The sequence below is a fragment of the Drosophila eugracilis genome, unplaced genomic scaffold, assembly GCF_018153835.1.
Source record: "Drosophila eugracilis isolate 14026-0451.02 unplaced genomic scaffold, ASM1815383v1 contig_423, whole genome shotgun sequence".
In the NCBI taxonomy this organism is placed as follows: Eukaryota; Metazoa; Arthropoda; class Insecta; order Diptera; family Drosophilidae; genus Drosophila; species Drosophila eugracilis.
Genome location: NW_024573287.1, coordinates 714,249 through 836,771, shown reverse-complemented (window position 1 = coordinate 836,771; position 122,523 = coordinate 714,249). Strand labels below are relative to the sequence as shown.

Genomic DNA, 122,523 nt, shown 5'->3' with positions numbered 1-122,523 from the left:
TGAAAGGCGAACCGAAATGAAAATGATGAAAATGCAACTAATTCCTGACGGCTTACGGTTATTATGAGACCTCTTCCTTCTTGGGCTCCGACGGCTCCAGTAATAATTCTCATTTTTATTTTTGCACCCGAACAGGCATTAAATGGAAAAGCGACCGCAGCGGAGATTAACCTTCAACGGTGTCCCGCCTTAAGCTTATTTAATTTTTGTACGCTGAGCCCAAAATAGGTTCGGGCCGAAGGGTTAGGATGGATGAATTCTAGCCTGGGATTTGTTTTTGCTGCGGGCTTTAGTGGAAATTTAATTAGTCGCAGGGTTCTGTTCAACAGGTTAGCAACCATAAAACCATAAAACCCGACTTGGCCATGCTAAGGCCCCGTTCAAACTGCATAAATCACCATTCAAATTAGAAATTAGTCCAAACACTCGCACACACGCACTCGAACATCACTTCTAGACAGACCAGGGCACTTGGAATCCAATCCGGGCTGATCTCTCAACGCCCCACTCATCTAGTCAGCCAGTGAGCCACTCAGCCACTCGTCGGCACACTCATTATTGGGCTCAAGTGCAAATTAGTGTGTTTGCTAGTGGGTTATTAAGGCCTCCCCTGGAAACTCCGACTCCAACTTGGCCTTTTGTTATGCTAACTAAATGAGTTTTCCAACGCTTTCCATATACGTTCAGTGTCTGTTTTGCGCCTGCAGTAAAACTTTAGTGTACAAATTTCATTTCATTGTTTTTCGAGTGCGCAACAACAATCAGAATAAGTGTTAAGGGCCTTTCGGATAGTTCTCTTTCCTTTTTAATTTTTTTTTGTGTTTCTGGGAGAGGGTCGGAAAAGTTTTGCAATTAACATGAACCGAAAAAAATAATCACCGGAACAGCCTAAGAGGCTCAAAAGAGGCGAAAAAATATATTCGCCGACTTCGCTCTACCGCAATTACCACGTGCCGATGCCCCGGGCCTAAATGTCCCAGCACCAGAGCCAGCCCCACACAACATTGGTTATAAAAAATTAATTAAAAACAATTAAAGCGGCAGAAGAGTAGAAAACACAGATAATAATGAGTGGCATACGGAGGAGTCTGCATAAAATCACCTTAATTATGTTTTTTGCATCCTCGTTTCGGGCAAAACAAGAAAAAGGGAATGCTAAACAATATGCAAAGCGGCAAACCAAAGCGCGTCATCATAAAAATTCAATCAGGCCACGAAGCAAATGGCAGGAAGCCCTGAACCCCGTAAAAGAGCAGAAAAAAAAACAGAGAAACCAAAGGAAAAACACCCGAAAAATATCGCGCCCAAAATGACATTAATTTACACATCAGCGAAGCGCGTAAGAGGAAGGAGGGGACTTTTTGGGGATCTGAGCGGAAACAGGAAGTTGCAGAACAGCCCGGCGACAAGGAAGTAGGCGGTCGCCATCCCGCGACCAGATGACAAAGCGGGCAATAAAAAACAATCAAAACGGAGCAATGGGAAAGTCCGAAAGAAAAACAATTTGTTAAGTATCTTGAGGCCAGAAAATATGGGTTCGCAATGCTGCAAGATGAAACTGATTCAGCCAGCCGAATCGCTATAAAAGTGATTTTTTATAGATCTTAGAAAAGTAAATCAATAGTAAAAAAAAATTAGAAATAGAAGAGCTATACCAAAAAGGTATATTTTTGGTATATCGAAGTGACGATTTTACTCAACATGGGACAATTTCGAATAAAATCTCTTAGTAAACCGAAAATTGCGGCTGGAATGACATGTGCAGCCCTTAAAGCAGCTGGCCCTTTGCCTAAGTTATGAAAACGATTTAAGTGAATGTCTAAGCAAATCAAGTCCAGGATAAAAGCAGGATTCTCAATTGCCGAAAGCAAATCAAGCTGCTTGTCCACTAATCGCAAAGAAGAGCCGCAAGCCAAGGAAAGGCAAACAAAATTGCCAACAACTGCTGAGCCAGATATTCCCGAATTTGCATTGCAATATGGCCACGTGGTTAAAGATGTTTGCCTCCGCACGACTATCACGTGTGCCTGGGAATATGCATAATTGAATTTTATAACCCATAAGATTGTTATTGCTGAAGATTTGTCTGGTGAGCTTCGGCGTTCGTCTGGATTCTGCAATTTCCGAATTTGCAAATTGTCAGCCGAGGCAAGTGTCCAAGGTCCTGGGATTCACCATAATCTCTGTTTTTGCTTTGATGCCTGGAGAGCCAAAACCAAATATTTCTTGAGCTTTTGTCCGGAATATCAAATTGCCGCAGACCAAGAAGAATTTCATACTCTTATCAGCTCGGTGACAGTTCTGTTGTCAGTGAAAACAAATTGTCCTTTCTGATTGTTCGTCAGACACGACAATTAATCACAGCATTAATAACGTTTCCAGTTAGAAATCAAGAAAATAACAGTTGACTGAGAAAGCTCGCCAAATCTCTTGAAATTAATGCAGAATTGTGTGAAATTAAATGCCGTTTATGAATACTAGGCGTATACGCAATGCCGGAAATTAAACATACGCCATGCGGCAGCAGAAGGATTGTGAAACCCCGGCTTAAAGCGGAACTTAATTGTTATTCAGAAAACATAATACGAACGGAGGCGGTGGGGCAAGGACCTTGGGCCGTCAACAAAGGGGCAGCAAAGTCCTGCCCAAGATGATGCACAGCATAACAAAAACTTTAATATTTAAATATGAAAAACTATTTATGTAAGACGCATAAACAAAATACTCAGACACACGAAGGACCGGGCCCAACGCAAGCGAAAACAAACAAATGGAAAATTTGGAAATGAAACTACATTACTCTAAAGGCTAGTTGATGCCCTCGAAAAGATGGTTTTTAAAGAAATTGACTACAAATTACTGCCTTAACTGTTTTTTCATCTTTAAATGAGCAAGCCATGCGTAAAAATATCTTTAAAAATATATATTTTTAAATCCTTCTTAAGCCGGAAAACTGAAATGCTTCTTATGCAGCCACTTTAAGCAAGGTTCCTTCCCTTGCACACCACATTTTACACAGAGATCAATGCTAGGTACAAACATTCTATAAAAGGTGGATAATCAAACATTTTGAGGAACTTAATTAATATATAGTATATATAACATTATAATGAATAAAATATAATTAAGAGCCTTGTGTGATTACAAACTATACTATCGTTTTGTCTATTTATGACTTCCCTCAGTGTACACTCCTCTTTTTGGACCTATGCAAAATTTGGCATCCCCAGGCTGGGATGCCCCATCCATTTTACCAGTGCGGCATCTTTTTGGTGGCCACTGCGCGATGCGAAAATTTTAATTTATACATTTGCAGCTAGGTCTGTATGGGTGAGAGGGCTGTGTGCGTGCGACTTCCTGTTGCAAAATGGAGTTTTGTGTATGCGAGCAGAAGTTTGCACAACTTGTTTATGATTTCTCATGTCAAATACGCTGGTATAAGTGCCCCGAAGAGGGCGTGTTTGCAGATGCCGTTGAAATAAGTACGAGTATCTACAAGTGTACGATGAGGAAGAGGGTTTGCTCGCCTCTATTTCGCACTAGAGAACTTTTTGATTTACTATCTGAGTGTTCGTTTGCATATGCAAGGCTCTTGGTTTGCTCATGCCATGTTCCATCTTGTACTGTATGCTTTAAGGCGCCGGAAGTGCAGTTTACGCTGCCATTTGGCGGAGGAAGTCGCCATAGCAACTAAATTGCTATGGAGTTTAATTTGAATCGCACACACTTATAGTTTTATTTTTGTTAGGATTTAACTGAAGTTTAGTGCATCTAAAAAACAGGCTGTATTTTTCATTACTTATCAACTGAAACACAAATGGCGATTTATGCTTTTTTTCCTTTAAATTGCTGCCTGTCTCAACACATTTAAAGTCTAGACAGTCAGTCATCCAATGCAATATCATTACCATGTTTGCCTTTTGCCTGCTGCAGATAGAGAGAGAATAGAGAGAAAGAGAGAGAGAGACAGACAGACAGACAAGCAGACACCCTCACAAACTGCAACTTCAAACCAGAAAGTTTTTATGATTGCTTTTTTTGTTTGCATTAAATGCATTTTATGCAGGGAAATCTTTTTATGCGCCTGAAAGCACGCTTCAGTATAATTTGCGGTCATGTTCATTGATCTCCTGGGAAGCATTAAAATTTAATGATTTATACAATGTTGCGATGGGAGATGGTGGACGGAATGGAAGGGCGTGGTGTCCTGGGGCGGATGCAAATGAATTTATGTTATGTCTCTGCTGCTATTTTGGTTTAAGGGTTAACATTGTGAAATTAACAACAATTTGACTTATGCGCGAGCGAGGACCGCTCACACTCGCTCTCTCACCCGTCCTGTGCGTTGGGAAACAATGTCTGAAGCCTAAAAGTATGCTAAACAGCCAGCAAAAGTCATAACTCAGCCTCAGCAGCCTCTGGCTGGCTAAGTAGAATGTGGATGTGGACGGGATTTCGGGCCAAGAGAACTTGGCGAAAGGTGGAACGGCTGGCGGATGTGGGCTGCAACTACTAATCAGGCTTTAATTGTTTTTGTGTGCGTCGCTCGGTTACATTTGTGGTGCCAGATAGACCGACACACACATGGATCCTCGCCACGAGGACCTCCTGGACCCCCACCAACTCATTGCTCGAGGCCCCATGCATCATGTGGGCCGAAATCTTTTTGTAATCTCTGGCATTTGTCTGGATTTTTCGTAAAGACTTTGAATAGATTTATGCTCCTTTGACAGGCACAAGATGTGAATGCGAATCTTTGGGAGAGCAACCGTCTCACATGAGAGAGTGGGCGAGCTTAAAGTGACTTAAAGATATGCCATTGTCGGGCCAAAAAATCCCCCAAAGAAAATGTATAGTCTTACATGAAGATCTTTGTAAAAACTAGTAAGAATCTTTCCAAGAGCTGCTGAACTAATTTCTACATTTCACATACTCAAACTTCTAATAAAAGACTTGTGCATCACTACTTTGGTGAAGTTCGATTTAAGTAGATATCTATAAATTCAATGTTTAATGTCTTTAAAGAAATTAAATTTACAACGCCACATTGCTGGCGCCTCAACCCATGTTTTTCACCGAAAAAAAGCTTTTAATTTTATTTTTTCCACCTGCTTGGCCGTCTGTTAACTCTCGACGCTCTCTCTTCCCTGCTGTCTCTTATCATCTTTGGGGCATAAATCACGCGTTTAGTTTGCCAAGTGGCCTTTTCGACCGTTTGGCGTTTAACTGTCGTTTTGGCCACTCTTACGTTTTGCCGCCGCAACTGGCCAACAAGGGCGAACCAACATATTTAGAATATATGGCAACACTTTGGCAACACCGACACAACCCTTGACCACAGCAAGTGCAAAATGTGAAAAATAAAACCAAGCCCCGAGCACAAACACAGACGATTGCGCAACCACAGTGCAAAAACCACTCCAAGTTTTGCACACCCACACTCTCACAACCGCCCACACTAGCATACATATCCTGGTGGAATTGTTTTGGGAAGAGAGTGTTGTAGTTCGGTTCGGTGTTGTCATTGCCAGAGTTGCCAACGACCAGAAAACAACACGGCCAGAGCTGGCCACACAAACTTGTAACGTAAATTTTGTATAAGCCCTTGCAAACACACACACAAACTGTTCCGGCATTTGGCATTAAGATCGGAGCCGCAATATTTTTCAATCGGAAGTGGGGGTAAAGATTTTTAAATTTTTAAATGGTTCTTAATGTACCATAATCATAATTTCAATGAGGAAATTTGATTTAAAAGTTTATTCAGCAAATGAAGTGTAAGATATGAAATAATTATACCAATTATTGTCATTTTTTGCGCCCTGTCAGTAAGATTTATATTTCATCTGAAATATATGCCAATTTAAAAAAAAAAAGGGAGTAAGTTTGCTTTAAAATAGACATTGCTTAATTGCCAAGAAACAACAAAAATTTAAGAACTATTTCAGTTCATAATAATGTTGTTACCTAATTTACTGAAAAACAAAATTGTTAAATTGTAAATTAAATCGAGTTTTCCATCACCAATTTAAAAAATATTTCGATTTTGCTCGCCTAATCAGCCAAGCGACAAGTCTGGCTGCCAGAAAATATTTTTGTGTGCAACCAATTGTACAATTGTCTCGTTTGCTGTTTGTCTGCCAAAATGTCGAACTATGGTCGGCCTTCATGTTTACATTAATATTATTGTTTATCAAATAACAACAGCAGCAGCAGCAGCAAGAACAGCCATAATAGAGAAGTTGTTAAATCGAAAAGACATAAAAGTATCATTAAACTTTCGTGTCTGGCAATTGGTTTGGTTTGCATTGGTTTGCTTAGGGTTTGGCTGGGATTTGGCTGCCGTTTTTATGATTTTATTCAACGTTTTTATCTGCCGTCTCTCGGCTTGGCAGACACAAAATTCACATTCTCATATATTTTGTTTAGTTGTCTGTTTGCCAAAAATCTATGACTGTCCGCCATCCCCAACCATTGACTTTGTTGATTATTTATGCACAGAAAGCAAATACCATGTGCCGACAGAAAGCACAAACGGTCGAACTTATGGGACTCTTCAGACCTCAATTGTTTTCACTTTTTCTTGTTTTTTCTGTCGGCTTATGTTTCAACATTAAAAATGTATTGGTGTTTGTTGATGGATTATTTGCTGTTGATTGAAATGAATGCAATGTCCTTAATTATTTATTTAGATAGCAGGTTGCAATGGAATTTATTACCCGATATTCGACAAGCTCCTTTAATCTTTTACTTTAATTTAAAAATTCAAAACATTCATTGGGTGGAGCAAAGGTGGGGCTCATTACTTTACAGTTCGAAACTATGCAAACAATGCAGAACACAGAAAACAGGAGCTCGAAATTGTTCATCTTAGAAAACAAGAAAGAAAATACACATTAAAGGTATCAATATTGTATTGCTCTACTAAATTTACTAACAACAATATTATGAACTGTTAGCCTTAAATATTTGTATGACTTCATTACGCATTCGAAGCTTAAAATGATATGAACTTATTTATTAAAAATCGAATGTTTCCCAATAAAAAAGAACAAAAAGCAGATTACCTTGTTCTCCATTCAGTTTAGAGTATCTAGAGTTCTTTAAAGAATTTCCCAATGGGGTTAGGTTACGAGTCGGGGGCAACATGAGACAGGCAAAACAATAGAGCTCATCAGCAGCAATAGGAACGCACTGAAAATTGGAAAATCCTTTCAATGCTGTGCCAAAGCGAAAAATAAGAAAATTCAATGGAAAAATGTTTTCTGCTCAAATGCCTATCACATACGAATGGCTGTCGGAGAAATCCTTGTATTGTTGGCAGTGATTTAGCCGAAGACAAAGGTCAAAAGAACTGCTCGACTTGTGACTCCCCTTTATTTTGAATATAACAAGACTGTCCGAATTGGTTTTTACCTAGCGAATGACAGGTTCTCCGTCGAGTTTCCTTAGATTCGGCAGACGACGAATTGCCTCGGCGGTAAAGGCAGCCGGATCCATATTCTCGTGCAAAGGATTGCCTCCGAATGTTATGTCAGAAAGGTTTGGGGGAATGCCCATACGCATAAACTCAGCCCAGTCCTTGATTACGTTATTGGATATATAAAACACGCGCAAGGCCTTCATTACCTCAAGGGGTTTGATCTTTTCAATGTTGTTGTAGCTGACCCACAATTCCTCCAGAGTATCAGCCAAAGGTTCGATACCATTAAGAGTCTTCAGATTGTTGCGTGCCAAGCTTAAGATCTTCAAGTTCTTCATTCCCGATATGCCGCTTATCTTCTCAATCATATTCGAGGACAAACTGAGCTTCTGGCACTCGGTTAGACTGTTGAGAATCGGATCCATTTTCTCGATCGGTGGATACTGGAACTGCAGTCCGATTTCTGTGGCCGTGGTGGCCTGCTGTTTGTTGCGATCCTCCCACTTGGCCAAGGCATCCTTTATGTTTGTTGGCTTGGCCATGACTAATTTTAACTTGTTTATTTATTCTCTTGTATCGTTAAGTGATAAATATTAAATTATTTTTTTTGAAGTACAATTTTAGGTAAAATTGTAACTGAGAAAGGGTATGATAGGTTTTCAAAGCCATCTTTTCCTAAATGCTAAAAGTAATTTGAAAATGTAAACTGAGACGGGACTTTAGCTTAAGACCTTAATCCTTGAACCTTAAATTCAGCACATGAAGTGGGCTTAAAGCTTCTCCTCTATATTTTTTTACGTTTTTATTTCTTTGCAATAGCTGAGTACCTTGATCCACCTGTGAGGACTAAGTAGCTGACTTTTCAGCCCAGGGGTAATTTATTTATTTGCGCATGTGCCCGCCACTCCCCAATCGCTGTCTGTCGGCTTGTCTGGCGCACAATGATAACTTCATTGGCCCGTCCCTTTGTTCTGGTCTGAATTGGAGACTGGGCTTGGGTTCCGGGTTCGAGGAGCCTCCTATTGTCATATGCTACCCTTCGCTTATTCTGCTGCCTTTTGCGTCGAGTTGGCAATGTGGGGGGAAACGAGCTGCTTTGTGTCAGAGACCTCGTCGGTACTTTATTACACACATTTGAGGTGATAATACAGTTCACATTTCGCCTCGAGGGGCTCACTTTTTGTTTTTTTTTTTGGTTTTTTGTGAACCTTTTTCCATTTTTTGGTTCACTTTAAATTGTACACAGCATTTTGATTAAATATTTGCCGCAGCTGTTATCACGAGTACAGCCAGCTATTTTTGGGCAATAAATTATTGAATTTATTTGTCCGAATAGCGGCAAAGAGAAAATATTTAAATTGGGCCAAGCGTTTTGTTTTTTGTGTGCTATTTTTCTTGATAATCGTCCAGAAATTGGTAAAAACATATTTGATTTCTTTCCGCCATTTTCGGTTTTATTTTTTGTAATTCAAATAAAATTTGTGCTCTCATAAATTGCATGTTCAATGCGGCAGAACGGACACCAGCGAAAACATATAGATAGCCGGAGGAGGTTGGGGCCAGATGGAAAATCACTCGAAATTGCATGCAAAGTCTAATTTATGAATTGGCCCAAGGCGTAGTAGCTATGAGAGGTGCTCGGATGAGTAGGCAATATATATATAATACTCGTATATATCTACATTTGGCAAGTGGAACATGTCAGTGGCGAGGGCGTGGCCTGCTGTCATAGAAAAGCCAAAAGAATGGCCAGAAAAGTTGGCCAACGTGGCGGCTATTTTCATGAAAGTATTTGCGATAAAGTTACCGAAAATCGTGAACCAAGTATGACGTGCCTTAAAAAAGTGCCAACCTGTCATATCTTAAGATTTTTAAAATTGTAAAAGCTTTTATCTTGCCAAAATAAAAAAAGCTATATATTTTTGGATCTACTAAAAAGTTGATTTTCTGTTTTTCATTGAACTGTTAATATATAAGAAAAAATCGATTATTGTTAGGACTTTACAAGACTACTATCATAAAACCAACTTTTATTTACTTTTCAGTCGTTTAAGTAACACTCTGCAGCCAAACCTAACGTTTCTGAACTGCATTTGACCAATTAAGCAACGTCCACCTTCCGGGCACAAAGTGGCAGTAGTTGGGTGTACCCCGATGACCATATGGACACTCACATATTGCCCATTGGGGATGGGAGTCCGCCTCGGAATCGGGGCAGTGTGGTAGCCCCAGCAGCCACAACATGTCCTGTCACCCAGCGCCGAGCTGGACGTGGACATGCGGTAAATGTTGCAGTTGTTGACAGTCGTGTTTGTACTGTTTAGTTTCAGTTAACAAGGCGGGTTGCAGTCGCAGAGGTCGGAAGTAGTGCGTGCGTTGAACTAGCCAAATGGCTAACCAACTGTCATACAATTTATCCACTTTTTTCCAAAGTCCGCCATTTGCGGAATAAATTGTCTTTGAGACATTAAAGAATTGGAAGCTTTGAGTGCCACAAAATTACACATTTCAACAAGCTTTTGTATCTAAGTATATAAATTTCTTTAAATATGGCCATCATTTAATGAGAACAGCTTTAAAGATAACTCTCTTTGGTACCGGTACTTAAATAGTTTTCATTCGGTTATCCTTGAACATAATTGTCCATTTTTTAGTTCTTGTGACAACTTTGTTGCGAATATTTTCGTTTAGCCAAATGCGAAAATTTATCCGAAATTCTCGTTTCCCCTGACTTGTCGCATTTAATTCGCATAAACTCACCAACATTGCGCTAAGTTTTTGTCCAAGTTACTATGCCATAAGTGACAAAACTCAGCCAAGGACACCTAGATTTAGGTTGTACTTCGAGTTTGTGTTGTTCTTGCCATAAAACTTTTCTGTATGAAAATATTTTTCTGCATAAAACACCTGGCCGATACCGGGAGGAAAAAGGGGAGAGAGTGCTACAGAAGCTTTTGCATATTGAAAACTTTCTCATTGGACAAACAACACGATGGAGTATCGTCTGATAACAGAGATAGGTAGTAGTTTTTCTTTGTTAGCTAGTTGCGGTTTTTCAAGGCAGTCTGGTAAAGTTTTTCAAATAGGTGAGCATATTCTGCAGGACTTTAATAAATTATTGCTGAAAATGAATGCTATTTGGCATAGGTTAAGTTTTCACCTTAATTATACAACACTCATAGTGTGTCACATTTAAGTTATATTTAGGACTATTTTAAATTGAAAACTAACACCCTTTGAAGAACGAAGAGTTATTATTACCATGTTACGGTGGCAATTTTCTAATTTCAGGCGAGAGTTTAATGACTAATCAATAAGCTAGTGTTATTCGCATTCAAAGGCCTCTGCACCGACAATAGACAAATATTGCCAAACGTAATTATCAATTTCAAGTGCAGTCATCGAAGCCTTTGTTTGCTGCAATCATAAACGTCAGACAACTCACCCACAGACTCTATACTCAAGTGTCTTGGTCAAAACGGTAGTGCCTGGTGGTCCCACGTCCCTGGAATCCTGATGACTCGACTGGAAGGACTGCTTGTCTATTTGCGGTTGTGTAACTCAAAACTCGATTGCATGTGTGCGGCAGTGGGTGGCGCTATTTCACGTTGGGTGATATATGAAATTTCGGATTCTACATCCCCCCTCAAGCAATGTAGTATTGATTGGGGAATTTGTGGAGCTCTGCAGCGATTCCTCTGAAGAAAGAGCCGAGTCCTGCAGATTTCTCCCTTCAATTAGTGTGCTTGTTTGCTGTTGCGGTACCAAATGCTCCATCAAAGCCGGGTTATCTTGGTACTCCGAACAATATTAGGGTTGAGCGGAGACCAGGGCAATCGTTTGTTGTAATCTAGATTAATGTTCATAATCAATATGGTTGCAATGTAAAATTGAATATTATCTGCTGGGGCTTTGCAAATTAGTTGGTCCTGGTACATAATTTATGTCTTAACTTAAAGGATGTTGAATGTTGTTTTGGTGGTTACTAAAATTGACTTCCAAGGTGAAAGTAAAATGATAATTAAGACCGAAACATTGTTTTTATATTCTGCCATTAAAAAAAGATTTTGAAATCAATTCAAATATAAACTTCTGAACACTTTAAGTAATTATTTTGATACTCCACATAAAAGATACCTTGGGTGAGTGCACTGCCAATTGCATCTGCAAGATGTGACCTCAATTCGACTTGGTTTTGCTAATTTGATTACGACTAGGAAACAGAAAATTAATGCGGCAGGACCCGTCGTCTTATGGCGAACCGAGAGGCCTGCAGGACATGACTTGTGTGATGTGCGGAAAATGTGTGGCAGGGCAAACATTTTATAATTTGCTGCAGCACGACGCATCGCATAAGTCAGCAGAAGTCCTGGGACGAGGAGGACATGAATTGTCAGTGGAATGGTATGAGGACCTTTACTAGCCGAATCCAGCCACATGACAGGGAGCAAAAACAGGGACAGCCGCATCACAGCCAGTCTGCATGCGAACTTTGCTCCGGCTCCTTACCGCAAATGATTCTGCAGCTGACAGTTGTCCGATGCCATTTTGGGAATTTAGTGTTAATTATGGTCGTAATAAGTTATATAACATCAGGCAGTAGGCAGACACTCATCCAGTAGATGCCACAACTCGACAGTCAGTCAGTCAGTCCGCCCTTCCCAAAATGAAATAGATCCAGCACGCCACAATAAATTGTATTAAATGTTCTGTGTTTAGGTAAATTAACCGACCGTAGATGGTTTATCCATCAGCACTCATGACTGTGAAATGTCCTCACTTATGAGCTTATCCCGGCGTCTTTCTTGAGTCCCTTATGTCCTAAGCGGTCCCGTGGGCAAGGTCATTTACTTACGCCCTGGTGACTCGATATACCAATGCTCAAATATTCAACGTGAGCTCACCTTTTTCATTTATAAAGACCCGTTTAACAAAAGAGCCACAAAGATCTAATAGGGATTTAACAAAGGATAATGGTCACAAGGAACCTTGACTCTCTAGACACTTAAGATGGGTAGAACAACATTTTCTAACTGCAATTTAATTGCGTCTTTCATGGCTGCAGAATATAAAAGTTGTTCCTCTTTTGCCCTGGCACTGTGCCACCGCAATTACATGCAACTGTCTTCCACTTAGCTGTTTAAATTTACATGTTTAATTCACGCCCAGCTCCTCCCATCGCCATCGTCATCGGCATCGGCATCGTCATCAGAGACCTCTTCAGAAGTTGAGAACACTAAAGACCTTTACGCAAATCGCTTGATAATTACTTAAAATAATCTGCAGACAAGTAACCACAGGCGAATGCAATCCGGCCCGGGGCCACGCCCACACAGAAACGATGGTCTAAGAAGTCGTGCAAACAGAACAGATCCTGGCAAGTACAAAATGTGTGTACCCCCAAATGGGGGATCCCCTAGAAATGAGGAGTGTAAATGATTCCCCTAAAAAAAGGCAAAAGGCAAATCCCTTTTCAATTTCCCTGGCACGTCTCAGCAGCCCACAAAAAGGACGAAAGAAAGGGAGGCTGCCATGTTCGCCATCCCCTTTTTTATGTGTGGAAACTCGAAAAACAATTAAGCGACAAGTGTCTCAATTTCAACGTCACTTACAAACATTTTATGCACCGTTCTTTGTCTGTGGGTGAGTGTTCCACTGTCTGTGTATGTGCAGGACATAAAATGCAAAAAGTTTTTACCCATTGAAAGTTACGTGTCGAGGAGCAGGATCACAGAGACAACCAGGACCAACTACTACAGTGTACCAAAAAAAGTTAGAGAAAAACTTAATTATTTGTGCCTCTGAAGTCCTTGATGGAGATATATGTTTGTGTGAGTGAGTGATTGTGCGCATAAAAGTATGCCACGCATTTTAATCGAAAATGTCTGCAGAAAATGTGGTGACCATTCCAAGGTTTCGGATTGAGATTTTAGATGGACGGCTGGTCAACAATAGCAACGATAACAGATTAGTTGAGGGCTTTAATGTTTCTAAAACAAACTCGTTGAGCTAATATAAGGTTAATATGCAATATTCAATTATCAAGAATATAACAAAATTAGTCTGAAATCAAATATATTTAAGCGATAGCTCAATAGCTTGCCTCGTTAAGTAAGCAATGCTTTGAGAATTATTTGCTTTAACGGTTCTGAAATTTGATATTCTTCTGGGGATTAAATTCTTTGCTGGTCCCAAATATAACACAAATTCAGTTCGAAAATAGATTCATGGTTCATAGAAATATTTGTAAGTCCTCCAGTTACAGCAAGCCAAATTCTATTCGCGTCGTTCGCTAAGACAAATCCCCTAGGATTATGTGATTTTGGCCCGTAAACTTCGGAAACAGTAATAAAATGACCCGGAAATGTTGCTCGCCACCAGGCCCGACCGGTCTGAGATTTTGGGAAACCCGAGCAGGCCACTGATGGACTCACCGGTTGCGGTGTCTCAACCGGAACACTGAAGCACTGCCACTGGCGCCCATTGGGAAAATCAGGTGTGCGGTTCAGGTGGGTGGAAACAGGTGCCGACCTGGTCAACCAATGCAGGCTCGCCGCACACACACGGGCATTCCTGCCAATCGCTTTCCATTTCGTGTTAAATTACACATTGAATCGGATTGCGGCGGCCATAACATTGTGGCCTAAAAGGGAAGGAACGGAAGGAACTGCGGTCGTTCAGGGGCCCTCAAATAGGTTTTTGCGGTTTTTTAATCAAGTTATTTTCCCAGAGCTGGAGATTTAGCAGGGAACGTAGGTGAGTGTGAGGGATAGCTGAACGAAAGTCGTCGGTCCGGCAAAGTCGCATAAAATAAATATATTCCGATGGCAATTTATTAAATGTTTGCGCAAATAAATCACAAATGTTTTTTCCAATCAAACTTTTTCGGTGCCCATACAAATGCCGGTCCTACAAATCTTCTTGTGTGCCCTTTGTTTGCCGGGCATCAAATTTATTGCGTTAATTCGCATGTAAAACATTTCTGCGCACATTTTCTAAGCATTTATCAAGCGTTTTATTATTGACAGTGCTTGGCCATATATACATATATAAATATCTCGTCTTAGTGCTGCGTCTGCAATGGCCAAAGTTTTTGCTTAAAATAAATACATATCTGAATTATATTTATGGTCATCTTGGTCAGCAATAAATTTGAACTTGAGTTCAGCTCGGGTTTGGGTTAATAAGTATGAAATAATGTTTGGCGTTTGGCAAATTGAGTTTTGATTTCGATTTCTAAGCGTTTCGTGTGGAGGGCAGAGGTCAAAAGTCAGACCAAATTAATTGACTTGCTTGACAGCAATCGAATGTATTCAGACATGGTGCTGACCAAATATTTTCTATTTATTTCTTTTGTTTTATTGAGTGACGTTAACACGAATTGCAAAATTCAAGATAGCTATTGAAACCTTATTGAAACCCAATACTTCATGAAAATTAATCCTTAAAGATGTAAAAGGGGTATGATTATTTTCATGATTATTAACATTGCGATGTCCAAGGATCAATGCAACCAATAGAGCCAAGCGGAGTACCCACATCCGACATACATACCTCTTCTCTATCCCGCACAAACTCAATAAATTCTTTTTGTTTTTGGGCGAAGAGGCGGTTGGGAGGACTAGGGCGTTGTTACAAAAATTTCTGAACAAATTGAAAATTCCAAAATTTGCTGAAGCATGCGAGTAGAAAATGATAGAATCTACGATGAAATGCACAAAAAGAAGGATGGGTGGAGGAAGGATGCACACGCACCCTATACGTTTGTATGTATGTGTATTCCTAACTCCTTCTGACATCAACTGCACAAAGGTCAGGGGGATGGTGGGTGGACCGGGTGGTGACACATTTGGCGTGGCAATGGCATCAAAGTCAAAAGCTACATTTGCTGCCAGCGGATGGAGCAGGGCTGAACAAAAGTCTGTTGGGAAAATATTTTGTCATGTCATCAGCGGCATCAGCAACTGGAAACTGAAAACTGGCAACTGTTGCAATGGCCATGGCCACCAACACCAATGACGAAACCAGCAGTTGCAGTTGCACCACAGCCCCCCACCGTGGTGCAGACTTGTTCTTCTTCTTCCTCGACTCGCTTCGTTGCTTTTCTCTGTCGCCGCCAAATGTGGTTACAATAATTTATGCACTTGTAATGACAGACAACAAAGCGTTCAAGGAGCCAGGAGTCGTCATCCGAGAAGGACCCAAAAAAATAACGTGAAAATAAGTTATTTTCCTTCCGTTGACGAAGCTTTAAATACCTTAGTTTTGCATTGCATTTCTCCATATCTTATAATAAGGTTTTTATCAGATAATTGCTGATATTCAGTTAGTTTTCTGTTTATTCATACAGTAATAAGCCACGATAATTAGTTAAATATTCCTTTGTAGGTATAAGAATAGGTGCTATTCGGTTAAGCCTGACTAATAAACTAAGGTAGCCCAAAAAAGGGTAAAAAAGGGTTCAGTCGCGAAAACAAAGGACCCGACTCAAAGCTCTTTTCACTGTCAGTTGCGGCGACTGACGCGCAATAAAATGCGTGTCATGTGAGTGTCGTCACTCTGCCGACTCCGTCCAATGCCACGCCCCATCCCATGCCACGTTGATGGGTTGCCTTTCGCCGAATTTGCGCCGACTGTTCCGGAGAGAGCTCTATAGCTCCACTGCTCCGGCTGCACTTCAAAATTAATTTAAAATTTATAGTTGGCGCTATTGCGTTAAACGATGTTGCGGATAAACGGGGAAAGGACGAAAAGGTGGTGTTTGCAGGCTGCATCTATCATGGCGTTGAGTGATTTGCGAGTGTCAAAGGAGTCGAGGCGTCGGGACGAGTCGAGTCTCCCATCCTTCGCCACACATTCGATTTATGTTAATGTCGGCCGGCTTAAAGCTATGCGGCTAAAGTACTTAACCCACGAAATGGGATTTCAATGGTAGCAGAAGCTGAAATGATGGTTAGAGATGGACTGAAAGCAAAAGCACTGACAAAAAAGTAAATCGAAAAATATTCCATTTTCAGACGCAAATTCGCTTCTGACATATTGGGTATGTGCAATTGAAGACTTATTATTGTAAGCAATACAAACACCCTAAAATTTTAAGTAAACGAGATATCGCAGCTTACTAGTTTTAATTAAGAATTCACATCACTAATAACGTCATGTGGGGCTGATCCTGAGCCACTGATCCTTTTAATAGCCTTGTCTTAATCCACACACCACCCAGAGCCTTTTCCACTTCATCTGCTTCTCATGTGCGCTCGTCTTCAGCTCGTTTGTCAACACTGTAAGTGGCGTAATTTTCAATGTAAACGCATCGCCTAGAGCAGCTGCTCTTCTTACCCTGAAAGTTTCGTTGTTTTTGGGGGCGTAGGCGCAGAGGGCGTGGCCCCTTCATTTGCATTGTCGTGGGTGGTGGTTGTAGTATGGAGTGAGCGAAGGACGACGACGACAACGACGTAGTCGCGTATGGCAATTGCATTTTAAATGCACCCTGCCTCGCCCACTTTCTAGTAAGTAGGCTGTGCTCAGAGTTGTCGTTCTTGTAAAACTTAGCAACGTTTTTACAGTGCCAGCAAACATATTTGTAGGCCAAAACGCAGCCAACCGGCCCGCTGAACGTTATCCTGGTCTCTGCTAATATGCAAAACTCACTTGGCCTGCAGTCGCCTCGGGCTTTTTCTTTTCATTTTCATTTCCGTTTATTTTTTGTTTTGCCACTTTTTCCTCTCGTTTTGTTTTGTTTGTGTGCGTATTTATGCCCACTAATCGTGACAATCTGGGTATATTACATAATTTTAGGGTAATGGATACTGGGCTGGCATTTCCCTGGAGGTTTATACAAACTTAATTAACTTATAATTTAATAAGGTAAATAATAGATCGAAAGAAGTTAGTTTATAATAATATGTAAAAATATTTACAAAATGTTAAAGAGCTATAGTGAATATTTAATACTTAAACTCTAAAGAAACGACAATGCTACTTAATGTAAGGGTAATCGACAGCCGAAAGGATGCGGAAAATATCCTTATGCCTGCTTTTTTCGTGCCCTCAAACTTCAAACTAAGCATAAAGTGTTGCCTAATGGGTTTTGAGTGTTTTCGACGACTACAGCTACGCCAATAGCAACAAGAAGAACAACAAAGGGGCAGGGTTAAGAAAAAGGATGAGGACGAGGATGAGGATAAGGACTGGTAGCAGGATCAACACTCCAATGCAATGCATGGCATGCATTTTTTGTGTGCTCCTTGCCAAAAGTTGGTCATTAGCGTTGTTTTCCAGCACCGATGGTGCTTCAGTTGCCGCGGGGCAGAAAGCGGAAAAGTAAATAACAATTAAAACAATTTTTGTGTGCAATGCAAAAATCTCCTAATGACTTCGAGCTCCCTGAGGTCAAGGATAAGCGCTGAGCTAGCTTTTGTTGCCAGAGGTTGTTGCATATTTTCGAATATTTATCGAAAAGTGATTTTCCTTTTCCCTCAGAGATTAATGAAGGAAGTCTTTGGCATTTTCCTGGACATAAATATTCTCAAAGTTAAATGGAATCCAATTAGCAAGCAGTTATTTTACTATAGGAAAAGCTTAAAGTGGTATTTAGTCACTAGGCGTTGAACATAAGCAGAATGAGTACCATTTTCTAATTAAGTGAATAACCTTGTTATGCTCCTTATTTCAGGTATTATTATAAGCAAAGTCTATAAATTAAAATGATTTTTGAACTTTAAGAATCCTTCGAAAGCCTCATAAAATTAATACAAAAATTGAAATCGTCTTTAGATAATTTCACACAAACCTTTTACATTATTTACGAGTCTCTATTCTGGGAAATCTCTTTTTTGACCCGCTGCCGAATCATAAATTAAACAATTCTATGCGGCATAAAGCTCCTACCAATCGCACGACCCTCGTCGGCTGCTAGCTAGCCCGAAATAAACATTAAATTTTACCTTTTGCCTGCGATATGCATATAAATCTATTATAATCACTTCGACGCCACAACAAATTATGATTGAGAATGTCCTCCAACCCCAAAATAAGTCCGTATAAATCTCCAGGGAAATGCCAACCCAGTTTCCCACAAAAAAGGAGGAAATGTCAAGCCAACCAAAAGATCTAAGGGATATGGTAAATCAAGCAACATAAATCATTTAAATGATTACAGCTTAACTTTTGACGCTTTTGAGCGAAATTAAATGAAGGATCAGTGGGGATGGCATAGAATGGATTGGGGTTGGGCCCAAGCCAAGCCATCATAAAAATTATTTATTTGCTTTGAAGAACCAGAAATAGGAGCGCCAGCAGAAATGTAACCCAAATCTATGTAAGTGAATCAAGAGAAATCACTTAAGTATATTTTTATGCTGGACATGCCGTCCGGAATTACAAATACAAGGCGGCACGCACGCACGCACAGGAGCTGAAGACCGAAGCCAGATCCTGGAACTTAGAAACTGAGGCGCAAACTGGAGCAGGACGAAGGCAGGACATCGACGGTACGTCGGCTTGTACGACGAATGGACGGACAGTCATTCGGCGGTTTTGTGTGGCAGTCATTTGCCCCCGGGGACTTTCCTCGATATGCGATGGGGAATGAGAACTGGGGACTGAGATCCTTGGGACCAGGAGAAGAGCCATCAAAAGGACATCAACACGTAGCAAATAAAAGACATGCCACAAGGATATGCCGGCGTTTCTTCGGATGCTCTTTGGCCAATGCTACATTGCAAAATTATTATGATTTATATGGCCTTTGGGAATGCGCACTAAAACACACTAGCACACTCTCTTTGGGAGAGAGGCGACCGAGGGACAGACAGTCCGACACTGCGAGTGTCGCACAAAGGACTTGGCCAGGGTACGTATAGTATACATTCAGGCGACTCGTCGCATTGGCCGCAAAACTTTTGCCCGCTGCGACAAAATAGGAAACTTTCTTGGCATAATTCTTTCTATTTTCCTTTCGCCTGTCGTCGTGTTGCCGCTCAAAGTTCCCGCCAGCGTTGCTTTTGCCATTCTACGAAATTAGGTTAACACTGACGAATTAAGGACATTAGCGTCATAAAGAAATAAGTAATGAAAAGAGCAGCTAGTTGGGCATTTTTGCCGAGTGCGTAAAACGCCAAAAACAACAAGAAAACAAAACCGGAAAGTTTTACTGCTTCTCGAATCAACTGTCGGCAAGATTTGAAAGGATTCTATGGACTCTAAGCCCACAAGGCTAAGGAAAAGTGCTAAGAATGTCTGAAGTAATAAACTTTACCTTAAAACTAATGTTCGTTTGAATAACAAATAATCTAAATTTTGCATCTTTTAATCATTGTGGCCTTGTTTTCATATGTTAATAGAAGAAAATAAGAATCTAAGTTTTAACTTTATTCGTAGAGATAAGAACATATGAGTATATTAAAATCTGATAAAACTTTGCATATATTATTTTCGTTGCTCATTATAATGCCTGAAACGGTTATTTTTGATATTTAAAGAAAAATGTAAAAGTTTACTTTCTATATTTTTAATTTTTAAATAAATTAATACTCAGTTTTCAATAATGCTGTAGGCCAATTTTCGGCAGCCTCTCGTTTCTTATCAACATGCCAGCCAAATACCTCCTCCTCTGCCATCTGCACACGCATATTTTGCAGCTAATAAAATATTGATTTATTAAATTATGCTCCAGCTACGAGGAATCTCTTGTCAATATTTTGCAAATTTGTGTTGCCATCAAGCCGGTCGCCTGCTGCCCCCCAAAAATCGCATCGTTCCGCCCCCGTTACCACACACACACACATATAAACGCACAGGGCTTATTGTGGCCCAAGGCAAGTGCCACGCCTCCGTTTCTTCGACTCCCACCCATCATCCAACAGGATCTTCTGTTGGCCTTCGTAAAGTGCTTTTTAAAATCCCGCCCGGAGCATTTTGTTTGTTTGCATCATTGGCAGCTGTTGGTGGCCTGCTTCTGATTCGGGGGGCGGTTGGAAATCGAGAGGAGGCCCGGGGTTCGGCAAACCGCACAACTTTAAATTTGTTGGACACCTCTTTCCCCTTCGGCCTTTGTTTGTCCCGCTCAATAAAGCATCTTTGACGTATGGTTTACGCCACTCCGGCTCCATCTACTCCCGCTTGCCCCGAAATAACCCCTTCCAGACCCGATAAAAATTTGAGCGGAAGCTTTAGGGCTCAGCCGCAACCTCAAGTCCAGAGTTGTCCCTTTAACCGCACTGAAAAAAAGGTTTAATAATCTTTGAAGCCAGTTTTTACCGGAAACCCTTTGTACTTTTGTCGCAGGAATAAATGGTGCTTACCGAAAAAAGTTAATCCCTGGTAATTCGAGTATTTTGAATAACATTAGTTTTTATTTTTGTACATTTATTATAAGTATAATCTTTAAAAAGGAAAATAAGGAAGGATAAATGTTGATTTTTCGTAGTGCATATAGCTCTTGCCTCTCTGTCACATCAAATACCACCCTCTCTCTCTTGCACTCCATTCCAGTTACTGTCTTTTACACTGTTTATTGATGCTTTTGTTGTAGTTTTCTGCTGCTGCTGTCGCAGACATTTGCTGACGTCTATTATGCCTTTTTATAGAAATTTTCTTGGGCTCTCGAACAGCAACAACTTTCCGGGAAAAGCTCTGCAAAGGAAAAAAGGGGTGTCCGGGGAGCACTGGTCTTAGTTTACAACATTGTCTTGCGGTTGCTGCAAGCAAAATGGTTTTATGCAAAAATTTTCCATCGCAGCTATTTATTTGGGTCTATTTTTTGGGAAACTGTTTAAAAGTTTCGAGTGGAAAATTTCCGCAATGGCGACAAGGGCCAAGTAATGTTTTATGATCAATCAGAAACTTAAAATAGGCCAAGTTACACAATTTGTCAAGTTTAAATTATCCTTAAAACTAAATGGTTTTTGGATATGGATAAAATTGTATATAATATATATGTTTCTTTAAAATTTCACTTATTCGTATTTATTTTAATATTAGCCATATCAACTTATTTCTCTTATCATCTTAGTTGTCGAGTAAGCCAGAAAGTATGACTGTATTCGAGTTAGATCTTATAACCGTGACGTTGAAGAACTAATCTTCGTTTTGCTCTGTAATGAAGAACGCAATTAGACAACCTAATACCCAAAGTAACCCCAGAGTAAACCGAAATACAACCGAATTCTTCCGCTCCCTACATACCTGACTTCCGCTGCAAAGGATGCGGGACCTGGCTCCCATTTCCCTCTGGCCACAAACTGCAGTCGAGGGAGAGACAAACTGCTATTATGGCACACGATAAAAAGTAAATGGCAGTGGAAGGAAAGGACACGAGGAATGGAAAGGGGGTGAAATAAAAAATCGGAAGCCAAGAGCGGGCGCATAAAAATTGCATTAAAATTGCCACGCGGACATCCGCAATGGAGCCGAACTCCATTTTGGTTGCAATTCCGGGATCGGTGGCCAGGTCGTAGTCCAAATGTCCGCCCTCCCACTGCCGGAAATGCAAAAGTAGACGGAAATGCAAGTTGTGCAAGAAACGGTACATCGAATTTTTTGGGGGCGCAAAATTAAATGTTTCCGGAAAGAGTGCCGAAATACAAGCCAAACGGCAGACCCAAATGGAACTTCAAGCAATTTTATTGTCATTTGCCGGACGCCATTTTGACGGTTTATTGCATGCTCTTTCAGGACGGTTGACATTGGAAACCTTAGCACTGACCAACAGAGTCATCTTTGCCATCCGGTCCAAACTCATTTCCCCTCAGACCGTGTCTAATTTGGCACATCATTTAGCGGCAGCAAATCCCCGTACAGCCTGACTTGGTCACTTGTCACCTCGACACTGCCGCTTGACATCCATTAATCAATCAAGTCGCTTTCTTTCGGCGGCATATTTTCCTGACTTTGGTGGCAGGACCCTCAAATACATGCACGCACACTGTGACAATTAGCGCCCCGTTCCTGGACTTATGCGATTCTTTGAAGTGTTTCCTGTTAATGAGAGACAACTTTTGGTTTCGGCTTGACTTCCCGGTGGTTTTTTATGAAGTTCGCATCAGAGGTGGCACTGCAAAGGGGATTTATCACACATCTGGGGAAGTCTAGTAACTATATATTTAATTAGCTGACTTTATAGAAATGACAAGCAAACAGAAGATATCTTTATATTGATAATTTTATTCAAAGCTGTGGTATATTTAACAGTCTACGAGCTGCGCTAAAACAAAACTGTGTTTTTAGGAATATTATTATTTTCAACTTAAAATTGAAAAGCAAACTATTAAAATGTGGTACGAAAATGGCCTCAAGCAATCGTGGAAAACTTGGAACTTGGATATGGATGAATTTTCCTGCCCAACCTTTGGCCCAAAAAGTAGTTGCTAAGCCCACCCCCTCTACACCGAACTCCGTACACCGCCTCTGACCTGAGTTGCCTCATCAACTCTCGCTTCATTAGCTGCACACTCCAAAGGCCAATGCCAAGAGGTGAAAACAAAAAACAAAAAAGAAGAGCTCCACTACATACGTATACTTATATACGTATATCTGTGTATATATATCAGCAAGAAGCTGATACTACTTGCAGACAATAAACCAGCGGGAAAAAGAAAAGCTTCGGAAGCTGAGCAGGTCAAAGTTACACACAAAAGGAAAAACTTGAAAGGAGGCAGTAATAGCAACAAAAACCACAACAAGGAGAGACAGGAGCTACTCCTGCCCGGTTTTCCCACCCAAAAGAACCACCTCATCGCTGCCGTCGTTGCTGTTGCTGTTGCCTGTCCTGTTTTCCAGCCTGTGGCTGATTGATCTCGTGGGAAATTTTGCACAGTTGATGCAACCAACAGCAGCAGGGACAAAAGAAAAGAAAAAGGCATAAAAAAAAACTGGTAGAAAAAACACACAAAATACGTAAAATAAAACGTAAGTTTTCCCCCCTTATTTGCCACTTCTTTTGTTTCAGTTTTCCCGTTTTGTTTTTCATCTCGTTTATTCTTTCGCTGGCGCACACGAAAATTAACTTAATGTCACTTACACTTTAGTGCTTTGGGTTAATTTGGTTAGATTATTGTTAATATCCTTTGGGGTGCTCTGAGCCAGAGTGTTACAGCCTCTGAGAGTGTGTGAAGGTCCTGCCCAAGAAGTTTTCGTTCCCCCTCATATTCGAGCTGCGGGGCACATTAAGCGCTTAGGCAGTTCTAAAATTTTCCACATAAAAATGATGCATAGGCTCCGGTCGAAAGTTTGTGGATTGTTTTCGGCAAGAGATTTGACAAACACATTAATACGTCCATGAAGAAGTTGGCGGCACTAATGGCTGAAATATATATCATCTCTAAAAATTTAATTTTTCATTTAAGTAATATTTTTTTTTAAGCTGTACAATTTTATTTAAATACTTTAAGTCCATATTCGTACCATTTTGTAAGAAGTTAAGCGCGCAACCGTATTAGCAATATGGCAAATAAATTTAAACAATATTCATCGGCTTTTAGGCACGTGTAGGCGCTAAAAACTTTCCATGGGAAAAGATTCCCCCCATATTCATAAGTCAATTGAAATTTATGACACAACACATGCCGTACCGCCGCGCAAATACTTTGTTTATCTCTGGAAAAATATTTATATATGAGGGGTCTAGGCACCCATTCCATTTTCCGACTTGGCATAATAATTTACAAAGCATTTTCCGCTTCGCTTCGCCTGCCATCTGCATTAGCCGCAAAGTCAGTTTCGCTAAGAATTTGGGAGCGAAGGAATAAATATGCTAGCAAAATGTAAATATAAGTAGGATGCTGTGATCTGAGGACGTTTTTGTAACGATATTAAGATGGTTCAGGTGCTGTATCGTGAGGTGCACCTCTAAATTGTTTGGTAAATTTAGAAGCAGATAAGATGCACACTTGACAAATGGATACTGAGGATTGTCACAAAAATTATTGAAAATTGTCTGTTATGTTACTTAGTCCAGTCAGCGTTAAGTAAGTACTTGAAGGCTTTCATATAAATAAATGGGCAATCTTTTTTTCTTTGGGGAAGACCGCCATGACTTAACATTTGTAATTGACTGACTATAAAATGCATTGTTTTTATCTTGCGCAAATAAAAAAATCGCTGTATTGTATACGTAAATTGTACATGTTTTTATGACAGCCCCAGGTATGGAAGTCCCTCAGCATTTTTTACAACCTGACACCCTCCTTCCTTGTTTCGAATTACGCTTTCATCTGTATGCAGGGATGCGGTGCCCCTCTATGCGATTCTCATAATTACATTAAGCATATTAAAGCTCACCCGACGTCTGAGTCGGTATATACCATATATATATATATATATATATATATATATATTCCCCTTCGCGGCGCACAATTCGCGGCTCTTCCTTTGCTCAGGGCCAACTAATAACGTGTCATAAAAGATTTTCCTTGCTTTAAGTAGATGGGAGTGGGTGGGCTGTAAGGTATAAAGCGAAACATATTGAGGCATCTTAAAACCTTACGAAAAGGTTTGAGTAATACGATAATACTCGTGTAAGGGGCTAACATTGATAGGGGGCTTACACTAATTCCTTGACTTCGCACTAAACGGTAAATGCATTACACCTAATTAATGGCAATTAATTGAACCCCTCCATCGATTTAGTTTCCCAGTTTCTGGGAATATGTTTGAAAATACATATAATGATTATAATTAGCGATTTTTAAATTTGATAGATTGTCCCGATTCGCGATTCCTTGTCTCATATATTTACTTACCCATGCTTAAACCCACTAAGGGTATAAATAAATTACAAAAAATTGTTATTAATAACTAGCTGCAGAAGTTTTTATATAAGATTCAGCATTTCTCTTCTCTTATAAAATAAATTTAAGAAGTTTCCATGCCTTTCAAAAGTATTGCCTTTTACGTACTCTACAGAGAAGAGAACAAAAATTTCCTTCAAATATAAAGGTATCAAATTATTTCCCAGTATTTTAACAGCGTTGGGACTAAACATTTAAAATAACATAAGACTGACCACTGAATAAATTATTTAATTATTTTAAAAAAAATATAACTTTATCTTTTTTTGCAACTTAGTAAATAAATAAAAAGTGTAGCTGCTCATTTCATAGGATTACATTTCTTGCTCCTGAAACAAATTCAAAAACCTCGACCGTTAAATTTCCTTGGGCTTTCTCTCTCTCAGAGAAACTTCGGCACCTTCGTTAAGCTTAGAGAAAAGGTTCTGTTAAACGCAAAGAGAGAAAGACAGAGAGAGAGCTCTCAAAATCCCGAATGTCCACGAAGGAATGTCCTTTTTGGGGCGATGCTGGCGACGATGACGAGAAAAATCAGCAGTTTCATTAATAACGCGCAACGAATTGGATCTCAGACAAACACCGGCCAGCTGCACTGCCCAAAAAGTCGTGAAAGAGGCTGCAAAATAAAAGTAAAAATAGGTCCTACGTTTGCTCTTTGTCCTTTGTGAGATATGAGTAATATAGTGATAGGCGTATGAGTGATGCTCAGACTTAAGTAAATCCGTATTTCCCCGAATACTTCCTTCTCTCCTCCAGTTAATTCTAAATCGTTTCGCTTACTCGTCGGTCGTTTTTCGCAGCGCGTGTGTTTAATTATATAGCCGTATGTGGAGGATTATGCCACTGGCAATAATAACAAGGAGACCAGCAAATTAATTTAATCACATGCAATCTACATGTTGGTAACAATTTGGTTTTTCCCTCAAACTAGTGTTAAAATGACAGCGGCAGAATAAAATGTACAGAATGCCGGCTACTCCAAACATTAAATAGGTGAGTAAAGCTTTTTAAGGGACTAAATGCGTAGTTTAAATAAGAGTTTGTACTTTATTTGTTATTCAGTCCAGTCTCACTTTAAAAAGTGAAAAATATTTAAGGGTCCACCTTTTTACAGCGTTTCAATTAAGTTCATATTAAAATTTAATTAAACAGGGAGAACCCACAAAATGGCCACTAATTAGTTTGACCCACCCTGACCATCAGTCCCCTTAGAACTGCCATGACCTTCGCCTGGTAAAAAAAAAAAAAAATTAAAAACAAAAATCCAGGCATTTCTTATGTAGACCATAATATAAACAAGCAAAGTAAGGGAATCGACCCAATTAAACTTCAGGCCAAGAGGGCGGGCCGAATCAGATTTTTGTTTTCTGGGTTTTTTCTTATTTTAAGCGCCGACATTTTCATTCCAACCTTTTCAGCAATTTTTTGCGACCCCTGCTGATTTATCTAAATGCGAAGGGAAGACTGTAACACCTCCCACCCACATTTTATTTTGTTTTCCAGCTCGGAGCGAAGTTCTTGGTCGATTCGAGACGGGCTGGGGTCTTGTACCAGTGGTCGCCTGTCGTCCAGTTGGCGTCACATAAATTTATATATATTTCCCGCCAGCTTCCCGCCTCGAGGGGCTGACAGTGACTTAATGAGCTGCGGAAGTTAATGTGCAACTTGGCTCAGACTTGTTTCCATTTTTGTTTGCAAATTTATTTGCATATTTGGGTTAATTCCGTTTCCCCGTACTTCGCTTTTTTTTCTTTGCTGCCTATGACTAGCGTTATTTTTAGCTCTCGTTTTTGCCATGCTGTTTTCCTGACCCACTTTTGGCCTAATTAACATGTACTCGTACTATTGTTCGACCAGCTTGAGATACACATCCAAGGTGTTTCTCCGACAAATAAAATTTGATTTAAGTGTAAAAGTGTAAATTTATTATATCAAACATTTGTAGTATTATATTTTTGTACCCTTCTACAGTGTTGCATTCTTGTTTTTAATGTCTTGTATCTCTGTACCTTGTTATGGTTTTTTTTTTTAATATATCTTCCACTTGACGCCAGTACCTTCCGCCAATGTGGTGTCTTATATTTCATTTAAAGACGGTTCGCATCGTGGGTACTTCCACGTCAACCTGTGTCGTCGTCATGTCTTATGTAATGACTGCTTTTCAGATACTCCTTGGTTGGTTCCAGTATGTGAACAGAGCTACAGAAGTATTCAAATCAATCGAAGAAAAAAGCTTTGCAAAAGGTCACTTACATAGTTGCTCCTGCTTTAGTCCTCCGAATCAAATGTTATAATTATTTCCATGCTCAAATGGCTATCAGATGTTTTGTTTTTGTTTAAATGTAGTTCCGAGATGTTTTATGATATTCCTCTTGGTGTATTGGTTTTAATCAAAGAATGATACTCCTCTAGGTGTATTGGTTTTAATCAAGGAATGCCCTTTGCATCGTGTCTACTTACATGCTGTTGGTAGTATTTGTAGACCCTCTGTGTTGTTGTTCCTGTTGTCTGCAAAGCAACAATGTCAATATCGTAACAGTTATAATTATGCTTAAATAGTTGCCTGTATTTTTCACACTATTTTCACACTATTTAACACTGTTTAACACTGTTTAACACTATTTAAGCCTGTGTCTGTGTCGCGTCATAATGCAACGCGAGTTGTAGCTCTTCCAAAGTTTTAAGTTTACGTAAAAAAAAATCACTTTTAACTTAATTCTAGCCGAAAGATGTTAATTTTGTAAGTTTAAATCGAAAAACACTGAGAATTTGGAGCTCAGTTCCGGAGGTGTTGCCTTTTTGGGCTCCAGGAATAAACTGAATAATATAGGCCCTGTTCAGAGTCAGGTAGAGACTCGATTGACAGCAGAAAACCTATGCCTACTTGTTTCATTTACTTGAAACAAGTTGAGCCTGAGTGCTCTACTCCACTCAACATTCCCAACAGACCTTCCTGGAATGGAGAAAATGGAATGTATCCGAGAACTGTTGACTTTTGCGGTTTGACAATGGGCAACCCACGCGTTTGCCATACGAGAAAAAAAGAGAGGAATGTGTAAATACATATAATCAATAGGAAAGAAATTTTCTGTGCAAACACGTTCGTTGCTTCTCAGCAAATTTTCTTTTATTTTTACCGCATTCCTGCAGCCGCCTTTCATCTTACGAGTTTTGTGATGCTGAGGTGGCGGTAGGAAAACTCTTTAATGAAAGCCAACGACACAATCAACTGTCTAGCAAATCTTTTGGGAAAATTATATTCTGTACAACACCGACGAGTAAAGGGCCAAAAGTATTGGCCCTCTGCACGATCCCCATTTGTATGCTCAAGTTCATTAGCGTCAGTTGGCAAATATTTACCAGAGTTGGCAATTTCTACTTGGCTTTTTGCTTTTTGCTAGAGCTTTTCTTTTTTGGCTGCAAGCAGCAAACATCATTAAATTTAATTTGCTGCCAATATTGAACTTACTTATGCTTGTGTGTTCGGAATAAATAAAAATAGAAGCAAAGATAATCACATATATAAAGGGTCGTGGAACTTCTGTCTTTTGAAGCTCATAAACGAAAATGTAAGTACATTATCAAGTAAAATAAAGAAATCCACCCTAATAATTTATGCGTTTATATAAAATATAAGAAAAATAATATTTATAAATAATATTTATTTTTAATGCTCATGTATTCTGAAATATTCATGTTTTTTCCGACATAGAAAATATACAAAGTTTGTAACAACTTTAATAATAATTTTCAAGCTTAGCTAAATCTTCAGCTGTTGGGCAAATGCAGGGCTCGAGTTGACCAAATATAGATACCAGGGTATTCTTGGCATCATGCAACACATCAATCGTTTCATGATGTTTGAATACGATTCTGGAAAGTATAGGTTTCCCATTTGAATAGTGCCAGTGCCTCATATCCTGCAGTATGCGTTTCACGAATCTCTTTCTCTCGTTTTCCTTCTCGATTATTCTATTTAAGCCTGTTAATTTCCAATCAAAAGAGTATACAAAATTATTTTATTTAAAAATTAACTTACGAGTCTTTTCCTCCTGGATGGCAATTTTTTGTTCCCACTTAGCCGCTACTGACATATCCATCTTTCTAAGGCCGTCAAGGAAACTGTAAATTAATTCGAAGTATTCCGGTTCTGGGACATTCAATGCTATAGAGGACAACGCCCTATTATCACAATAGCCGCGATCATTAAAGCCAGGATATGGTATATTCGTGAACATTTTTGCCGCTTCGAAAACCTTCCGTCCCTGCTGCACCGTATTCAAGGCCTTGCTCATTTTGTAGGAAGCCTTAGAGTTATAATATCGAAAGCCAAACGTTGCCATCAGCTGCTCCAAAGTTTTTAGGCACAGACTTTAGAGATCAATAGATACAGATTATATTTCAATAAAAACTTGTTTACCAAATTATCTTTAATATCACAGCACTTACCTTGAGTCCCGTATCGTATAAAGGCCTGGCAGATGTTCAGAATTCTTGGTGATGTAGCAGTATTTGACCAAAGTGTGGATAAGGTCTTTGGACAGGGTAACCTGAAGTCTCTTGAGCATGGTAAGGTCAAAGATGTGTTTTCGCGACCACCAACCGCGGTATAAGGTCTGAATGAGGCGGCTACACTTATCGTAATGCGCCAAAACAACCAACTGTAAGGCATTTTCGGCAACGAAAATCAAATTTCTCTGTGAAAGAAAACGGCGCCACCATTTCTGAATAATGACCGCCGATGCCTTGAGTTCTTTTAGATGATGTCGCACTAGCCAGCCTCGAACATGGCGCTGAATTACGCGAGCCGCCTTGAACTCCTTATAATCCAAAATAATGCTTTGATTTCTATCTCGATTTGTATTTAACAATATTCTAATTAAGACCAAAGATACATACCGGCTTAAGTCAGTGGTCAGTCCATAGCTATACTCTTCGCACTCCTCCATATCCTCAAATTGGTCTTCATCGGAATCAATAATAAATATTGTTGATTTCCTGAAAAAACAATAATATTAACATAAATATTATATATTAGATATCAAGATCACCGGTTTTTACTTTGATTGCGTCCTGGAAACGTTTCTCATCTTGAACTTGAATAATATAAAGCTATTTCAGAAGTAATTACGAATGTAGTAAGCAGTGTAAAGCAGGACTGTCTAAATAATTATGAAAGTTAATACCAAGTATTTTAGGGATTAAACTCAAGGCTTATCTGATATTTGGCTTTTTTCTAGACCAATAATAATACGAAAAAGTGCAATCTGCAAATCTACAATCTACAGAGAGACAACTCAGTATTATAAAACCAGCAACCTTTAAATTTCACAAATAAAATAATAATCGCTTATAGATTAACTTAAGATCTCGATTTAAATTACTCTAAATTACTTTCTATTCTAAATTTCTACTTTAGGTAGGTTTGCCTGCAGCAAATTCAATTTCCAAGATCAAAGCATAGTCAGGTAAATCTGTTTTCTCCTCCATCGCCTTTGGCAAAGTAGAATATTGTGAGCTTAATTCATTCTTAATGCCAAGCCGACTCACTCGATATTTTCTCTTGAAAGCGCAACTTTGCCACTCAATGCAATCATTTGCCAATGCACTCGAGGGTTCTACCGAAAAAGGCGGAAATCAAAAGTTAAAATAAACTTCGTTGTCCTTGCCGTCGCCGTTGCTGTCCTTTTTCGGGGAGCTCCTTATAAAGTTCCAGGATATCCGGTTGTTGTCTTCGGTGCTCATTTTTCGTCCTTATGCCCCGCCTCCCTCCTTACTCGAGCACTCCTTGTTCCCCCTTGGAGCTGCTCCTTGTCTCGTTTAATGTTTCATTTATTTGTTTTCTCGTGCCGAGGCACGAAAAAGAACCCGAGGAGTGGATGAGGACGGAGCCAGGACTACTGGGTATTGCATTGTACTTGGGTCCGCTGTTTTCACTATTTGACGCTTGTTTACTCATTTCCGGTTGCCGCTTGCATTGTGTTTCGTCCGGAGGACATTGCCTTGCCTTGTAGCTCCTCTGTCGTCGGCAGGGACTGCAATACTTTGTAGCCCCCATTACGAAAATGGTTTAACGTTGCCTCGGCAGCCAGGAAGTCATTTCATATTTAACAAAGCACCCAGCGATGCCCTCGAATAAAGAGTTATGCAGCCATGTCTTAAGTGTTAGTATTGCAAGTTAAAATAGGAGTCCTGAAGGGTCCACTTATTAATTTTTAAGATCGATAATAATCGTATTGTGCGCTATGTTTAAAAGAAACTAAATTTATCGATCTTAAATTAAAAACTGTAAAGCATCAGGTATTCTGTTACCTTTAACTTTAACTTTGCGCTCTTCTCTTTCTAATTTATGAAACCAAGACCCATTTAAATTGTCTGTTTCAAATTGAATGGAAATTGCAAATGATTCCACTCCAAATCCGCCTTCTGCCGAACTCAAGGCTGAACTTGAGTCACCCGTATTCGCCTACGGGGTAGAAATAAAAACTTTGTCGATGCGGTTTGCGCTTCTAATTTGCCCCAAGGCAAAGGCAATCAATCAATATTCATCAAAATGCTATTTAATTTGAATGCAACCGCCTTGCGAGTTGACGCCGTCACGTCCTTGTCCTTCGACCGTCGTTCTTCGTGCCACCATCACATCAGACAAGGCGGCACGCAACTTTCATTATTCGCCGAACTTGGCGACAACGCGAACTTTGAAGTGTGGCAAGTCGTCGTTGAGGAAAAGCCAGCGTGGAACGGCAGGATCACGGCTAAAGTACGGCTGAACTAACGAACGTTCTGCAGCTTCACGTTTCTGCTCAAATTTCAATTTATCAGACTGCTCAAGTTCCATCTTTGTCATCTGGGCCCTGGCATTCCGTAAATTCTTTGACTGCCTTGCCAATTCTAGATTGTGGATGCTAATTGTGACTGTCGAAAACTGCAAACGGCTCTTCATTGCACACAATTCCGCACGCATTTCAATTGGCCCGGAGAAGACTCTTCGTTAACCTGATTTCGCCGAGAGCAAACAAGGTTGGCAAATGTGGAGGTAAACATTTTTCAAACTGCATTTGTATGGCTCACACATATATCGAGGGAATAAAACATCAATTGCCGGCCCTTTTTTCTCGGTAGCATACTTTTTTGGTTCATTGATGAGCCAAAAGAAAAAAGGGTCAGACGGGTTCTGACTTCCAAATTGGCAGCCGTAAATTTGGAGTTTCCCCAGACAGGCCAAATAGGTAGGATTACGTGTTTTAAACAGGGCCGAGCATAAACTTACAGAACTAAAGGAGGAGATAAGGTGGAAATGGATTCAATCAAATTTAAGGTGGGCTAAGTTGAAGAAAATAAAAACCATGCAAGAATTTTTAAACTGGGTAAAATTATTCGGAAAATAAACTTCAATCCATATGTTGTTTCATGTTTTCCCGAAAAGGTTGAATACAAAAATGATTTGTGATTGCTTACCGCCTGTTTAAAGTTCTAACGATATATGGAATATAATGGATTTTATGTTGTACAAGCAAGCTAGTAAAACTGTGGTTTTAATATTTTTTCATGTGGAAAATTTGAGAGAATAAATAAAGCTGTATAGGTATAGTTAGTCTTGAAGTAATTTTCATTCAGAGCAAAATTAAAGCCAAATGCTTAAATAAGATGCGTTTGGCATAATACAGGCTCCCAGACCAATATAAATTTTATTGGCTGCACAGACGTGCTTGCACCACCACGCCCCCCTCCCATCGACTTGCTCGCTCCGAATGAGGGTAAAAAAATAATTTAAAAGACCACAAAAAGCATGTCCTTGTGTGGAAAGTTAAGACCACTTAATGCACGCCAAAAGCAGTTTACATGCGTATGTATTACAGTGCCTGCTAGCTATATGTATACATATATATATATGGTATAGTATAGTAGTGTAGTACAGTGGCTCATAAATACGCTCGCACATAGAGCCACTTACACTTATACACACTAGGACCAACAAGGACAACGACACATGTTTTGGGTTTTTGGCCTCTGAGGCCGCTTGAAGGCATCATTCAGAATCCCTGCTTGTATATGCGGTGTTAATAATGCCTTTGATGTGTGTTAAGGACAGATTCAGACTACGACAAGCCAAGTACATGGCCAACCGAAGCCAGTTGCGTGCCCATTGTTGTGTTCTTCTCGATCTGACTGCTGCAGATGCTGCTGAAGTCTGCAAAAATTTTGGCAAATGTAAACGGAATTTGTAAGCAAACAGAGTGCCGAAAATCTTTTACCAAAATCCCAGCTAAGTGCACTAGATGGTGGCTTCATAAATTAATTCGTGCTTGCCCTTAGATTAATATTTTTGCCTTTTAGTTCGTAGCCACTCTGTTCGCATTATGCACACTTTGTTTTTAGTTAGTATGTCTTTAGGATTTACATACAACCTGCTGAAATAGTAGACCGATAAATTTAAATCTGAAATAGTCAGTTGTTGTTGCTAAACATCCAATAGCTTTAATGAATCGACGAAAAGCCAATATAATTCAACAATTTACGGCTCAGAAAATCGGTAAATGAACCCAGATCCGTGGTAGCATCATTAAATATTATATAGACCTTCGACTATTTGCACATAAATAAAACAGTATTCAAGCATTACGCATACGCGACGTTGACCAATTTTTTTATGACCAAGCAGGCGGTTGGTCCTAGCGGTCTCAGTTGGTCAGGTGGGCAGTTGGCTTTAATGGTTTGTCGCCACTTTGCCACGAAAACTGGGACAAGAAGAAAAGTAAGTCTATTAACAGCAATGACAAAGCACGCGAAAAGCTAATAGAGAGACAGCCCAAAGGAAGGAAAATAAGCCGAAAGTGGGGTGGTTAAGTAGTTTGGCAAGTCTATAAAAATGTATTAACTGCCGTCGAGTAGGGGAGGCGAAAATAAAGTCATAAAGCCAAGAGTGCGAAGTGCGAGGGGGGCAGTGAGGTGTGGTCTCAGACACACAATGGCCGTAATATGATAATCATTGCGTAGGCCCACACGCCCGTGCTTTAGGGGCGTGTGAAAAGTGGGTAAATGATGCAAAACAGACGGGATGGAGAACCCAGGCCTAGGCCAATGGCAAATCCATTAAACCCTTATGATGCATGAGTACAAATAAACTGAGTGAAAGCCGACAGACAATGGAAATGCCAGGGGAGCTGAAGAGGTCGCCACAAACAACAGAAAAGGCAAAAAAACAAAGAAAAACGAGGAAAATCGTTGGAGAACAAAAACATCTGGGCGCAGCAGAAAAAAAGGCGTGTCAAAACATATGCGAAAAAAAGAGCAGCAACCGCAAACCGAAGCGGTAACAGCAGGGAGAAAGTGGGAGAAAGGTTCTCGGGGAGAGACATCCCGCAAAGTGAGCAAACACTTGAGTCAAGTGGTTAGCTGGTTAAAGCGCTCCTCGTGCGAGTGGGTGACAGTGCGAATGAGAGCGCCACAGGGCGAAAGTTCAGTCAAGTGCAATGCCAAATAGGCCCAGAGGTTCTTCTTCCTTCTCGGCTGAAATTATAAACAGCTGTTGTAGGGCAGATTAGGTGGATCATCACGGAACAAGTGGGTAAGTGGGCCAAGTGGCTCGTAACCGGGCTAAGCCGATGAGCATATAAGAAACATTCTGTCTGCCAGATAGGTAGTCTTCATATACTACTCTTATGTCAAAGATATCAAATTAAAAAGGAAAAGTTTCTTTTTCTTATAATCTAAGCATAAACTAATCCAGGATATCCGCTATCTTTACTATATTTTAATATAAAATAGAATTACTTTATTCTTAAAAGATATTTCTTTAAATTTAACTGCAATTAATTTATTCATAATATTATTGATCATTTAATTTTCAACACAAACAAATAACAGCCTGAATGCCCAATATCAACAAATAAAACGTCATAAATAGCACACAAAAGCTTCCATCCCAGCAAAGTGTTTAAATTGAAAACATTCCCACATAGCTTAATGCTAATGTCATTGCTAGTTAGGTGTCCATTTGAAATTTGACCGAGGCACGAATTGTTTATGTTAAATCAAATTAAATTAATTCGTATTAAATGGCAAAGAACGAATTACTTTGCTTTGAACTCAGAGAACTTTGATAAGCGATTCTGTCATAGTTCTGTCACAATTATTTACAGGCGAGTAGCCTTAAACGTCAATCAGTTAACATTTTGGGAAGTACACTGAAGTTGTTATTGGTTGCAAGCTGTTAAATGCAACAATTTGATTTTTACTTGTACCTTCAAATTCTTCGCAAGGTCAATACTCCCACAACTTGTTTTCTGTTCATTACATAACATCGGCCACTACAAATTTTTCCTGTCATTGTCATGGTTTTAGGAACAGCTTTTCATCTGGGCTTATCTCCAGTCTATACGAGCAGGTACAGAATTCCAATAAAGAACCTGAAAAAATAAGGACAAATACACGAATACTGCGGGGCGTTACAGCGGTTCAGATTTCAATAGCTGAGTGCATTTTTAGCATTTTCTACAATGAAAGGGACACCGGTGAAATAGCAACAATACAATGTACGATACTTCCGCTTTTTCCGTGCTCGTGTGCAGCAGCAACAAACTGGTTTGTGCACAAATATAACGTATACGCGAGGTGGGTCGGAAAAAACAGGAAAGCCAGCAGAGAGCCCAAAAGAGATACTTGCATTAGAGTCCTGAGCAGCACCACCGGGCATCTAACTAACAAAGGCTGGGATTTTCTTTTTGTTATTTTTGAAAAAATTCAAGCAAACACACACGAATGTACGTGGCAGCCGAAGAAAGTTTAAATCAACTTGTGGGAATTTAGACAATTTTATAAACATGCATACGACTCGGAGGACTGTGGCAAGATAAATCCCCACACATATAGACGTACAACGTCGAAGAAGTTGTACTGAAGAACACATACTTATGTGCACTGTGAAAGAATTATTCGAATTATATCTGTTTTAATATCATTATGTGAAAGGAGTGTCTATAATAAATCATATAGTTTTTTGAGAAAGAAAAATCAAAAAACATTATTTATACTTTTTTCGGCTATAACACTTTAAGATTTTTTGTTTCAGTGTCACCACATGCACAGGGGATATTGCATATAGTACAAATTTAAAAGTAAACCAAGCCGCATCTCATCGCGCTATCTGCGGTTGCTCGTCCCGCCTTTCCCGGTTCTTCCTTGGCAAACCCACAGACACATCTTGTTATTGTTGTACGCTGGTGCTTATGCAAATTCTCGCCCTGTGTGTTGGGGCAGCGCCAAAAGCAAGATACGTGCTTTATATATATTCATGAATGTATGAATATCTTGCCCGTATAAACAGAGTAACTGAATAATAATAACAACAGCCGCCGCCACCGGGTGGCGAGCCACGAAAACTTGAAGAAAATGTCGCCAGCAGGAAAAGTTTTTCACATCAGGTAGTAAAAAATGTGGAAAAAATAAATACAACGTGGTTACATCTTTAAACGCTTTAAATTAGCCTTTGGCTATGGGATGTCCCCTTCAAACATAAATCAGTAAAGATGCTAAAGTCGTACGACCGACGAGTTGTATATCAGCAGAGGAAATCCACAATTCTTATTATATATATTAATTACGGCAAAATATTCAATCAGTCGTAGAATATTAACCTTCTATTATTATGCTAAAAGTTACTATTCAGTAGTACAATCCTTAAAAGTCGCATTTTCAGAAAGCAATTTCCATATGATTAACTTTACATCTTATATATCAAAGTGTGCCTCATATTTAATGGAAATAATTGGGTCCTTTTACTTTCCACGCTCCCAATGGTAACGCCTTTTTCCAAACGCTGGTGAATCTGTCAATGGGCGCGGATAAGAAAAGAACTAAAAATAGCAGCAAAATCCGAACATATTGCGCTTTTAATTTTCTAACTCACTTGCCATCAGCCAACAGGTCAGCCATCCGTTGGCGATATCCTTGCCCCACCACACAGTTGCCATTCGGTTGTACATTGAAGCGTGAAACTTGTGCGCTTGTCACAAAAATGCTGGCCGTCAGCTTTCGTTTCGCTCCTTGTGGTTGCCTTTGCAACTAGAAAAATAAGAACAACATCCGTGAGTCCCGGTGGGTTTGTTGGGTGGCGAAAATGTCGCCACATAAATTACCAAATAGAGCAAAACCAAGTCGAACGCCTAGAGTTGGCGTGGCAACAAATACCGATCGCATTTCACTCCTTTTTCGCCCCACCGCCGACCTTTTGCTCGACCTTCTCTCCCAAGCGATTCCCCCCAATCCCTTGGCATTAGCATTTTGACGCTGGACCACCCACATTTCGACCATTGTCTGAGTTTTTTCTTCCTTTTTCTGTTTGCTGCGCGCACTGTTGCCACTTGTCTCATTTCGAGCGCTGTCAAGCTGCAGAAAAGTAAGTGCACAGCGCCATCTTGTGGCGAGTAGTCGAGGTGGTACCAGTCCACTTCCACATCCGCCCACATTCGCCCACTTCCGTCCACTTCCGCTTCCTCCGGTGGCGACTGCACTACTGAGTGGATTCCACAAGTCCGCACTTGGATATTGCTCTATTTTTTCCATTCCGAAAGTGATTGCTTGTTGCTCTCTTTGTTTTCCCCGGTGAGGGTTGCTTTTGTTTTCTAATTAATTATGCAGCACTGTGGACTTGTTGGAAAAGAAAGAATAGAAAGTCTTATAGTCTTTGAGCACAGTAAATATTAAATAAAGAATATACAAAATTAATTTATACATTTTATGTGATAAAGTCGGAACAAGCTTACCCAATAGAAAATGAATACTAAATTACTCATAACTGGTAATGATTTTCTTTTAATAGAATTAAAACTAATAAATACCCTTATTATATTTATTGTTAATTTATAATATAATTTAAGGAATAGCAGTTTTGGAAATACTGAAGGGATTCCGAAAAAAGATGCCTTTACATACAATATACAATGACGTCAAGAATATTTATGATAAATTGCAAAAATGTTAATCTATTTTCTGCTTAAGCATCATCCATTGGTCCCACAGTGTCATTTAAGTTGCCTTCTCCTGGTCAGGGACTTTTTGTCACTTCCGCTTTGTTTTTGTTTGTCGTCTGCTATTTTCATAGTTCATTAGTGTGCTGGCCCCTCTTCAAAGTCCCTTTTTTGCTCTTTTTGACCAGCAGTTTTCTTCTTTAGCTGCTGTGTCGGGATTTTCCGTAGCATTTAACAGCTGCTGTCAGACATTAGAAAAATATTTGCACTTTGTTTTCATTTTATAATTTCTTTTGCGACGTCTGGCAGGCTCTTAAGTTGACAGCGTTGCATTTTTGCTTTGCCCTGGATGTATCCTTCTTTTCTTTTGGGCAAGGGGCTGGCATTGATTTTCCTAGAAAGGATCTTCTTAAAGCTAGGATGGCTAATGACTTTAAACTGTACAAAGATAAGCAGCAGGATGCAGGAGTCACTTTCTTGCCAGGCATATGCAGCGGATCCAGGGAGAACAGGGAGCCCAACAAGCCAGTGAGCGACGATGACGACGACAACTGAAATTTGTTTTGCCCCTATACAAAGCTACTGGGGGTCCTGACTCCTTGCAGACAGCCTCCTACTGGCGGCTGCTTGGGTACAATAAACGGCAGCTAATAATGCACACAACGAGCAGCTAGGACCCAGGACCAAGCTGGCGAAGGAAGTAGGAAAAGCAGGAGTCGAGCAAGCCACTTGGGTTCCCATACACTGCACTGTGTTGCTGAATTAAGAGCATTGAGCTTTCTTCACTTGGAGAGTTCTTTTGTCTGCAAACTAAGGCTATGGCAGGTGAATAGAAAATCAATGCATCTTTCGGAGATTTTCTTTTATAGTTTGGTGATTGAAATAAAAACAAATATAAGCTTTATAAATTATGTGCTTATAAATACTTATACGAAATAAAGTTGACAAAATCAAATAAGTGAACAAGGCATTACCCCAAACCACTTTCATGGAAAGTGTGTCATCTGTTCGACTAAATTCTACTGTCTCATTGTTTTTCTACTTTAGTCTCCAGCCCTTCCTTTTCGGTTGGTGGGCGTGGCAGCGACTTTAATTGGCACACATGACACAAAACGCGGGCGTGACACACTATGGGAGGAGGATGGGGCATTAGGGGTTAAGGGGCTCAAGATGGTGAGGACAAAGTTTCTCTCATATGCATAGACACATTTCGAGTGTCGGAACAGCCTTGTCGAGCGGGGGCCACCATGACAGAAAGCGGCTGGAAATGGCTCCCCGGTTGATCTTTTGGCTGGTAGGCAGCAAACGCGTCCTTATGCAAATGAGCGAGAATGTGGCTAAGACAACGGGCCGAGCTCAAGTGTTAAGGGTCGCGCAGCTTAAGTTTAATTAGACGCAGGACTTGTGATTTATTTGATTGTCGCCTCGGCAATAGTTGCCGAAATGGTTCTGGGTCAGGACACTATTACAAAGGCCTCCCCAGTTGCCCAAAACTCTAGGCCAAAATAGTTTGAAAAGTTTCAATCAATAAATATAAAGTAGAAATTGAGCTGGGGGGATTTGGGGAATACTATATGAGAAAACTGAGTTTCTATATATAAACCCAAAGTAACTTCTTATGGCTATTGCTAAAGTATTGCCAAGTAATAGCTTCGAGGAAAAATAAATGTTACTTTAAAAAGTTTTACAAATATTCAGAAATCGTATTTGTAAGCTACGAAGCTTTTTATTTTTTGGAAAGAATTTATACTCTTAATAAGCCATCAGAAAAACGGTTATATACCTCATGTTATATGGGAAACTTTAAACGTATTGACCAGTCGGCAACAGATTTCAGCCAGAGTGGGAAGATGAATAATAATATCTGTCAGTTGAGTGGCGGCGACTACTTTTCATTGTCTTCCAACGTCTGTATTTTACGCCTGATTCGTTACGCAACTTTAGCCAGGTAATTCTGCAGGCAGGTGAATCAGAGGGGCTCGGCAGGATCACTCTGGGAGGAAGTGAAGCGCACAGAAGTGGGCAACAGTTGCCGAGACCTTCTCAAGTCCTGCCCACTGAGAATTCCTGCCACTGTCGGCTCCACAAAAACTTGTCACTGGCATTCCGACGCTGACAGTTGGCGTGCAACTCTGCTGCTACTGACAGATGCATTTATTTATCTCCTTTTTGGTGAGGACTGTGGGTCAGAGATGAGTCCTGCTTTCGGCTACAGTTGGTGCAAACTATAAGCTAAACATTCTTTATTTTTTGGTATTTTGTATTAGCCTGGCGAACAAATGAATATGGTAATACGAGATAGTTTATCTGGGCAACTGCGCAAACTTTCAAACCCAAATTAATATCGCTGCGGCAAAGGAAGAGTGGCTAAAATATTTAATTATCCTGAAATGTTTAGTACCATTCAAATTGAGTTACATACCTCTCCAGTTACCTAACAATTTTGCACGTGTTTCTCTTGTGGTAAAATTGTTTTACTAGAAAAAATGCTGTTTGCATACAAACAAGTTTATTTTTTATATTGTTTGCGATTTTTCTTCCAAAATAAAACAGAAGCTGCATAGATCATGTTTTGTAAAGATAAAATATATACCAATAGTATACATACACTATTCCACAGATTTTATATTTGGCTGGCACATTAATAAAAAACTTATCAAACTTCTGCTATCCAGTATACCCTCCCCACATGTCCAAATACCCTTTTTCGCTCTTATTTCAGGCAATCCCTTCGAACTTCCACTTTAGTCCGGGCAACAGAGGGAAAAACAAATTTCTCCGTTTACAATACAAATTATAAATAACGATTTATCATGAGCTGCAGTGGCTGTTGCATTTGCCAATTGCCCACCTGAATGCGTTCTGAAGTGCCTCCACATCCTGGCTGTGAGGAATTGCCTTGGCCAAGGACAAAATCCCTGAATTGGAGTTTCTCGGCTGTTAGAAATAAATTGCCAATGGCAACGAGAGTCTGGCTTCACCTTTTGTTGCTTGATTTTCTTATACTCGTATATAAATATTTCTTATTTTGTGCCTGCCAGACATCAGTTGATTTGGAAAATGCTTCTGCTTGAAATGGAAGTACCTTCAATTTGACTTTAAGGAGCTGGAAAATAATATTTAAATTGCACTGCTCGCAAAAAGTGGGTTTCAAAACGAACTCCGGCATAAACTCGGCACATTTGCCGCTAATCGCTTCCCCACAGACGCATTAACAATTTATCTTGCCTTATTTTATGCGAAAAGTTTTCGCCAGCCCCGTTCCGTGTAACCGCATCTTTCACCTTCTGCCGCCGAAATCGAATCCCCGAAAAGAAAAACATTTGAATTGAAAATCGTGCTGGGCGGAGAAGGAATATGCCAACGACATGCGCATAATTTTAGCACACACAGTCATCGCTTTTCACGAGGGAAATGCGAGTACGTGAATGCGAGAATATGGCAAAGGGATTGGATGGGGCATTTGGATATTGTGTCTGCGCCTTGCCAGTCGAATGTGAAAGCCTTAGGTAGACCTTTGGGTCCTTCGATAAGAGGAATGTATATTTGTTAGCTTTAGGAGGAAAAACTTCGATCTGAGCTCTGTTTTCGAATGCGCAAATGGAACAGAGGTCGATGGTTGTAGGGAAAAGTACGATGGTGCATCAATGCTACTCTTGCGGATTGTTTTGAGAATAGTTTTTATTTGTTTTGACTGGTATATATATATATATATCTGTATATTTGGATATTAAAAAGGACACATTTCTCTCATAAATTCCAACTGTTAATTTTATTTATTGATTTTTATGAAGACCTTGTTACCTATTCCCTTACCTAATAGTTTAGATAAAAGCACTATGCGATTTATCTTATATTTATTTCAGTGCTTTTTACAGGATTTTAACCGAATCCCATCCCATTTCCATGGACAGTTAGTGTTCAATTTTCCACAGCTGCCAGTTGCCAGCGACTCGAGTACAGTCCAGTTCATTTCAGTTTGGCCCCATCAAATCCAATAAATTCGTAAAATAAAATGTGCCAATAAATGGCTGTCTCCACTATCCGCAAGCTGCAAAACTGAAACTAAAGTTAAATTGAATTAAAATTCAGAGCGCTTAATGTGCCACAAACACACAGGGCACAAACATACACACACAGACATCCGCTGGCAGTCTTCACATGTCGCAGATTTTTCAATAAACTAAACAATTTACGAAAATTGAAGTTTATCTCAATTGTGCAGCTGTTGTTGACAACGCTCCCTACACTCGACGCTTTGTCGCCGAGGACTCAATTTGGCAATAAACTGGCACTCAGAGCTCAGGGCCGATTGCCCCGCCCCCACAAACCGATACTATACTATATATGAGGCACGATCCGGGTCCTGTGAAGTGGTGCACAAATGCGCTTAGTTGCTTTATTGGTCAAGCTGTTGTGCGTGGATAAAACCCTTTTAGTGCACAATTGCTATAAATTCGCTTGGCCCATTATATTGTTCGATGGGTGGCTCTTTTGGGTATGGGATACGGGGGATCTGGGGACTGGGAACCCTGCCATTGTCATGTGGGGAATGGAGCCACAGTCCAAGTCGATGATGTCGATTGACGGAAGAGCTTATTTTAATCTCATTTGACAGCCATGAGCGAATGAACCCAACCCAAGTGTAAGGAAACTATTCTGCAGCCAACAGCTGTTGTTGGGCGGGTCGTTTGATAAACGGACATTTCGCCAGGGTCAAAGGGTTAGGATGGTTTGTGGGAAGGAAGGACTCTCGTAATATAATTTGCCATGATTAAGTTTGGAATTTGCATGGACCGGCCTGACACATTTTGATGACCCAAGCATTTGGTGGCGCTCAGCAGTTTGGTGTTAGTTTATTGTCCAATCGGGTCGGCAGTGGGTTTATCTCCATCTTGGTCATTTGGTGATTTTCGCACATGGCCTCATTTTTTGCATAATTAAGATTGGGGTTAAGGCCTTTAATTGGAATCCTTTTGTGATCTCGCATAATGGTCAGTTAAGAAGCAAAATGCTTAAGTAAATGAAAATTGAAAGTCTTTAGTGAGGTCAAGGGCCAAGTGGTTGTGCAAGAAGCTAATAGGAAGATTATTGCAAATTGTTAACCCACGCGAAGGATAACCATAGAAACATTTACTGCTTTATGATATTGTAAGCAGCTTATTATTATAAAGGCTAATCATTGGCTCTTAATACTTACATTGTTATAAATATAAAGAAAAGCTTAGGGGATGAGTTAAATTTAATTTAAAGATATTGAAAGTATTACCCATCCGAACTACCAGAAATACATTTTCACTTAAGTACATCTTAAAACTAAAGTGACTAAGCAGGAGTCGGTTTCTTCACGTCAATTGATGATCCAACAGAGAACTGAAACGAAGTCCCGTAAACCTTCGATTTTTTCCCCCAGCTGGGCAGCTTAATTGCATTCGTGTGTCCGAGGAGCCGGAGCCAGAAAAAGCGAGCAAAAGATGGGAAGGGGGAGAAGCTGGGAAAATTCATTATGTACTGGCGCCTCGACTTAGTGGTAAATGGACGTATGGCAGGCATCTTGGCCAACTGCATTCGAGCCAAGCCAATCCACTTCAGCCCCTCGGGCTTACGTTGTGGTTTGGCGCTTGTTAATTTTGCAGTGAAAATTGCTTTGGTATTTACAGTGCACTTGGCCAAAGGCGCAATGGGGGAATGCCTTAAGGTCCTTTAAGCTGAGTCCTGTTCTGAGGCTCCTGCTGATTCTGGCCAGGATGTTTGCCTTATGCTATTTGCCCTTAACTCTCTACCTGCTATCGACAGCTGTTAAACATTTTCACGTGCAGTCTGCAGACGATGCTTGATTGTATTTGCCCTCTCGTCCTGGCCAACTGAGCCATTCAGTCATTCAGTCATCTGCACGGACTAATCAAGACAGCCACTTAATGCCACAAAGTATGCTACTCGAAATTGTGTAACCCACTTATCTTTAAACTAATTTGTTTCCTAGCTTCGAGTCCCTGGCGATTCTGGAAGGACTTATCAACCTTGGGCTGCTTTTTCAGGTTCTTTATGGTTGGGGCATTTCATTACCAACCACGACGCGACCATAAAACAATGCAACATAAAAAAGTGACCCCTACTTTTCTCCTGCTCCATCAGCATCGCGCAACACGCAAAAGTACTCAAAGCGAATAAAACAAAAGTAACTATAATAAATGTTTGCAAATAAATTGCGAGCTGCTAAAAACGCACAGTCAGCCACACAAAGGACGCCGGAATTCGTTTTTCTTCAATTCTTGTTGCCTTGACATTAAAAAAGTTTAAGCGCTCTGCTTTATTCGTCTTCAGTTGAGGGACAAAATCTGTTTTATGTCGAGGAATTTCTGAAATTTTGTGACTGATGACAGTAAGGAATGGAAATCTTCTACCAGTTTCCCTGGGGCACTTTGAATGGTCAAGAGGAAGGTGGGACAGATGTTCCAAATACATCTGAATGGATGCAAGGAGACTTTTTATCTGCAAGCTTCTACACAAGTATGTAAATCAGCCACAAATTATTGTCTCAGAAGTTACAGGGAAATATACTAATAAAATTCGTAAATTAAACATTTTATTGGTCCAAACAATGCAGTAATTTGAATAATCATATTATTAAAAATTGTTTAAAAAATCACACAATCAACGAGTTTCGGTTTTCAATTATAATTAAGACAGATTCACATCTCGTAACACTGGGAATATATAAGAGATTGGTTGTGAAAATAGGTTATCTCAGCACTATAATAAGATGTCCAATGCTGAGACAACCTATTGGCACAAACTATCATCTGTGACCTGGGGCTTGCAGAAGCAATTGTATTCATCTGCGGCCGCTAGAAGAGCGTCGAGGAACACCTGAATAATGTTCTCAGTTCGTTTTCGGCGACCGTCTTTATTTGCCATAACTCGCTTTGCGAAGTCCTTGCAGAAGCGAGTGCGCTTATTTTCACGTAGGACATTCATGTTAATGCGACGTTCTGTGGTTAAATGTTGGTGTTAATATCCCATTTTTAAATAATGAAAAAAGGACAACATACTGGTTGAAAAGTTCATATAAACCTTCTTCACGTATTTATCTCTCATGGACTTGTCATACATCAGCACTATCCGCTGCAATCGCGGGTTCAAGTTTTTAGGCAAGTTTAAATCGAAAGTGGGAATGCCATCTAAATAAGGCCCTGGATATGGCACTGAAGAATAAATAGAGCTCTTCTGGAACTCCACTCGCCGATCGTTGATAAAAGTTCGCTTCTGAGCGATGGTAGCTCGGACACGTCCATTATGGAAACGGAATCCAAAGGTGTCAGAGAGGTTCTCAATTTTCAATAGCAAGCTGGATGGGAAATCATAATAATTATTCGTACTCACAATGACTTGAAATTGTAGTAATTTCATATTAAAAAGAAGGTAATAGGATTATATCTACAAATTTGCGAACTGCTTACTCAGATTCGCGAAGCGCATAGATTCCTGGTAACAAATGATCCTTCCGCATCCAGTAGAGCTTTCTGTAAAGTAAGCTAAGCATGTCCTCGGCGTACTGCATCCGCAGAGACTTCATGCCTTGGAAGTCCTGGAAGTACTGGCGGGTCATCCAGCCGCGGAAGAGAGCCTGGATCTTGGTGGCCATATTGTTGTGATACTGTATGATACGTTGCTGTAGCAACTGCTGGATACGGGAAAACATCGAGCGCTGGACCCAGAATCTGCGCCACCACTTGCTTATAGTGCTGACTGCCCATTTTTCCCTTTTGATGTGCTTTCTGGTCAAATATCCCCTCACATAACGCTGGATAGTCCTAGCGGCCTTGAACTGCTTGTAATCCAGGAGGACCACCTGCAGGCGATCGGATGGCCCATAGATTGACTCGTTGCTAGTTCGATACCCTGTTCCCTCCCCTAACGAGATATCCGTATTCAGTTCGCTTGTTGAATGGATATTGGTTTGAGACCCTCCCGCAACAGAATGACATTGTAGGAACATGGACTGGCTGTATTATTTTTGTACTTTTAGGTGTTTTATTGTGATGTTGTGTTGGTGCTTTTGTAGAGTTCCTGTAAGGTTTTCGAGTTTTAAAGATTTTTGACATAAAAATCAAAGTTTTTCAAAGATTTATATTAATATTAAAATGAACAAATCAAAATACGTTTATCTCTGTTGTAAAGATAATTTCCCAAGCTCAAGAAATAGCAACAAAAAGAGATTGACAACTTATATCGAATAACACTGACTCAGCCAGAAATGTTCGGCTTATTAGACTGCGGTATTTGCGCACAATATCGCTTCTTTTTCCGATGATGAGTATTAAGTTTTCCCTGTGCTTGCCACACATATCCAGACTGGTGATTGGTTGGGTATGGAAATCCCCATCCCTCTCGAGATCCAGGTCACATTTCGCTTTTCCGCCGCAGAACCCACCAAATATGGGACAGGAACACCACTCAGAGCCGCAGTCAAGCTGTCAGTCAGCCAGGAATACGTGGCAAGGAGTATCCTTTCGGGCGCATTTGCAGCTTAAAGGATTTACATTGAATACTGAATGCTGATACTTCATATCAGTTTAGTTTTCGCAACGTCCTCGCTCGCTTCCCTCGAAAAATCGGAAAAAGAATGGAGGGCGAAGTGAAAATCTTCGATTTCCATAAGTGAATTTTCCCCAATGTACACAGGCATGTCAAGTAGGCAACCCGGAAAACCCGGCCACCCAGTCGCCTTACACACATGTACGCCACTGTACCCATACTCGCCAAGCGAAAACGAAATGGTGTCATGTACGAAATGTGAAAATCGTGTTGTACAATTTCATGGCTTGGCTTTTGCCAATTTCCCATGTAAAGTCAGTCGGCTTTTCGTATGGCGCCAAAGTCTCAGTACCACGCCCCCTTTTGCGGTGGCAACAGCGCGTATTTGGTTTGCTAATGGGCAACTTTGGATTTTCAAATCAGTTGGAAAATGCACTGTGCGTGTGTTTTGTTTTCCCCAAACTCCAAAATCCAATGCAGCTTAAAGCGTCCGTCAATGATTTAGACCCGCAGGATTCTCCGAGTCGGAGGCACTAAATCCTGGCGGGGATATTGAATTTGATGATGATTGGAGTTGTCAAGAATGGAAAGTGTCACGAAAGCGGATAAGCGAGCGACGAAAGGCAATAACATTTGTTTATATAAATTCTTTAATGATTTCTCAGCGCTTTCAAGAAGAATGAAAATTTGAACTTAAATATAATTATAATCTTATTTATGTCCATAAAAAAGAAAACCATTTTTAAGTACAAAGTCTTTAATTTAGTTAGAAAATAAAGCAATGAAAAGTAAAATCTAAAAAGTAAAGAAGGTAATTTGGCAAAAGAGTAGCAGCATATTAAGCCAATAATAAATTCAAAAATTCTTCAGCTTACAACTGAGTTTAATCCCATTTCTCTTCTCTGTTCATACATTTTCCAGGTTGATTCGAAAGCCAGACTCCAGTTCAATCATCAGCCAGCTACATTTTAAATTCCCATGCAGGAAAGCCAGGGAGAGAATCGAAGTCATATAAAAAACATAGCAGCAAAGTGGAAAAATTGTGGAAAACAGGAAATGAATATGCAAAAAAGGGCAGAAGGGATATGAAAAATGCAAATAGCCAAATCGAGTTCAATGAGAAATGCAGCTAACCCTAAGCCGAACGTATTTACACAATTTCACATGCAAGGCAAAAGTAGCGGCATTCAGGTAGTTCTGGGACACAGGACCTGTCCTTGTCCGAATACAAATGCGACTCACTGTGCAGATTGCTAATTGTGGCTGACTGGTAAACCGAAGAAAGCAGAAGCGCCGAATGAAAAATGCATTAAATGCAACCGCAAAATAGAGCAAAAAGTAAAACCAATCAAGCGACGAAAAAATAAAGGAAATTGCACATACTGAGCGCTGGGCAAAACAAAAGGATGACAAAACCAGTAAGCGAATGTAAAAATTGATTTCTGCGGTCTGGATAGCGGATATTGCTCATATATGTCCGTAAATCGTTTTTCGAAGGCCAGCACGACATAAAACATTAACTAATTTATCAATAAACAATCATATTTGTGGGCTAAAGGGAAAACAAAATGCAGAAGCCAGCGATTAAACTACAAAGACTCCTCATCATTACCGCTGTTTACATAGCCAGTTTGCCAGGTGAGTTTGTTTAAAGGAAAAATCAAATATTGTCCCGCCCCCATTCACCTTTCACTATTTGACCACATTCGAGCTTTAATTTAAATGTCGCACAGTTTTCCTGAATTATTAATCGAATATTTTGGCCATGGGGAATGTTGTTTTTAAACTGGGCGAGTATTTTGCCACCCACAGGTTGACTGCTCTACCCACATCATTTGCGGTTCAATTATGTTTGCGGTTACCATTGTAAAATCGTTTCAACTCCGGACGTGTGTTTCTTTTTTTGTTTTTGTTGGGGTGAAACGCCATGACAAATCAAATTAAGCCCCAAAAAGTAGCAACCAAAATATAACTCAATCACTGGCTCAAAATAAAGCGTTTTATTTCCTGTGACTTTTTCATTATTTAAAAAATATATATTAATAGTGGACGAAGGTAGATATTTCCCCATTGCATATCCTTGCTAAATTATGGTTATGATTTTTAGCTTTATAATTGAGGAATTGTTTTAACTTACCCGTATTCAAATAGCACTCAGATATTGTAGATCCAAAGTATTAGTAAAATCTCATTATTTGCAATGGTTTTTGTTCTGCATAATTTCCAATTTCAATTAAAACTACTACGGTGACTGACATTTGTTAGCGACGTTACCTTCGAGCATCCAAGTTCTTTGTGCTTTCTAACTATACCCAATTAGTTCTCTCTGGCAGATTGACTTCCATTGTTCATTTCCTTGCTGTCGATTTCATGACATTACGAAATTCTTTAGTTTCTCCTGCCGGTCAAAATGTCCCACCCATTATTCATTACAAAAACGGCTTTTTTTGTGAGATTTTAAATTAATATTTTTGCTTTGGAGCTGCATCTTGCCATTACATACAACTGTTTGTTTGTCGCGTTTCGCGTTCCCCCACCAAATGCAATATGATTCGGATTTCATTTCAGTTTTCCGGCTTTTCTCTGGATTTTTTCTCCCAGTCATCTCCGTCTGACACCCCAGGCAAAATAGCTGCTGCAATGAGTTGTCGCTTTGTCTGCATTTCCGGCAGCTTTAATTTCGTTTCATATTTCTTTGGCTTGACGGAGTCCCCTCCTCTGCCAGCCATTCATTGTGAGATTGAGGCATAATAAAGTTGTAAAAGAGGATCTCATAAATCCCCGGCATTTTATATTAAAAACTGAAAAATTCTAGCAGCATCCTGTAAGCTGCTGAACTTGAAAGTCACTTTGGCCATTTTAGGGAGATGACTTTAAAGGCACGGAAGCAGCTGCTGATACAGGGCAATTCATCACAGTAACTTCCGGTTCCGGTCTGGGCCAGATCTACACTTCAGTTTGCTTTTAATTTGGGCCAGTCTCTCGACTCCTGCTCCTGCCTGGCATTTGGCCAAAATGACGTGCAATCACCCACCAGTCCGATTCAAAACCACTCGTATTCCAACGAAACAAAGGGAAAACGGCGACAGAACCTGCTAAAAACTTCCAATCACGTCTCGCGGATCCTTCACTAGACACGCATTTCAATGGCCAACATTGAGGCGGGCCTTCGTATCGAGAGTGTCTGGGCATGGAGCACATTTTAAAACAAGTGCAAGGCCCAAAAATATAACTGCGAGGTGCGACTGATGAGAACATCTATTGTTACTACTATTCGCAGGAGCTTAATTTGCATTTCAGTTATTAGAAAGAGCCTAAACTTTATTTACATGACTGGAATCAGTCGTTTCACTTTAATTTATTAAAAATAAAGTACATTTTCTTTGAATACTCAACCTAAACAACGAACTACTGAATCGCCTCTCGTCGGTTTTGAGCCTCGTTTCGCCCGAAATGGCTTATTATTTCTGATATTTTTGTTTAGCGTTTTGCTACCACCCATTCGGGATTCCGGCGGGCGATTTTCAGTGCTAAACTTTTGACACCCACATATAACACACTCACATTTACAAACACACGTCCGCTAACCAACACTCACACATGTATACGCCCGACACACACACTCGCACTTGTTGTTGTGACACGCACGCGATGCATGTGGCGTCTGCCGGAAATGCCAAGCTCAACGTCCAAGAGCAAGAACAACAAAGCCAGGAATCAACTGTTGGCATGTTGATGTTGACGCTTAGCCTGTACCCCACAGACATCCACCCCACCCAAGACCCACGGAAAGCCCCCGCTCACACCCACCACACACCGCCTCTTCTCAGCTTAGCTGACATTTTTGCCAGCGTAATCACGATTAAACTGTCAACGGCATACTAATTAGATTTTTATTTTTATTGCGCCATGACAACGCCGCGTGACGTTGTCGCGTCCTTCCGCGTCCTGCAGCTCCAGCTTCCCGTCCCAACACCCACCGGCCTCTAAGTGGGCGGTGCCCTTGCCTAGCTCTTTTCATGCCCTCATAGCAAAGGGTATTGTAAAAATTTCGTTTGAAGACAGGAATACTTGGTCATATGTAAACTAGTATGTCAGATTCAAACATTAGTAATTTAAAACATTAGAATAAAACCTTTAGAATACTTGCACATCATTAAAGAATCTCCCAAGAGAAATTTTTATAAACGAATTTTTCTAGATCCAAACTTAAATATAAATCTTCGTTAGCTGTTAAGTTGAAAATATAACATAATAATTAATTTAACAAGCTCAAAGAAATACTAGGGTATTCTATATTCGACTTTTCAAAGTCATTTGCCTTTTATTTTTGTCTTTTTTTTTGTGCTGTTGTTGTTCTCAGAGGAGCGCGTGCCTCGCATGACCAAGTGACATTTCAGACAGTGGGGTTGGGATGACCCCGACAAAGGGTCCTGGCGGCAGGACTAAAATTCAGACTCTTGGCCAGGCACTTTGTGGCGCCTGCTACTTTGTGATTTATGTCTTATCATATTTATGAAAATTATTGTTATTGATGGCATTCGATATTAAGTGAACGGGAAAAAACAAGCCAAGCCAAGCCAACCAATTCACTTTGATTGATTGAAAGATTGAGCGTAGCATTTTCGTAATTGATTTAAAATGTGTGGCTTCCCTGGGGCATATTAAGTAGGTCTGATGACAAAAAATTTGTATCTCTAAGTCAGCTTTTTAAAGAAAGCAGGCTGGGACAAATTATAATAATAATAATAAAGTCCAATTAAGGCAAGAAATATAAACATTATAGAATAAAAACGCAGTAAATTAATTCCTGATTAGTACAGTTAGGCGTTAAACATGTGAACAAGACAATTACTTCCTATTTCGGGATGGTAGAAAGTCGTACATCATATGCTCCAAGTAATTCGTAATTGTGCTCAAGTTGTAAAGAAACTCGCTGGCTAAGTTCTATGTCCTCCTTAAATTTCCAGACGTCCTTTCTCTAGTACTTCCCCTGCTCTCATTTAGCACTACAATTTCTAAGGGCAGCGCCCTTCTTTCGGGCGGGAAGCTTTTTTTGTTTGGTTTGTTTGTTAGGGTCTATTACTTCCAAGCTGTTGAATGCGTCATCAAGAAATCCTCCAAGCTCAGTCCCAACTTTAAGCCATACACCTGTGAGCAGCCACCCCTGCGCTGCACCTCACTTCCTCGACGCCTTTCCTTTGTTTATATTTTTTCAGATTTATTTTCATTAAGTTCGCGTACAGGAAGGGAAATGCTTTATTGTTGCTCCTGGCTGGTGTTGTTGGTTCACTGGACCAAGTGCTAATGCGGCCAGACAATGGGGGCGTGGCATGGCTGCGAAAAACAAAAGCCAATACAAACAAAAAATGGATTTTATATATAGTATATATAATAGCTGGGAAAAATTTAATGAAAGTGCGCAAATTATAGAGGGCACAATACCATTGGCGACTTCATGGATATTGTATAACTGCCAATTATGAAAACAGGAACTCCTCTGCTTACAGCATACAATAATTATAGGAACTTACTTAAAGATGAGTCAGCGTTATAAAAACACTGTATTGTATTTGATTGGAAAAATAATTTTAATTTATATAGGTCTAGACTTACGAAACACAGTTGAGCACATCTTTAGACTCATTGAAAAGACTGGACCTACAATAATTATTTCGATGATAAGAAAACCGAGGGCTTTACAAGAACTATAATTTTTACAACGTAAGTCTATATTGCTTTTAAGGATAATAGCAGTGCAGTAATAAGCATTTTATATTGTATATTATTTACATTGTACTAAATTTATATACATATTTAATCTTCTTATAACATACATTATACATTCAGAATCATTTTGTATGCTTTATTATACACGAGCAACATTTTATATCAATGCCAATCAGGATCTCAAATCAAAAGCCATAAAATCCATTTAAAGTCATAGTTCGGATTGTTAAAAAGTTTTTAATCAAATCAGCAGAAAAAGTTGCACACAGCAGGGGCAAAGAAGGCAGGGTAGAACAGTATTTTGTCCTCGCCGAGAATATTTTTTAAATCCTAGCGAAATTTCATTCAAACATATCAGTAATTTTGTGGACATTTTTCACAAAAAATCATGATACTCTTTCCAAAAATACAAAATTTTGTTTACCCTGATTTCGCGTCCAAAATATAATGGAATGCTATATTTCGTTGAGCTTGTATTAAAATTCCCAATTTAAAATTTACATTTTTGGCCATCAATAGAAAAGTAACCCTTAGACTAAGTACCTAACTTTATCGAAACCGATTAGATAAAGCTGCCAATAGGGTAGCGGTGTGCCAGTCATAGCAATAAAATTTCCACTTTTTTTGCATAAAAAATAATAGAAAAGTATAATTTTTTACAAATTTTCCAAAAATAAGATTATGTCCAATATTTAATAATTCGATATTCCACTTTTCCCATAAAAAACCGTATTTTGACTTTTTTTATGAATATGCAATAAATATGCAGCTAGATAGCAGCTAGACCGTCATTATCATCTCGGACCTCATAAATGCGACAACATATGTGGCCAATGTGATGCATGAAAATTAATTTATGCTCATAAACATTCTCCCTTTCGAGGACTGACGCCCTAGTTTTAGACCAAACTGAGGAACAAAGCCATAGAACGTGTTCCGTGAATTCCAAATCGCATATTCATAGCTGTGGAAATATTTTGAATAATGCTAATTTCATTTGGAGCTGGGTTTAGGTGTCAGTGTTTAAGCAGCTTCAAGGCATCCCTAAATTCGGTTCTCAGTTAAAGCTGGTCCAATAATAACAAAGCTTTAATGGCGTTAGATTTTATTATAATGGGGCGAAAGAAATCACTTTAAAATCGAAGGTACATTTCGTTGCTAACTTTTACAAAAGGGTCTCCTGGACTTAAATATCCCAACATCCCACAATCGTTTCCTTCTATATCTCCCTTTTTTATTATTACTTTTTTTATGATTTCACACAATGAACGCACTTGGCGCACATTAAATAAGCCCGCAAGAAGCATTTATCAAATTTCCCTCTCTTTATAAATGCTTTTTTCCTTTAGACTATGACTGTGTAGTGTTTACGTTCTCTTCGCTGGCTGTATTTTTGAAACATTTATAAAGCGGCAGGTGGGCAGACGGCCAACGGGCAACAGGCATGGTATCCTGGTAGGTCCTGAAACTGGCAGGTGGGCAGCAAAATGTGCGCCTAATGACAGCGATGAAGATGCCAAAATGATAAACAGCAACAAAAACAATGGCAAAGCGACGAGGCAGAATCGCAAACAAACAGAAAATAGAAAATGTGTTTGGTCATTAGGACTTTAAAGGAAAAGTTAAAAGCAAAGATTTTCATGGAAGTAAAGCAGAGAAAAATATTTTTAAATACTTATTTTAATTTGCTTTTGATTATAAAGCAAATTGTTTTCTTTGATTTTATAATAAATAAAAATTAATATACGATCAATATGAACTTGGACATATTTTTACCAAATACCAAGTAAGAAACATTACATTCAAATGCCAGATGATTCATCACTTCAGTACCTCTTGGACGACAATCATTAGTATTCGCCTCCGTTTTTTTCCTGGGCGCACTTTAAATGTCAATTAGTTGTCAAATGTTTGGGTGCCCCAACAAATGTAAGAAAGACGCAGACGAAGAAAAAGTTTTGTGCATTTAGCTCCGGGAAAGAGCAAGAGCACAATGTCGAAATAATAATAATTTATAACTATCAATGTCATAAGTTCATGACATGCTCATCAATCAAGGCATTGGACAGCTGAACAACATCGTCCCTTTCGTGGAAGCCGGCTTCCATCGGACTTCGGGCCAAAAGACGTTGCCTGTCCGAGAGTTTTCCGCCTCCGCGAAAACTTTTCCCAGTCCCTCTAATAATTTTGTGTTGCATACTTTCGCGCTACAATTGACAGCAATTGCGTGGCTGTCTGTTTATGCGTGCTGACGCCTTCAAGTGTTTGGCAAACTTGGTGAAATGTTGCTGAAAACTTATTTCGATTTAACATGAGAAACTTTGACGCGCTACACGAATGTCGGGATGTCCTTGCAAGGCAAAAGGATGACAGATAGGTACTCGTAACTGTATTGACAGCTAATTGAATTTCATATTGATAGGAGATGCACAAATATACAGTTTACTTTTAACATATCAGAAGGAGTTCAATAGTATAGTAAAAAGTTAATGAATTCAAAAATATTCCTTTTATATATGGTGTTAAGTAGTTAATAATTTCTTGATCCTTTTTAATTTTCCCCGTTAGCTTTTGTTTGCATTTTTCTTTCACTGCTGTTGTGTACTTTCAATTCTCCTTTCACATATTTTTGTTGGCTCCATCTTGGCCTTCTTCGCAGCTTATTCAAATTGAGTAAATTTTTGTTAAATTTCCGTTTGCGTCGCCTTGACTTCCACGGCATCTCCGGGCCTCCTCTTCGCTCCTTCGGCCTGGCCTTAATCCTGGCCAGCAGCAGCAGCCACAGCAGCAAAAGCGGAATGTGTCGGCCCAGAAAGCCAATTTAAAAATGCCAACAATGATTTATGCCCGCCTCCTTGGTCCGGTTATTCGTTTTTATTATTTTTTGTTTTTGGCCCCAGCTCACGGACACACGTGGTGTGCTATAATTTAAATGGCCGCTTCATTCGGCTTTAATTTATGCAATTAACCCATATGCTTAAACCCACGATGCCCGAGTGCGATGTAACTAATAAAACTGAATGACTTAATGTCCCGGTCCCATGGTTGTTGCCCACTTGCGTGCCTTTACCCCAAAGTGTCAAAGGTCGTGTTATCCGCAAAAGCTATAACAGCAATTGCGCCGTGTTGGGCCTTACTTAAGCTAGTGGTAATGTCTCTATTTGGATTTTAACCGCTTGACGTTCGACGGCAAAAAGTCATTGACTTCCGGTTCCTAACCCTTATGTGCGTGTGTGGATGTGTCTGTGTATGTGTTAACATCATTTGCTGCAAAAGGCGCAATTAAAGAACACGACCCACGGACACGACAACAACAAAGTGCAGCTACATAAATGACAATAACAAGGGAATAACAGAGAGAGGGAGAGAGAAAAAGGAAAGTGGTCTGATGAAAGGCTACAATTCATAAGGGAAACGTATGGAAAATTTCAAATACCCTTTATGTTTGATATGAAGAAATATATTTGATACTATCAAGAAGGTTTGACTTATTAAAATATCACAAGATAAGTTATTTCGCATATTTCTTTAAGTTAACTTAGATTGCTTTTTTGCTTAAAATTTCCTGACTAAATCCAAGTCCATGTCCTCGTCGATTGACTCCACTCCCGGCAATGGAAAACATTCAGCGACAACAATGACGACTCGACAGCAGCGAGGACTCGTGCTGTTGGCCCTGCGGACGTAGCTCCTAGTTGGTGGATGGTTGGTAGTAGATTGTAGTGGATGGGTGGTTGAGTGGCAGTTGCGAAATGCCATTATAAGCATATGTGCCGGGTCTAGAAGGTTCTGGGCGGGTTGCGGGAAGCTCCTCATGCTCCTGAAGTGCTTCCGCGTACGGTGAGTGAGCTTGCTCCTTGCTAGGCAAATGTGTGTAATATTACGGGTAATGTGTTCAGTTATCTCTCTTATGGATACTATCTTCATTCCGGATCCCATTGAGGGTCGACTGACAAGTGGGAACTAGAAGTTGGTCCCTATTCCCACAGATGGTATAATGGCAGAGCGTCACCTCTCTTTTTGCTCCCTTTAATTGCGTTTACCAGACATTGTTTGTATTTTGATAACTATTTTGCCGCAGACACATGGTAAACAATTGTTGGCTGGCCAAAAATTCAGGAATTGCATTTCGGTTGATAGGTGTTTGTTTTCCTTCAGGTGCCAACGGCATGATTAAAAATCGTTTGCCTAAATATTTCATTTGTGTTACTATGGCGTATTTTCACAGCGGGCTCTGGTATTTTGCAAATGTTTTTCATGGCAATATAAATATATCTGCATGTCGGAAATGTATATCCGCAAAAGAGGCATTTATGTGATGACAATTTCTGAATGGTTTTGTGGAGTATGACGTTTGGCATTCAATTTACCAGAAATTTAAGTTTTTATAAAACAGTTTTCCATACCTTAAATACAGTTGCTGTTAAGCATACATTTTTATGAAATATTTATCATTTATTTAGATATTTTAACCACACAATACTTCTCCAGCTTTAGTGCTGACTTCACACAAAGCCAGCTCACACCATTTCTCGCCCAGTAATTAATTACACATAATTAATAAATTTAAGCAATCTTATGCGGCGCTTTACAAATAAATCACTTGACTCAAAGTGCCGCCTCAGAAATTTAATTACACTTTCATCAGCTAATCACACAATTTGCACCACCACGCAAAAGGGCTTTAAGAAGCCATCGCCAAGACACAAGCGGCGGCACTCGTAAAAGATGCCATAAATCTGCCCAGGATACGTCACTTGCTCCGGCCCGACTTTGCACTTGATGTGGGCGACAGATCCCCCTCAGATCCACACCCCCAAGCCCGCGTGGCATCCAATTATAACTCACGCCAGACGTGATAAATCAATAAAAGTGTCCTGGGCAGGAGTCCTGGGAGGTGTTTACTCTCCTGATGGCCTCCCTTGTCGATGTAAATATGCCAAAAAGGGGAAGCATAATGTGACATAAAGTCTGGCTCAAGATTAATCTCTAGCTTATTGCAAAGTGTGGCGGCTGCTCTATAGAGAGCTAGTTGATGTGGTGTCTCAACTTAAGGATAAGTTATAATGTTCCTTAATCGGTGTTTGTGAAACTACTAAAGATGAAGTATCAATTTAGATTGTGAATTATTCTTAATTTGACTATTTTTAAGAAATGTATAGACCAAAAATTATAATACGTACTTTTGGCATCCGTTTTATTCGGATTTTTGATTTGGAATTCAAGTTTTTATGCACAAAACTATGGGGATATATACATTTTCTTATGAATATTGGTGTAAGTAGTTCAAATAATATAAGTTTAGTTCAATTTTCTGCAAGCTCAAAATCGAATGCATATCCATTCCCAAGTAATTTTTGCCTTTACTAACAAGTACCTCGCTTCTTTCCCCTTTCTCATTTTAGGTAATTGATTGCGAAACAATATTAATTTCTGCGCTCCTATGTGTCGAGACTCGCTTGAGTAAGTACTGGCCATATATCACACATTTGAGTAGATGCCGGCAAGCGAGAGAGGCAAACAACTACTAAATAATTGTTAATGTATTACGAATAATTTATGACACTATTTCATAAAAAGCAATAATTTTTCAATATCAAACCAAGCGGCAATCCCCGACGTCCCAGGGCGGGGTTTCCAGGGTGTTGCACAGTTGCAGCTGAAGGATTCTGAAGCTCTCCCTGGTGGATGCTGCTGCTTTCGTAATAAGCTTGATAAATAATAAAATAGCATCGGAAAGGCAGGGCCAAGACTAGGGCGAGGACTCTTTTTGGCTGAAGGGAACCCGGGCAGGCGCTACAAAGTGAAATTTATCATTTTTCATGGCTGCAAGCTGCACTTTTCTTGAAACGTTTCACTCAGCAGTTGGGGGCTGGGGATGGAAAAGCCACCCCGGCTACATATTTTCGGACTCGGACTCCTTAGATGTCAGCATGCTGGTTTGGTGTTTTTTCGGTCGGGGCCCACTGGCAAATGTTTGCGAGCAAAGATTAATTGATTCCACTTGGCTGCATCCAGAGTGTTCCTGTTGGTAACCCTCACCAACTGGAGAACAGACCCCGAAGCTGGAATCGGTTGGGGTCGATGAGTCCAAAAAAAAGTTCGGTTGGCTTGGGTTCTGGCTGGGTTATGGTTACAGTTCGACTTTGAGCTATAATACGGTTAGTTTCAACTTATCTTAACTTTGGTGAAGAATTTCATTTTGATTTATGATTGAAGTTTCTCCAATACTCTCTTAACTTAAATCGAGGATAAATCTTTTATTCATTTCAACACTTAATGTTTGGGGTTTTTGTGGCAACCAGACAAATTGGTCAAAAGGTTTAGGAATAAACAAATTCATTTGTAAGCATTTATGAGTATTTATTAAATATACTTTAATGTAAAGTTTAGTCTACTTAATGGTATTGTTAAATGACTATAAATTCCAGAAAACTGCACACACATAGTTTAGTAGAGTATGGGCTGCTAATACTCCACATGATTAAAACTTTATAAATTTTCACCACTGCAGTTAACTGCAGCACAACAGGCGGGAGAAAAGAAAACTTCGTCAGAACTTGTCACGAGTGCCAGTTACTGGGCAACTTTATGTTGAGGTTGAAGGTTTCTTTGCATTTGCCGGGAGGTGGCTAGAAGTTGTTCCGGAGATGTGGCTCAGTTTAATGTTTGACAGTCCCACCAGCCCCACCCGCCCCACTCGATTCTGTTGCGGTTTGGGAAAGGTCCCTGGCTTGTCAGCCATTTTGAAGTGACAAATATATTTAATTGCTTGCAGAAGTTTGCTGCGCAAAAGTTTGCGATAATTTTCGGTTCACTTCTATTTTTTGCTTTGTTCGTGGCTGCATGTGTGAAATGGACGTTTTTATAATTGCTTGTAATTACTTTTTCATTTGCAGCCCCAATGAAATTTTCGGCACTTCGTTTTTCCATAATATTACCGCTTGTAATGTATATTTACACACAGGGGTGTGCGAGTCCTGGGAACATCTTAAAAATGCAAGAGCCTGCAATGTAGTTTCTGCTGAATTAACATTTCATAGCCAAAGCGACTGCTTCCAGCTTACATCCCCAGAAATATAAACGAGAACTGAGCCACGCCCAATGATTATAGTTGAATTTCATTTTCTTTTAATGTTTGCTTAGGAAGTTTAACTTTAGGCTAATTATTTTACACATAAATTTGCCTTTTGTGGGTTTTGTGACAAAAAAGAATCAAACTTCATTTACAAATATCTTTTAAAGTCCACTTTTACCCCTTCTTAATAAGCATAATCCATTTAAATTCCGATTCATCAGCCTAAGTCATTAAAAGAATGTTTTTGATCCGTGCCACTGTAATCAGTTATGCAAAAAATTAATCACTTGCATTGAAATTATCAACATAAATTCCGGAATACTATGTTGGGGACGAGAAAAAAATCTCCACATAAAAATGAAATATTAAACATTTTTTACCGAAACACTAAAAGTTATTTCATGTCTGAGCCGAGCTCAGTTGATGTTTAACAGTAAAACGCGAATTACGACTTTGTGACACATTAACGGCTCCAACCTCGAAAAAATATAGCGGCAAAACAAATAAATAAATTTCATATTAATGCATTTTTTATGCAAAATAATAATGTCGACTGAACTATCCAATGAACCAAGTTGGGTACAAAAAGCGCCGTAAACTCTTTATCGATGCCAATGACGATATGCCATTTTCACTGGTCCCGTCCCCGGATTCAGATTGGGATTCCCTTTGATGTTTGGCTGGGTGGAGTGGCAAACAAAAGGTTTTCCTTTCCAGGAAATGGTTCCAGTTGGTAGGTGTTTATGGGATTACCCAGGGCCTGATGATGATGTCGCAATAGCTGGCATCACCTTTGCCATTTGACTGTTTGTCAACACTAATCTGCTGCTGCACAAGCACAGAAGCACACACTCCCGCAGAGGAAATCGAACTCCTGCTGCGACAACACAATCAATGTAGAAATCGACAAGGATCCGCCTCCGCCCACTCGGCATTTGAGCCGGAAATCAAAATAAACAACAGCAAATCAGTCAAACAAACAAATAAACAAGAACCAAACTCCAGCTAAAAGCAATAGGGCCACAATGTGTTCCACATTCGACGGGCTCTGAGTGCCAATCTCCCCCATTTCAGGCCAGTTTTTGTGTTCTGCGAAATTGGTTGTATCTGGTGGGCTGCGATTTGGGGCCAGCTTGGCCCGTAATAAACTCCGGTCAAACTCGGACACAATTAGCCGGATTTCGGGTGGGCCACATCATCCATAGGGCGAAAGTGTGTCCGACCATTCCAATATCTGTTAATATTCCAGCAAATATATTAGCACATTGGTAATGCATAATGCAAGCAGATCGAAAGACAGCATTAATGTCTGTGGGCTGGAACTGTTTGCCAATCAATAAATTCATTCCACCCATGATGAGTAATAAGTCCCATAAATGTGTTTGCGAATAGGAAAATTTGCTATGTATGTATGAGCTTTCTTATCTATCATGAAATTTAAGTGAAAAAGTACCAGTTCGATAAGAAAGAATTAAGCTGGCTGTTGCCATTACACAGATTATATTATATATTTATATGTTAAATATCTGTCCTTTTTAAGAAAGTTACCCATTTATGGTGGTTTGGCGCTTTTAATTACGCCAAGTTGGTTCGCCTGCCGTCCCCTCTTAACATCTCATTAATTTACAAAATTTCCCGTAATTTCCTTTTCATTCAGCTCTCAACCGCAAACTCACCAACCATCTGCCGCAGTGCAAACGCATTACAATTTTATTTTTATTCAATTTTCGCGCAACGACATCAAAGGGCGGCAAGCAGAAAACAGCAGCGAGTGCAGAACTCGACTTGACTTCGTGTAATACAATTTTCACCTTCCTTTCCGTCACTTCCCCATCGCACTACCAAATGCTTTTCCTTTTCGTTTTTTTTTTTTTTTTTGCGTTTTCTTTTAAGGAGAATTATATTTTTACATAATTTAACGGGAAGAACGGAGTTTCATTTGCCATTTCTCTATTGAGGCCGTGGTAACGTCCGGATCTTGATGATGTTGTTGCGGCAGCCATTGCATTGACCACTAAAAGTTTGCCATTAAAGGGCATGAAATTGTCCTATTTTTCAGTAGGAGCCTGGCCTGGCACAACTACGGCAAAGTGGCACTTGAGTGGCGGCACTTTGAATGGGGCTTACTACTCCGGGTCCACCCTTTTGGCCCACATTCCATCACAGCCTGGGTCTATCCTCCTCATCTTCCATTTCCACCTCCTCCGTCGCCTTTTACTGGCTTTAAGCGTAAATTATGTTGTAAATACGATTTTTTAGCTGGCAAAATGTCTTCATCATCAAGTGGTTAGCTCAAGGATCCCCTTTCTCCCACCCACTTCGATGTGGCACAAATGGTGTAAAAGCTGCGCTCCTCAGCTGAAGGCCAGAAAGGTTGCTAAGTGGAACTGGGTGCTTAGGGGAAATGTGCAAAAATATTGTTTATGTCAGGGTGCTAAGGCAGAGAAGGGCAGAATGGGTTCCTGTGATGGAATTGCCAACCTAGAAAATATGTTGGAGCTCAAAGGGAAGGAAGGTTGGCTCTTTAAAGTTTTCAATAATTTAAGAGAACCAACAACTTAATTTTGATTTTAAATAATATGAAGTCAGCTTTAATGCACATACTTTAACTCTTAAATAATTCAATAAGTTTCATTGAAATTGAATTAATATGGGAATTCCCAAGAGATAACCTGCATTCAATGCCTGCCTCCAGTCACTTCATTTGATATTCAATTCCCAAACTTGCCATAATTCTCCAGAGCATTTGCATAAATACTAAGCGAAAGATTATCAATAGCCCCAAGGCAATCGTCAAAATCCTTGCGGCCGTATTTAAACTCAAACGCGGCATAATAAGCCAGTTCAGGATTTCGGACCGCAGGAGAGACAAAATTGGACAGTCAGTGAATGGGTGAGATTTCTCCCGGCGAAAATGTGAAACTAAAGCCAAAGCTGGCTGGCTTTCGACGGAAAATCATTACCAGAAATGTCCTGCAGCGTCATTTGTAAGCGCCTTTGGCTCTCTGCCCTTTGAGAAAGAGACGGAGCTAAGGCCTTAGAGGGAGACATCCGCTGGCCAGCAGGAGACACTTAAGTCTAATGGTTCTGTCAGCCACTCACCCTCCTCCGTGCTTTCTCCACGTTCAGTATATCCTTCGCCAGAATATCGCAGCTACTCGCAGGAATGGAATCCGCTTCAATGGGAACCGCCGCTGCACGCATACAAATTGACAATTTTATTAGCACATAAATTAGTAAAAATAATCAATAAGCAATGTGCCAAAAAGCAGTCGAAAAGAAGGCAGCAAAAAGAAGAAGATTTACAAAATTCGAATGCCAGATACTCTTTACTAAGCTGAAAACTATATATATCTCATACGATTTATCAAGCACAAGCTTTATAAAAAATTGCAATAATTATTTATTGTTTTCAAACCACGTTAACTTATATACATTCCTTACCTCTTTTTACTTTATTTTCGTTCGACAAAGAAGTCACTAGTCCCTCGTTGGGTGAACCAAAGAAGGGAAACTAATGCTCAAAATTGGAATTGGTAGCTTGCTGGAATAAATTCAATTTATTGGCTGTATTTATGCTGTGTCCCCGCAACGTCTGGGGTTCGATGTGGAAATGGAATTCCAGCGATTGCAATTACCATCCCAATGTCAGAACCAAACCGATACCGATGTCGAAACCGCAGTCAAACTCAAGAAGCTCATCCTGATGGCGATGATTCGAGAACGGGAATATTGGTCAATTAGCAGCGGGTCAACGTCAGACTTGTGCAACAATATAGGCAACTTGGGATGCCGGCTAATTCGCAATTCCCTGCTCTTATTTTGTTCCGTTTTCTTCGACTTGCCTAATTGCTTAATTCACGAACACTTTCGCATTGCATACTTTTTGGAGTCCAGTGGGCGGCTGTTCAGGGCAGTTTTCCCTCCAGTTTTCCAACTATTTTGCGTCCAAAAAAAGTTCTGCGACTGCCGCCTGCTCAAAGCGATGATGATGATGACGGTGATGATGCTGGAGCTGTTGCTGTTTCTCCCCGAGTTGTTTGTTGTTGAGCGCTAATTAACTAGATTTTCGAAGGGAAAACCGTTTGCTAATTTGAAAACGAAATAGTTTCCCGGCCCCTCTGGCATCATTTTCAAATGAAAAGTTATGAAACATGCAGTGATGCTGGATGCGGTCATGAGAGATTTAACGCCAGTTGCGCAATTTAAAGCAACTTTTCCGCCAGACGAGGAAAACCCAAAGTTTAACTCTGCTCATTAGTATGGAGAAAATGATACACAACCTAATAAGCATTTAAAATGAATGTGTATATCATCAGGTAATCGATAATGTAACTTTAAAAATTTGAAGAAAAAGAACTGAAATATTCATAAATAGGAAAACATAGTTATTTAGTAAGAGACTTTATAAAGTTAGTAAATAAAAATTGATATTTCCTATTGGCATTCTTATAACCCCCATAAACTGAGCTCATCAAAGCTTAAGCACTCTTTAAGACTCCTAATATAACCCTAAAATATCCTTTTTTCGACTGCAGGTCAGTCGCCTTCATTGAATGCAAATTTTCCCGACTGGCACTTCGCCAAAAAGAATAATACAGCAGACGAAGTGGGAGTGGCCCACTTAAATGACGGAAATGAAATACAAGACGACGAGAAACGGAAACGGACTGAATGGGGGGATCAAAGATGAGGGATCGGGGGTCTGAATAGTGGGTTCCAGGGGCGGGTCGTCCAACTCGCTGTCACACTTAACTGAAATTAGAACGTGATTAGATTTCATTTAAGCATTAAGCGCAACTGACAGCCAGCATGACAGCAGGGCGCTTCTCGGGCTTTGGTTTCCTATTCTCGGGGCTGGGCGATGATATTTTGAGCTGACAAATTTATGGACAATTAGCCAGCGAGAGGATAGTGCGATCAAGGGGGCGGCAGGTCAGACCAGGATAGCGAGCATTAATTATAACGTGCATAATTAACAAATCTGGCAATCAGTGGAGTGGAGGCTTTAACTTTAGCACAAGGGTAGAGGCCAATAATCGTTTCGGCCAGAGCCAAGGACGAGTCTTGGAAATCCGTGGGCCTTAGCCATTGAGGCAGTGCTAATGAAAGCACAGCCGGGAGAAATTGGTTTACGGGCTGTTCACGCAAGTAGAAGTTATTAGTTGGGCCATCCACTCCCGGCTCTCTCCTCCGGTTACTTCCACTTTCCGGACTAATTTGCGGTATTAATGACAGCAAACGGAAGGGGCGGCGCCTCAAACAGCCCCATAATTGGCAAAGCAATGCCGTATCTGTAACGTTAATGCAATTGCGATAATCTGGGAAAGGCAGCTCCGCTTACAATCATGAACTAGAAGATATCAAGATCTCAAGTTGTACAGCTTAAAGACATTACAGTGGCATATAAACTTTAAATAAAGCTGATTTATTTAATATAAAGCATAAAACTCCCCCACTTTGGCTTTCCTTAACCATCTTTGTCTTTCTTAAAGAGAATGTACCACTAAGAAAGCCATCAAGGGCAACCTGACGACTTGACTCACCTGGCACTTTCACACACACACACCAATTTTGCACCTGCTTCGGGCAAAATAACACACATGCGAAGGCACGACAACACAATGTCAACTTTATCGCTGCCAAGCTAAACAAATACAAATAGATTAGTTCAAAAGTTCAGGGCGTTGTTCGAACGTTCGGATGCCAAAAGTCAAATTGTGTCAACTGTTGGGGCGGCGAGAAAAGACTGGCTAAAAGGGCGGGAAACATGTCAAGGCTGCTCGAAACGACTTGGTCGACATGTGGGTGGTTCGACAAGCTAAACAAATTGCCCGAGAGTCGGCAGATTGACGTCTGGGCCTGCAACTTGGACCTGGCTTATTGAAATGCTCAGGCTGCGTTCGGGCAATGGCAATGGAAATGGGAATGGGGGCCAAAGGTGGGTCAAAGGAACAACATTTGAATTTCAAAGCAGCCAGTTGGATGGTGACACCTTTCCTAGTGCATCAACAGTTATGTGTGCTGATTAAGGATCTCCGTTCGAGTGGAAAATTAAAATAAGCTTGGAGTTGATGGGGATTACAAGAACTATGCCCCCCAAGGAGCTCTGTGTAGTTCTTCAATTACTTTGCATAAATACTTGGCAAACGACAACCTAATTAGCTCACAGACACGGCTACATTTCATTAAACAAATAGTCCCCGGAGTATAATTTTAATACGCAATTACTGGCGTTTCAACGACACTCAATGATGCCTGATAAGAGACACCATTACCCACTCCGCTCCGCATAACCAAAAACGAGGAGCAATAAATTTAATCTGACGGCTTAGGTTACCTTGACTCTTGCTCAATGACAGGGCTTTAAATTATTTGACAATTTATGCGAAAATTATGTGCGAATCGGAGTCGAGTAACCATGGTGGCTCAAGTGGGAAAACGAGAGATCTCTTTATTGCAAACAGCTTCCGCTCTACCAGCCATTAATCAATTGGTTTGGTTGTCATGCCGTCGAATCTCAAAGCTCCTTCCAGATATTCCACTCCTCTTGGTTCCCAACTTGTTCGGTTTCCTCGATTTCATAGAAGATTTGCATGGGACAGACGAAGCTGTAGAATTGTCGCAGTACGAAGAGTACGGACTCAAACATGGTGTAACGTATCCGGAAAAGGAACTCCGGGTGCAGATCGGGCAGACACCCAGATAGTGGCAGTGGATCAGAGTCAGGGCGCTCGACTGGTGGATTGGACACAAAGGAGGAGTGCCCAGGTATAAAAAGGCTTTGCCAAGAACTGTAGAGTATTAAGTGGTATTGTTAGTCGAGATGAATTTCCAATTCAAAAGCTGAAGAGCAGTTTAATTAAAGCATACAATCTTAATTTTTAATTAAAAGTACAAAACTTCCAACTTTAACTTTAATAACTTTTACTACTCACCACGTGCAAATTTTCGTAGAGCTTGTTTAATTGGGTCGAGCGGACGGTGTTTCTTTTGATTCTTGAATTTCATTTTTCGAATTGAATTTCAAAGCCCAGAGTCGAGCGGAGAAGCGGGGCCTACTCTCCTTTGAAATGGCTCACCTCAGCACTTCTGGATTCTAATTGGCACCGCCGCGGACCTGAAACCACCAAACAGCCACCAGGAGGCCTCAATTACACTTTGAGGTTAGCTTCATGGTGTGGCTTCCGCTCTGGTTTCAAAACGTACACTGTCTTGTTCGGTATTTCTATTAAATCAGTAAATCATTTTAAACTTCAGGGAGATTATTAGAAACCAAACCAAAACCAAGAGTAATTGAAGTGTCAACACGTTTTGGAAGGGTTTCGATTCCTTCATTGTGTTCTTTTAATTTAATTTTACAGTTAATTTTACGCAACTTCGATATTTGATATACGAGGTGTGTTCAAAAAGTAAGGTGACTTTGTATTTTCAAGAAAAACTATTAATTTATTTATCAATATTTATGTTGTCCCCTTCAAAGTAATCCCCCTCAGATACAATACACTTATGCCAACGGTTTTTCCAATCCTCAAAGCACTTCCCATAAGCACTTTTCGGTATAGCCTTGAGCTCTTGCAGCGATGCAGTCTTTATCTCTTCAATCGTTGCAAATCTCCGTCCTTTCATAGGTCTCTTCAGTTTTGGGAACAAGAAAAAGTCACATGGGGCCAAATCCGGTGAATATGGTGGCTGAGGCATTATTGTGGTGTTGTTTTTGGCCAAAAAATCTCTCACAAGCAAAGATGAGTGAGCAGGGGCATTATCGTGATGCAAAAGCCATGAATTGTTTTCCACAATTCTGGACGTTTCTTTCGTATTGCTTCTCGCAAACGGCGCATAACTTCCAGATAATACTGTTTATTGACCGTACGACCATATGGTAAGAACTCCTGATGCACCACGCCATGGTAATCGAAGAAAACAGTGATCAAAACTTTGACATTTGATCGAACTTGGCGTGCTTTTTTCGGTCTTGGCTCGCCTGGGCTCTTCCATTGGGACGATTGGGCTTTGGTTTCGATATCATAACCATATACCCATGATTCGTCACCAGTTATGACTCTCACAACCAAACAAAAGAGGATGTTCCATTGAAACTTGGTACAGATGTTAGGGAAGAGTGTACCAATATAACAAAACAAAAAAATCGATAATCGAAAATATGTTGCCCGCGAAATTTGAAAAGTCACCTTACTTTTTGAACACACCTCGTATACTTCAGATATTTTTGTATTTAAGTTTAAAAAGAAGCTAATTATATTTAAAAGCTGCCACACCATCGGATTTATTTAAAAAGGATAAAACGCACCTAATTTAACCGTTTTAATCCTTCTTACATTTACACGAATGCAATATGATTATTTGTAGATTTATTTACCAGTTTTAATTGCTGAAACTTATTATTAATCCTCTTACAGCATTATACCGTCATTCCGGTTGCACAACTCGAACTGATGGTTAAGCTCTCACGCCGAGGCATTTTTTGCAGACGATAATTACCCAAATGATTTGCCAGGACACGAGCAAACACACAGCAGTTATGCGTTTGAAAAACTCTCAGTCGCCAGAAAGCATCGGGGCAAAAAGTGTTGCATTAAATGCGGCATACTTTTTGGCCGAGTGAAAAATATCCCCTTGGTGCTGAACAAACACATTTTAAATGCAATCAATCGGGCGGCAAAACGACGTGGGCTTGTCGCAAAATGAAAATTAATTGTGGGCACATTTACTTATTTATTAATTGATTTCCCTCTCGTTCCGAGCAATGCATTAATCAACTTTTTAGTGGCGAATTTGTGTTTAAATCCATATTTAATTGTATTTCATTTTGTAATATGAAAAATACTTTCATTCCGAGTGCATACTCTGAAAATTTATGTAGAATTGTTGAGACTTAATGAGATAGTTAAAGTAAGAAAGTTGTGTAAATATAGCGTCATACATTTCTGATATAGGATTTTTTAAGAAGACCATGCCGTAATTTCGTATCTTCAAACTGATTCTTAGATTATTGCATTTAACTCCAGATGGGCAATCTGCCAGGCCCATTATCATCCCTCCAGCTCAAGGACATTATGTCGGTGCTTATTCATTAACCAATAAAGCTCGCTGGATAATTGCAATTACCATTAACTGCTCTTAAGGCTTACAAGCCCAATCCTCTCGAGCTTGACAAGCGGCAAGAAAACTTCCGCGATTCCAGGCTACCGTTTCGAAAGGCCATCATTTCATCACTTCGCCCCTCATCCTTCCCATCCAACCACACACTTTAACAATTATTGCCAACCACACGTGGACATGGACGAGGATCTGGACATGGACATGGACACAGATACGGATATAGAGTCGGAGTCCAAGCTTGTAATGTGCTCAATTTTTCGCATTTTGCACATCCGTCGGACGGAACAAGGCCAAGGCGAAAGCGGGGCCCAATGGCCACCTGCCAGCCATAATAATATTAAACAATATATATAAATCACTCAGCTGTCCGGTGCACACAGCACCCAGCGTCAGGATCACAAGAATCCATGGGTGGGGGCGTTAGGGGGCTTCATAAAAATTTACCGCCATAATGCTTATTTTAAAAGTCAATATGTTCGGTGCCTGTTATTTTAACACCCAGCGTGTCCAGGTGTCCCGGTGTCCAGGTGTCCATGTGTCCTGGTGTCCCGGTCGCATCCGCTTGCGAAAACTACGAGACAGGCGACAGGAGCCGGAAAAGCTGAAGGAAGAGCGGCGGCAGGAGCAAAGTGTCAGTGGCCAACGTCACAGCCCACAACACACAACATAAACATAAAGTGAAAAGCCCGGCGAGAAAGGAGCAGGCTGTCGAGAAATAAGTTGGAAGGTCCCACGACTCTTTGCCCTGTTTTTCCCCTGCCTTCCGTTTCATTCCATTTTTATTTTTGCGGCCATCTAAAGCCAAGCGTCACATGTCGCCAGGATGAAAGGGAGCGCCAGCTTGTTGTTCATATCCTGGCCTGTCGTCCGTTTATGTGACGTGATTATGTGCAAAAAGTGCAACAGGCAGCAGGACCAACCCACCTGACACAGTGCAAAGTAGCCCTCGAGCAATGCGGATGACGAGGACGAGGATGGGGATGCGGATGAGGGCACATGACGGAGGTGTCTCACCTTTGTCGACACCAAGCTGCAGGCTCGGTTGGCTTACACGTGATTTTTACGGAAATAACGTGAAAAAGTCGAGATGCCAACGGCGAATGTCACCCAACTTATTCCGGTCAATGTTTTTTTTTGCCAGGCTATATAAATAATTTCACGTCAATACTGAACCATTTATATACAAATGAAAAGTTATAGAAACAACATGGTTTAAAGATAATATTGCTACTTAGCTTATTAATTATGTTGAATACGAGCTTGCGAAAACTGAACAAAAATTTGAGTTCAGATTCGTTCAGGTTCTGAGTAATCAAATCGGAATTTGCGTATGTTGGGCAAGCGAATGTAAATTCATGAAACTTTAATACTTACGTATTGTGATAATACTTGCTGGTCCGGTAGACATCCAGTTTTATACGTGGAGTAGACGACGACTTCTTCTTTGGCCTTCGTATCGAATTACACGCACAAAAGCAGAATAACAACCTGATTGTGGTGCACTAATAAAACCGGAACACTAAGTGCATTGCTGATTTAAGTCAGTTCTCCGGCAGCCTCCGACTGATACAGTTCGAAGGAAATAATCGTGAAAGCCTCGGCATCAAATAATGTGGCACCCGTTCAGTTTACTCTTTAAATGTATGCTTATCGCCAGTATTTTGATTTGTGCGATCGGCTTGCCCCAGCAACTACATGATGATTTCCCGGGATTCGGGGCGCCACCCAAAAATCATGAAGAGCAAACAACAAGAGGGCCAAAAAGAAAAGTAAGAACGCATTGAACGCAACTTATGATTTCATTTTTTAAAAGGTTCTTTATTAAGTCATCTGAAAAAATAGTATGAAATGAAGAATGGAATAAATTTTCATCGATTTCTTCAGGAGGAGTTCTTGGACCTAAATGACTCCAACATATGTGGTATACCCTCCAATCGTCTGGGAACGTTTTCCATCAACGGAACTTTCCAGACACATATCGGAGGCAATCCTTGGACGACTGCCATCTACACCGATGGGAGATATATAGCCGTAGGAACTTTAATCCGATATGATGTGGTGCTCACTGCAGCAGATCCGATAGCAAATATTACGCGAGATCAGCTCACAGTGGAGGCTGGTGACTGGGATAGGCTGGGGGCTGTGGAGAAGTACTCGCACCTAAGTCGTTCGGTAAGGAGCATTGCGATCCACGAAAAGCTGGCCCTCATCATTCTGGAGGCGCCTTTCTACTCCCCACATATAAGTCCTATCTGCGTGCCCTATCCTGATACCGTTTTCACGGAGTATGCCTGCCGGACAACTGGCTGGAGAATCCCCTCTGTCAATTCCTCCTCGGATGACCAATCGGACATAATGTGGTTCAGGAACTATGCCGTCATGACTCACGATGACTGCATCGCTGAACTTCCACAAGGTTTGAATATGGATACCAATGTTCTCTGTGGTGCTGACTTGTTCAACGAGTTCACTCCCCACAATCCTGGAGGCGGACTTTACTGTGCCGGACAGCGTTCCGTCCTGGCCGGAGTCGCTTTATCTTCTAGAGGCTGGGAACCGAATAATCAACCTGTTCTATTCGCAAAATTATCCAACTATCTGGACTGGATTATGAAAGAACTTCCTTAAATTAAGTTTATAATTCAACAATGTTTTCTATAGTCACAGAATACTCAATATATTTAAGCGTCATAATTAAGATTAAGATTTTTAAATACTAATTAAAAATAGTACATGAAGGATTTCCGCTTGAGTAAGTTCTATAAAAATCATACTAAATTACTTAATTAATAAAAATTCTAAATAACGTACAATTAAATTCTATAACTTTGACCCGTTTATGGCTTGCGCTAATCAGTGAAGGCGAGAATATATACGCTGGCATTGTGTGAAGCGGGTGGCAATCGGTTAGGGATCGGGTATAACGAAAACAACGATCGAGTACTTATCACTTCTAGCCAGCGCTGGTGACGCGTAACTTTTTCCGAAAACAAAATCAACCTAAACAGCAACAAGAATGTGAAATTCAATTCGTATTTCGCTTTTTCGGTGCAATCGTCAGCTATGTGTAAGTGCTGGTCGCCTGTTTCCATTAGCAAACTATTTAAAATGTTTTAAACTTTTTCACTCGAATTGTTGTTAAATTTTTATATAAACAAAATAAAAACATTTACACGCTGGGCCGCCAACCGCTTGCTTATAATCGAGCCAATGGAGCGTATACGTTTTATTTACTTACTTGCTCATTTTTCCTTTGTGAATTTTGTACTAAATTGCCCTTTTGTTGTTGCTCTCCGCACTTCGTGGCGTCTCACTTACTCCCACTTGGAGAGTACGGCGTAACGGTGAATCCGTAAACTTCTAGGAAATACGGTATTATTTTGTACTAATTCGAATAGGCGAGCAGCGTTGAAAAGCAGAGCGATGAGTCTTCGCTGATAAGTGGCAATATGACTGAACCCACTCACGCACACCACTTCTATACGCACGTATGCACACACATTTGACCGGGTGTGAGTGTGCGGAGATAATGCTTGTGTGCGCAGGTGTATATAATATATATATATATATATATATACATATATAAACATTCGTTTGCTTTTAATACCTCTGGGGGTCTGGCATTGGGTTAATTTGCTTATTGGCACTCTCACAGAGCTTTAGACTAATTTGTTTAAACATTAGGTACACTGACCAAAACACTGTAGTTATTATCGATGTTTAATAAGTGAATTATTTAAATACTTTAAACTTTATACGTTTTTAGTAAATTATCATTTAGATTTGAGTTGAGTTTTTAGTTTTCAAGAAATGACAAAACTTTAAGATATTGAGATATTTGCAGGTTGCATATTAGTGTATTTCTGCATCAAGAAATTAAGAAGAAATTACGATTAATTAAGAAATTACGTTACGTTGATAAAACATTTTCTTGGATATACATATATCAGAAGACTAAAAATTTGTTGCCCTTTTTTTTAAATTACACAGTGACTTGATATCCCCTCATAAATAGATTTAAATGCGTATCATCCCATTTTCTTCGAGTGCACTGTACAAATCACATTTATCCAAAACGAAAATACTGCCACTAGATCACTGAACGCCTGGGATTTTGGATAAATGGACAGCGTGGAAGAGCGGCAATATAAATGGAAAGTGATTTCGGCGCTTCCCCGAATGCAAATTGAGAGAAGCGATCGCAGAACGGCGGACTCTGGAACTCTGCGGGCGGACCCACTTCGTAGTGCTAGTTCCAAGTTGGATATCGTTTCAGCTTTGTATGCCATAGCTTATCAACTGTGTGTGCCCGCCCCTCCGCTCCCCGTCCCTGTCGCTGACCCCGCCCGTAGCTCAGTTACACAAGCGTTTTCCCCCACGAGTCAAAAGTCAACCTTGGCACTTATCCACTCGGGTGGAGCGTGCGAGATGCACTCGACAAACGGCTTTCAAACGGTTTCTGGGCGCTTGGTATGAAAAGTTTATAATTTCGTATTTAACAAAAAAATTAATGTTTTATGCCATGAGGGGGTGAAGCATACTAAAGTTTATAAACATTTTCAGCTCTCGCTTTTGCCGGGCGACTTCTATGAAAGACGATAAATAGCAACAAATGTTCGGTTGCCCAGATATTGTATAGTATAGCCTAGATATAGTACAGCCATGTGTTCTACGGGTCTGTGTAACAATATGTCGGTCAATATAATACCATATGCGTACTTTGTTTGGTCGAGGTTGGAAAATCGCTATAAGGTGAACTGAACAATTCATTTCTTTTTTTGTATTAGGAAATGAAATCAAATTATATTTTTTGACCTCAGTAGTGAATTTTAAATTTTTTTACCATTATTCTCTTTTGTGTTGATATATAAGAAATTTCAAATTTTGTATAAATAAAACTTAAAAATATTTTTATTATTTATTTTGCAATGAATATTTAATTTTATATGTAAATAAAGTTTACTTAAAGACTTACATTCATAAGTTTAGGTTATCGAGTTCTCACTGTCGTTTCGATTGCTGATGTCATCAAAAGTGTGTCAGCGTTTTCTCTGCACCTAAATACTCGAACAGTTTGCCTTTCGCTCACACCAACTATAACGCTCACTTGCTCACTCGACTGCTATCTCTGTCAAACAGCCGTCTTGTTTCTCTTTCACTCACCCACCACCGTTGCGGTCAACGATCTCCGAAATTCGGAAACCAGGTTCAATGACCCACCAAAAAAAGAAAGCACCAATTTTTAAAGGGTCACACACTGAATTTTCTGATCGCCTGGTTCGTGCAACAGGCGTCTGATTTTTCTTTCAATCGTCGATCATTGGTGCCTGTGGTTTTGGAGGTGCTGGTAGTACAGTTGGTGGGTCAGGGACGGGCCCTGAACGTGACACCGTTGGCGGCCACTCACCTTGGAGCGTTGAACCTTGGGCGAACCGGGGTCAGCGAACGCGCCCCAAAACTGGGCCAAGCGAAGAGCACTGAATTTGACTGAGATGAAATTCACTTTCGTTTTTTATGTAGAAATCGATAGCCGGCTTTGCTCGACGACCAGGCGACCAGACAGAGCCAGACAACGAACCGAATCTGAGTCCGCACTGCGGTCGTATCTTCGGCTATATCTCTATCTGCCACACACAGTGAACGCATTTGCCGAAAACAATGACATAACTAGTTTGATTCAGATATTAATATATTTTTTCATATTACTAAAATTTACTGAGCCACTTAAATTTGTATAGTTTTTCAAAAATTCTTATAAATCCTATAAGTTTAAAAATGATTTTACAAATTCATTATCCCTACGCTTTATCAACCAATCTATGCCATTTATTTACTTTATCGAAATATCTGATTAAAATGTGACACTGTGCGTCGGCGAATGAGCTTGTTGGGCTTGCCCAACCACCGCCTTCACTTTCGCTTTCAAAACATGATCGATAATATAGAGGCAGCGAGTAACAGGCCAACATAACGCCAAGTGGCTAACACTCCAGTTTCGGTTGGCCGTTCGCTTCTGGTGACCTCGTTTTTTATTTGCTTGCTTTTCGGTTTCGGTGTTTTGTTGTTTTTATGTGTGTCGAAAGTTAAACAATGATTATGCAACGGACGAGCGAGTTGGCGAAGAAGCAGCCGGGGCAGGTCGCTTTTAGTGCGGGTCTTAACTCTGTATTTAAAGGAGTCTGGGCACAGAGAGGGATAATTTCGAATCACATGAAAGATGTATTGCCTGTTATAAGGGAGATTATTTGTTGAATTATCTGCAGTATGGAATATGAGAATTGGGTATAGGATCTTTTCGATTTCTTATTTCTTTTAAGATAAAATAAATAAATAAAAGCAAGTTCGTTGTTGCTGACAACATTTTTTGAAAATTGCAGTCTACATATGCCAGAGTTCGCTTATCATATTCGACAAAGTACTATGGCATCTCTTTGAATTTCTAGGAAAAATGTATTATATAATAATTTTCTAACTTCATCATATTTTTACTAAATCAACCTGTTAGCTTTTTGGCTTTAACAAGAACAGAAGTTAAAGGCTTTATTCCTAAATATAAATCCGACAGAACGCACTACTACTAGGCAGCACCTATGCCTATTATTCTCAATTATGGTTACCTATCTATCTTATCCGTTCTAGGTGCCCTTTTTGGTGATTATGAGCTCCTCGCCGGATCCATTGTTATTGGAATCATTGGCGTTGTTGTTGTTTTATTATTGTTTCCATGCCGGTGCCTGCTGTTGGTTTTCCAAGGTTTTCCAGTTCGATCGAGACGACAAGCCCAAGGTTTCCTTGAGTTAAATACGTGCAGCGTCAAGTTGGCAGCAGCGTTGCTGGCCCTCTTCTGTTGGCCTGGCCAAAATAGAACAGCAACGGTTTCTAAATAGTCATCCGACGAATGTTCGCTCTCAATTCCCCAGCCCAAAAGCACCCTTCTCGCCATTCGGCTAAGCTAATAGTGCTCTGTTTACGCAAATTTTGTGCTGGCCAGCAATCGGCGACCGGCTAGAAAAGCCGGCAATACGGATGAGATTAGTTTTTTCGTACTATTTCGATCCGGCGTTCAGCGATGATGAAAAGCAGCTACCAAGCAGACGGGGCAGCATGAAATTTTTATGCTGATATGGAAACAACAAAACGACAACGCGCTCCGTACGCAACGAGTGCCATTAAAATCAACGTGAAACAACAATTAGTATTCAAGGTTAACCAGAAACGAACCGCGAACAGACGGCGACGAACTCAGTTACCAACTGGGGAGAAGCAATTGTTTAAACAGACCCCAAGAAACCGGTTTGTTTTTTTTATATTTATAAATAGCTATTTTAGGATACTCGATTTAGGAACTCACTAGTGCTGGCTTCCTAGATGAAACTAAAGTCTCCGAAGAACTGATAGAAACACTTGAATAAAATTAACTTAAAGTGTTTAAAATTATATGTATATGTGCGTACAAAAAATATTATCCCCATTCTGAATGATAATAATAGATATAAATAATTATGTGTGTTAGCTGCCAATTCCCCACAAATACAAATGTTGTTTTTTATAAAACTATCACAGCTGTATTTATCAGATACAAAAAGGGTGCCACAACAAAAGAGAAACTTTCGCAATTGAGGAACAGAGATACGCACACCACTAATTCGGTGCGGTCATCTGTTATAATGTGCTGAAAAAAATCTTTGCTTCTTTCCCGGGGGTCAACGAACTCGGGGAGCCGCCCAGCAACCTTTGACAGACGAGTACCTAATATTCCTGAGTCCCTGGTCGCCTGCCCCAACTTGATTTCCTACATGGTGGACTTGTTCATCATCTGCCGTTGTAAAATACAAAAAAAAAGTTGGGCCCCTTTATGATTTACGCCGCTCTCTCTCGAGGAGAATCAGCCCCATCTGAGGCAGTCACTTTCGATTTTAATTTTTCTAGGAAGCTTTTTATAATTTCGACCAGGCGAACAGCTTCAGGCAGCCGTTCCAACTGGCGATCGCACAATTGTATTTTTATAATCAACTTTTTGAGTGCGGCTCTTCCGGCTGTCTCTTTCACACCCGCGGGCTATTGATACAATGGAGTCTTTTTTATTTTTGGTAGGTTTTTGGTGTTTTCATGGTCGGTGACCTACTTTTTATTCACGGCTGATGATATGCGGCACACTGAGCGGAATAATTCATAAATAATTAAATGATTTGAAAAGTAAATAAAAGTTTCGAATAATTTTTATCGAAGAGTGTTACTTTATTTTTAGTATGAAATATATTTTAACGAAATGCTTCTTTTTATTCCCAGCCTTTGTGTTCCCATGAAAAGCTTTAAGATTTCGCAATATCTTTTCAGCCTGGATGGCATAATAATGTATCTTAAAAGTTTGTTTATTTTTGGGCTTATTTTCCATGATTTACCCCTTGGTAAGGCGCAGTTTAAGTTGGTGCCGTGCGCGTGAAATCCGGTGTAATCCTCTGAGGGATCATAATTAAGCCACAATAACTTGTCATATTTAAGCCGCTCCGGGCTGCTGCCGTTCTGAGCACTCCGATCCCATAGCAACAACTCATTACAACGTTCCCGTTCTCTCTTCCTCTTTATACAGGTCTCACTGTGGGGCTGCGCAATGTCAACGTTCGCATCCCGTCCGCTGTTAAGCGCGGCGATAATGCGCTCTTAATCTGCAATTATGACATCGAGAACGACACGCTCTACACGGTGAAGTGGTACCGCGGCAGACGGGAGTTCTATCGCTATACGCCAAAGGAGAATCCGGCCTGGAAGATATTCACCAAAACGAATGAAATCGATGTCGAGGTGAGTGCAGAGCTGCCAACGTAGCTAAAGCCCTACTTTAATAGCTAGAACTAGCTAAAACCAATGGGGGAAACTTTTTATTTTGTCAGTAAATTATTTATATTCTTTTGTTTATTATTTAAAAATGTTTTTTAAATTAAATAACAAAAAAATTCAAATAATAATAATTTGAATTAAGTTAATAAGTTACTGAACCAAAAATTCAAATGTGTACGTTTAAACTTTACTTTGTGACTTTCACAAGTTTTTAAATAAATAACTAGATTTTATAGAAAAGCTGGAAAGCAGCCATGTTGCCAACACTCCTTGAGTGCTCTTTAAGCGGTTGATAATGATGATGATGGTGTTTATTGAAACTGAAAAACAAAGACAGCGGTAAAGAAATGAAGGCAAAAGAGTTGCCAGTGCAAATTGCTTTAAATAACTGAAGGCAAAGTGCTGCTGATGGGCTTCTTTGTTGCTTCCGTGCTTTTGCTGCCGTGGTGTTGCTGTTGCTGCTGTGATGTTGCTGACGGTATTAACGACAGCAGCAGTTGCAGCAAGGGGCTGTCTGTAAACAATCGACCTGTTTTCGATGTTCATGTGTGCATCGCATCCATGTTTGTTTTATGCATGTTAAAAAGTTTTAATTAACAATTTTGACTTTCCATTTGCTGCGCTCTTATTGTTGACTTTTGCTGACATTTCGATATTAAAAACGACACTGCAAAAGGACAGAAACCGCATGAAATAAACAGTATATATTAAAAAACTGTCGAGGGGAAACAATGAAGGTTACGCCTATCTTATGTAAGCACTTACGTAAGTGCTGAGAGCAAATAGCTGTGGGTTTGCGTTACAGACTTTATTTCGCTGTACACAATTAATTTATCAAAGGTAAAAATAACACTTGCCTATATCATTATAAAACTAGATTTAATTGATTTCGATATAAATGTAAATACAAGATTTTTTAATTTATACATGGTTTATTTTATAATTTTGTAGCCGAAAGTGATATAGGATTTTAAAATATATTTTATTTTCAACAGACAACCCAATCGAATGCCAGCCATGTCCTTTTGAGAAATGTTCCAACCTCAATATCCGGGAAATTTGCCTGCGAAGTGTCCGCGGATGCACCCACCTTCGACACTTCCATCGTGGCCGCCGACATGGAGGTGGTTGGTAAGTAATCGAGGCTTGATCCGCCCACCTGTCACTGACATCTCCCATGTTTTGCCCCCAGAATTGCCAACCCAACGGCCGATAATTACCGGCATCCATTCAAGATACCGTCTGGGGGACGTTGTGAATGGTAACTGCTCATCCGATTACTCCAAGCCAGCGGCTAATCTCACCTGGTGGATCAATGACATACAAGTGCCGCCCAATTACCTCCGCATCTACGATATTCAAAGACATTTAGCTGAGCACCTGGAGTCAGCCGTTCTGGAGATCAATTTCGTGGTGACAGTGCATCACTTCATTAAGAGTCGCTTGAAGGTAATTCTGTTTGTTGTTTCATCTGAAAAACTTGAACCTAATCATAATTAAATTCTTTAGCTAAAATGTTCTGCCCGAATACATGAAATCTATGCGCAGGAGAGCGAGAAACTGATCGAGGAGGATCGTCCCAGGATTTTGGCATCTGGCAGATCCCCAGATATGAACATGTATCCTTTTGATCAGCCCGGTGATGTGGATGAGCACAATGAGCTATTTCTAATTCATTCTAGTAAGTTTTTTAGAAAAGAGAACAATAAATCTCCATATATATCGTTTCTAATACGTATGACGGGAAGAGTCATTCATTAAAGTATATATGGAAAATACCCTATCAATTCATACTTTTCTGTAATAATTAGTTCAAAATACCTTTAAGCAAAGAGCCAAGGACATTTTTAGTAATTTTTCAACTTCATTCTTTTTTTTCTTGCAAGGCAATAAATTTTCCATTTGATTAACTTCCGGTCGTTAGTAGGTGAGCTTTGTCTGCTTAAAAATTAGCCAACAGATAGGCAGATGAAGAGAGCAACTGACCCTACAGGGCCCACAGATCTTGGCCTGATTGTTTTTACAAGCCAAACATATATGCACAGGGGATACATTTACACGCACGCCATTACAATGATAAACTGAGGGGCATTAAATCAAAGTTAGCGAAAAAGGACCGAGCACCTTATTATCCTTGTGTGTTTTGGTCCTCTGACCGGCAGCGATTTATTAATGCTCTGCGCTAAGCTGGAAGCAATTAATTCAAAGATTAATTTGACCGGCGGGTGCCCTTCCCGAATACGATTTCAATCTCTTCCTGAGCTAAGCCAATTTTTTTTTTTTTTTTTTTTTTAGATGCCGCTTCAGGACCATTTGCTTGGAATTTTATCCTGATTCTTCTTCTGTGGCCAAGTGTTTGGGTCCTGGGCGCCTGGGAGAATCGGCGAAGGAACCTGTTGGAGGTCGAATATTTTGACAGGATGGAACGGTGATAAGATGGCCACTGGCAGGAGAGATGGACTTCAGGTGGGACTTGGGACGATAAAGAACCCCTGCTCGGGCTCAGCAATTATGGAACCCATATTTAGCAAATCGATTAGCAAATCAACAGTGAAAGGTCCTCAGCATACCGAATATACCTACTCATATATACCTAAACCTATGTTAAGTACGTAACTGTAAAGACAATTGCATTTCCGCAGACCCGTACTCCTCTAACCCTAAGTCAAGTGTAAATAGGCATCGAGCGCATCCTCGCATACTCACCAGGAATATATACCTACATTTATATACATACTTATATATATCTACTCTCTAAGCAGGATTCTAAATGTTTGCTTTCGTTGGGTTTTGTCGAGGATTTATTGTTAAGATTGTGGTTTCTAGGCAGATTCATTGTTCTGTTCTTATGTGTCTGTTTGAAAAACTGTACAACTAAAATGTTTAGCTATAGCGTTAGCTTTAGTGTCTCCTTAAGTTGAAAGTGTGCGTATGAAATATTGATAAAAGCCAAATAAAAACCGTTTTATTTGATCACTTATTTTTTGTGTGCTTTGAAGGCCATAGGTAAAATAGGTAAGTAAATATTTTCCATTTATTAATTTAGCTAGTTTTAATGTTAACCCATTAAACAAATAACCATTAATCCTTTTTTTATACTCAAAATCTAACCATTACAATTTACTTATCCTAATTTTCTTTGTCCTATCCTTTTGATATTATCCTTTACCAGTATTTATTCTTTGGTTGACCCATTCTGGTATAGTGTAAAATATTGCTGCGTCAGTGGTGAAAAAAGATAAAGCGAAATTAAGGGCCAAGTTCGCCAGCCGAAACACAAATGAAAAACTTGTAATTTACGTGACAAAAAACAACGCACTGCCAGTAACAGAGACTGAAATTTGGAGTCACAATTGGCGAAGTGACATGAAAAACAACGTCAAATGGGCTGTGCTGAATTTGGCAACACCCACAGTACACTGTGAGCTCAAGGGTTGTGTGTGTGTGTGTGTTGTTCATCCCACCCACTTCCTCTTTGCTCCTGTTTGCAATTTCGCACTCGAGTGAATCTGCATCCCAACTCCTTGCTAAGCATCTGCATTCGGGGGCAAGCTTGGGCTAGGCACTGTAGCAACAATTTATTTGGCATGTGAGTGCGCTGCTGGTGCCCACTGTTCCCAGGCTCGACTCTTGTGTTCCAAATATCCAAATGCTGTTTGCTTGTTTTCATTGATATCATATTTATAGAAGTGGATAAGCTAAGTATAGATGTTTAAATTCAATTAATACAATCGAATTTTATACTATTGGTTCATGAATAAAAATCAAAAAAACCGCCCAAATAATAATTTGAGGATGATTTTATTTTAATTACCAAGCTATAATCTTAAAAACAAAAACTAAATTTATTTTCCTAATAAATAAATTTGAAGCTATAAGGTCAAAAATTGTATATAGAAAATTGGTAAATCCTAGGAAAATCTGTCTCTCGGAACGACCCTCTCCTTCAACGTTTGTATCCGTATCTGCTGGATCTTTCTACCAGCCGGGCCAATTGCTTCAAAATGACTTTTGGCAGCGGGCAAAAACCGAGCTGCAGGAGCTGCTTAATGGACAATCGAAAACGCATTGAACTGGCAATTTTGGTTTTGCTCCCGTGGCAAATTGATTTCCGTTTGCGGTCGCATCCCAGCGTCAACTGGCCTTCGATGACAGCAGTCGCCGCCGCCGCCAGGTGGCGCACTCATTAAAACTGCACTGCAAGCCGGTCAAAATTGGTAGTGGGTCGTTTGGCTGGGTGGTGGGCGGTTCTGTGGATTCCAACCACTTGCCGTTGTCAAAAGCAGTCGAAACGAGCCGTGAACCAAGGAGCCGCTCGCAACGTAAGCTTTTTTGCAGTCCTGCTTTTGACTTGCGAGGAACAAACAAACATTTGTTAATTACTTTTCCGGGTGCAGCCACAGAAAACAGAAATCGGATTCATTTTCCAGTCCTTTTTTCTGGGCATCCGGACAGTCGTTCCTTTTTTCCTTTTGGTACTCACAAAAACTGTCCATTGTTCTAGACGCGTTGAAATTGAAATTAAGCAATTTTAACTTTGACAATTACGACATAAAAACATCGGCGCTGGACATGAAAAGCAGACAAGTTGCTGGGGAAAATAAAAAAGGAAATTGCAGAGTTGGTTAATGCACGGGACAACTTTAAAGCAAGTTGTCAACAGTCTGTAATCAAAGTGTATTCTGATTAACTGACGTTTATTAAATATTGATGGTTGAGATCTGATCTTTCATAAAAACACCCCAAAAATACGCTAAGCTTGTTTAAGACTAAGCCAACAGACCCTAAAAGTATGTTAAAATAAAATATCTTACTTCCAAAAAGAACAACAAGTTAAATGAAATGAAATAAAATTTAAACATTCTGAAAAATAAATAGCTTAATTATCCAATAGAAAATGACAGGTGTTGCCATTTCCCCATTTTTATGTGATACTAAAACTAACAAGTAGTTGGTAGAGATGGATTTGTTTTTAACACGAAACTATATTGAGCTATATAAAGGATATTTAAATATGCAAAAACCAAAAATTTATTTTAGTCAATTGGTGAAGGGAGAGAAAAAATGCATTCATTTTTAAGCGATCAATTTTTTGGGGTATAAATATATTCTTTCTTGGCTCTTAAATTAACTTGCCAAAGATAAATGTTTATACGAGCACTTTAAGAAATGGCGCTTATGGTGTGAATTGATAAACAAATGAGGGCGGGTAGTGAATTAAATAAATTAAATAAATAAGAAAAACGTATCGACGAAAAGATACCTTGTACTTTGGCACTTTAAAAATAAAATTAAGTGTAAGACGATTTTTTATGCATGGAATATTTACAAAGAAATATTTAAAATCATGAAGAGTTTAACTTTGAAAATTTTTTCTATATGTTTTCATTATTCTTTTTGTCTGTGTAAATATTATAATTATAATCACTTTTCCTTAGGGATAACCATTTTTTAAGGTTCTCTAAAATTTTTTTGTTAAATTCAAAAATTTTTTTGTTTAGTTTTACATACGAAAATATTTAAAGGGTGTGGGAGCGACTATATGCAGAAAACAAATTTGTTTCTAAACAAATAAAATCATATAAAGAGAATCTTTTAAATTCATGGTCACGTTCCATCCTAAATGGAATGCTCTCCAGTACGATAAATAGCCCAGATTTCGATCGTGAAGACTCCAGTGGTTGTCTAACCAACCTTTGAGAATGTGGTGCGGTGTTTTCGCAATTTTGTGCCTCCTATTGGGGATCTCTGAGGCCCGCAAGGGATTCGGACCAGGAGAGCAGGACTGGGGCTACGTAGACGTTCGCGAGGGGGCCCATATGTTCTATTGGCTCTACTACACCACGGCTAATGTGAGCAGTTACACGGAACGACCACTGGTGCTATGGCTTCAGGGAGGACCGGGGGGCTCTTCCTCGGCGCTGGGCAATTTCCAGGAACTGGGACCTGTGGATACGAAAGGTAACCCACGGGAGGGAAACTGGGTGCAGCATGTAAACGTGCTGTTCATCGATAACCCAGTGGGTTCGGGCTTTAGCTATGCCGATAATACTAGTCTGCTGGTGACCAACAATGAAGAGCTTGTCGACGACCTTTTGACGTTCATGCTGCACTTCTATAAGAAGCATCAGGAGTTCAAGAGCGTCCCGCTGCATATTTTCTCGGAGAGTTATGGTGGTAAAATGGCTCCTGCCTTGGCTATCTGGCTCGATGAGGCCATGAAAGCAGGAGAGTTGGCTGAGCCAGGAACCCTTAAGTCCGTGACCATCGGCAATCCATGGATATCAACTCGACACATTTGCCGGGAACACTCAAACTACTTGTATGTCAATGGCTTGATCGATGAGGATGGAGTGGCGCTACTCGATGCCCAAGAAGAACGCATCCTTAGCGCTCTTAAAAGACACGAATTCAATAACGCCACCAATGAGTATTTGGAGTGGTATGATCTTATGCAGGAGCTGACCGGAGGGGTCTACCTATATAACACACAGACCCATTTGGATCCCTCAGAAGATCGAACCTACGGCTATGGGCCTGAGTTGAATGATTTAATGGAGAACGTTAGTGTGGCCCTGCAGATTAATGGCAGTGTCTATGCCTCCCAGGTTATCGATGTGTTAACAAGCCTACACGAAGATCGCCTTAAATCGGACTATAATGCGAGTGAGTATACTAGAGAGGCAAATATATTCTCTTGCATATTAATTGCAAATATTTATATCTGAAAAATATTTGTTTCAGTTCCCCGCCTGCTAAACGAGACCTCCGTTAAGATAAATATTTATTCTGGCCAGCTGGATACTCTGGTGCCGACAGCAGCCACTTTGTCCTTGATCAAGGATTGGGCCTGGAATAATAAGTCGGAATATCTGCAGGCCAATCGCACTGCCATCGTTATCGATGGCATACTCCAGGGATTCCAGAAAGTCGGAGGCAAATTCGGAATGTACTGGATTAATCGATCGGGACACTTGGCTCCCAGCGATAATCCAACGGCCATGCAATATGTCCTGAAATCCGTCACTCAATATGACGCAGAGTCCTCAGAGAAGTAAACGTAACTTAACAATTAAACTAACTTAAATCACGAGAAACCACGAATAAACGAATAATTTTATATCTAATTTTACACCTGGAATGCCAGATGCCTATTTTCATTATTTTCTTCTGACGTCTCAATCGAATGCAAAGCTAATATGTATCGTGGGTGGGTCTTTCGGTTGGGGGTCAATGTTTACATAATAATAGCGTATGCCAGACACAAAGGCTCTTCCACAAGTACTCTCAGTTCTTCAATAACTTTATAAACATTTCTAGGGTATTCTATGAGAGTATTTTTTTCCAGTCACAAAAATTTAAAGTGTACTTAAAGATAAATTAATTTTATTTACCTAAGTATGCGTTAAAACTTTCGCAAGGGAAAAATAAATTATCTCTGCCTAGTTTCAAATTGAAATAATATTAAAATAGTATTTAAAATATAAAAAAAAGGGTAATCTCACTTGCGATTACCACATGTTTTCTCAATTGTTAGTGCTCATTGGAAATTTGAATGTTTTTCCAAGTATAATTAGCAATCGGCCAAAAGCTGCGTCAGATCAGTGCGCATTTCCCGCCGGAGCAAGCAGTTTAGTTCCACTTTCCTTTCGGTTGAATTGTGATCACGATATGCGCCTCAATCTGAACAAAAATAATATTTGGGTGTGGGCCCAATGTTTTTTCATATCGCTGACCTCGGTGCAAGGTGGGTTCGTCTTGTTTAAGCAATCTAAACTTCGTGCTTTAATAAAAAACAGACTGTAGTTTCAAAATACGATCCGTCAGAGAGCTCAAAAGTCAGAGACTCGCCTAAGAAATAGTTTTATTGTTCCAGGACGCGTTGACCTCGGACTCGGCTTACAGGAGTGGGACTATGTCGAGGTTCGCGAAGGCGCTCATCTTTTCTACTGGCTCCTGTACACCACTGCAAATGTTACACATTTTACGGAAAGACCGCTGGTTATCTGGCTGCAGGGCGGACCCGGAGTAGCCTCCACGGGCAGTGGAATCTTCGAGCAACTGGGCCCAGTCGACATTAATGGCAATCCCCGGGAAAGTAGTTGGGTGCGGCATATGAATGTGCTCTTTGTTGATAGTCCCGTAGGTACAGGATTCGCTTATGTTGAGAAACACGGTCGATATGCCAGAACCAATCGGCAGATCGCCCTTGATCTCGTTCAGCTGATTAAACATTTCCTCAACAAGTATCCGATTTTTAAAAGCGTGCCCCTGCACATCTTCTCCGAAAGTTATGGTGGCAAAATGGCCCCTGAGTTCGCACTTGAGCTGTATTTGGCCAAGAAAAAAGGGCAAGTGGACTGTAATCTGAAGTCCGTGGTAGTTGGCAATCCCTGGACCTCCCCACTGGACAGTGTCCTGTCGTATGCACCCTTTTTGCTTCAGGCGGGCGTTGTGGACGATAATGGATATCACAGAATATCACGGCTGGCGGGCGAGTTGGCCACTCTCGTCTACGATGAAAAGTGGCTCCATGCTCTAATGAAGGCTTCCGAAGTTCAGGAAGAGATCTCCGTAAGCGGAGCCGGAGTCTTTATCTACAACATCCAAAAGCGCGTCCATAAAGATGAGGTCTATCGGTACGGTGAAGATCCGCAAATGAGCCAATTCCTTCGATTCAATGTTACTCAGGCTCTTGGACTTTCTAACATGCCCGTGTGGATGGAACAAAATTCCACGGTTTTCGAACGCCTTGGCCGTGATATTTTCAAACCGGCCAGTAATATAGGTAATTTGCCTTTTGTTTTATTAAAAGCAAATTGTTACCTAAAGAATCAGATTTACCTTCAAAACTCTTACCTTAAATATCTCATTTTAGTTACAAAGTTGTTAGACGAGACGCCTATTCAGGTGGGCATTTACTCGGGAATTTTGGACCTCCTCTGTGCTACGCCCGGAACCGTTCGTTGGATCAGTAGACTGAAGTGGGGCCGCAAGTCGGAGTATGCGAAGGCACCTCGTACTGCCGTCCGAATTGACGGAATGCTCGAGGGCTACGAAAAGCACGGTGGACGACTAAGCATGTTCTGGGTCTTTCGAGCGGGACATCTAGTGCAGCAGGAGAATCCAGCAGCAATGGGATACATTTTAAAATACTTCACTAACTATGGATGATGTGCAAAAACTTTGAAATAAAGTTCCAGTCCCCACCAAAAAGCATCTACTATGCCAGCACTTTAAATTTCAATCACCTCCACATTCCCCGACATTGAGTATCTCAAAGCGCTTCGTAATTAAATGCCATAATTCTCGAGTCAAGGCCGCAAGTCACCCACATGAGGCTAGGAAGCCCCCAAGCAGCAGACCCCATCAGCAACAGAAAACAATTCTCTAACAATTTACTCAAAATTAACTGAATCCCGGCTGCCTTCGCCTCAAACTTTCCGGCTGGGATGCGGTCGGCCGCATCACACGGACAGACATTCGTCTGGCTCAGGCGGAGCCTCATTGTTGGAGCGTTTTACAGGTGCACCGCATCAATTTATTTTCCACACAAAAGCCTATTAAAAGTCTTACACACTTGGGCATTGATGAGCGGCCGGGGAACTTCAAGTTTCGGGTCTGGGTAAATGTTTGCCAAATGAAACCACTTAACCTTTTTTTCTCCTGCCACCGAAGGAAAAATGAGCAGAGTTTGAGTTTCAAAAAAAAGCTGCGTTGCGGTGACTGGGACCGCAGCAAAACAAATTAATTAAAAACTTAAAAGTTTGTACGGCAGCGCCTCAATTGGATGGGATGAAGGAAACCGAGGAAAGACAAGGACAAGGAAAATCGTTCATCCTGGATATTTGGAGAGCCACCAAAGTCTGGCAATTGATTTTGCTAAACATGTGTTCCTCCTTCTGTAGCTATTGCGAAAAAGTCTTGCACTAGTTATTCGATAATTATATAAGGTTTCCCGTTCCAAGTAGAGTTCTTAAAAAACAAGCACAAACCCCTATACCTATTATTAAATAAGAGCAAATATTAATATTTCTCAGGTAAGTCATTTAGTTCGACTAATTTTATTTAATTTATTTTTATGGTAAGCCAATTTAACAATTGATTTTAGTAGCACAACTTCTTACATATTTAATTTTGTGCGGTACTTTCCGAAACACCCACCCTCAGAAATCACTCACGTCTCTTTGTCATCAACAACTAATTAGGAAATACTTACGGTCGCGAATCGCAATCGAATAACACAAGGAGCTCCAGTGCCGAATAGATAGATTGTAATTGGAGTATATGGTTTTTGTTCTCGCGTTCCACACGAACCACGCTCCGTCACGTCAGGGCGCCGAGTAATTTTCACACAAGTTAACGCCACATATCGTGCATATTAATTATAGGCAAATCTAATTTGCCAGACCCCCGCCGCATCACAGGATCGCCGCATTTGCAGGGGTTCGGGCACAGCAGACGGTAGTCACGTATAAGGACCCGTCCCGCTTCAAGTATGCGGATAATGCTCCTGCACGTATGCCACCGGTTCTGAGCAGGCCGTATCTTGGGCATGGTATTCCGACCCGGGCTGGGTCATGTGTGGCTGCCACGTTTGCCCGGACGAGAGAAGGCTATTGTAGCCATGTAAAATATTTATAGGTAAGCATGCCAAGATTTACCACGCAGCTCACAAATTGCTCCCGTATGCCGGCTCTTTCTTGGCCCGGCCAAGAGTAAAATAAATTAAATGCCTGCTGAAAACAAAGGAAAATTCTTCGCATGAAAAATGTGGCTGGTCGATGGGGAGGGGTAAGCAGAAGGCGACTGTAGAACAAAATTAAAGAAAGCAAAGGTGAATAAATAGGTGCTAATTAGTAAACAGTCAAAGGCACATGTTGCCAATTCCTTAGGTTCTGGGGGTTGGAACTACATCACACTGAGAAACTGTCTAAACTCTAATTCGTTTTACTCGATTGCAATTCTTGTTTATACCCAAGTGATATAAGTTTAATAATTCAAAAACCTTTTGGCTAAGTATGTGAGAAGGTTTTGTAATGTATAAAAATGTATGTCTGTTGCACTTTGAATTTATCTCAAATAGCTTAATCATAAAGGACTTGTGGGATCTCCATGTTGAAACAATTATTCAGGAATTCCACACCTGGACTTTGCAAAAAAATTTTGTCAATATTGACGTCGGCTCCGCTCCGCAACTTCCATTTAAGCAAGCGATCTTTGACATCCGCACAGAATTTGCGTTTTGCAGCCATTTCCTGAGACTTTATATGGCCCAACTGTCCCTGAACTTTGCCTATGACAAAATACAAAAAAACAATTTAAACTAATTTTGTTAACATTAAAAACACCTACGAGTCTTAGAACGCCGATGGCTATCTCTTAATTGTTTATGTAGCTGGGATTCCTCATACTCGGCAACTATTTGTCCATATCGTCGATCTATAGTTAAGTCCTTGACTTCCACTTTGTCTTCTTCTGTTATATGACACATTTGGTTTACATTCGGCCCGGCATAGGGTAACTGGGTACGGAATCTAGCGGATTCAAAGTACTTGCGATGGTCCTCGTTTTGGGTCATCATGTTGGCCACCATAGATAACACCCGACCATTGTGAAAGCGGTACACCATTGTGGCCATCAGTTTTTCCACCTTTGGTAGGCAGCTGTAAGGAAAGGCCTTAAATCTATTTTAAAATATCCTTTCTTTTTCTTTTTTTTAAACATAAGTTATGTGAATTAAAATATTAAAATTACCTAGAGCTAAACACTTTTTCAACTTTTTTTTAATTCAACTAGATTACTTACACTGAATTTCGCAGTGAAAAGAGGCCTGGGAGAGATTCGGTTTTCTTAATTTGATGAAACTGGAGAATGAAGCAACTGATAAGTTCTTCGGCGGCGGAGGTTTGCATGCCGTGCAGGTTTTGTACATCATGGACGTAGCGTCTGTCTTGCCAACCCCGAAACAGGGCCTGAATGCGGATGGCCGCTTGATTGAAGTGCTCGTGGAGCGTGTGTTGCAAACGCCTCTCTACCAGCTCCCACAGGATGCGCCGAATCCGGAAGCCGCGCCACCAGCGCTGAATGACAACTGCAGCATGCCAGCGCCGATGGAGCAGATTACGAATGCGGTACGCACGCCAGTAGGATTGTATTCGTCGAGCGGCAATAAACATCTTGTGATCAATTACGTGCATCGTTGTCCTTTTGTAAAAGGAAATCTTTATGATTAACCACTCTAATATCTTTATATTCTTACCAAGACAATTTTACGGCTAATGGCCAGGTGGAACATTCCTTCTCATTGCCTTCAGATCTATGGACCAAAATATTACCATAAAATACAATTTTTGCTGTAGGGTTTCAGTTTACTCGTACTGTATTTCTGATTGTCTTTCCTTTTCAATGGAGGTTCCTGGTGGCGCAATCAAATGCATCATATTCACTGTAAAGTAACTAAAAAGTTTATTTTCTGTAAGTATAACCCGTGGCTTGTGTTGCAGCAACAAATAAAAGAAACTCAAGTGTGCAACTCAAATGTAAGTACAACGCATTCCGTGTGTTTATCAATTAGGATTAAATTTCAAAAGCACATATGATACTGCCAACGTTCCAATTGATAAATAACAAAAAAAAGAAATATAGAGTTCTAGATGTGAATACCCATCGATTATTAATTTAATTAATAGTTCAAAATGGTTTATTGGGCAAGTTTTCCTATTTATTTTGAAAATGTTCTGGTTTACAACTGTTCATACAAATTGTAGTATATTTATTCAGTTTTTTTGGGATTTGAATTGAGAGCTCAACGAGATATCACATTCATTTGCTGTGGACGCAAATTCAGAGTGGGCCAAATTTCGCATTTTTGGTCTAGTTTTGAGAGAAGCGGCCGAAAATGTATATTGTAACCGTAAATGCAGTTTTACCAAGAATTGAATTACAAAACCGAAAAGGTATAACATTCTATATTCCGACCATTTTTGGTTTTGCTTTTTCCACTTTTGGTCATGCCAGAACTTTTATAATATTTTCAGAGGTTCCTGGTGGTGCAAGCTGGTAAAGTTGTCCTGGATCTATAGCTCTCCCATTGGTGTCGGCCTCCTGATGTGTCTCGATATTTGACACTTTATTGTGTGCACATCATAAATTTTAAAATTATGGTTAAATACAGCTAGCTTAAATAGTGTGAGGGGAAAACAATATAAAAAGGTAAGAATTTCTTGCTTGGATGTATAATTAATAAATAAAAAATGGTTGTTCCTAATATATTTTTATCATCATTTCTATCAAGTAAATTTATTTCTTTTAGTAAACTAAATAAAAGATATTTTTAAATAAGCTTTCAAATATCTGCTCACATTTATTTGACTAGCGTTCACGCACATATCCGCACACAGTCATCGCGCACTTGGTGTGCCGCAAAGTATGCAATCAATTTTTATAGCCCACATACAGTGCAAAACCAAAGAATCCAGACCTTCCAGTCCACCTTTAGCCCACTGATGCCACCAACTCCACAGGGGTGTGAGTGCTGCAATGTTTCTCTAATAATTTTCAATATAATCAGCATCCGTGACGATGCCCATGGCTTCGCACAAATGTTGCTAATGTACAAACATTTGTGGATCCAACAGCATTGTAGGTGGGGGTCTGTTAAAGCGTGAGAATAAAAAATTTGAAATACTTTTGGGAGGCCTATCTACAGGAAGTATAAGTGGCTGTTAATTCACATGGGCTTACGAAAGGCTTTAAAATGTCTGGCAGGGGAAAGCAATTTAAGAAGTTTTTGGAAAATTATGAATTTAACAAGCTGTCTCTGAGTAAAACTACACATTAGTTTTCTAACTTTATTAATAGCTTCCGATTGAAAGAACATCTTAACAGATATAAATGTTTGTCCCCAATTGTTTTTTTATATATTTCTTTTAAAAAACTATCTACTTGAAAATACATACTTATATTTTTATTAAAATAGTTTGAATATAAATTTTACCAAAGACGTATTTTGTTATCAGAGTAAGCAATAGTCACCAATTGGACTGAGAACAAAGGCAGTGTTACAGAAGACATGGCTGCATTTTATTTGGAAAAATGTAATCACCTCCCGTTCCAGTGTCTTATCAAAGCTTTTTTTTTTATTATAGCTTTGCTTTTATTTATTGAATCTACTCTTAATTTTGAGACTAACAATAAGTTGACGAATCTTAACATTAAAATTTAACTAACAGTATACTAAGACTGCATTCTGGTTGCGTGTCCCTCAGGTCGGTCGCTGAATGGGTAGGTCATTGCGACGAAGGCGTGATTGGTTGCTCAACCTTCTTAGACCTCTCGCCAGGTGGTTAGGATGTACCGATAGATTGGTGAAGTACTTTACCTTTTATTCTGCGATCACTTCTTTGACTGGTTGAATTTTTAAGTCGCGGTGTATGTTTTCGTTGCGAACGTACCACGGTGCCCCGGTGATTGTTCTCAGGATCTTCGACTGAACTCTCTGAACAATGTTCATGTTGCTATTGCTCCCGTTCCCCCATAACTGGGAGCCGTACATCCATATAGGTTTTAGTACCGAGTTGTACAGCATGATTTTATATTTAAGGCTAAGAAGTGACCGGGCGTTGATAAGCCAAGGCAGGCTGCTGGCTTTCAGCTTTATGTGTGTACTTTTCGCTTCAATGTGCCGGCGCCATGTGAGTCTTCTGTAGAGATGTACTCCTAGTTAAGTTACTTCGTTTGCTTGTGGGAGAAGAGTGTTGTTTAACGTAATCGGCGGGCAGTATTGCCTGTTCAGAGTGAACGTAACGTGTTTGAATTTTAGTTCGTTGACTTTAATTCGCCAATCTGATAGCCATTTTTCAACATCGAGCATATGACGAGCTATCTGCGCAGTTGCTTGAATCGGGCATTTAGAACGGCTAAGAATAGCTGTGTCATCGGCAAACGTAGATGTTGTTAGACGTGTGCTTGTCGGGACGTCTGCTGTGTAGAGGACATTTAGTGTTGGCCCTAGCACGCCACCTTGAGGAACTCCAGCTCCAACAGTGTAATCATCAGATATAGCAGTCTTGCACCTCACAACAAATTTTCTGTCGTGAAGGTAAGACTCTAAAATCTTGTGGATGCTGTAGGGGAGCATTGTCTTGATCCTGTACATTAGACTCTATCAAATGCTTGAGAGGCATCTAAAAATATGGCAGTACAGTACTCTCGTTTTTCGAAAGCGTTTCGAATTTCTGATGTTATCCGGTTGACCTGCTCAATTGTTCCATGCTTTTCACGAAACCCAAATTGTTGTGACGGGATTCCTTCCTGGATTCTCAGGTATGTGTTTATCCGAGTCATTAGGCATTTTTCAAAGAGTTTAGATAGGCAAGAGAGTAGGCTTATAGGTCTATATGACGTGGGGATAGTGTGGTCTTTCCCCGGTTTTGCTATCATTATTATAATTGACTTTTTCCATCTCACTGGAAAGTGGCCAAGTTTTGCGATGGCATTAAAGAGCTGGGTGAGAGTGCAAACGGCGCAGTATGGGAGCTCAATGATCATTTTGGGAGTTATGACGTCGCAGCCCGGGGATTTTTTCGGATTCAGTTGTCTTTTGATAATGCTTACGATTTCGTTTGGGCGAAACTCAATTGGCTCATGTTGAGGCTGGGGCTCATATGGTAGAGTCGGCAAAGTAAACACATTAGTGGCAGGATTTGGTTGGAAGACATTTTTAAGGTGGCAAACGTGCTGGCTCGGTCTGCGTCACTGCGCGCCCAGCCGCCCGTGGACTTTCTAATAGGCATCACGGTTTCTTTCGGTGAGCTCAGAGTTGGGTGAGCTCTCCATAGTGAGTGTTTTGTACTATTAGTTGACAATTGCTCAATGTAGCGGCGGTGGACATATGTTTCTTCTTGCTGTAGAGCTTGAGCCAGTTGACGTGAGGCATGTTTTAAGCTTTGCTTAGCAGATGGCGATCTGTGAAATTGCCATGCTCGACGTAAGCGTCGCTTTTCGAGGACGAGCTGTTCGATTTGTAGATTTGACTTCTTTTGATTGCATTGTGTGTTTATAGTATGAGGTGTTGAAACTCGAGCTGCAGAGACGAGTACAGATTCCAGTGAATTAACAAAACTGTCAGCTTTTTAGCTGATACGTATAAAAGTTCATTTTTTTGTCAGTGAGATATTTTGATAATACTCTGTAATTATCTTCAGACTTCGTTTGAAACTTTTGTTTCCTGGATGTTGCCCTTTACGAGTGGTATTATGTGAAAATTGTCCTTGCCAATAAGCTCTATAATTTTGTTGACAAGAACGTTGGAACTTTTTTCTCGTATGTAAATCGCGCGGGGGCTTAGTCTTCCTTTTTTCGACTTCAGTAGATTCGGCATCATCCTCATAGTCTGCCAAGATTTTAAAACGGTTTGAGTTAGAGGGCGGTTTCTATTGCAGCTATGTTAGCATTGCCACGGGTTATTTTGCGTTGAGAGTTTAGGGGGCTTAGCTTCCTTTTGATTTGGATGTAGCGATCCATACCAATCTGCACAGCCGGCTTAATATTTTCTTTGTTTTTGTTCTCTTTTTCGGGCAGCGCAGCGGCAGAAGTATTAATGTTTGCGCCAGTGTTGCCAGTTTAGCTTATTATAAGCTAGCTCTGGCATATTTTGAACTGGAAAGCTTGAAAGCGCAAACTTTGCGCTGCTAGCTGATGACGTCGTTAATCGCGCTGTCGTTACAGTTGCGGTTGTTGTTGTTGTTACGGTTGACGGTGTTAAAGAAATTGCGGTGCTAGTTGCTGCGCCCTCTTTTCGCGTTGTTTTAGTTTACGAAACCTGTCACTGCACTACAAAGTGCCTCTTACTTAAACATAAATAAATTCCATGTCCCCAGAAGTATTTATATCAAAACTGTAATATGTTAAAATTAAAAATATATTTTTTCAAAAATGAATTTCAGTAAAAAACAAGAAGAATTTCCTGTGATTTGCGCTGAAACCCTTTACCCTACGAGTAATGGGTATAAAAATCTAAAGTCTCAATTTCTTAAGGTTGAAATTCTCTCTGTGTGCTCAATGGCAATGGCAATGCCATGATGCTACAAATAGCGGATCTTTCAGAGTAGAGCTCATTTGCCTGCCGTCGCTCAAATTGTCCAGTCAAACAATAGTCAGTGTTTTGTAAAAGTGAAAAAAATATTTTTTGAACGGACTTCAAATATGTTGTGGCTACTTCTAAGTCCGTTTTTGTTGCATTTTGCATTATTAATCAATGCAACTAGGTGAGTGGTTTTGAAAGTAGAATGAAGTTTATATTGTAAAAAATTATGTACAAGTATTGACATAGTTGACGAACATTTGATTTATTGAGCATTTAATTATTTTAACATTATGTAATATGTTATTCGCTAACTGTACTTTTTCTTAAGAAACAACATTAAAACTAAGAATAACTGAGTCATACGCATTTCTCATAAATTATACACCAACACTCTGGAATAAAACGGTATTTTCCCAGAAGCTCATGATAACCTATAGACTTGTCGCTTGATAAGGTCTTATTCCGCTTATATATTATATAACATATATTAATGAATGATGCATAAAATTTCGACGAAAATTCTCACTTAAATATGGTATATATTTTAACGCATAATTCCTTGTTCACGTTTATATAAACAGCCCCAGTATTTATTACATTGTGGCACCTAGAACAATTCGATCTGACAACCCTTACAACGTTGCCGTTACCATCCACAATGCACCTTTACCAAGTCAAGTCTCAGTCAGGCTAAACGGACCGTCATTCACTAGGACCATGAATGTTGTCATTCAACCCATGTCAACACAAACCATTAACTTCAATATTCCAAAACTGAAGGGTGGTGATTATCAGTTAAATGTTCAGGGTTCTGGCGGTGTTACCTTCCAGAACTCCACCAAGTTAAACTTTGCCGAAGACAAGAATTGGATATATATCCAGTCGGACAAGGCCACGTACAAGCCCGGCGATAAGGTTCAGTTCAGAGCACTGTTCTTAGATAAGCACACACGACCCGCAGTGATCGATAAGCCTATAATTATTGAGATCCATGACGGGGCTGCGAACCTTATCAAGCAGTGGAAGAATGTTAAGCCGACCAAGGGTGTTTACTCTGGTGAGCTTCAGCTGTCTAATCGGCCAGTCCTGGGCAACTGGACTCTGGCAGTCACGGTGAAGGACGAGGTCAAGGAGACCAAGGTGCTAGTGGTGGACAAGTATGTGGTGCCTAAGTTTGAGGTGGTTGTTTTAACCCAAAAAGATGTGGAGTCTAGTGCTGGGAATATTAAGGCAACGATAAAAGCCCGGTACACCTTTAGGAAGCCCGTCAAGGGAACCGTCGTCGTTTCGATCGAGGGCAGTAAAACCGAGAAAAGAATGCCGATCGACGGAGAGGTCAATGTCGAGCTTCCCATATCAGCTACCGCCAAGAGTCCTTTGAAAATGACTGCCATTGTTACGGAGGAGCTTACCGACCTCAGGCACAACGGATCTGCTTACGTAAACCTACATGAGCATCGCCATAAGCTGGAGGATCTGTTTTGGCCCACTCATTACAGTCCAGGAAAACTGTACAATTTCTACATTGTGGTCAAAAATTTAGATGGTTCTCCCGTCTTGAACTCTTCAAAGATTGTTGACTTCAACGTATTGTGCTGTCAGATGACTCAAAATTTTAGAGCTGCCCTTCATAACAGCGTCGCCACCCAAAAGATAATGTTTCCCGATTCGACTTGCAAGAGTTGTCTTATCACAGCTAAATTTGAAAACGCTGCCGACTTTCGTCAGTACGTATATAAGACTGACAAAGCCCTCAGGATTGAGGTTATTACTAAGAAGTAAGTTATTTTAGGCATAGGGAATTGTTTGAAAATACTTTGGGTACAATATCTTTCACTTTACAGGCCGAAGCTTAGGCAGAAGCTGCACATTAATGTGGTGTCCACAGGCAAACTACCTTCCTTCATGTTTACCATTCTCGCACGAGGTAACATCATCCTTAATCATTATGTACCAGTGGCAGAAGGAAATTCTTTCAAAAATATTACATTCCTACCCCGTTTCGAAATGGTTCCCCAAGCCACCATTCTTGTCCATTACATTGCTAATGGGTTGTTGATTTCCGCCGATAAGACTGTCGACATCGAAAAAGACTTTATAAACATGGTAAGCACCTTTTAAACTCATATCCAACCCAAGGCATACCCATTATGATTTCCCACAGATTGATATCACCGCACCAGTGGAAACATTGCCCAGCAAGGAGGTAACCCTTAAGGTAAAAACTGAACCTCATTCTTTCGTCGGACTTCTTGGAGTAGACCAGAGTGTGTTGCTTCTTAGATCTGGTAACGATCTGAACCGGGACCAAATATTAAACAATCTTGCCAAGTACTCGAACGATGTGGTAACCCTAACTAACGCAAATCTATACATCAAAGAGGACACGGGTAATTAAAATATGTAAACGTTTGCCGCATTTTATTAACTTTATTAACCCAATAGGTGGCTGTTATACAAACCCTGGTATGTCATAAATAAATCAAAATATAGAACTTTTCTTTAGATTAATAACTTAATTTATTAGACAAAATGGACTGTACCGGTTTGCCTTATTACAAAATCTGGGTCTAAAACAGATGGATCACGTAAGCCATCCTTTTCACCTTTGAGAGCACTATTTTCTTTAATGTCGCGTGTTTTACCTGTAGAAAACTCAGCCTACTCCGGCCATTTTGAAATCAACAAGTTCACAAGGATCACTACCACCCATTCGAAAACTTTTCCCCGAAACCTGGATGTTCTTAAATATATCCGAGTAAGTCCTTCTTATTTGAGGTAAACGAAAAAATTTAAATCTCTTTTACAGCGTTGGAGCCAATGGAGAATACGTCCTGAAAAAGCAAATTCCCGATACGATAACCTCGTGGGTGATCACTGGATTCTCCCTAAACCCTTCTTCCGGGCTCGCCTTGACCCACAGTGCCAGTAAAATTCTCGTGTTCCAGCCCTTTTTCGTAACCACCAATCTCCCATATTCCGTGAAGCGAGGTGAAGTAATTGCCATACCCATCGTAGTTTTCAACTACTTGGAAGTTGATGTTCTGGCAAAGGTATCAATGGATAACTCAGAAGGTCAGTACGATTTTATGGAGGCCACAAGTGCGAATGTAACGAAGAATATAATGAAGACGCGAAGGGAAAAGTCTTTACGGGTTCCGGCCAAAAACGCACGAAGTATTTCGTTCATGATTCGTCCCAAGAACGTTGGTCTGACCACTCTTAAGATCACCGCCATCTCGCCAAACGCTGGCGACTCAATCCATCAATTGCTTAGAGTCGAAGCCAATGGCGTTACAAAGTATGTCAACAAGGCGGTAATGGTTAATCTCCCGAAGGTACATCGACGAAGTCTGACAACAGGGCCAACTGAAAAAACACTTTTCATAGATAATGTGGAGGGTGCTGTAGATGGTTCTGAGTACTGGGAGGTCGAAATTGGTGGAACAATTCAGGCACCACAGCTGGAACATCTTGACGGTCTTGTTCGCATGCCTTACGGCTGTGGTGAACAAAATATGTTTAACTTTGTTCCAAGCGTCCTTGCGTTGAACTATTTGGAAGCTAGTAAGCGCAATAACCCAGAGGTTTCAAAGAATGCTAAGAACTTTGTTGAAACTGGGTACCAAAGAGAACTCAATTACAAACATGATGACGGTTCTTTTAGCGCCTGGGGGAAAAGGGATCCTAAAGGCAGCACTTGGCTAACCGCATACGTGATCCGCTCGTTCTACTATGCTACCGATTATGTAGACATTGACCGCAATGTCTTGAAAGCTGGTCTCGATTTTCTCCAATCCCGACAGAAGGCGAATGGTGAGTTCCCAGAACTGGGCGTAGTCATCCACAATAGCCATGGAAGTCCTTTGGCCCTTACTTCATTTGTGCTGCTGACTTTCCTCGAGAGCAAGGTGAGCCATTGAAATTAATTGATTTATTCGGCTTTATTAAACATCTATCAAAATTTTACCATTATTAAGCTACTTCTAAGAAGAGCCAAACAATTATTTTTATTCTTTGGGCTTCCTTCTTTCCTCACCCTACTTCTTCTTTACGTTCCGCAGGGAGACATGCCCAACTACCAGAATGTGATCGATAAGGCCGTCAAGTTTGTGACCGGAAAGGTGGACCAGTCAAACGATCCGTACGATCTGGCCATCGCTGCTTTTGCCCTGTCATTGGCTCAAAACCACAAGGCTGCAGATGTTTTGGCCAAGTTGGAGCGATTGGCAAAGCAAAGCGGTGACTACAAATGGTGGTCCAGGTCAGACAACAGCGCCAGTAATGACGTTGAGATCACATCATATGTGCTGCTCGCCCTCCTGAAGCAAGATTGGATGGTCCCACCCAAGCCAATTGTCGATTGGCTGATAAGCAAGCGCAACAGCAACGGAGGATTCGCTTCGTCCCAAGACACGGTCGTGGGTATCATGGCTCTAAGCATGTATGAAGTTCTATACAACGTGCCGACCAGTGCGATCGACTTTAACTTAATGCACTTAAACGAAAGCATATCCAATATAAGGGTAACAAAAGAAAACGATATGAAAGTTCAGACCCAACAGCTTCCATCTAACGCTCGTGAAGTAAAATTCTCGGCAACGGGACAAGGACGATCTCAAATTCAGCTATCGTACCGGTATAACATAGACACCAAAGAGCCAAGCCCCAGCTTTAAGTTATCAGTTTCGGCTAAGAAATCGGTCAATCATCGATTGGTTCTGGACATTTGCGGCGAATACACTCCCTCTAGCTAGCTCCGATAAGACAAAGCCCACCAACATGGCGCTTATGGAAGTCCAGCTGCCATCCGGCTATGTAAGCGATCACGATTCCTTCCCCAACATAGAAGCCATTTCCGATATAAAGCGCGTGGAGACGAAGAATGAGGACACTGAAGTTCACATATATTTCGAAAAACTTACTCCTGGTAACCGAAAGTGCCTCACCTTTGAGGGCTATCTTGACCCATGCAGTGGCAAATCTAAAACCATCTTGGGTTCGACTCTACGATTATTATTCCACTGAACTTAGCGCCACACAGTTCTTTTCTGTTGATTCCTCCCTATGCGATATTTGCCACGAAGACGAGTGCGGAAGAGAGTGCTAAGGTGACACGATCAATATATTTAAACATTTTTGCCTCGAATAACTGTCATCCCTGTTAACTGCCACGAAAAAAATATACTTATGTATTTATTCCATTTTAAAAAGAAACCAACAAATTGTATTTTAATAGGTTACATTTCATAAAATATGAGCATTTGTTTAATATTATTAACGGTGTTTTTCGACGAAAACTGTTCTATGGCTGAACCATCTGATCAATCCAATTTTTGAACTGCCTTATGTCGGTAAATTGAATTGTTCCATTTAGGCTCGTGCTCCAAGCTCCCACGACGTAGAATTTGCTGCTCTCTGTGGGACAAACTAGAGGAGCTCCTTTGGCATAGATGGGCTGTTCTGTTCTGGGTGTGGCGACCAGCAATTTATGGCTGGTACTGTTAATGCAATCAGATCTTTCGATATTCATATCTACCCTGAGGGCAATGTGCCGAGACGGGGTAACTCTACTAGAGGTCCTGTAATTCCACCCGGTGACAAAACAGCTTTTTATAGTCGAGGTCAACCCCCTCCTGTATCAAACATACGGGTACAATATGCTGAAGACGAGGAAACTCCTCTTTTAGAATCAGCAGGGCTATGTTGTCCTGCATCGAGTCCCAATTAAATTGCTCATGTAGGATGAGATCTTGTACTTCCCGAGTCTTGTGAGGAACTGTCTCACGATCAGTTGCTAAATCCCAATCACCAGCCCTGACGATGAGTGGCTGGTAGGGTGCCAAACAGGTGGCTGTAGTCAAAACTACCTTGTAAGAAATAAGAACTCCATTGCAAAGGAATTTGTTTCTGGTGTCGAATATAGCCGCCGTCCAAGGGTACTCGGCGAAGCTCGTTTCCAAGCGACCTCCCTTTAAGGTCATAAAAACGCCAGCAACATTACTGACACCACATTGATTGTGCTCCGAGGGAATCGATGTTTCCATAGGGGTTAACTACACAACGACAAAGGGTAATCATAGAAAGCGAAGTTTTCAAATAGATTATCAGAACCCACCATATGATAAGAATGGCAACAAACCTCGAGATAGTGGCAACCACTTCTCGACGGTTCCTTCAGGTCAATAATAAGTTTTGGACCATTGAGTAAAGTCGTTGCACATTCAGATCTCCTTACACAAGTCTTATCTTTGTGCAAGCCACATTGTCTTATTTTTGGACCAGAGCTTGGATTTATTGTGGTTGAAGGGGTAGATGTGGTTGTTTTATCTTCTTTAACAGAATCTGGCAAACCAAAGCCAGGGTTTTCAGCCGTAATAGTTTGACCCAAAGCGCTAGTGTATATGGCGGAAAAGCACAGTATTATTACTAAAATTTTTAATTGATCACAAAATCCACTTCTTTTAATATTATTCATTATTCAATATTCAGCTACAGAATAACCAACACGGTTTCGGTCTCTGAAAGTACTAACTTGGGATTGGCTTTTCATGACTGTGCTTTACTCGTCATATACTGTTCCTTATATAGTGATAAATTACACATATAATGTAATTATATAGTTGATAACAGGCATTTGTCGGTTATAACCCTATATAATGGAGCTATAGGAAAGATTTTATAATAAATATTACAAACAAAATTGTATTATTTTCATTTACATATGAAATAAAATTTGGCCAAGCATAAAATTAGTACGTCGTATTTTTTGAGTGCGGTTGCTGGCAGCCCACTTTTAGGTATTTTCTATATATAAGGAAGTTTTCAGCTTTTTTTACATTTTGGTACTGTTTTGGAACACTTTTCTCATCGATAACGCTTTCTTTCTTCTGTAAGTTTTGGTTCTGGATTTCCCTTAGCTCTCAGATGAGTAATCAGACTTGATGTGAGCTCAGTGAGCCAACTTAATAATTCCACTGAAGCGAATTCAAAACAAAACTTCAAATGTAACCAAAGCTTTTGATGTTTTGTTTTGAATTCGGAAATAATAATAAATAATAATAATATTTTATAAATTTTTGACCTAGTAAATAACTACAAAAAAGTTTTCCATGAATTATAAACTTTTCCATTCTACGATTAGGTGGTATGTTCATATAACATCTTCCCTCAATCCAAGTTTATACTGAAATAACTCTACAATGATTATCAAAAACCAAACCCCAGAACTCAAATGTTACTTCTTAATAACCAACAGAGGGGTATAAAACTCCGACCGATTCTTTGAAGGACTCAAAAAATGGCTTTGCTTTCGTTGACTGATGAATGAGATCCTTTGGCAGGGGTTTCATCAGTTGACAGCGGGAACTTCATCTTTCGTTCTCCAATTTGCCATCTAGCTAGACGTTTTCTAATAAACATTAAGTTGACATGAAATACACGCCAAGCAAATGAAGCAAATGCATTTCATCCTAGCCAACGGTGTGGGTGTGGCCAGATGCTGGCTAATGCCGCCCTTTTCAGACCGGCTTTCAGCGCCGACACCGCAGGATATGTTTACAAATTGAAAAATATAGCATGCGACCAAAATAACGTGCAACGAGAAGTGCACAGTGGAACCAAACCAGTTTAAAAGGAAATGTAAGGCTCACTATTAAGGTCGCAAAATGGTTGTCTCTAACATCGTTAAATTCTTTAAAGTTTTCAAATGGATAACTACCAAATTAAGAGAGTTTAATAAATGAAAATAAGAAAGGGCAATAATCAGTGAATCTCGAAGCAATGTGTCTAGGCAAGTTTTGCTGCAGAAATGAGTTGTTACATGGGTCAGTTGGATGTGGGCAGGCAGACTTCCTGCAAGTGGACCGACGACGTGCAACGCGATTTTCCACGAACACGACTCTTACATACTAATGTTGAAAATATATAATGGCTTATATGAAGAATAAAGCAAACTGTATAGCGGAACTTATATATATATATATATATATATATATATTTGCGGTTAAAAATGAATATTTCCTGGACAGAAAAGTAGCCGGAGGAGTGCAAATCTGACACGAAACATTTGCGTGACAAGCAAAATGTTGGCACATCCTGGGGAATTGAGCGATGGTAAAAGGGTACGATAAAGTGCTGGGTGGAGATTTACTTTCAGTGCATTTCAAAGGGAGCCAGGAAAATAATTAAGCCCCAGATCACAATAATGCAGAAGGAAAAAAGAGCAGCAGAAAAAGAGTCAACAAATTAGGAGTGCAAAAAGAATAGCAATGTCAGGAACATGGATCTAAGCCGGAGGATATGTTGACAATTTTCTATGCCCATGACATTGAAAAAGAACTTTCCATAGAGTAGGGTTATAGTTAGACAGTCATGATTGATGATGTAGACATTGTAGTGACCAACACTGGAAACTTTTCTCATATAGAAGATATTTTAAAAAATTTTAAGAGTATCAATAAAGATTTTTATTTGTTTTTTAATACTTTTTGCTGTCTATGCTTGCCCAATTATATCGACAAGACAAGTTTGTAGTATTATGATAATTTATTTAGATTTAATCCGTAATGGTGATCATTGTATTAAACAAAGTCGTATAAATATTAAAGGTAATTTTAACCATTTTGTTAAGAGTAGCTTTTGACGAAAAGATCAGCTTTTCAGTGAAATAACACTGGAAAACATAGAGAACCTGCAGGGTAATGAAAAGACAAACGGAGGCAGCCCTTAGCAGCTTCAATTTGGCAAATGTCGGATTGACAACAATTAAATTTGCCTCCTATCTGATGTGGCAATGAGACAGCCAATCAACTGCCTCTTTGCACCTCCGCAGATGTCGTCATTGTGAAATTGTTGACAGAATTCAAATCAGTGCCACGGGGTAAACTGCACCGCCTCGTCAGAGGAACGCCGTTGCTGATGGAAATGATGATGTCGTGTCGGCAATGTCTGTGTCATAAATGTCACTTTCAATTTCGTTGCCTGGCTGGCAGGACTACGGACTCGCTGGGTTCGATTAAAGCGTGTTTTGAATGGCAAATTAGCTAAACGTTCTTCCTAGACCGCCTTTGAAGCAAAAGTAAATTTAATTATGTCAGCGGAACGCTCTACATCAAGTCATGTGGCAAATTACGACATGTGGGAGAAATACAAAAATATTTCTCTTTAAATTCTGTTAAGAAGAGAAGATAGTAATTCTAATAGAACAATTTTCCGTTTGCCAGAATAATACACAAATAAACTTTACTTAACTTTTTAAAGGATTAAAGTTTTGAAATATTTAACAGGACTGTATAATACTACTAATCCAATCTGGAACTTACAACTGAGGACCTAATTGGCTTCTTTCCTGAAGTAAAATAAAAATATTTTATGTTGGGTGTCCAAGCTATTCAGATTTTTGCTAAGATAACCTTATATATTCTGGAAAATATTTTTGACACCATAAAGGGACATCAAATATTGTTATCATGCCATAAATTGTGTGAATTGAATGCCAGCACAGGACAAGACTCAAGTGTCAAAGGTTTCGCTTTCCAATCGCACCAGCTTTCGTCCTCGACAGCATCCTGGACCGTGAATGTCTGGGCCGGCAACGAGTGCTTCCCTGATTCCGGCATACCGACTGTCTCCAGACAACTGTACAAGCAACTATAACTGTCGGCAAGTTGGCTTTATTACTTCCACACTGTTGAATATGCATATAAAAATGGGAATCGGCAGCGGAGGGTTGCTTTGACGACTAGCGGCACGCCCAGTTTGGATGGCTGGTTGGTTGGTTGGCTGGTTGGCTGGTTGGTTGTACGGTCCTTTGGTTCTTTGTGCTCCGTGCTCCTGCCAAAGGCCAAGGCAGCCCATCGCGAGGCGGGTGCATTATCACTTGCCAGCCAAGCAAAATATTGTGGGTGCATTAAATATTTTCCCTCTTGCCACAAGACAAAAGAAACGCTTCACGGACTCCGGGCGGGGAAGGAGGATGAGCTGAACAAACTATGCGGGCATGAGATGAGCTGAGGACTCCGCACCATTCCCAGGTCTTTGTCTGCGTTTTATATTAAACTATTTATGCCTGGTCCTAGGTCCTCGGTCCTCTTTACTCGGATCTCGGCTCTTGGCCACCGGATCTCGAGGAGTTTCGGCTGGATGGCGCTCGAAAGCAGAGACTCGCAAAATTTACCTACTACATATAGCCAGTTGGGGGGCTGTGTGCCGCATTTTTATCGAGCTACATTTTGCGGGGGAATTTATGAAAAATTTAAAACAATTATGTGGCTTCGGCCGCCTCGTTCCGGAAGCAGGATGAGTAGCCATTGATCGCCTCGCTGGTCAGTTGGGCGCCACTCCACCAAAAATTGTTCTTGGCATTCTGCGATACCAAAGCAAGGAATATCAACTATGCACTGATTGGTTTCCTTCTTATAGATGGGGATGTTGGGTGACTATGGGGCAGACAAGCGGCCAGGAGACAAGAAGTCGTATAAGCAAAAATGTATTAAAATATTTTTCTAATGCATTAATAAATAGTATATTTAAATTAAACAATAGCAAAAGAAAAAAACCAAGGGTTTATGCTAAAAATTACCCCTTCTCCCAAGATACCCTAACTGCTTACTAAACTTAGTTAAAAAAAAGAATCGCTAGCCGGACAAAAATCAATACACGAATCATTCCGCAAGGCCTACTTCTGTGATATAACTGTTTCGACTTCCGGTTCGCAAATGTGATGAATTCTCGTGGCCGGAAATGGTGGAAAATGTTGTGGCTAGGCAAATTTTCGGTTGCAATTTGGAGTAGAATTTTGGGCGGAGGGTTGGAAAACTTAATTAGCCTGCCGCAACCCAAAATCCAATCGTCATGGCGATTGTTCCAGGAAACCATGTCAAAAATTTCAGGGCAATTGTCTCCAGTGGAAAATCAATGGGAAAAGCCTTAAATGGCAGTTTGATGAGTGGAAGTCCACCCAATTGTTTGTGTATGTTCGGTTGTCAAACAATATTGCAGTAGCCAGATTAGTTGGTTATTTTGACAGAAGCTGTCAGTGTTGCGTTTAGCACCGGTTCCGGGGCGGCCAGGATCTCGCCCCGGATAAACATACGAAAATATCTGCAGCTCCTTTTCCTTTTACGATAGGATTTATGCATGGATATATAGGAGTTCAAGGATGGGCCTTAGCCAGCTGACGATGATGATTCTCATATCTCTGGTGCAGCCAGTGCATGCACTTCTGCTCGAGTGCCCTGCCACATCCGCATCCGCATCCATGTCCGCACCCCCTTCCCGCATACACATCCACATCGAGCATAGTTTTTCTTTGGCTTCTCTCATTTTTCATGCGCGCCAGCTAAGCTTTTAATTAAATGCAAGAAAATTCAATTTTAATTAAAATTTCTCAAAAGTCTCTGGCCTGGCATTGCATACGGATAGCGGAGCGATTGGCTGGGGATGAGGATGCGGATGTTGATGTGGGATGTGGATGCGGATGAGAACTAGGTATGGGCTCTCGGGTCTTGTCCTGTTTTCGATCTGGGCTGTTCGACTCGAGTGTTTGCCAAACGTGTAAAATTGAAAATTAGGAAATCGAATTGTAATGCCACAAGGGGCAGGGCGAAGGGCGCATTGTGAGAGGGATCCAAGTCATCAGGCACACAAAAGCAAAATTGTAAAGTAATTGGAAATGAAAATTCATTTAGGATCCGTATCGGGATGAGCAATGCGCTGGACAAGGACTAAGGGTATTTTGAAGGGAGCATAAAGCATAATCCCATTGAGCTTTGTCATTTCGAGGAGCCTCTCAAATGGACACTCTTCTCGGAACAAGATACTCATTCTCGTGTTAGCCTTGTTTTTCCGACAAAAATCACTTTCAGTGCATTTTTGGGGAAAAGCGATTTCATTGCTTCAATTCGTCTTGGTTTCTATGTTCATTCCAATGAAAGATGGCCCAAAACTGTTACTCTTATTATTACTCCATATTGTATCTAACAAGAATGATCCTATTCAGACATTTTTGGATAAATAATTAATAATAAAGAAGCAAAATTTCATTTTCATTTGTTAATTTGTTCTTGTGGATATTGAAGCAGATCTTTAAGCGGTAATCCTCCTTTAAATGGGGAAATCGATTCGAAAAATGGATGGTAAATCTAATCCGCCCTATTCAACTCCATCCCAATAACTAATCCACACGTGACTGTCAATATTTTGATATTCGCCGAGGGGCTGGATGGTGGCAAACTTTTGAGTAAAAGTTTGTTAGCCCCCAAAAGCCAGCGAGGCTTTTGTGAGCATTTTGCACATAATTTAAGCGCTCACATCCCGTCAGTCATAAATTACACATATTACATGCACGTATAAATCGCAAACCAGATCCGAATTCGTATGCGTATGCGTTAGCAGTTCGAGGGTCCTGCTGGGCCCAAAAGTGCGCCTTCAAACTGAGACCAAAGTGCTTAACATACTTTTTGGCGCTGGGCCCGCACACAAACACACACCCGTACGCTTGCTCACGGATGCAAACAGATACATGGGCAAATCAAGGAACGCACGTAACGCGAAAAGTTGCAAAACTTCTGCCAACCCGCAAGTGAAAGCTGGAAAGTAAGTCAAGACGCTGCCAAGTCGAGCTGGGAATGTTACTTTTACTGAGGAAACCCATTCGACCTCCTGGCGGATATGAAATTTCAGAAGCCTGTTAAAATGCTCCATTAAAAACCCCATGAATCAGATTCCGCGGGGTATTTGTAATAACTTCAATACATTTTAAAGATTATTCTTAGATTATTTTAATTACAGAAAACTTTCAATGATTGTTTCAAGAAATAAAAAAATTTAGTTAACAAGGATCTGTTTGTCAGAACGTCATAAAATTGAATTTGTAAAAAATTTCAAATTTATATTATTTATTTTGGCAACCTGTCCAGAAGTTCAAAGAATCGAGTTCTTCAATTCATCATGTTAATAAGCTTTAAGCCTATTGAAGTCTGCTATCAATATGCCACATTATCCAGACTATTTATCATATTGGTTCTATGTCAAATTGCATATTCTGCTAAAAGTTCCCGTCTATGATGAAGCCCGATTACCGAAAACTATTGTGCCTTTTCACTACGACTTAAGATTAATTACTCACCTGGAGAACTCATCTAACCACAGCTACGATGGTTTCGTTAATATTTCTCTTCATGTACAAACGACAACCGACCATGTGGTACTCCATGTGGCCGATGTTTATATCATTGTCAAAACCATAAAATTATATGGTGGGTCTTCCGACTATCAACTGATATCTGTTAGATTCAACAAAAAATGGAACTATATGATAGTGACTTTCAACGAGCCCCTACGGATGGGCAAGCTCTACATGTTAAGCATTCAGTTCCGTAGGTCAATGTCGGAAGACAAGAAAGATGGGTATTTTACAGGAAACTATGTAAATGCAAAGACATTGGAGAACACGTAAAAATGGTTTATATGTATTATATTTGAAACTAGTTTAACCTTTAACTTACCTTGCAGCTGGTTCTCAATATCGCATTTCAAACGAAACGTAATAAGAAACACCATACCCTGTTTTGATGAGCCCGCCATGAGGGCCACCTTCAACGTAACCATGGGCCATCACAAGCGATTTCAGAGCTACAGCAACATGAATGTCCGAATTGTGATGCCGAAGTTAGTATGATCCCCAAAAATATATCCTTCATTCTTTCAAATTTAACAATTTTATAGCCATGAGATCAAGAACTACGTGTGGTCCGTGCATGAGATGACACCCATGATGGCCACCCATTTGCTGGTCTTCTCCGTAAACAACTTTAACTGCCGTTACAGCCAGACGGCCATGGCCAATCCTGTACGTTTTCGCACCTGCTCCCAATCGGATGATCTGCCTAAGACTTCATTTGCAGCCCAAATGGCTCCTCAGGTATTGGAGTTCCTAGATAATCTGCTGCAGGTGCACCTGCCACTAGAGAAGATTGATCAGCTGGTTGTAAATGAATACCCAACCGAAGCCATGGAGAATCTTGGCCTTGTCGTCTACCGCAGCAAACAGATTCTGCAGCGTGAAGATGGACCAATGACCAGGTCGAAACTGCAAACTCTTCAGCTCATTGCTCACGAAATGTCTCACATATGGTTTGGCAATATGTTGGGAATGGGCTGGTGGTCAGATATATGGTTGAATGAAGGCCTAACAGGCTACTTTCAGACCCTTGCCGTGGATCATTTACAACCGAGGAAGGGTAGACAATTGCTGTTGCGGTATCGCGAAGAATCGCTTATGTACGAATCCCAAGTGGGCGGCATGACCTTGGTGCCTCCTTGGCCTCTTGTCAGCGCAGAGGCGGAAATGCATTTGTATCAAAAGGCCACCTCTTTGATAAGCATGGTTGCCAGCTTTCTGGGAAATGACACGTTCCATGATGGGCTTCAACGACACCTATGGCAAAATTCCTTTGCCAGCAGCACACCAGATCTTTTCTGGAGATCACTGCAGTTGGCTATTGAAAGGGAGTCTGCCTCAAGGAAAAGCTTGGATGTTCAGAGTATTATGGACACGTGGATCCTGCAGAGCGGCTATCCCCTGGTCACGGTCACCAGAAATGGCAATAAGGTAGCCTTAAAGCAGAGTCAAGCTCTTAACAGGAGCAGAACTGATCGTTGGTGGATTCCTTTGACTTACCTAGTCGAGGGCGAAACGTTTCCCAAACATTTCAGGCCAAGGGCTTGGCTCAACCCTCATAACGATAGCTGGGAATTGGGTGAGATCGTGCCCCGTAATCAGTGGATCCTTTTCAATCTGCATGCCATTGGCTACTACAGAGTCAACTATGATGAGCACACTTGGGAACTATTGGCAACCACACTATACGACGACTTTCGCAGCATCCATGTGCTAAATCGCGCTCAGATTGTCAGCGATGTTATTTTTCTGTGGAGGGAAAATATAATTAACTGGAGCACCGCCTTTAATGTGCTCAGGTACATCATTGAAGAGGAGGAGTATGAACCTTTGATGGCGTTTGTTGTGGGCATTACTAATAGTTTCTGCGGAATCTCACCAGAGACTTCATTCGCAATTGCGGTAAGATCTTATCATTTTGGCCAAATCAAAATTATTAAATAGGAATCACATAACAAGGCTAGTAACACATTAAAATTATTGAACATAATTTACCAGTAGACAAAATAAGATTTCGAAAAATATTGATTTTTTCTTCATCTAACGAATATCAACTAAATTGCTTTGTTTTCACTTTAGAAATGGCTCGGAATTGCTGGCAGGTGGTATGCGGAGTTCATCAGTTACACTTTCGACAAATTCGTGGTTCGAAAACCGAATCTGAATCTGAATAGCCTCGACTACCCAAAGTCTAACCGGCAGACAAAGAGGGCCCATTTGAGGACCGCAAGCTAATGGGCCAAACCGGACCACACCCACTTGGCCATCCGGGCACCCTACTCGGCTGATGGCGAAATGAAACCGCCATCAATGAACCGCAATTGTATTTGTTTGCAAATAACTGAACGTTATCTGAGACTATTTATCTTTATCTGCAACAACAGCAGAATCAACGCCGCACAATGCCAAAGGATCCAGGAAGGAGCAGCCACTGGGAACTGTGGCTCCACTTACAGCCAAGGCGCCAACTGAAATAATGATGCAGGCGAAATAACAATAAAGGCGATGCCGCGAAGAGGACTGGGCAGGAATAAAGGACAGTATCGATGCTCCTTGCCGCAGCGGTAAAGACAATTCCAGACCCCTAATAATGCAGCAATTTCCATGGCAATGCAATGGACTCCTACTCCTGCTTACCAAATCACTTCAACGAGCGGAGGGTTAACGTCTTTAAGGTCAATGCAAAGTTTTAGTAAGAAACTTAATGGTAGAAATATGAAGTTGAGTAAAAGTAAGATTGAAAAAATACATAGAAATATTGTCAGAATAATAAATGATTAAAATCGTTAAAAATTCTAATGCCCTTTGCAAGAGCATGAGAAATGTGGCGAAAATATAGGCATATTTTACGCGTAATGAAATTTAGGCCACAACCGTGGGAGCCAATGCTCAGGCGGAAGCGGATTGTGCCTAAAACCATGAAAATTAAATTTAATGGAAAATATATTACCATTTTCCGTTTTGGTTATTTTCGCGACCTCCATACTTGGCTCCTCGGTTCGTTTATGGCCAAAGGCAAGACAAATATTTATAAATCAAATTTGGCGGTATGCATTAACAATGTTGTTTGCTGCAACAAGTTTGAGCGTAAATGTGTATAAAATTTATAGCAGAACAATCACTTGCATACCTTAAAAATATATTTATTATTTTAAATTTATTATAAAACGTATAATTACTGTTTTTAGCAGGGCTCTCCTGTGATTATCCCTTTTGATGGAAACTATATAAATTTTTATGGTAAATTTAAATGTCAGAATGAAGCCTTTGGTTGTTTTTGTTATATCCCTTTGTCTGATACAACGTTTAAATGCGGAAAATCATTAAGGTTGCTATTTATTTTTACTCTTGTTTAATAATGGGCGCCAAAGCATCCACTTTGAAAGCAATAATAACAAAAAGTCTTATGCTGCATTAAAAAAAAACCAATTATTGTAAAAGCAAGTAAAAAATGTCATTATGTGTCAGAGATGGCCATAATACAGTTGCTGAATGCAGTTGACAGTTTTATAATGACGTTCATTATGGAAGCGGGCAATTAATTTCTTTTAATTGCCAGGTGCAGCCTGGGAAAAGGCAATAGTTGCAGAGTGTATGCATGTGTTCTCGAACTGAAATTTGATTGACATTGAATTAAGTATACTCGTATTTTCAAGTTAGGACAGACATATGTTTTATAGTTTTTGATAACCTTTGCAGCCCAAATCAAAACATCCCATGAATATGTGAACAAACATCGTTTCCCCTTTCGAAACATTTGGCAACTGGTTAAGCGACGGGCAACATTCGTTTGACAAACTCTCATCTTTCTGTCGGCATCTGAGCACTTAAAGCACATGTCGATTGCCCCCATAAAAAGGACAACGGCAGCAGCATCCAAAACATCTTTCAGCAAATAAACAAGCAACACACTGGGACTCGGATTCGAGTTGTGTTGAATTTTTTGCATGAATTATGCAAAGGACTGTGTTCAACTGTTGTGGCCGAGTCAGAGTTTTGGGTATCCCTGGCTCCCACAAAGGGAATTCTTAAATGGGATTTGGGAAATCACAAGCCGAGCCAGGAGATGTGGATGCGAAATTAAAAGGGGATGGCAAACGCAAACGGTGGGCCAAAATAATTTTTTTTGCTTTGATGGCATATCCAATTGCATTTAGTCTAAGTAATATTATATAAGACGATGCTCGCATATGTAAATCTTACATACTCGTATGTGCTCGTATGTTCATATAGGTACTGAAAACTGTGAATTTTATGCTTTCTTCTGAGTATATTTAAGCACATTTGCATTGCATACGAGTGCAGCTATTAAAGCCTGACCAATAAATTCTGGCAGCGTTAACTACGTGAAATCCCATGCCCATTTACTTTGGCCCCACGTCCATCTTTGGCAATGAATCCCCGACCGCCACCTGCAAAATTGCAACTTAACAATGCTTCAGAGGGTCTGGGATCGAGAGCTCCCACTAACTTGGCTTTCGTACCCCATGTGGCAGCGACGCATGCGGCGTATAAATCAATATTGGCAATTTAAAATTGGCTGGCGGTGTATGAAGCCAATATCCGGCAACGTTCAGCAGCTCGAGTGTTTGTGTTGGATCCTGGAGTGAGCGGGAGAAAAAATTGTGCCCCGATGCGGTGGGTGACCAGAGCAGGCCCTTCAGCCGGACAGGGGTGTACTACCGAAAGGATTCTCGGGTTCGATATTAAACATATATTACCAAACAAACATTTAAATTCCAATTACTTGTATGTTTTCATTTTAACAAATAATCAATAAGATTTTGTGAAGCATTGAAATATTTTCCTTATCCCTCTAAAAACGTATTTTGCATACGCCCTGAAGACACCACTGTGGATCTTAGACAAACATTCGTTCGATTTGCGATTGGGCATGAGTGCGTGTGTATCCGCGTGTTCCAGGAGTGGCTGGTGGGCAAGGTTGACTTGGGTGTTACGCGGAGTCCATTAAAATTCGTGTATGTACATTTGTGGTTTTTTTCTTAGCCAACGTGGTCAAGGGGTAAATAAAGTGCAAATAAATAAGGACAGGTGAGGGAGAATCACTAAATGGTTTGGTGGTCGTAGATACCAGAGAGTGGCTATTCTGGCGTCCAAAGCAAAGAATATATATATATATATATATATGGATATATTTGATTATGAGATGATTGGCTTTTCAAACTGGACAAATAAGTAGCCCATCACTTGCAATTACTCTTTCATCTATGCAAATTAAATTTGCAATTTTTTTTTATTTTTTGCTAAATATAGAGCTGGAAGTCAAACAACAAAGCCCATGCCCGTGGAAATAACCACCTAATTATGCGCCAATAAGTATGCAAAATTAAAATATTATGCAAATTACATCGAATGCGGATAGATCGTTGAAATTTAAACGCTTTTTGTTTTGACTTTTGGCCGGGCAATGGCGGAGCGAAATAAAATTATGACATCATCATCGGCGTCGTTATCAGCAATGCGTCAAAAACAAATTACCCGCGCCAAGAGCAGAAGGTGGTGGGAAAATTATGCCGCATCAAAAATCTTGTTTACTCACTAAAAATCATAGACGGTTGAGGTTGAGGGTATGGGACTTCAAAGCTGTATCGTGGATGCCAATAGCAAAATTCGTGAAAAATAAAAATACTAAAACTGCTTTCGTATCTCTCTAGTTTTATTGTTGTTTGTCTGTTGTGATAATAAAAAATATTCCTCGAAGAAAATTGTGGTAGTTAATGGGGAAATCAGTCAAGCATAAAGTATGGTAAACAGAGATAAATACCGAATGTCCATTGGCTCCCGAATTCTACGAAGAAAAATGAATAATAAAGTTTTTGATGCTTAACATTTCCCTTTAAATATTGGCATACTTATAAATTTTGTTTTCAAAAAACCTGAATGCATTGAAATTTTATAACAAATATGATATTTATTATTCTTAAACTGAATCCAAATATTCATAAGCAGATATAAATAAATCAACATATTATTAAACAGCAATAAGCGGAATAATTATTATTCAATTTCATTTAATGCTTTTTGTTGCATAGATCATATTTTATTTGTGGTGCCCACTGGTAGAAATTTTATAATTGGAATCGAATTAATAGGTGCCGACGTGTCTACCATTAAGCGTGTTATTCTACCATATATTACTTTAAAAGCATAAATATTGATTTTCACTCTCAAAAAAAACTTTAAACTTCAATTTTGCATATTGTAAGGGCGCCAAGGCCTCCGGGTTCAATCCTGTAAAGCTTACCATAATGTTATTGGAGTATAAAACACTTTTCCTAATTAAAACCAATCCCCACCCCCGATGCACTTGTGTTATTTTTTTCTTCTTTTTTTTTTTTTGCCCCGCCAAATGCTCAACTATCCTTTGGGCCGTGCCAAGAGCTTAACATTAATTGCCGTCTTTCATTTCCCTTCCGTCGTCCTTTTTTTCCACTCACCTGCCAAGCAGTGGAGAAAACGGGGGCCAAGCGAACGTAAAGTTAAGTAGGAAAACTGTAAAAGGTCTGATAAAAAAGTTCGGGGAATTGAAATGCCGTGGAAAAAGGACGAAGGAATTGCAGAGCTAATAAAAAAGTTTTCGCTTCCTTTCGAATTAAGTGGACAATCTTCTGTTGCTGCCAAATGCCGGCTTAATTACTAGCTTTGGCCTGAAGATATTGCAGGATGCAAATGGGACAATTTTTAGCAACAATGCATAAATAATTGAGTTTATTGATTCATTAAGGTGTTAGCTGCTATAAAATCCCGGAAAATGCAATTTAACGAAAATTTTGGTTAATAATGATGGGTTAGGTTAGAACTATACATTCCATTACTATTATATTTTACGTTATTTTTCTTCTACCACTGATATACACTTTCCAAATTAATTAACAACTGAATGAGTTGCTCTGATTGTTGAATATGATATGCTCTTTCAAACCTCTTGAAGAGTCCTCTAAAATTTATAATATAAAAATGGTTGAAGAAATCTTTTCAATGCACTAGAATATGAAATTAATTAAGTTCGCTTGGACGAAATGCGAATATTTTGGCAATTAGCTTTCTAATAAAGAGCCATGATCTGAATCTGTTAATTAAGGCAAATATTTTACGAGAATATTTCTGGTACAACGCATACCGGAGGTAATTTTCCGAATTCGAGTTTTGCTTATCGATTTGCTGGCAATTTTCCCCAAAATTCTAAGAAGCAGACACACATATGTATGCAGGCCACCTAAAGTTGTGCTATTAATTAATTAAATTTTGACTACGGCCATGCAATCTCCATCTCTGTGCCCCGTTCCACAGCAAAAGCTCCCTTTGTCTTGGCTCTGTCTGGCATTGTCGCTGCACAAGTTCTGGTGCACAATTAATCCTTATTAATTATACGCCGCCTGTGGATTTATGGCAAGTTTTGTGCGTTGGCATTTTGCCAAGACACACACACGTTCGAGTGCGTTTCTGGGCCAAGTAGGTTCCAAGTTGGTTTCCCAGCTACCTAGACCCCTCGCCATTGAAATTCCGGGTGCTCTGAAATTTCCCCCATCTCTTGCTGACCATCATACAGGACCTTATCACCCAAAATCGTACCACCTCTCCACATGCTGCATTTGACAGCTGAGCCCCCGACAACAAGCCAATAGCCGATTGTCCAGCAGGAGCCAGCACACGTCATTACCTAATCGCAGACAAAGGAGTCCTTAATTGCTCTCGCCCATTCAAAATTGCCGTTCAAACAAGGAGCTTATCGAAAACACAATGGAAAACATCAATATTCTTTTAATAACAAGCTATACCGAATAAATCAAATAGCTTGTTTATATATGTATTAAAAAAGTATTTCCTGTAAAAATCTTTGTTCAACCATTTTAAATTTTATTTTTTCCCTCACATATTTGACTTTAATTCATCAACATAGAAGTTCATGCAAATAAGAGTAAAAACTTTTCACCACACCTCCAAGTTACGTTTTATTACATCCTCATTTCCTTGGCGGCTGAATTCCATAAATTAACTCACAAAATGTTTCTTTTCCAGCAACTTCTTGTCGCCGCAGGGACTGTCCTTAACTTAAATACTTACTGAGTCCATAAAAGTCACAGATTGCTTCATATCACCATTTTTGTCTATTATCAGTTTGTATCCTCACAAAGATGTCCCGTGTCCTCAATGAGGTTGTTTAAATTGAAGTCCCTTTATAGATCTCAAAAATTTCTTGGCCGAACTTTTGGCCTCTTATTTTAAAGATATTAAGAACTATAAAATCAAGGTTTACAAATTTCCTATATTATAAAATAATCTAAAACCCAATCCAGACTTCGTCTTGGACCTTACTTTGAAGAACACTTATAATCACAAATAATATAATTACTTGAGATTATTTTTTCAATGTTTCACATGAAATGAACTTTGATAAGAGTTTCGAAGAAAATGAGGAAATCTTGTGTTATTTCTAAGGAAATGCAATATGCAATGCGACTGATAAAGTTCTCTGCTCCATCAGCGAAACAGTATAAATACAGACCAATACTCAATCAAAGACATAGTATCTCACAGCCTCTTAAGTCAAGCTAAAGATGTCGCCTAAGTTCGCTCTTGCAATTCTGCTCCTCAGCTGCGTTCTCCTGGGAATCGCCAATGCCCAGCAACGTCGCCAATATCGGCAGCCTCAGCAGACAGTTCGTTACAATGCACCCAAGGTATGTAACTATTAATTTTAATAAAAAGATTATGTTTTAATTTAATTATTTCTATTTTAAATAGTATGCCACTCGCAACACGGACGGTAATCTGCCCCCACCGGAGATCAGTCTCCCTCCAGCAGACGGTGGAGCTCTCAACCCGGATTGCATGCCCAATCAGCTGGCCAGCGGCAACATTGACAACAAGAAACCTCGCTCAAGGCACTAATAGGAAAACCACACGAATCTGAAGAAGTCCGTTACCAAGTTGCCGAAACTGGAAATTTAATTTTGGAAGTTCTAAACTATAAAAACTTTCAAAACCTTTTTTCACTGTAATAAAACTGCATCTGAAACCGAAAACCGTTGGTGATTTGCTTCTATATATTTCTTCTACATACACCCTTTGTAATATATCCATTTAAACTATACCTTTAACAACTTTTCCCGATGTTAGCAGAAACAGGACGAGTTGTTTGTTAACCAATATTGTGGTTAGTTCTCGCATTTTTCTCACTACACTTTTCAATGGATTTTGCCTCCAACTCTTTTTCGTATCATTGATGTTTGACAGCAATCAGTGCAATAAAATAGATTGTCATTATCATCAGTGGGCCATTGGCTGATTTCTTTTTTATGTGGCCGAGTGGATTTTTTCCGTATTTGCATTTCATTTAAAATCAATTTAGCAATCAGTCAAGCGCATTCTGTTAAACAGTAATTAACATAAATCAATTTGAATACAGCTTGGTTATGTAAAAATGTTTATCCAATGGCCTGATGAGTTCACAGACGACATTAATTAGGCCAAACAAGAGAGCGATGGGCAAATAGAATGTGTGTGTGTGGAGAATTTAAATGCAATATAAACATTCAGTTAATTTAAGTTAAGTTTAAGTGATTTTTTATTGATATTTTTTCCTATGCCTTGCTATACTTTATTAATCTTGATTTGCTATTGTCAAGCAAAATGTTTTTCTACCTGCCGCTAATTAATTTTTAAATAATTTCTGAAAATGTCTATGGAAAAACTTAAAAATTAATTAAACCATAGCATCATATACAGCCTTTTGAAATTTCTATTTCGTGTTTTTTTATAAATATTCCAATAACTTATTTATGGCTTTGCAAATTATTCTGCACTGATTTTTGTTAAATTTTTTCACGCTACTCTGTAAAGTGTCAAATACTGTACAAAAACTGAAGCCACGAAAAAAGGATAATTAAATTGTAGAGCGTCATGAAGGCATGGCTAAAAAACAGAGTATATTGTAAAACAAAGCAAACAAACAGCGTCGGGCTTAAACTAAGGGCGATAAAATCGATTACGTGTGAAAATGTTGAGGTTGAATACCTGTTAATTATATATGATCGTATCGGCAGCGTAAGTCTTTTAGCTAATCATTTATTTATCAAATGTTTTGCAATTGCTGAAAAGATTGGACTCAGTAATATTTAACTTTCAGCAATTGCATTTCAAGCAATATTGTGTGGGATATTTTCTTGATTTACAGCTTAGTAGCGACATCCAATCGAAGGTCATATATTTTGGCTCGAAAGACAACTGCAGACAGTCAAGGTCCTGTTTCTCACAATTTTACCGAATCCCATTTTTCTCCTGCCAACCGGAGCAGCATTTACTTTCTAGGCACACGACTAGTGCCATTAAGTGCAATTGTTTTTCCTTTTCGAGACAAAACACTCATCGCCTGTGTCCTTTCAAATGGCATATATATACGAGTATATATAGGGAGTAAAACATTACAACTAAAAACCAAAGTGTGAAAATATTGAAAGCCTTGACTGCAGCTGGATTGCCATTCGAAGTTTTCCACATATAAAATAGCCATTGTAAATAACCTACGCAACGGCAAGACCCCACTTTTCTTCCATTTTACAGGAAGGACTGTTGCTCCTTGCAGATGCCGTTGTTGTTGCTGTTTTTTCTAGCTGCTTTCACTTTACACCCAGGCGAATAATTCCCATTATATACCTATGCATATATCTATTTGTACATAGAGCAGGAACAGCAAAAAAATACTTCAAGTACTCGCAATAAATTCCTTTAAAGCTTTTAAGCCCCAGCAGATAGGGCTGGTGAAAGGGTGAGCAGTGGGTTAAGAGACCATAGGCAAGGCTCTGGAATTACTTAAAATGCGCTTTTAGGGTTAGGCTTAAGCACAGCCTCGCCTGCATCCATCATGGAGCTCTAAGGCACTTAAGCACTCCGGTTAGACCCTAGGGTTTTTGGTTTCAGGGCCATCTTGGGGTGCTGCGTTTTCATGGGCACAAGCCAAAGATTAAAGTTCGTTTGGGCCAAAATTTAAGGAATAAAAAATAAAAAGGCACAAAGTATTAAATATATAAAGCTCCTTACCTTTCTCGGTAGAAAGATGGTAATTTTAAATCACGAGTTTGTTTCTCTTTAACAAGCCCCCTTTCGGCTTAATGACATGTTTTATACTAATTAACTGGAAAATAGCCTTCCGCATAAATTTACTTAATGCTGATAGGAGAATCCCATTTACTTTGACTTCTGCTCAATTCTTAAGAAATGCAGCATTGAGCCTTCCGAAGATTAACTGATAAAGTTCACTGCTCCATCATCGAAACAGTATAAATACGGACTGATCCTCAACCAAAGTCATAGTATCTCACAGCCTCTCAAGTCAAGCTAAAGATGTCGCCTAAGTTCGCTCTTGCAATTCTGGTCCTCAGCTGCGTTCTCCTGGGAATCGCCAATGCCCAGCAACGTCGCCAATATCGGCAGCCTCAGCAGACAGTTCGTTACAATGCACCCAAGGTATGTAACTATTAATTTTAATAAAAAGATTAAGTTTTAATTTAATTATTTATATTTTAAATAGTATGCCACTCGCAACACAGACGGTAATCTGCCCCCACCGGAGATCAGTCTCCCTCCAGCAGACGGTGGAGCTCTCAACCCGGATTGCATGCCCAATCAGCTGGCCAGCGGCAACATTGACAACAAGAAACCTCGCTCAAGGCAATAATAGGAAAACCACACGAATCTGAAGAAGTTCTTTACCAAGTTGCCGAAACCAGACATTTATTTTTGGAAGTCCTAAACTATAAAAACTTTCAAAACCTTTTTCCTCACTAATAAAAATGCATCTGAATCTGAAAACCCATTATTTTTATATCAATATATTTTTATACACATGCGCTTAGCATCTATATCAAGAACATTACATAAACAAAAAACGCTAAAGTCGAGTGCCGCGACTTTGAGATACCTGTTTCTGGCTTATCCTATTTTAAAATATTTCGTTAGCTAAAAGTAAAGTACATTTTGATACATAACCTTCATTTCCTAACAAATCGGGAAACATTGTTCCGATTTAAAAATTTTCGTTAGATCGATAGATAATGTCAAATTGTTATACAGGGTAAAACGAGAACGTTAATTTGAATTTTATGTACACCACAGTGTTCCACAGATTGTGGGCGTTAGAGTGGGCATGGTCGGATAAAAATCACACCGAGCTTTGGTGCCATCTCCAAGCATTGGTATGCCTAATTCTGGCCCGAAAACTTTGTGTTTTTGTTTTTTCGAGTATTGTGGGCGTTTCAGTGGGCGTGATCAGGTGCGGAAAAAATAATACGCTTTGGGGCATCATTAGAAACAAAATGTTTGATCCCAACATTCTATCACGAATAGTTGCCGATATCTCAGCGTTTATACCAAAAGCGAAAACCGTCTTTTGAGCTTGGTGGGCTTAATAGTAGGTGTAGCTGAATAATGGTACTACCTTGAGATGCCCTGCCTGTTAAGAACTTTACATGCTTCATCACAACTCGCTATTTTTAATACTTCCTAAGATCTAAAATTTTAGATTTTTGTTACTTGTGGACGTTAGAGTGGGCGTGTCAGGATGATGCTTTCACGGGTCCACCTATACCATTGGAATGTTTTCCCCATTTAAGCAGAAACAGAAAAAATTGTTTGATTACCAATAATGTGGTTAGTTTCTGCTCTTTTCTCGGTACAAACATAATTAATTCACATGAAATGAACTCTGATAAGTGTTTTGAAGAAACTGGGAAATCTTGTGTTATTTCTTAAGAAATGCAATATGGAATGCGACTGATAAAGTTCTCTGCTCCATCAGCGAAACAGTATAAATACGGACTGATCCTCAACCAAAGTCATAGTATCTCACAGCCTCTCAAGTCAAGCTAAAGATGTCGCCTAAGTTCGCTCTTGCAATTCTGGTCCTCAGCTGCGTTCTCCTGGGAATCACCAATGCCCAGCAACGTCGCCAATATCGGCAGCCTCAGCAGACAGTTCGTTACAATGCACCCAAGGTATGTAACTATTAATTTTAATAAAAAGATTATGTTTTAATTTAATTATTTATATTTTAAATAGTATGCCACTCGCAACACGGACGGTAATCTGCCCCCACCGGAGATCAGTCTCCCTCCAGCAGACGGTGGAGCTCTCAACCCGGATTGCATGCCCAATCAGCTGGCCAGCGGCAACATTGACAACAAGAAACCTCGCTCAAGGCACTAATAGGAAAACCACACGAATCTGAAGAAATGCATCTTTTTCTGCTTTGGCATATATGAACTTTTAATATATTTTTCCCCGGTTATAAAAATTAACAAATATCAAAATATTCCACCAAAATGAATCAAAACTTATGAATTTGAAATAAGCTCAATGAAAATAATATAATTTTTTAAAAATATATTTGAATTATAAAATCACAAGCTTTTATTTACTTGATATAGATGTTTCTGAAATCACATCAATATCCTTGATGACATTCTGCATAATATTAGTTACATTAAAGTAGCTGAAACTGAAACTAATGTGACCTAAACATAAAAATTTTTTTGTAGAAGACAATCGTATTCTTATTTAATCGTCAACCTTTTGTTTGGAAAGTCAGAAATCACGCTGTAATTAAAATCAAACATCAATTTTGACTTTGGCCAAATTTTCCGCAATCCTATTTAATCTTTTCACACCCACACCGGGACATTTGAATACACACAAGCGCATACATTCCTATGCTGAATATAATGAAACTTCAACATCCTTGAACAGCAATAGGTGACATTTTCCCACAGCACAAGCAACAATGCATTTGCTGCCTTTGTGTTTAATTGTAAATATTTTGCCACACACCTGAACCATATATACTTGCAAACATATTTGTCTACACTGAAAAGTTATAGGTAATAGTAAAATTAAAAATGTGTAAAGAATGTGAAATAGATAAAAGTTTCCCTATTTAAAATTTGTATTCCTAATTAAAAATTCTATAAACAGATTTAAATAGGACAATAACTTACAAAATATTTGCTTTGCTGGATTTTTCTCAATGCAAATACATACGAACCTGTTTGCGTGAATTGATGTGGCGGTCTGCTCGAAGGACTTTGCTCTCCATTGATTTTGGCCCTAGGTGCTAAGATTACACAAATTGCAATTTATTTGTTTGGCCAACCAAAGCCAATGCAAGGAATCTCTTATATATCTGGCCCGCCCATTTGAGTCACCCTTCTGCCGTGTTCTGCACTGATTAATATGTCTTGTGTTTTGTGTATTTGCCTTTGTGTTTATATTTGCATTTAACTGGCAAACTGGATTGGAATCGTTTCGAAGGGCTCGTACCGCCCACTTCTCACCTGTCTGCTCAACCTCGAAGAGGTGAATCCGAGACCGGATTGTGATATGCATGACCTAGACAAATATTGTGCGTTTGCAAGCACTTTGTCATTGGAGCTGCTGTCCTACTAGAACGTCTAACCCGGTACCAATGGACACATTTGTTATTTTGAAATATTTTGTTGATTTTGCCCGAGAAGAGTTTCCAAGCTAGAATTCACATTTGAGGTTTTCATTTGGCTAAAAGCGGAGTCTGCACAACCCATTTCTCATTTCTCCCTCCTTTCTTCTCCGCAGTGAGTGACACACTAATTGTCCTGCTTGTTGTGCCCCTCTCAGAGATGCATTCACCATTTGCAATTGGTTTAACCTGGCGTATGAGTGATTTAATATTGAATTATGGCTTCTGATTTATTTCGCATTCACAATCTGTAAT

General features: G+C 40.0%; 14 protein-coding genes and 1 long non-coding RNA gene across 16 annotated transcripts; 8 read left to right on the top strand and 7 right to left on the bottom strand.

The window, feature by feature from the left end:
- Window positions 1-7,358: 7,358 nt before the first annotated feature.
- Window positions 7,359-8,048, bottom strand: LOC108105147 (dynein light chain 1, axonemal). The gene has a single exon (XM_017211582.2). It carries the CDS (start codon window positions 7,963-7,965, stop codon window positions 7,417-7,419), a length of 549 nt encoding a protein of 182 aa, XP_017067071.2. The 5' UTR covers window positions 7,966-8,048; the 3' UTR covers window positions 7,359-7,416.
- A 17,725-nt stretch (window positions 8,049-25,773) lies between these two features.
- Window positions 25,774-80,467, top strand: LOC108105180. The gene is made up of 7 exons (XM_017211632.2): window positions 25,774-26,205; window positions 47,640-48,356; window positions 77,240-77,451; window positions 78,483-78,618; window positions 78,680-78,936; window positions 78,997-79,168; window positions 79,783-80,467. The coding sequence occupies exons 2-7, from the start codon at window positions 48,287-48,289 to the stop codon at window positions 79,917-79,919; spliced, it is 984 nt and encodes a 327-aa protein (XP_017067121.1). The 5' UTR covers window positions 25,774-26,205; window positions 47,640-48,286; the 3' UTR covers window positions 79,920-80,467.
- On the bottom strand, window positions 27,121-27,723 carry LOC108105183. Its single transcript, XR_001772350.2, has 3 exons — window positions 27,673-27,723; window positions 27,466-27,620; window positions 27,121-27,411 (listed from the first exon to the last, which is right to left on the bottom strand). It is a non-coding gene; the product is annotated as an uncharacterized LOC108105183 (long non-coding RNA).
- On the bottom strand, window positions 28,855-30,379 carry LOC108105178. Its single transcript, XM_017211630.2, has 5 exons — window positions 30,274-30,379; window positions 30,112-30,210; window positions 29,662-30,060; window positions 29,252-29,583; window positions 28,855-29,194 (listed from the first exon to the last, which is right to left on the bottom strand). Exons 1-5 carry the CDS (start codon window positions 30,300-30,302, stop codon window positions 28,950-28,952), a joined length of 1,104 nt encoding a protein of 367 aa, XP_017067119.2. The 5' UTR covers window positions 30,303-30,379; the 3' UTR covers window positions 28,855-28,949.
- Window positions 44,843-46,256, bottom strand: LOC108105179. Its single transcript, XM_017211631.2, has 3 exons — window positions 45,641-46,256; window positions 45,233-45,528; window positions 44,843-45,172 (listed from the first exon to the last, which is right to left on the bottom strand). Exons 1-3 carry the CDS (start codon window positions 46,177-46,179, stop codon window positions 44,964-44,966), a joined length of 1,044 nt encoding a protein of 347 aa, XP_017067120.1. The 5' UTR covers window positions 46,180-46,256; the 3' UTR covers window positions 44,843-44,963.
- On the bottom strand, window positions 65,858-66,576 carry LOC108105182. The gene is made up of 2 exons (XM_017211634.2): window positions 66,465-66,576; window positions 65,858-66,320 (listed from the first exon to the last, which is right to left on the bottom strand). Exons 1-2 carry the CDS (start codon window positions 66,535-66,537, stop codon window positions 66,016-66,018), a joined length of 378 nt encoding a protein of 125 aa, XP_017067123.1. The 5' UTR covers window positions 66,538-66,576; the 3' UTR covers window positions 65,858-66,015.
- Window positions 70,213-71,456, top strand: LOC108105181 (chymotrypsin-like elastase family member 2A). The gene is made up of 2 exons (XM_017211633.2): window positions 70,213-70,418; window positions 70,534-71,456. Exons 1-2 carry the CDS (start codon window positions 70,260-70,262, stop codon window positions 71,275-71,277), a joined length of 903 nt encoding a protein of 300 aa, XP_017067122.2. The 5' UTR covers window positions 70,213-70,259; the 3' UTR covers window positions 71,278-71,456.
- Window positions 80,468-83,178: 2,711 nt separating the features above from the next.
- On the top strand, window positions 83,179-84,614 carry LOC108105124 (retinoid-inducible serine carboxypeptidase). The gene is made up of 2 exons (XM_017211557.2): window positions 83,179-84,153; window positions 84,232-84,614. The coding sequence occupies exons 1-2, from the start codon at window positions 83,190-83,192 to the stop codon at window positions 84,543-84,545; spliced, it is 1,278 nt and encodes a 425-aa protein (XP_017067046.1). The 5' UTR covers window positions 83,179-83,189; the 3' UTR covers window positions 84,546-84,614.
- A 505-nt stretch (window positions 84,615-85,119) lies between these two features.
- LOC108105135 (retinoid-inducible serine carboxypeptidase) lies at window positions 85,120-86,706 on the top strand. Its single transcript, XM_017211568.2, has 3 exons — window positions 85,120-85,234; window positions 85,364-86,275; window positions 86,366-86,706. Exons 1-3 carry the CDS (start codon window positions 85,159-85,161, stop codon window positions 86,659-86,661), a joined length of 1,284 nt encoding a protein of 427 aa, XP_017067057.2. The 5' UTR covers window positions 85,120-85,158; the 3' UTR covers window positions 86,662-86,706.
- A 1,739-nt stretch (window positions 86,707-88,445) lies between these two features.
- LOC108105142 (spermatogenesis-associated protein 17) lies at window positions 88,446-90,037 on the bottom strand. Of its 2 annotated transcripts, XM_017211575.2 has the most exons (5): window positions 89,869-90,037; window positions 89,750-89,806; window positions 89,296-89,694; window positions 88,843-89,153; window positions 88,446-88,783 (listed from the first exon to the last, which is right to left on the bottom strand). In XM_017211575.2, exons 1-5 carry the CDS (start codon window positions 89,928-89,930, stop codon window positions 88,575-88,577), a joined length of 1,038 nt encoding a protein of 345 aa, XP_017067064.2. In that variant the 5' UTR covers window positions 89,931-90,037; the 3' UTR covers window positions 88,446-88,574. The 2 variants fall into 2 exon arrangements, with proteins under 2 accessions (XP_017067064.2, XP_017067065.2); XM_017211576.2 differs by lacking the exon at window positions 88,446-88,783 and having other exon boundaries at window positions 89,070-89,167.
- A 4,553-nt stretch (window positions 90,038-94,590) lies between these two features.
- LOC108105192 (C3 and PZP-like alpha-2-macroglobulin domain-containing protein 8) lies at window positions 94,591-99,817 on the top strand. The gene is given in 11 exon segments (XM_041818965.1): window positions 94,591-94,757; window positions 95,158-96,354; window positions 96,421-96,682; window positions 96,741-96,966; window positions 97,022-97,046; window positions 97,104-97,164; window positions 97,228-97,334; window positions 97,386-98,487; window positions 98,641-99,321; window positions 99,323-99,532; window positions 99,534-99,817. Coding segments are annotated over 11 exon segments (4,086 nt in total). The 5' UTR covers window positions 94,591-94,695; the 3' UTR covers window positions 99,687-99,817.
- Window positions 99,818-100,149: 332 nt separating this feature from the next.
- Window positions 100,150-100,623, bottom strand: LOC108105115 (phenoloxidase-activating factor 2-like). Its single transcript, XM_017211549.2, has one exon. The coding sequence runs from the start codon at window positions 100,621-100,623 to the stop codon at window positions 100,150-100,152; it is 474 nt and encodes a 157-aa protein (XP_017067038.2).
- A 6,837-nt stretch (window positions 100,624-107,460) lies between these two features.
- On the top strand, window positions 107,461-110,510 carry LOC108105119 (aminopeptidase Q). The gene is given in 5 exon segments (XM_017211552.2): window positions 107,461-107,635; window positions 107,637-108,031; window positions 108,092-108,247; window positions 108,305-109,661; window positions 109,839-110,510. Coding segments are annotated over 5 exon segments (2,172 nt in total). The 5' UTR covers window positions 107,461-107,527; the 3' UTR covers window positions 109,995-110,510.
- Window positions 110,511-116,338: 5,828 nt separating this feature from the next.
- LOC121530235 lies at window positions 116,339-116,681 on the top strand. The gene is made up of 2 exons (XM_041818971.1): window positions 116,339-116,461; window positions 116,526-116,681. Exons 1-2 carry the CDS (start codon window positions 116,339-116,341, stop codon window positions 116,670-116,672), a joined length of 270 nt encoding a protein of 89 aa, XP_041674905.1. The 3' UTR covers window positions 116,673-116,681.
- Window positions 116,682-119,061: 2,380 nt separating this feature from the next.
- On the top strand, window positions 119,062-121,003 carry LOC108105114. Its single transcript, XM_017211548.2, has 4 exons — window positions 119,062-119,246; window positions 119,311-119,374; window positions 120,630-120,772; window positions 120,837-121,003. The coding sequence occupies exons 1-4, from the start codon at window positions 119,124-119,126 to the stop codon at window positions 120,981-120,983; spliced, it is 477 nt and encodes a 158-aa protein (XP_017067037.2). The 5' UTR covers window positions 119,062-119,123; the 3' UTR covers window positions 120,984-121,003.
- The last annotated feature ends 1,520 nt before the right edge of the window (window positions 121,004-122,523 follow it).

Excerpts from the sequence above, each read along its gene's own strand:
- LOC108105147 (XM_017211582.2), bottom strand. The coding sequence starts at position 7,965 with ATGGCCAAGCCAACAAACATAAAGGATGCCTTGGCCAAGTGGGAGGAT.
- LOC108105142 (XM_017211575.2), bottom strand. The coding sequence starts at position 89,930 with ATGATGCATTTGATTGCGCCACCAGGAACCTCCATTGAAAAGGAAAGA. Across the intron at positions 89,807-89,868 it reads GAAAGACAATCAGAAATACA|ATCTGAAGGCAATGAGAAGG; the intron begins GTACGAGTAAAC and ends TTTGGTCCATAG. Across the intron at positions 89,695-89,749 it reads TTAGCCGTAAAATTGTCTTG|GACAACGATGCACGTAATTG; the intron begins GTAAGAATATAA and ends CTTTTACAAAAG.
- LOC108105179 (XM_017211631.2), bottom strand. The coding sequence starts at position 46,179 with ATGTTCCTACAATGTCATTCTGTTGCGGGAGGGTCTCAAACCAATATC. Across the intron at positions 45,529-45,640 it reads TATGCGCTTCGCGAATCTGA|CTTGCTATTGAAAATTGAGA; the intron begins GTAAGCAGTTCG and ends TTTCCCATCCAG. Across the intron at positions 45,173-45,232 it reads TTATATGAACTTTTCAACCA|AACGTCGCATTAACATGAAT; the intron begins GTATGTTGTCCT and ends ATTTAACCACAG.
- LOC108105115 (XM_017211549.2), bottom strand. The coding sequence starts at position 100,623 with ATGGAAACATCGATTCCCTCGGAGCACAATCAATGTGGTGTCAGTAAT.
- LOC108105124 (XM_017211557.2), top strand. The coding sequence starts at position 83,190 with ATGTGGTGCGGTGTTTTCGCAATTTTGTGCCTCCTATTGGGGATCTCT. Across the intron at positions 84,154-84,231 it reads TAAATCGGACTATAATGCGA|TTCCCCGCCTGCTAAACGAG; the intron begins GTGAGTATACTA and ends TATTTGTTTCAG.
- LOC108105178 (XM_017211630.2), bottom strand. The coding sequence starts at position 30,302 with ATGAGAAACGTTTCCAGGACGCAATCAAA. Across the intron at positions 30,061-30,111 it reads CTGACCACTGACTTAAGCCG|AAATCAAAGCATTATTTTGG; the intron begins GTATGTATCTTT and ends AAATCGAGATAG. Across the intron at positions 29,584-29,661 it reads TATACGATACGGGACTCAAG|TCTGTGCCTAAAAACTTTGG; the intron begins GTAAGTGCTGTG and ends TGATCTCTAAAG.
- LOC108105114 (XM_017211548.2), top strand. The coding sequence starts at position 119,124 with ATGTCGCCTAAGTTCGCTCTTGCAATTCTGGTCCTCAGCTGCGTTCTC. Across the intron at positions 119,247-119,310 it reads TTCGTTACAATGCACCCAAG|TATGCCACTCGCAACACAGA; the intron begins GTATGTAACTAT and ends TATTTTAAATAG. Across the intron at positions 119,375-120,629 it reads CAGTCTCCCTCCAGCAGACG|CCTCTCAAGTCAAGCTAAAG; the intron begins GTGGAGCTCTCA and ends AGTATCTCACAG.
- LOC108105180 (XM_017211632.2), top strand. The coding sequence starts at position 48,287 with ATGCAGAAGCCAGCGATTAAACTACAAAGACTCCTCATCATTACCGCT. Across the intron at positions 77,452-78,482 it reads CGAATGAAATCGATGTCGAG|ACAACCCAATCGAATGCCAG; the intron begins GTGAGTGCAGAG and ends TATTTTCAACAG. Across the intron at positions 78,937-78,996 it reads TCATTAAGAGTCGCTTGAAG|CTAAAATGTTCTGCCCGAAT; the intron begins GTAATTCTGTTT and ends TAAATTCTTTAG.
- LOC108105181 (XM_017211633.2), top strand. The coding sequence starts at position 70,260 with ATGTGGCACCCGTTCAGTTTACTCTTTAAATGTATGCTTATCGCCAGT. Across the intron at positions 70,419-70,533 it reads CAAGAGGGCCAAAAAGAAAA|GAGGAGTTCTTGGACCTAAA; the intron begins GTAAGAACGCAT and ends CGATTTCTTCAG.
- LOC108105135 (XM_017211568.2), top strand. The coding sequence starts at position 85,159 with ATGCGCCTCAATCTGAACAAAAATAATATTTGGGTGTGGGCCCAATGT. Across the intron at positions 85,235-85,363 it reads ATCGCTGACCTCGGTGCAAG|GACGCGTTGACCTCGGACTC; the intron begins GTGGGTTCGTCT and ends TTATTGTTCCAG. Across the intron at positions 86,276-86,365 it reads CAAACCGGCCAGTAATATAG|TTACAAAGTTGTTAGACGAG; the intron begins GTAATTTGCCTT and ends ATCTCATTTTAG.
- LOC108105182 (XM_017211634.2), bottom strand. The coding sequence starts at position 66,537 with ATGAAATTCAAGAATCAAAAGAAACACCGTCCGCTCGACCCAATTAAA. Across the intron at positions 66,321-66,464 it reads TCTACGAAAATTTGCACGTG|TTCTTGGCAAAGCCTTTTTA; the intron begins GTGAGTAGTAAA and ends AATACTCTACAG.
- LOC121530235 (XM_041818971.1), top strand. The coding sequence starts at position 116,339 with ATGTCGCCTAAGTTCGCTCTTGCAATTCTGCTCCTCAGCTGCGTTCTC. Across the intron at positions 116,462-116,525 it reads TTCGTTACAATGCACCCAAG|TATGCCACTCGCAACACGGA; the intron begins GTATGTAACTAT and ends TATTTTAAATAG.